Here is a 144179-nt window from a genome sequence, read left to right as displayed (position 1 = left end):
ATTATCTTTTGAATGCCTGATCCCTCAAGTGCACAGTGAGGTAAATCGTCCTTGCTCATGCAAATAGCTCTACAGATTTGAACAGAAATGTGTAAAGAGTAGCCTTTTTCCTTTAATATGTAGTATGTCAACAGCCTTTTCCAGAGCTCACTGGAAACATTAGGAGTCTTTGTGTTGACATAAGTCCTTCCTGTTTGAGATGTGAATAAACAAAACATAAAAGCATACAAAACTTACTTGGTAAGTGTTACTGATACCAATCTGATGGTTAGAACTGCCTGTCAGAACCTGAGGTGCAAACATGCCAACTGTATATGTATTTTTTTGGAATCAACCTTAAATATTCCACTTACTTGTAACCAGCATCCTTAGTTGTAGACCAGCACTCTGCTGGATTATATGTATTTCAGAAAAAAACTATTCCAAAGAGTTTAAGTTTACTGTCACTGCAAGCAATCTATGTGTTATCTGAAAACTAGTCTGTAAAGGTTTTGAAGTTCAAATGAGGAAGCACAGAAGTCTCATGATTCCGTGTGACTACCATATGCAGGCGGTCAGAGTTAGATCATTGCAGGGATCCTACTAGTCTCGTACTCTAAGAATCATTCTTTCTGCTGTATCACAAATGACACCTTTGTAAAAGAATTATAATTTTTCCCCTCATACAACTTGCATTCTGAAGAAAGCTTGTCAAAACATAATTGTAATCATGTAGCACAATATTTTGTAGATTTAAAGATGTTTTAAAACTTACTATATTTCTGAAGCTTCCAGAGATGAAACTAAAGGAATGTTGTGTAAGTACATTGCTTTTGTCTTTTCGTTTCCCAAGGTAATTGTTTAACCTGTTTAGTTTCACACCAACATTTCTCCTCTGATTCTCCTGGTAGTATTACTTCTCAATGAACTCTCACATTTTAGTAGTGTTGTGAGTATAGATATAACCTTCTGAACTCAACTAATAATGCATAGAATAAATCATCCCAGAGTTTAAGAATTAGTACAGTGACATATCTCACCTTTTCTGTATGTAAAACACTGAAAAACAAGTGACTAGATAATAGGAGGCAAAATAACTAAAAAGAGCAGAGACATATCTCTAGTCTAAACAAAACAGTGTATTTTTAATTGAAATAACATTCAGTAGAACTGAACATCAAAACATTTAACTTTTTCAAAGTTTTCAGCATTAAAGAATTAAGATGAAACACAATTAGGAAACAGAAAACTGCAACATTGTAGAGGATGGTCACTTTTTGTATGTCATGTGGCTTTAAAAACAAGTCAGATAAATGATGATGCCATTAAAACTGAACTAATTAAAGAAAGCTTCTTTTAAGAACTCATTAACTGCAACCTCATTTGCATAATGATGCATATTAATTAAGTTTTAATGAATCTGAATTTGCACCAAGCCTATTCATGTTGGCTTTGAAACAAATTGAACAAATTAGTTAAAAGCTTTTTGGAATCTACTTTTCACACCAAACAGGATATGAATGCAATCATCTCCACAAAAAAGAAATATTTTTCTTTTAATTTAATTCAAAGGTATGCAGACCCATCTATTAATTATTTTTAAATGCAATAATTTCCACCTTTTCTTTGCAAAATCAACAGTATTACTCATTCTTGAGCGGCATATATTATAAATGTATGTTGTGGGATAAAATCGTTACAGCCAATTTATTGAAAATAAGGTGGAAACATTTGACTTCAGGGTGCATTTAGTTTACTTAATACATGGATTTCAATTTTGTTGGTAACCTTTAGGCATTTTGACTGTCTGCAGAACAACCACTAAAACAGTATTTTTTTATGTTGTTATCAATTTTTCAAGATATATGTAAAATGCTAAATTGCTCTTATAATACCCATTTCCTAATGCAAGATTTCACAGCATCATAAGTCTTACAAGTATTTTAGGGTGAAAATAATTTCTAAGCTTTTAAAGGCTGTGTGTTCTTGCTTTGGTGTTGTTGGATTTTAATTTATTTTTTTTCATACATGCAGACACACACATACAAGAAGCAGAATCCAATTTTAACAAGTTTGCTTTCAGCTCATAATAAAAACAAGAATTACAGCAGAAACACTATTGATTTCCTTATACTCCATTGTGTCTTCATCAAGAATGAAGAGATTTATGTAATTACTGCTCCATCTTTTGTTGTTAGAAAGCACTTTTTTGTACGTCAGCAGATACAAAGGCTGGAACGCTTTTATTGTTGAGATTAAAAGATCATTTTTTTCCCCTTCCGTTAAACTGTTTTTCTGCTATAGGTTCTTGGAGGAGGTTGACAATTAGAAAGATACTATACATTGAAACCCCACAGTCTTTATCATTGTTTTCCCAACATTTTATCCTGCCATTTTTTTCTCTTATTAAAAAGCAACAAAAAACTGCCCAGCCGCCCAAAAACATCACCTCTCTCTCTAATTCTCCTTTGTTTCATTGTCCATGGTGGCATCCACTGACACTGAGCTGATGCCAATGCAGATTCCCTGCAGCAAAGTGCTATAAATGCTTTTATATTTAGTGGTATAAAATAGCAAGATGTTGTATTATTGCCTGCTAATGATTTCACCTTCTGATTTTCCTTCCCATGCCTTCAGCAATTTATCTTTCACATTTATTAATAAAGTTAAACTTGAACATATAATATCTGACAGATTTGAGGAATACGTTCTAGAATTGCGTTTTCAGTGGTGTAAATCTCTCTTGAATGTCCATTCCCTGAGTGGAAAGTAGCTGTGCTGTAAAAGGCAATGAACCTACTGACGGTATTTCTAGCAGTAGCATTTCTGGGTCATAGAGACAAACAAATGCCTTGGTATTCTGGTTGTTTGCCTCACAGTTAATGAAGTAGCTGCGTGGAAAACTTTGGAGTGGAAAAGCAAATACGGATTAGATTATTGTAGGGAAAAGGCTCAGCTTGAATTTCATCAGATTTATTATCAGAATTCCTACCATATGATTCCCCTTTTCCACCAATTTCAGTTTGAGGAACATGTTGTCTTAAGGTACACATCATTGTCCAGTGTGAGAAAGTCATCAAGGCTAAGGAAAACTTAGACTTTTCTGTGATTTTGGGGGCAATGGCAATATCCTACAGTCATTTTAAAAGAAGACATTTCCCCATTTTTAATCTTTTTTATTCTTGTACTTTTATAGTGTATTGTAACTTGAAAACAAAATGAAGCTATTAAATATTTTAAGTACCATCTGATTTCCAAATAGGAATAAATTTTTATGAGATCACAACCTGGAATAAAGAAAAAAAATTGCTGAAAGTTATAGAGTCATAATTCTTTTGAATTTTAGGATCCCGGATTAACCAGTGAACATTAACACCATTATAATAACCTATAATTAAAAAAATAATAAAGGCAGTTGGGACCTTCCATTATGGTCTCTATTTAAGTAGACAGATATCATTACAGAAAATAGTTCTATATTTGCTAGATATGCAGTCACTCTAACCTATAGGCTGTTACTGTAACCTATCATGTATCCCATTGCTTTATATGTTACACTTAATATTCAGGTTTCTGGGCTTTAAGGAATTTCTTAAGCTTTTTGGAGACATAAAACACAATTTGCAAGGGATGCTTCCTTCTGCTTTTGTTTAGAATTACTTTTAATCATATTTATCTGGTTGCAGGAGGCTTTTCCTTTGGGTAATGACTTTTTTTTAAAAAAAATACAAATTTAGTGTGTAGAGCTGGCTGCTTTTGGGGGGATTTTGACAGAAAGTGTCTTCCTTGGGGGAGGTCAAGGGTCATTGGTATTAAACTAGACAAGCTGGTAGTGCAGTGTTAATGGAAATGGAAAGCAGATGTTTGGTAATTAGGGGAGATGTGAATGACAAGGCTTGAGAGGTACAGTACATGCGCTAGCTGGCACAAAGCAGCTGTTGTTACCGATTTCACTGTCAGAAATGTACACAAGTCAGACCATCCCCTGCGAGTTTGCCGTAGCAGTGACAATTAGAAAAAATTGTATTTGATTAAAATAAGTAATATATCATACAAAGTAATTTTTGTAACATTTAGAAATGGCCTGGGTTAAATCCCACAAAAATAAACTAGAAACAAGCCAAGCTCGCTGAACTGACAGTCCTTAAAAGTAGTGAAAGTCAAGATGAGTATTGACAATTAATTCTAAGGCTTTCTATCCTGACAGAGAAAAAGGAAAATTATATAAGGTTTTCCAGGTTAGAAACTAACATATTTGATGTTGTAAAATTAAGAAATAAGTAAATACATTTTCTAACATTTCTATCTTTAGCAGAAAATATTTTTGTTATAATTTACTGATGCTTATATATTTATTTAACAATTTCATTCATCTTTTGTTCATCTTTATTTAACAAAACTTTCAGTCATCTTTTTAGTGATTTATTTACTGTAAATTGCGTGGACCAAATTTTTATTGCTTTACAGTTAGAAAGCAATTGACTTGAGATGGACTACCATAAAAGGTGATAATACTATATTTGTTATGGCTGATCCTGGGGGATTTTGGGTGTCTGTTCCCCATTAATTTAAATGAGAGTTGGACCTCCACATTGCATTAGATAGCTTTGGAAACGTCTGTGGTAGGTGCTGTGCAAACACAAAGTCATGGTCTCCCCCTGTTGTTATTCCTTTATACTGTTTGAGAGCATGAGAAATAAAACCGAAGAAAGCATATACTCTTTACTAATCTTTAGTAGTGTTGTTTCAGTAATGCCTGTACATGCATCAAAATAATTGAAAAAAAGCATCTCTGTAGTTCAGTTAGTATGGGGTACAGCCTGCTTATGCCAAGGTGGAGGGTTGTGATCTCAGTCATCAAGAAAGACTGGGCTCATCTGTGGTTTAATACACGTTTCATTCTTCTTCCATTTGAAGTCTGTAGGAAGGTTCCTGTCAATTTTAGTGTTGCAAGCTGTATTAAAGGAATATCTCTGAAAAAGGTTCCAGCCTTTAAGGCATTAAGTCATGCTCCATTCAGCCCAGCAGTGGGATCTGATCCATACCCTGTTGACATTGGTGGAGTTATTTCTGGTGTCTGCCTTAAAGAAAGAACGTTCCTTGCTGTTCATCAGAGTAGAGAGGGAAGGTCGAAACTCCTTTCCTCTTGTCGGCAGCTTCCCTTTGTAAGTGAAAGAAACTAGAATTTCCAGAGCTCTGTCTGTCTGTTCTGGGGATGTGCATCTCCGGTGTCCACCAGTGTGTGCCTCAGATGCTGGTTTCTAAAACACTTTGGGGACCATTGGATGTGACTCGTTTGCATAAAGTGAACATCTCTTTTCTTTATTCATAAATGCTGTCTCAAGATTTCATTTGATAACTCCCTTTGTGTTAAAGAAATATAATGGGCCAAAATCATTAGAGTTGATTTCTTGATGCATTGTTGTTAACTTGGTAGCTGTACTTTCATAAGGGATATCTGAATTAGATCTCTTTGTATACTTGCAATTATATTTAATTATGTCTGAGTATGTGTATTAATTCATGTATTCATTTGTGAATGAAAAATTCTACCCATCCATAGTAAAGGCTATTAAAAGTATTAGCTTTCATAAACATGATTTATAGATTTTAGGTCTTTAAAGGAGTACTTTTTTATTTGCTTGAGAAAACAGTTTCTCTCCCTGACACAAATACACATGTAGACATACTTTCCCTGTAGTAATTTTACCATTTTATTTCAGAAATCTCCTGGGAAACAACCACAACAACAAGAAGTTTGAATGTAAAGAAACCATCTCCTTTCTTTGAGCAAAAGCTCATTTTCTGAAGTTTGTTATACCATAAAAGTTTAAGTGACATTAAACTATGTTTCCCAAGTGCAAAATAATCTCTTTTCATTGGACATGTCAAAGAGCATAATACATTTGTAATGGTAGGCATTCAAATTCTGATAGAAATTGCAATCTCTAAATTACTTAATTCCTTATTTTAGTTTCTCACTTTCTTCAGGTGTATAATTTTGTATTATGTAGGGGCAAATTCTGCCTTTAGATGTGCCCTTGCAGCTTTCATTAACTTGAACAGTGTTCTGTATCCTGCATCAGAAGTAAATTGTGGCCAATATTATGTAACTTTTTTCCTCATGTATGTTCACTGAAATACAATGCTACTCAAATAAAAAAGGAGGAAAAAATAGCAATACAGTGGAGTGCAGAACATGCAGTTTTAATTTTATGGATCATAATTTAAAAATCAAGTCATTGGTGATTACTATATGACCATTCCTTGTTCAGATAATGGGAATTTTGCATGAGTAGCCCTGTACTTTTGGACTTTATGTGAGTGCCTTTAATATGATCGTGCTTTGTTAAGCCAATTGAACAATAGAATCATAGAGATTACATCTGGAAGAGATGTTAAATCATCTAATCTTCGGTGTGTCCTATAATCCCTTTTTAAATATATCTACAGATGATATTTTAACACCTTTTCTTAGTGGTGGTTTAGCTGTTGGATTGTTCTTACTGCTGACTGAGCTATTCTAAGCTTATTTCCCTTTAATTTTGAGCTGTTTACTTAAAGAATTATTGGTCAATTTGGAATTAATCTTAAAAAAGAATGAAATTAAAGTTAGAATATGGCAGATCGGAGCCAAATCCTTCCTTTCTAGTCCTGAGAGCGGAAAGCCTGGAGTCAGATCTTCATGTAGTTAAAATTGTAGTGGTTGCGGTGCATGTGATGAAGTTGTTAGGAATGCTCCAAGAGGAGAGAGTGGTCCCATTTATGCAGCACAATGGGGTTCATGAAGATGTGTCTTGGAGAGCCTGTATGTGTTACGTGTCTGCTGCAGGACAAGAAAAAGGGATTAGGTAAGAGAGAGACCAGAAGGTGGATCCATGTTGTTATGCTTGTCCTGCCTAGCGTGCCAGGTATGTTGCCTATGGCTGCTGCTTTAGCCATAGCTTTAGCCAGTATCATCTGGCCTTATAGGCTGTAGCTTGGGGTAGGAAGAAGGCAGTTCTGTTCTTTAATTCCCTAGAAAAATTCTCTATGATCAAGGCTAATTAAGTTTGCTATTGTGAAAATGCACAGGATATTTTCTTTTGGCCTCACTGAATAATGTAGTTTTAGGCTATTTAGAATATTTTGGTTATTGTGAAAATGGACTGTGTCACAAAAATTGCAGCTGTGGTATTTCATCATTGCCAATGGTAATTCTTAATCATCTTTCAAATTAAACAAGTGTTCAGACTAAGCATTTAGCTTCTGTATATGACATTATTTCATTACATCTGTTTAATACAATAATGATTGGGAACCACTCAAAAATGCAGTTGACATCATTTGTAGAAGAGGGACAAAACCAGGGGAAAGAATAACATATGTTTTTAGTTCAGTATTATTGTTATGTGACTGGATGTTTATCTGGTGTAAAATGGCAGTTGAAGTCATTGGCTGAAGATCTGTTCCTTTTCTTCTTACTCTAATTTTATAAAGGGCCAGCCTAGTCAAGGTTCACCTCTGAACGTTGGAGGCATATCGATTAGGATCTTAATGCTGTGGTTTGTAGAGAAGTGAGTGATGAAAAGGATTCATAGATTTGCAAAGCAGTGAGGCAGGTGCCAGGACTCCTTCCATCACATATTGAATAGGTAAAAGTAAAAACCCTGAAATGAATTATGGGGTGTTTTGATCGAAGGATTTTGATGGGAGGGGACGGGGAGTATATGGAGTGAGAGAAACCTTTCTTTGGAGAACTGGACTCTCTGACCCTGCTTGTATTCGGTTAGCTGGAAAGGGGCCAAAATGGGTATAATGAATTTTGCAAACAATCATTCTGGTCAACTATAATAAGTGAGAGATTACTTTCAATACACTATTTGCATAGCAATGTTGTTTTTAATTGTTGCTTTGAATTCATTCTAGCTACTTTTAATGGTACATTGTTTCAGCTTTTATTGGAACCAAACATATATACATTTCTTGCATTTTGTCTTAGTATCTTTCTACCCAGTGGGAACCAGAAATAAAAGCTAATGTATTTAAAATGTGAGATGTAGAAAGGAAAACATAAAGAAATGATTCTGAGTTGGCTCCTATTGCCATATAAATATAGTGTAGTTACTTGAATTCCATAAGAATTAAACTCAGATCTTTTAAAATGCATGCAAATTCTTGCAGAATATATATGAAAAAGTCACTATAACTGTAGAGGCACTTCTGCTCCCTTGATAAATGGGACTCCTAGACCACACTTTATTGAGTCTCTGATTTTTAATAATTTGAATCCTGCAAGATTTAATTCTGCATAATTCTGGCTGAAATCAGCTTTTGATTGAGTTGTAATGGCTGTGTTATTGTAAATATCTCTGCATGCTAATGTTGTGCTGGAATTCAATAATATTTAGATGAAATTTCTAGCCTCAAGCAGTGTGGAAGTTGGATTTAGAAAGCCTGAAAGTTTATGTCAAAAAGTCATTTATTTTTGGGAATCCATAACATGCAGTGTAATAAATGGTCATCTCAAGGTCCAATTTAAGTATATACAGTAGAAAGAAAACAGTCGATACAGTCTAATTTTTTACACCCTTGAACTGCTGGACTGAATAGTATTGATTTAGAAGGATTTTGTAGCCTTAAATGATTTTGTACTGTCATCATCCACGATGAGGATAGAGTCAGTGACACAAGATGAGCAGGAATAAATCATGCTATCAGAATATACAGCCCTTAGTGTAGTATGCTGTACTGTGATGCTATAACAAAAATATCCTGTCTCCAAAAAAACTTACTGCACATGCAGCTTTTGGATCACATTCCCTTGCTTCTCAGTCTGAAAAACACTGCATGCATGTAGGATCAAATCTTGCAGTCCTTATTTAGATTCACATCTCTCAGTATTAATATGGATTTTTGCTGTGTAATGATGGAAACCCTTAGCATTTGGTGGGGGGAAAAGAAAGGTAAATATTTGATTAAAAAACAAGACTAAAAAATCACAATTTTACAAAATTACAAAAAATTACAATCACAAGCAAATTACCAAACATTTTGTAAACATTCACAAAGGGAGCAAGAAAAAAGACTGGCAAATCTGTTGAAAAAAGAAAAAGAATTGAGATACAAAGTGAAATTCAAGCAAATCAGGACATTTCACTGTTACCTCTGTTTGTACACCCAGATTAATTAGCACAGATAGATACCTGCTTTCAAGGTTTGTGCCCCAGGATGAACAGTGGGGCTCCAGAGAGACCCGGTTCCATCACTGAAAGACGGTGGTCCCTCTCTCTGATGGTTTGATAATGGTGCTATATGGCGAGCATGAGGAACAGTGATTTTCTACCCTAAGTCCAGAGAGTTATAAATATGATACATCCATGTATATACAACATTGTGAAATATTGCTATTAGTATGAGTAGTAAGTCTACTTAACCATACCAGGAATAACAGCAACCAGACATACAGGAGCAAAGTAACTTCCCCAGGTGAAATTCTGGCCTGTTGTCATCGATGACAAAGCTTCCACTGATTTTCCTGGAGTCACTTTTTTGCCCCTCTGTGTTTCTTTTGTTGCTGTGGTTTGTACTGGAATAACTTATTTTATTTGTATTTTTTACAAGAAATTACACATGTCCTGAGACATTTTTGTTGAGTGCTACAGTTCATTGTTTCAATTAGGACCACATTTTTTTATGTCATCAATCCTCTCAGAATATATACTGCATATGTCCCAGTGCATTCTTGTCTGTGAAGAATTCAGCACTTCTAACACCTCTCAGCCACATTGGCTAGTTTGGATTTTAGGATCCTCAGTCAAATACAAATTCAAACATGGATGTTTATTTCGCTGCTTGTCTCATTACCCAGCAGAGTAGGTCTTGTCTATTATATAAAAAAGTAATTTTCTAGACATGTCTTTATGGTAGGATACACAACCTGATTCAGCAGCAATAGTCATGCTATTGACAGTGGGCAAGGCTTGGACATTTAAGGGCATGTCTACCCTGAAATCACTGCTCTGACATATCCACACATCTTCAAATTAGCTGCTTTGGCTACTGCTAGCTGTATAGCTGCAGCAGTATGCAACTTGGCATGGTCCCTTCAAATCTGCCAAGGAGTTAATCCTTGCAGACCTCCATGCTATTAGCAGTATCGAGGCTTGGCTAGGTAAAGTGTATCCATATGAATGACTGTCAAAATCAAGACTGCAGTCCAGATCTACCCCTTAAATAACAGAGCTAGCTTCAGTCCAGACTTCTTTGCTGGATGTAAGACATCTTACATATATAGCTAACTAAAAAGGCAAGTCCGTATATACTATTGAGGCAGTTGATACTGTTGCCCTAACATTTTGATTGATTTGGTTAAGACAAAGCATCAGAAGTGATGAAATGCTAATGTATCTTCCTTGTAATGGGTACAAATATCTCAGATTAAAACTACAACTAATATTGCAAGGCATGCCTCTCATAAAATGAAAAAAAAATGGAGGGATTTACCTCTGCATCTAAACGCAGGAACAGCAATCAGGAGATAGAGTCTGCTTCTGCACTGGATCTCAGTGGCAGAGAAGAAAAGCCCCTTTTATTTATGTAGTAGTCCTTGTATGAAAAAAAAAATGCTCAGAACTTCAGTAGACAATACTTATTTAGAAAGATTATCCTCCTTTCCCTGTTTCCCATACCCTCCCCTTCTCCCCATAAAACCTGGGGTAAAATGAAATTTAATTGTCAGCTTTGTTTGTTGTTTGGGGGGTTTCTGAGCCAGCCAGTATCTAATTTCCTTCTTTTTGTCTGAAAGCAAAAGGTGAGACTCTTTACAAGACTTATCCCATTTCTCTTATTCCCTGTATCTGTTAGTCAGCCCTTGCTGATTATTTTTGCTGTATCAAGCTACAGTATATTAAAAGTGCTCTCCTCTCAAATGAAATGTCTTACAATTTAAATCTCTCACTAGGAGTGTCAGCATTGCCATGGGACATCTCCATCCTCCCAAAGCAAACAAAATTGACACAGTTGATTTGGTGTATAAATGTCTGCAGCTTTATTAAATATGCATTAAAGTGCAACAGTCATAAATTACATGCACTCAGCCCACTCAGAACATAATGTGTACAGCTAAATAACTTTCTGACTGTACAACCTAAGCAATAAGGCCAACCTAAAGACTGGCTGGAAGCTGAAAGTCAGTTCCCTAAAGTGGCTGGTATTGGAGTATCATTTTATCATGCTGCTAAGCACCTCACCTCTCCTGTGTGGTGTATATATAGGAGTAGAGGAGGGAGAGGAGTGGGGACAGTGAGATTTCTCTATTACTTTTACTTTAAATTATCCATTTCATTTGCTTATATGTGCACTCCTTGACATGGAAGGATGGGTGGTTTGATTCTTGGATCTTTCTGTTTGCTATATGGAAAGAAAATCCTCTCAAATAAGGAAATACATGTTGCTGATTATAATGATGCTAGTTTATATCTTGGCTATATATACAGCAATTTCATCCCAGAAGATGCTAATATCTTTTGAAAGCTGGATATATATAGGGATCGCTCTTTTCCTTTAAAAATCTTCCTTTTTCCTGTGATAAAATACAACATGAATTGTATGTACTTTTGCATAACAGAGTAGATTCTATGAAAGAATTAATTCTCAAAATGAAATGAAACAGACACTTTTTTAGAAGGACAGAATATAGTTAGCTATATTCCCAAATGCATACTCATTACACAGAGTAGTGCCATGAGTTTTTGATGACTGCATGTACCCTAGTCCTTTTAAAATTTCATTTGAAAAATGGCTTTACTGGTCTTTGTGCCTCCTAATATCATGATTTTGCACAAAGGATGCAAGTTCTGCTGGTAACGTTAGCCATCACACTTTGTAGTATTTGGGCTTTTCCTGAAGTTCTTTCAGCAGAGCACTGACCAGTGTCAATATAATATAAGCATTAGTTAGCCATGGAGGGAATTGTACATTGTGGTCTTCTTCCCATTATCAGGTCACTTCAGTTGTTTTTTTTAAAAAAAACTGTATTGAGCATAAGGAAGATTTATTTGCCTCTCTTTGCTTATTCTGTCTAGAAAGTCCCTTCAACTGTCCATAGGGTCAATGCCAATTTTTGTAGAAATACCCTTCTCTGTAAAAACAGCTGGAATTATTAGGAGAAATTAGCTTGTATTATGAAAAGCAAGACATTTATATACTAACTTTCTGACAATATCTGTAATTTGTGTTTATTTTATTTCCTGTTGATTTATTGCCATAAGTCTCTTGGCTCTGTCCCAAACATCTCTTGGCAACAGAGTCAACCAAATTAATTTTGTACAAAAAAAGATCTTCTGTAGTAACTTAAGGTCTGTCTTCATCATCTTGCTAATGATCGCTTGTGTGTTGCTCTATGCTTAGTTTATTTTTCCTTGCTTGCTAAATTCTTGGGTACATGTTATAACTAGGACCTTGCCTCTCCCTTTAGAGAACACCTTTAATCCCCTATGATCTGTCATTCTTGGAAAGGGTCTTTCCTGAAGAATTGTTATTCTTTATCCTATAGAGACTAATTCCTCACTATTCTTTTTCTGTTTCACAGCTGGTCCTCATTTAACACTTACTATTTCATGACAACGTTGCAGAATATAGAGTAATTTGTTTCTTGTGACTATTACTAGTTGAATTTAGAAAACTACTGGGTTATGAAGTATGAGTTGATCCTCCAGCTTCACTATGTTTCCTCTGTAGTTTACTTTTGCAATATTTATCGACACTTACAGCTTTGCTTGCTTATTTATTTTTTTAAATCACAAATCAAAGGCACTGGTCCCCATTCAGACATTACGTCTGGTTCATCTGGCCATCTCTAGAATGAAGGAAACAGACACTGTATAGCAGAAGGTATTTCATATTGTCGTGCTGCAAATATAGAGAGGCCAGAGGTTATTTCAAGCTCAGGTTGGTTGCTGAATGCATAACCCTACTTCAGACCAAGTCCTTACCACCTGCTCAGGGAAAGTGGCAACTATGCTGTTGTGAAATCGCTTGACTGGCTTTGGCAATGAGACACCATTTTAGGCATCTGTCATTTATGCTTTACAGTGTACCAGGCTATCACCTAGGTATCTGTTTTTTCAGACTAGTGAAACACACCTTTATCTTCGTGACACATAATAACTAGTAATAATCATGATTCTTTTGCAGGAGATAATAAGAGTTTCCATTGTGAATGTGAGTATTTTGAAATTTCTGTTACTTAACTAACATAGATATTCCCTACATGGAGCTTGGCAAATTTACCAAAAAAAACCCAAAGACAAGAAAAATATTCTCTGTGGCTTATGAATATTTTCAAATCCTTTCATTACAAGCATTCAGCTTTTCAACTGTTCAGTTCACAAGAGTCTTTCAGAAACTAATTGAAGAAGGCACCCAAAAAGAGATGAGACATTCTCAGAAGAGATGACCCAAAAGAGTCTGTATCCATCATAATTAAAGCTAATCTGGAAATGTAGATCACTGAACTCTCTGTAAAAAATATGCTCTAGTAAGGGGATACTTGGACTTTTTCTGAAAAAGGGTGTCCTATGGGTGAATATAAAACTTTCACAGTTAAAACTGGTGCCTTTTGTCAGAAGACTTGCAGTGACGTGCTAAATACATTCAAACAGAATGAAAAGGATTTGTGGCAGACTCATTATTTTCGAACTCTGCATGCAGATGTTCGTGTGACAGCCACTATAGTCAGCAGTGACCTCACATCAGAAGGCCTGAGAAGACCTTGACATCCTTTGAGACCAGTAAGACTTTTTTTCAGTGTGTGGCTTTTGGTAGGAAGAGGATCATTATTTAACTAAAAGCTGCATCTCCTGTATGAGCCACAGACCTGACCTTTATCTTGTTGCTTACAAAGAAAAATTATTATTGGGTGACCTCTGCTGGGATCTGTAACCTTCTGACCAGTCAGCACCTGTAGTCCCAAAGCCATGAGAGAGAGGAGAAAGACTTTTCTTCGTATGCAAGAATCTATAACTTATGGTGTATTAAACACATGAAAATAAAGCACAGCTGCTACACTGATGTTGGGATTGTCTCCTGGAAATTTAAAACATTTTTTTTCTTTTTTCACTGTCTTAGCTATAACATTACAATCTACATAGTGTTTTTCAGATGATCTGTGTGCCCAAATACCACAGAGTTAATTGTCCTGCTCTCTAAAGAGCTAACAAACTAGTTTCACAGATGATGTAGTGAAAGGGATAAAGAATTCAGGAGGGAGAAATGCATACAGCTACATTCAGGCAGTTAAATAAATCTCAATTATGACTTTGTTCCCAGAAAGAAGTAAATTTGCTTACTCCTACATACCTTAACCTGTTAGCCAACTAGCTAGAATGAAGTTTAAAATTTTTATAATTAAGTGTTTCGGTTTTGTAAGGTGGGGTGTGCATGGAGGAGGCATGCATAGTTTAGCTGTGTACTTTGTGCCACTTTTAGCAGGTTTATTGATGACATGGAAATGAGAAAATCATTCAAACTGGTGAAATGTGCTGAGGAGAGAATGGCAGGTTACTGATGAAGCATGATTTAGATGGAAAAATAGACAGGGATATAGGTTAAGTACAGGTTATATTTGAATGACCAAAGGTAGTGTTGCGTATCTAGGAACAACAAAATATAGGACAAAATTGTTGCATAGGCACTGTAGTCTAAGAAACAACTCCAAAAAGGATTTAATGGTGAATATTGAGATGTGCACAAGTTCTTAATGTAGTGCTGTGGTCCAAAAGGTTAATGGAATCTGTACATGCCAAAATAGAAGAATATTTTAGGAATAAAGGAATGGATTGGTTGTGTATTTGATACAAAAATAATAGCTCCTGGAATAATGTGTCCATTCCTGATATCCATAATTCAAAAGGATATTGAAATATGGAGGGCTTGAGAAAAAAAATATAACAATGATTAACAGAAGGAAAGATGTATTCTTCAGTGAAAGATTGAAAGAACTGTTTGAGAAGGGCTAGGTGTAACTTGTTCACATTGTTTTAGATATCTGTATTGGGAACAGAAAAATTTAATGACAGGACTTTTTGATCTGCCAGGTACAACTAGAACAAAAACTGCAATGGTTGATAGCTGAAGTTGAAGCTGGACAGAAGATAAGAAATTAAATATTCAGTTTTAGCAGTGGGAGCATTTAATCATGTAGTAACTTTAACCACTGGAGGATACTAAATCAAGAGGGTATATTTTTGTCTAAAGTTAATCTGTGTATCTAGCTCAGCAGATACAAAGTTAAAATAAAATGGAATATGAAGAATGTGTTACTAGAAAAAACAATTTTTGTATATTGGAAATAATCTGAAGCAAAGGCAAGAATGAAAAACATACCACAGACTGGCCTTGGAAGCTGGTTGTCTAGTCTGGTCCCTCACATACATTCATGGACTGCTGTACTTTACTGCTTAACGGGGATTACTAGGAGTAGGTTTTCTTTTGATCAAAGGCAGGAGATGTATGTTTTTCTGTGCTATTTTGGGGGAGGCAAGACACTGTCCTTGTGCTTCCTCTCTACAAATAAGATTTGCCATGAATAAAAGTGCTGCCCATTATTCACTAAGGCTTCCATGTTTGTATTCTTTATAAACATAATTTAATGTTTGTGTGTTATGGTAAGAAATGTGTAATGTGTAGCATCTTGTTTCCACAAAACCCCTGTGGAGACAATAATAAGATATAAAGTTGCAATTGCATGTATTATATGGGATCGATTAGACTAGCTGGGAACACATATCTGCATTTAAAGCAGCTCAGCCTCATTTTCAGTGCCCTTGATAATAAAATTTCTATCTATCTTTAGCATTTTTCATCAATTGATTTCAGTCTACTCGATCACTTAGAGTATCATGTTCAAAGCCATACTAAGAAAATGAGTCTCAAAATAATAAAATCCACATGCTGAATACTTCTGAAGATCATATGAAGGGGATCCTCAGCTGATCCCACAAGTGCAGGCCTGTGAGCACACTGCCTCCAAGGCAGCTTCTCTGCTTGTGCTGGAAACAAGCTACTGTCTCATTCTGCCTTTGTAATGCTCTTGCTCCTTTGTTTGCGCCTTGTAATTCTCTTTCCGTCTGCTCAGATTTTTGTGGGTTGGTTTGTATTTCAATTATATGCTTGCTTAGAGAAACTAAAAGCAGTAGGGGTGCCCCTTGCAGTGTAACTGGTCAGAAAATTGAAATTCAGCTTTGGTCAGAAAAAAAAGAGCTCTCTTTTGGAAAATGTCAAGATGTGTACACTTGTTTTTGCTGCTGTGAATGATGACAGGAAGAAATTTTCCAAATCATTGTAATTAACAGTAACAAAAAACCAGCACRCTCGAGAATATTCTAAGTACTGATTTTGTGGCACACTCACTTGAGAAAAACAGATCCAAGGGCTGATGATCTGCATCGAAGACATGAACCTTTAGCTCCCAGGTCTGTTGGTTATGCCTTAAATGCAGCAGAAGTAAGCCTTTGGTATATAGAATATATATTATTGCCTGCGTATTCTTTAAAGGACTGAGATTATTCAGTTGATATGTTACCATATAAATTAGAGATGTTCATGGAATGAATGAATTCAAAATGTCCGTGGATCAGTTAAAAAAAAAAAAAAAAGTGGACACACAGCCCTCATAAATTGCACTTTTAATCTAGGCCTCCACAATTTTTATTTCTTAGGAGTTAAATGATGTTTTATGCTAAGGCATAGACAAAGTATCAAGTCAGTCTGCTAGCAGGTATTTTTTCTCTGCTCTTTGCTCTTTTGAACATGTGTAGTAAGTATACTTTCTTTGCGACAGAGGATGGGGGAGTTTCTGAGGGAAATTTCAGTCGTGCTTATGAAATCAGTGTAATGTGAGTCAGCTAAAAACATGCTGCAGACTGGTAAAAATTTCAGCCAGCACTGGCCCAGGTTTCAGATAAAGTACTAGACTAATCTTGTTTAATTATGGCTTTTAAAGGCTGAAAAGAGGTAATATGAGTTATTTGAGACACAATGACTGCAAACAGTGTGCCTGCTCTGCATTTCTATTTCGTATTGAGCCTGGAGTGACCACAGAACACTGAAACAAGCTGGGACTTCTGTGCATAACTGATTTTTGTTGTTTAACAAGCCGGCTGAGACATCCGGATTCTGATTAATATCTGGTTACGTGTATTGTGTTTTTTCTTCTAGACACTAGTTTCTTCTGGGCACTTTGGACATTCTGAGTACTTTGGCACTCAGTGTTGTGGTTTGATAAGGAATAACATGAATCTGCAAGTTGAAAGACTATACAGAGAATACATGAAGTGCTTAGTTTGACAGACTTCAACAAGAAAGGGCTATTCCATAACTTGTTTTTAGTTTCTTTTTTCCTTTTAATTGTTGACAATTTTGTTGTACTTCGCATTTGTTTTCTGTTTCAGTAAAATAAAAATCAGAGCCACAGTTAATTTGGGGAGCTCAGATATTTCATCAGTAAAATAGAATCAGGATATGTACATTTGATTTTATAAAGTACTTTGGGATCTTCTGCTGAAATGCTTTCTAGGTGGACTAGTTGTTATCACTCTAATGTGATGGTTAGCATTAGATCCATGTCAGCATATTCTTGAATCAAGTCTTAAGTTTGCTTCTGCCTTTCTCTCAGGTAGACGTTTTGCTTGCTTTTGATTTGCTAGGTACAAGGTGTTAGTATTTTAATATCTTTGAAAAATTGTAAAAATTGAAGAAATTGAAGGTTACTACATATTCCAAAACATGAAACTGAAACAATACTGTCGAAACAAAGAGAATCTAAACTGTGGAAATACTTTGGTAGCTACATGTACACAAGTTTGCAACACATGACATTTTTAATTTTTGGAACTCAGTAAGTGGTCAGATATTAGCAAACTAAACTTCTCATGAGCACTTCAATTTCTGGAAGAAAAAAGTGGAAAATACATTTATTTTATCTGAATGAAATCTTTCCTTAGCATTCACAATTGTAACAGAAATGATACCTCAGTTCCAGTTTCTGACAAATGGCTAAGTTAACCTGGCACAGTATTCAAAGGGCTTTAGAGAGCACACCCTAGAAAATAATAACAAAATTGTCTGAAGTATTACAATTGCAAGGGTAGGCTTCAGGTATTTTACAGAAAGACAGTCAGACATGCCATAAATATTACCTGATTGTTTTATAAGATAAAACAGATACATTTTCACTGAATAAGTGGTAAAATATTTAGTCTCCAGAGTAGCATGGAATACTATTTGAACAAGAAGTTTTACAGGCATTAGTAACTTACCTGCCACATAAAACTGACCAGATTAACTAGAGCTATTGGGTCCAACAGAGAATTACAACAATCTTGGTAGTGACCTAACCAACGGAGAGGTTTGAATGGCTTTTATAAGGGTGCCCTGGGCAAACAGAATCTTCATCATAACATGTACCCTGGAACTATACGATGGGAGATGAAAATATGATCTATCAGACAGTTGAAAATGCATTTCGGGAAGAATTAAAAAGTAGGAATCTAAAAGCCACATACCAGGGAAGTAGTGTCCCACTGTAACATTTTAGTTTACTCATTCCTATGGTCAGTTTTTACCTTCTCCTGTTTAAGGACTGAGATTAATTTATGGAGGAGTAGTTATTCCCAACCTACTTGTGTACTAAGTTGAGATCAAATTCTCTTGTTCATCCTGATCTCCTATAGCAAGAACCATGATAAAGGAAGCATATGTTTCTAATTAGAGTCAATAAAACAATACACTCACCTCATCCCTCCATATTAAGCAGGGTGTAATTGCTTTTAAAATACTGATCTGAATTCAGTATTTTAACATGATTTGGGGTTTATTCCAAATCATTTTTACAATATATTTTTGTGGTAAAACCTCATTTGCTCCACATTTCAAAAGACAGTAATATAGTATAGGAGTGAGAGTTACATGACCAGGGTCCTGCTTCCTTCTCTGCCACCAACTTTCTCTGTGCCTGGGGAAAGATGTACCCCTCTACACCTCATTTTACAGGTCTGTAAAGTATGGATAATTATACCCTTCTTTAACAGTTGCTTTGAGTTCTGCCAGTGTGCCACATATTACATTATCATCTGCTTCTTTTCCATGATGCTATTCATTATAACTTGGAATGATTAAAAACGCTATTAAGCTATAATTAAGCAAGCTGTGTCTGAATGTTCAGAGGTCCAGGGAAGGCTGGTGCAAATAGGTAAAGGTGCTGTTTTTTGCTAAAAATTTTTAAAGATCATGCTGAAACTCTGTCCTGAGGCTGAACAGACTCTGGGAGGATTCCTAGATGGCTGTACTTTGACAAGAGCAGATAGATAACTTCAAGAGTTAACAAAGGTAATAACTTGGCTGGCTACTGAAGTAACTTTTTCGTTGCCAGTAACATTGCCTCTCCTGCCCAAGTTGAATCTGAGCCTCCTGTTTCTCATTCATAAATATTTATGATGTAAGAGGCTGCAGACATGCAGGTAGGTACGTTTTATATGGAGGTATAGAGCAAGCTGTTGGCCACCATTCTGCCAGTGACAGTATGTTTTGGGGTTGTTTTTGCCATGTGTGTGCTGGGAGATGTCTGCACATTGTAGCTTATATGTTTCAAAAGCAGAGGGCAAAAGGACAGTTCATCTCTGAACTTCACAGCTGGCATCTTGTGAGCAGTCATCAAACCATCTTGGCTTTGTTCCTGAGGAGTGAATGAAGTCTTAACACTGTCGTCTGTTTGTGCTGTGGTACTATCCTGTGATCTGCTTGGTTTTAGAGACAACTGATAGTTCCCACAGTGTCAGTGCTGATGTGAGTCTCCTTCCCCTGGCCGTAAGGACACCATCCGTCAGTGCCGTCAAAGCTATCATCCTGCTTCATGTGTGTGAGGGAGCTGTGTGAAGTGTTCACACCTTGTAGTTTGCCAGAGCTGCTAGTAAATGACAATAGACATCAGTTTGTATCTCATGAGTTTGAAACTCTCATGAAGATGAATGGAGTGTGTCACATCAAATAAGCTCAGTGCCCTCCACTACTGCATTGGGATACCTTCAGAGCTCCCCCATCATGGAGTGCACTTCACCCATCTTGAACAGGCTGCATAGTTATTTCAGTAGAACCATTCACTGTTAACAGAACATTTTGGTACCATTTATTGCAGGCTGGTGTGCTTTTTATGGCTATTTATAGTATATAATCAAGCGGATTATTAATAGTTATGTATTCTTTTATATTCCTGTGTCTGCACAGCTCACATTAGTTACCTCTTTAAAAGAAAAAATGGGCTGTATTGAGTTTATTTTCTTTTGCATGTATGATTTCACACATTTTTCTGTTACTGTTGTATGAGCAGATTTTGGTCAATTTTGTGTTAATTCACTGTACTGGAGGTGAACAACACCAAAATGTTTAAACAGTGGGAACTAATGGGAACATATTGACATGCACTTGAAACCTTCATTGCTTTTTTTTTAAACCCTTGACGTCAGTGTGACTTCAGCTTGTCCCCGCTGTATCACAGAGGCACTGTCTTAGAATGAAGGAAGCAGTGTGTGAGCAGAAATAATGGTTATAGAATAAATGCTGCTATTGATCAACTTGACTTCTCCACATGTATGTGTACATATGAAGCCTAGGACTGTGTCATGTACATGATGTTTCTATCCCCATGCTCTATTAAGGCTTTCTGGGACTAATTTTCTACAAGTCCTTATTTTTAAATCAGTAACACTAACAAAGTCAGCAGTGAATCCTACTACACTGAAAACTGAAAACCATTTGGCAGCTAGTATAAACTGAACAAAAGTGTTTTCCGCGCATATTATGGAAAACTTGCTAACACTCATTGAGAGTCTATCACTCTGATTTGTAATGGATTCTGAGAATATTTTAAGCATAGATTATATCTGCACATTTTCTATTTCCTTCTGGGGTAGATCTTTTCCTCCTTAAAGTATAGCTAAAATCCTGCCCTTCCGTGTGGTCTTGCCAACCCTTGTTTTGTCTCACACTTGAAATTATACTCTAAATTCTATGTGGAAGGGACCATTCCTACTTATTTTAGTGTGAAGTGCCTAGTGTAATTTCATGTACTGTAAAGCTAACAGTTAACGATTAAAAAAAAATTTTCTGGTTATATGCAGTTCTGTAGATGGCTTTGATGCTGATTTTGCAAGGTTTAAATGAACAGGCTGTGTGACACACATTCTCATTTAAAATTGTCCTAAAAGTGAGCTTTTCAGGCCAGTAAGGCAAGCAGAAAGGAAGTAGAAATGTAATGGGGTATTTTTGATATAAATAATAGCAAGAAGAATTGTGATAGCATTACATCACCATGACCATAAGCGAGTCTGTGGCAAAGTGAAGAACAGAACTCAGCTTTCCTAGATTTTAAGCTAGTTGCATGAAAATCAAATTTATTTTAATGTCCTGTGCTTCATTCACTGTTTTATATTTTGCACAAGGAAGCAGAAAACAGTCTAAACAGTTTCACTTTTTGAATCCTGAGATCTTTCTTGTCTAATCAAGACATTTTTCCAAATTAGGTGTATTGCTGTTTTACTGAAAGACAGAATTCTGCATGAAATTTCTTATGCTTTTAAACAAGTGGAAATAAAGAAAGAAAACTGCTGTCACGCAAAATCATGCTAGTGTTCATCATGGGTTTATCATTTCTTGGTTCAGCTTCTGGCTTTGTGTGGAAATGTGGTTTGGTAACTGCGGATAGCACAGCCAAACACATAGATTTGAAATGCAGCTTGGCTAAGCGTCTGCAACTTGGGTCTGCTCTGTTAAAAACCTGGGATATGATTCCTACTGCACCACAAATGACAGCTCCTGAGTTAATCCATCTGCAAAATATGGCAAATGATACTTGTCTCTTTCTTAATGAGGCCTTACTGCATAATAAGGGTTATGTAGTGCACAGAATTATTAACGTCAGATGACGAGCTGAAACTAGAACTTGTGGCTCACTGCCCATCATATTTTTTGCTAGGCCAAAGGGTGCTTTACAGAAGTAATTTGCTTGTACACTCTGGAGCTGAATATGAGTTTTTGTGAGGCTTGGAGTATACTGGATGTGATTAGCATATCAGGAGTGCCATGGAGCTCTGGGCATGCCTAATGCAGTTTGGAGCTCAGCATGCCGGGAACAGTAACTCAGTGGCGTTGGCATGTCAGGAACTGTGCGGCTCAAGCACTCCTAGTGCAGATTTAGTTCATTCTTGGGAATGACTGAGTGGCTTCTGCTGAAAATGTAGGGAAGATAAAGAAGAGGTAACTGAGACAGAAAGCGAAAGTGTGGACGATTGTATCCCAAAGGATTAATGTTTGGCAAAATTAGAAGTAGAAGTCTATAATTAGAAGTTAAGGGCCACCTACTGAAATGTAATGGCTGGCTTATCCTGGGGCAAAAGTGGTCTATTGTAGACAAAATGTCCATGGATGTCAGTGAGAATTTTTCCTGCGTAAGGAACTCTGAAATGTATTGTAGATAGTAAGGCCTATTTTGCATCAAAGTTTGGTGAGGAGGTATTGAACTGGGCAAGTATAACTTTTAAGGACACTGTGGTGGTACATGTCCCAGTAAGCAGATTCTTAGTTGGTGTTAATTGTCAGAATATTGTTGAAGTTGATAGAAATATAATGTACATACCAGCTGAGGAACAGTCCCATCAGGGAGTTACAGGCTGAACTCTGATAACTGGGGTGGAAAGAAAGTGGGGGCATCTTCCTTCTGCTTGTGTCTCTTCTGCCTTACTTCCTCTTGGTTTCCTAGCGTTGTTGATGGTCTGAGGAAACCTGACTGAAGCTGGATCCCTTATCTGTGGAAAGGGTGGAGGAATACTCATTTATACACGATCCCATTTTTCTTCACCAATCAATAAATCACCATCTAACCCTTTCTGAAGTAGTACTGTTAAGGGGCATTTAGTAGTGAGCATTCAGTGTAATTAAATCTTTGCCAGTGTGTTGCACATACTTTGTTTTCACTGAAGTTATCAGTAAAGCCCCACATTCCATAAGGTATTAATACAATATGGCAGAAATAAGTATATCATTGAGAGGAGGAGAGCTAAAAGACTGTCATATGTAAGCTATTAGTGTAATTATATTTTTAAAGTGGTGCCTTAAATTAGTTACTTGAACCATCATTCCAATTTGTGCAGAAGAAATAGTATAAAATAATTTATATGAAGGCCTCAACCTTTTGTTTAAGTCAACAGCACATAAAATATTTTAAGTTTTTTTTTTTATTGTTGAAGCCCCATAATCTATGAGGCACACTTGGTCGTGAAGTAGCTTGTTATTAAAATATAATATCATGTTCATCTGTGATTATTATTTTAATTCAGTGCGTGGTTGACTTATACAAAGCTGCCTGAACTCTTTCAGTAACCACTCTCCATTCGCTTACATTACATTTAATTTATACCAAGATGATAAAAAATTTGATTTATTTTACAACAGATCAGTAATTGTGCTCTACAAATAAGTCCGTAATGATAATCAACAGCATTTTCAACATAATTTAATTTGTCTTCTCCCGAGAGGTAGTTAAATGCAGTAATAATAACACTACTGTTATGGACTCTGCTGCAGTTAATCATGGCCTGAATATGCAGACAGCCCCAATATTGTATTGACAGAAATTAAATTAACCATCAGCTTGGGCAATCAGTGGCTGTACAGCTATTAAAAGTAATAAAGGCAACAAACCCCAACCATAGCCAATTACATTTTGACATATAAATGAAAAAAGACAGATGCTTTTGATTTAAAATTTTTATTTCATTGAAAGTAAAGAAGACATATCTTTTCATATACATTATTTCCCATGCCTTAATTAACCAATAATACACACCACAGGCTAAGAGTCATACTGACATACTGTAATATCACAGGTATATTTTGAGTGCCTCCTAATCCAGGCATTTCCATATCTCCATACACAGTGGTCTAATATAGTATGTTGTTGCAAAAGGTATAGCTCAAAATGAAGACAAGACAAGGTGCAACCAACATTTAAAAACAATTTCAAGTGATTAGAAAAAAAGTATTCTCTCAGGTTTGAGTATGGCATGTTAAAATCATGTTGAGGTGGGAAGCAAAACCCTCAAATTTTCTGAAAAGAGTAATGACTTGAGTTATATTTTGCAGAGGAGGAAGGAAGAAGTGTTATTTTCAGCAGGTAAGTGGTTAGCACTTCAAAATTTTTTTGTCTTACCTAAAGTGAAGCATCCACAACTTGTTAATTTTATATTTTATACATTTTAGCATCGAGTTTGGCTAGAAAAAATGTCTAGTTATATGCATGTATTCAAAAGTGGCTATTTGTTTATATAAATATTAATGGTAAAAACAATATCTCTGAGTGTAAGTTAAGTACAACTTGTATATTATGTCATTATTCTTAAAACAATAAGAATCAAACACAGCAACTTAACAGAGGGTATTTTGGAGACTTACAGACTTATCTGCTACTTTAGACAATGTTTTACAATCTTAAAGTTCAGTTCCTGGTGTACCAATAACTTTTCTGAGAGTTGGCATTTATTTTAGTTATGTCATGACTTTACTCTTTCAGACTGGTGACCAAAGTTGTGAGAGGATGTGTGTTGTGAGAGGATGAAGCTTTGTAGGCCAGAACTGAATTTGGTTGCCTAATCCCATAGAAATCTGTAACAGGTTTAGTCCTGATCCAGTGAAAAATTTAAATGTCTGCTTAATTTGATACATACTATTACTGAGGTTAGTATGATTATTCAAGTTCCTGAGCACTGCACTAGATAGGGGCCTTAGCCAGGAGTTGAGAATCATCCTTCACCTATAAATCTTTCTACTGCTTAGACTTATTAAATTCAATATAGTTCACTTACATAGAAAAGGAGAAAAATCCTGCAGGAACTACTGTGGATGGGGTTATGCAGGTCAGACTAGGAGTTCATGTTTTTTAGAAATTTCCTTCTGGCCTTAAAAGCCATGAATTGAAGTTCTTAAAAAAGTTTGCCCAAGACAAAGGCAAATTGTAGAGCAGCCCTGACTGTACAGTTGGAAAGACACAGAAGATGTTTTCAGTCTTAAAAAATCAAGTTGTTCTGTGAGCAGTGGAAGCTACACGGCCTGGTTTCCTACAGATGCTTGTGCCAGACCTTCACTCAGCCCCAGGTTCCCCCTGCGCTAAGCCCTGAGGGCAAAGCTGAGCACAGGCTTTGGCTGAATTGCACAGCAAACTCAGTGTGCACATACTGACTGGCTGGCCAGCTGCTGCCAAAAAGGTGTACTAGCCAAGTTCTCCTGCTGTTGCTTGATGGAAAGTCATGGGGGACTTTCCTCTTCAGCCACTGATTTTCACAAAACTTATAGGAATTTAATGACCTTTAAAAGTTTTACTCTTCTTTCAAATGTAGTTGCAATTGGCCAGTAGTTTCAAAAGTTATGCAGAGAGACTGATCGGCGTATATGAAGTGTTTCTCTTGTTTCATAAGAAAACAGGCCAAAACTGAGTCCTCTCCAGCCATTTTGAAAATAGTCATTCTGTAGCACATGTGACAGATCACAATGTTATAAAGACTTTATTGGAGCTCACACAGAATCATCTCTCTAGACCTCATGTTCTTACTTGCCCATTAACAGTCTTGCTATTACAAATTTCTTCAAAGACATTTTGCTCTACCATTTTGGTGTATATTCTATATAGTGTATGTATTTACCTCTAAGTATGAATATAATAATATGCTGTCACACGTTAATGTTTAGAACGTAGAGATGGGTTTAGATATGTCACATAATAATATAACTCAGATTTCCTTAAGTTGTACAGGATTGAAAAATTCCTTTCCACCTATGTTTATGGGCTTTAATTTTCTTAGACTTTACAAATAACTTTCTTTTCTGAAGAACAATGGTTTTGTAAATAGGTAGTACATGAAGGCCAATATCTATTATGACACTTCTTATGAGGAAAGACAAATATATCACTTAGGGCTATTTCAGTGATGAGTTATCTCTCCCCTCGGTAGCCATGCAGATACATGTCATAACAGAGATCAGCTATCATTGTAATGTAATTCTTCTCCATACAGCATGTGTTTGTAAATGGTGTTGATTGCTGACAAAAACTCAGAGGGTGGGAGATGTGATTCCTGGTACTCACAGGGCAGGAAATACAACTTAAGCAGTGAATATTATATTTGATGCATATTTGCTTCCATCCCATAACTTTCTTCAAAGCTTTCTACAAGTTTCTGTGAAGCAATCCAAAGCAATTCTAGAAATTCTGTTCTCTCAAACGCTAGTGCATGTCCACTTACACTTGTCCAAGGCATGCAAGAAAAGCAACATACAGAATATGGAAGTAAGCAGCAGCTTGCAACTGTATTAATTGTAAACTGATTCAACAGTCCTATTTAAATTATGAGGGTCCATGGGAAAATAAAACCAAACTTAAACTGACATGCAGGATTAAAGGCTACCTTTTGCTATTTCAATATATAATTAAACATGTGTTTTACCCCTTACCATTCGTGAGGTTGTAGACAAGGAGTGACTTAACATGGACAAGACAAATCTAGAAAATCTGTGTTTGGTACCAGCCACATATCACAGCACATCAATTGTTCTTTTTTTTTTTCCAGCTCTTAAACCTTTACAGTCTAGGCTACTGGGGATATTTTGAGAAATGCAAACAGAAAACCAAACTAACCTAAACAACCAAAAAAACTTTCAACATATTTGTTCCAATTTTGCCTTCTATGAAAAATTCCTCTACAATTGCTCTTCAGCCCTCATTCAAAATGATCTGATCAGGGTGACAGAGAATCTAGCAAAATAGCTCTGCAAATTGCAAAGAACCTCCAGAAAGGTAGGCGAAAGCAGAATCTGAGACCAAATGGGGGATGCAACTAAGAAAACCTTGTATATCCTTTGGCTTCTCTGTGTCTTGTTCAGCTTCCTTGGCACTGGGCACAACATTTTGTCTTCTTCCTTTTGCCCTGCCACACATCAATATTTTTCCCTACCGACTTGATGAAGAGCATGTAATTTGTGTATCTTGTCTGCTGTGTCCCAGTCATGTTCCTTCACCAGCAGACTCCTGTTCACTGATTCACTGATTAACTTTACCATTTTTTCTGTTTAGGTGTTAACATGTAGAGAGTCCATCTCCAAGCAGTATTTGCCTAAATGCACAATTATTGGGTTGCGAGCTAACATTTTGCAGACCCTGAGAATTCACTAGTCCACTAGAGCCAGGAAATTAGGCTTCATGTTGCCTTTTTACTGTTAGTGGTCACAGGGGAGCTGATCCCTGAACACCTTGCCACCTTTTTTTGCCTATTTGGAAAGAGTTTTAAGGTTTTTATGCATGTGGAACTTCAGTCTACTGCCAGGCCCCATTTTCCACAACAGAATTTCACCTTGTCTTTAACTTTAATTGACGGAGACTCTTTTCTTGTAAATACTACTCTACAAATGCTATGAAATGAGCCATAGTTTCTATAGACCTTCAGTTAATGTTTTTCTGTGTTGCTGAAAAGTGTGTAAAGCTGAGCAGTATTGTCCTCACAGTCCACATATATATAATTAGTCTAATTAGATGGTTCATATCAAATGGTAGAATATTTCTGGAATAATACTGTACCAAAGCCTGTGTAAGTTTTACAGACATTTACAGACATACCACCCCAGAAATATTTCTGTGCCTTCAAGAAGGCACTCATTCCGTCTTTATTTCCCAATTTCATATATTTTAGGTAATAATTAGAAAATGAAAAAGACTATGTTGATGTTATGTTAAGCCTAAATAATTAAATTAAAATTAAGTTCAGGAAATGCAAACAATAGGGTTCTTAAAAACTGTCTCAGCTGTGGATGATAAGTATTTTTCATTCCAGCTTTTCTTATTGGATGTGTAGCTTACTATTATTACTATTTATGGATATCATAAAATGAGCAGATATTAACATTGAATAGCTGCTACTTTAAGCTGTTAACTTTTGCATTCCTTCACTTGGATATTGATGACCTTAATGTTGCATTGTCGTATATTTCTTTTATCAAAAATTGTCTTGGATGATAAGTGACTATTTTAGAAGCATTTATCAATAAGAAAAAATTAGAAGTTAGTGTTTATATATACAGTTTGTTATATATAACTGCATAATGTGTATATATATATGTAACATCGCTATGTTATTAAGCATGTTATAATTAAAAATATTTACATGAATTAATAGCAGTCAAGACTGTACATATATGAAGAATAGTGAGGTTGTTGTGATGTGTATCGCTAGGTAATTGTGAGTCAGTACAGAAAGCAGTTTAATTTACTAACTTACAAACTTTTACTAAAAAAGCAAAGCTATTTCTTGATGTTTCTTCTTTCCTTGTTCTGCTGTAATAACAAGGGAGTTGGAAATGATATTTGATTTTGTGAGAAAGTAATGAGACCAAATGAATGTAACTTCAATAGAAGAAAAATATTGGCTTTTTGTTAGAAGGTCCCTAAACATCCCCGTTCTGTGGGTTCTTACGATTTTTTGGGGGGTTTTGTGTTTTTTTCTGTAATAAGTCCTTTCTTTTATTCCTGCTGTTATTTCTGGACTTGAGCAGTGTTAACCACATATTGGATTGTCCGTGCTTTTGAACTTTGATATCTTATCACAGTTCAGTAACACCTCAGCAAAGTGGTTGTGAGCAGATGATCTTCCTGTATATCCTGTCAAGTTGTAGACTGGAAGAAACAATTGCTTTAGGCTGTATCATCTGTATGCATTATGTTGCTACTTCTGCCTAAGAATTAATTTTGATCTAACATTAATGAAAGCATGTCGAGACTCGTACATAAAGAAACTCTGTGTCCATGGACACAGACGCTTGTACTGGTATTTCACATTGTATCCTCTCAAAGAGATAGGACATAAAACCACATGAGTGGATCTGTGGTATTGGAGTTGATGAGTTGATAACTTGAGGATTAATTTACTGTCCACTTTGAGTAAATAAAGAATCTTATAGTACTTTCCTTGGGAGTGAATGTTAAGGCAGATGCCGTAACTGCAGTTTTTGTTATCTAGACTACACTTTTGAAATGGTCACTTATTTGAATTAATAGCATTTCCTACATGAACATGGCCTCTTGTTTGCAGTATGTAGCATGGGAGCTGCATTTGACTGGCTTTAGAGCCACAGGCCGATTGCCCAGATACAGACTAATGGGAAGAAGTAGTTTAGTTACAAGCAAAAGTTGAACATTGAGCAGCACCTTTGATAAGCTGCCATTGTCTAGAAGTCAGAGTGGCAACAGGTCAAAACAGAGAACCATAACTTGAAGAAACAACCTGGTATTTTAATAGAGCTAGTTTATACTTTAGAATACAAGCCCATATGAGCATACATAAGATTTTAAGTGCGTTGTTTTGTTAAAACTATAATAGCTGAATGAGCTGTTCTCTGGATCAACTTTTTGTATCAACCATCAATCCCTGGACTTCTGATCATTTCCAAAAGGTTATAAGGATATATTTCTGTAATATACTTTGCTAAATATTTGCTAAACTGAAATATCTGATACAGAAGTCTGATCCTTCTGTTTAAATTTTGCCTCAATTGCAAAATTTTGCAATTTAACTCAAATGGCACAAGCAACAGACTTGTAATACAAACTACGTGTTGTCCTCATAAAGAGAGATGAGGGATTGGAAATCAAAGATATTAAAGGAAACATATTTAGTATAAACTGTCACTAAGTGTTTCTGTGTATCAAACTTTGTTTTGAGGACAATAGCAATGCAGGAAATACCCTCTCAAACTTCTTAATCATCCGTCTTGAAACCTTTTAATTTTAAAACAATTAATGGACATATTATAAACGACCACTTCATCGTTTCCCCCTCTTACTCTGACTTTGCCTTCTATTGCATTGCAGTGTTTCCTTTCTGTCCATGACATCATCTTAACCCTCACTAGGAGAAGGGGGGAAAGAGACAGAGAGAGAAAGAAAGAAAGAAAAAAAACCCCTTCCTTGGCAACAGAAATACCTTTAAGTGTAACATAATTACCATCTCTCTGCCCTTTCTCCCCCCGCTGGGACTATTCAGCAAACCCTACAACATACACTTAAATCTTCAACTTCTCAGAGACACTACACGCAGATGGGAAAGATTTGATTAAAATTACAGTGCTTTAGGTTCAACTTCACCTATTAAGAAAAAAAAGGATCTGGTGCTGGACTTTTTTCCCTGAGAAATAACTAGGCCACAGTAATTACAGACAGGGCCCTGCTGTGCACCATGAATAGGATCCCTGGGGTGGTATTTTCCTGTTACCTGTCTTTGTAGGGCTGTTGACATCAACATGAATGATAACCATGCCAGGTTTCTTTTTTTTTGTTGTTTTACTTTTTTTATTCTTTTTATGCCTTAAAAAAAAAAGGGGAGGAGAAAGAAAAGAAAATACGTTCCGAGTGTTGTGATTTACATTTTTCTGTGTCAAGGATGCTTTTATGTATTTTTCTATACATCTGTGTGATTATTTTCTTAAATTATTTTTCTTGAAGATGAATTTTGGCCTTCCAGAAATGAAGAGACCAACACAAGGCAAGAGATAGGCGCAAAGCATTAGACATTGTGGAAGTTTAAATGCTAACACTCTTCTCAGTTGCCAGTCTAGGAGGAGCATTCACTGTGAGTGCTGACCCAGTTTAAGACAACTGACTCTTAAAATTAGATACTGCACACCAAATTAATTTCATGTGTGATTCAAGCTGAATTTGACATTAAAAGCTGTATTTTGTTATTGTTTCAACTGTAAAGCAGTTTCAAAGGTAAAGCAGTAGCCTTACTCTGGTTTACATTGCATTGGTGGAATGGAGACTAGGACTCTGTAGAATAGAGAATTGGCATATCTCAGGAACTGAACAGAATCAATGGAAACAGTACAGGAAGAGAATATCTAAATGAGAAAGGTAGAGAAGTGGCAATAAACAATTTGGGAGACGTGTTAGGATGGGGCGAAAGAAAAGTAATGAAAGGTTAGATTGAACTCTGACTGTATTTGGCATGTAGGAGAATCAGATGGAAGTTAGAAAGAGAGGTACTGTCTGGAAGTCTTCCAAAAATGTCAAAAGCTTAGGTATTAGAAGGGAGAATAACAGCAGAAGTTAGAACGGCCTATATGTAACGTCTGTTGGAAGAAACAGACAAAAGGCAGCAAGAGCAGATCCCTTCCCTTCTGTCTTGCTACACTGTGTTTGTGAAGGAAGCATAAAGCACCAAAATATGTCCAAACTGACCAGCAGAGAGTCTTGCCAGCACGAGGCATGGACTCAACTAATAACAAATAAGTGAAGGCGCCTCTTGCCTATGTTCAGTTCTACTTTTTTGAAGATGGCCTTCATGATTTGGAAATCTGAGGAGAAGGCAAGATAAGTAAGCCATTGTTCTGCCAACTCTTGGGTGATATTTGCCTTGAAAGTGGCCATTGCTAGCTGTCCTAAAGAAATGCAGTCCCTAAGGAGCCTGTCTAGCAATCAGTTGCTAGAATGAGTACAGGTAGCTCAGGATAATCTGGGAGGTGTAAACAGTTCCCTGACAAACAGTCCTCATCCTCATCCTGTCCCAAGAGGTCCTTGGAGCAGAAGAGACTCAGGGCTAGCACAGCAGTAGAGTAATCAGCTTTTGTAGATATCAAGCAAAGAAGAGGTTTAAGGAGGAATTTGTGCATTAAAAACTCTCTGAGAATATTAATAGGCAACTGGTTCATGGCAGGATATCTGATAATCTGGAGAAGGAAGCTCATCACATCATGAATTGGTCAGAGGTGGGAGTTACTATCTTACTATTGATTGAGAAGTGACACAGGCTGAGGATAGGGCCTCTGCTGGTCCAGGGGAAGCGGGACAAGGTGCTTATGTTTCATGTAATAACAGAACATGGGGCCACACATGGGGCTCCAGAAAGAGGAATGACATGGTCAAAGCCACACACAGCCTGAGAAAATGATCTTGGCAGCAGAATTCTGAATGGGTATGAGTGGAGCATGACTGCATTTGTCAAGAGCAGCGAAAAGGATGTTGCAGTGATCAAGATGAGAGATGGGAGTCTGGATATGTTGCTTGGATGAATGGGATGCGGAAGGAATCTCAGTTTGACTGTGCGGTCATAGACAGAGGGCTCTGAGCTCAAGAGGATTCTGACTTCACAGGCCTGAGTGACAGCCAAGCTGTGGAGCTGTCCACAGTGATTAGGAAGAAAGGGAGAAGAAGCTATGTCTTCACCATGTTAACCTTGAGCTGACAAATTGACATCTACAAAGAGATGTGAGAGAGAAAGGCTTAGATTTTACTTCGGACAGGGAGAGATAGGCTGGTGCTGAAGAGAAGGGTGCACAAGATGTCTGCATAAAGAAGCTAGTTCTTAGAGCTCAGCCAGGAAGAAATGCTGTTGGCTGCAATAATCCAATGCCATAAATGCAGAGACTCTATTATTTGCCGGAACCATGATATAAAAATGAGATTTGCTATATCAACAACAAGCTAAGATAAGGAACAGATGATGGGATTGCTATGGGAGTTTGAGTATCAGAAATTAGAGAATAAAACTTGATGGTGCTGTTTCAGATGTGATGTGTGAAACTCTAGGACTTTCAAGGAACACCACCTCAAGGGAGGATGGATGAGCCAGGTTGAGTGAGGCTTGGTTGCCCTGTGCACATTTCTGGGGAATGTGGGATGGAGATTAATGCTTATGATGACATTTCCTCTTTAGTTATTGAAAGGGAGAGGGCTGAGAGAGCCATCCTTGGAAACCCTGTTGGAGCTCCCCTTCTGGCATGTTGATAGATCCCAACTTTCTCACTGGGAGCACTCTTGAATCTAATCTCTGCAGTGCCGTGCTGTACTTATAAGTCACGTTATCTATTCTGTGCTTTTTCCATTCTCTTTGTGCTTTTATGGGCTCTTGTGTTACTGGTTTTATTTTCTATTTCCTGTCCTGACCCTCCATTCTTATAATGTCTTTGTGCCCTTTCCTGTCTCTTACCAGGTTGCTCAATATTCCCCCTCTTCAGTTACTCGTTTGCTACAATGGCTGTCGCTATTGCCATCTCTGAGCATCAAACATCGTATCAGTCTCTAAACTTCTGAGATGGACTTAAACGCCATAAAGGGAGGCAGAGCCCCTTTGCACTTCTTTGTTAGCTCAGAGACTGGTTCCTGCACTTTGAGCAGGCAGCTAACTGGCAGATGCAAGGCAGGGCTACTCTCCTCACTCACTCTTCTCAGCTCCCCCAGCCTTTGTCCATCCCTCTTTCCTCTTTTTCCTAGCAGCTTTTCCATGTGCATGGCAGGAGAAAGAACTGTTCTTGCAGCTTTTGGATATCCTTCTTAGTTATTTCTTTCTTTCTTGGGCAAATGTGAACTGTAGCCCTTCGTGTCATAGCTTGCTCTCCTGACCAGTGAAAACTATCTTGGCTCACAATACACCTCCTTTGATGGAATGACCTCAGCTCAGTTAAGAAACTTTTCATCTGCTCACCTTCTCTGGTAGTTTTTGCAAGGAATTTGCTTACCAAAGCTGGGTTTTCCCAAGCATACTCACAGTTCTGGTGATAATAGGTTTGTGTATACTGTAGAGTGATGCTGAGCTGATCCAGTCGTATTTAGTTCACATTAATCACATCCTTTTACTCAAAACAGTATAGCTCTGATCTAAACCAATTAAGCTAGTGATGTTTAGACAAAGAGATTAATATAGCTCAGAAAAGCATAACCTTTGTCCATAGAAATGTCTTAAGATAATGAGTTTTATTCAGTGGGCTGGATTTGTAGAAAGGTATGTTTTGGATGTAGACATCTAATTGTACGTACTAAATCAGGAGGAAAATAAGCTTGTGCAGGCAGACAAGTTTCAGCTGCATACATGGAGGTATAAAGAGGTGAAATGAGCTCAGTTTAGAGCTGATGCTTGAGAATGTACAGGAAATTCAGAATGGGATCACAAAAAAGGAAATAAAAAGACTAACAGATAAATCAGAAAAACATCTGTGCTTGGATTTAAAAATACATTTTCTCCTTCATGCCTACTGCCTCCTGAAAAATAGCAAAACTTGTTTTGATTTCTAAAGTTATACTGAAGACACGTATTCCCTTCTTTATTTGTAATTTTTTAGGTTGCATTACAGTCTCACCATGAACAAATCCCTGAACTGTCTGTATCTCTAGGATACCATTTTTAGATCAGGGAACAGATGAACCATTCTTATTTATTATTTTTATACCATAATGTACTTGTGGTGTCTGACAACAATTGATACTAGATCAGCTATCGGTTTTGAATTAACACTAGATATTAGACTGGTGTTAAAATTCGGCTCTTATTCTGAGCACTTTTGCTCAGAATTCTGAGCAAAAGTGCTCAGAATAAGACCTTGTTTGAATGGACTTCATTGAGTGTCAGGCCACTATTATTTGGATTGATCCTGAATATCCCAAATTTCACTCAGGAAGTTTTCTGTGTTCAAAGAACCCATGAATTACTGCAATCAGTATTTGTTCTGCTGGTCAGATCCCACTAGGGACTTTACTCCATCTGTTCCCTTGTGATGCCTAAAGAGGGTATTTCTTTATTAAGGTTACTGTGTCTCACAAGGAAGGCACTGAGACTCTTTTGGGCTTTCCCACATCAATAGTCTGTGACTGCACTGCGTGAGCTGTCCCCATGATCAAAGGCAGGGCGTAAGGCTGGTATTACAAGATTTGAAACTCAGTTTTATCCCCAAGTTGAATCCCACTTTATTTAGCTCCCTCAGTTGGTTTTAACTGCCAAACAGAAACTGGCAACCTGGAAGTCTAGGCACTCTTTATCCTGCCCTCTTGTATCACCATGTCCAGAAAAATTATCCCTATTTCCCTGCCTTCTCACTGTAAATAAGATGTTCTGTTCTACCTACCAGTGGACCCAGCAGCTGCTTACTTCCTTTCCAAACCTTTGGCATTCACCCACTGCTCACCCACTGACCTCTGAAAGAATTGCCGACTCAGGGGGGTTGAATGCTTATAACCTGCAATTTGTGGTTATGTATACAAAGGAAGGAGCAAATGTGCATTTTTTCATAGGCATCAAAAAATACTCTGTGTCGTGATGGATGTGTGCCTTGTAAATGCACCGCCTGTTTTGAACAGAGTTGTGCTCCAAGGGCTTTTCTTTCCCCACATCTGTATCACAAACACTATCTACCATGGACAGTCCAGCAGCCTGGGCTGGGCCAGCTGGAGCTGAAGGGGGCTGGTCTGACTGAGTGGCTGTCATCTGAATATTTGAACTGCTTAAAGAACAATTTAGTGAGGAGAGAAAAAAAATCTCAAACTTTTTTGGGGTTTGTCCAGTCCATACAGTGCGTTTTCTTCCTCTGCTGTAATTCTGCCAGTTAATGGGAACTGTCTCATTATCACTGTATCTTTTGGGTTCGCTGAGCGCTGTGTTTAATTCCTCACACTCAGTGCTGATCGGTTACTCTTAAAAGTAACTCTCACAGCTATATTAGAGCTGCTTGTGTGAGCTGCTGCTCACCAGCAGGACTAAATGATACACAATCTGGTCAATAACAATCCTGTGTGTTATGAAAGAAAATGTGTTTTTTTGCAGATCAGAAGTGTTTATTGCATCAGTACTGAGAGCCAAGAGTCCTGTGAATCTCCACATTTTTGCAGCTGAGGTATAAACTGGTGAATATGAATCTGATTTGTGCCTATATAATGAGGTTCACTCAAGGGAATACTAAGTTCATTTGAACCTAGAGCTTCATGACTTTCAGTACTAAGAACTCACGCAGCTGGATTCAGTATAAAAATAGTATGAATCCATTTTACATTAAACATAGAAGTTTTTGCTCAACTTTATGCAAAATGACTTTTTATTATACTACAGTTCTGTGCGGTTTACTGTGCAATAGTCCTTTCAGGTAAGAGCTTAAAATTGGAGGTCGTGTTTGCTCCTCATGAATATTAAATATCCCAAGATAATTTTCATAATCATATGGATTTGTAGTATGCCCTTGAGCAGAGCTACCTTCCCACCAGTGTTTGGTAGTTCTGCACCCCCATTCTGCAACCAAAGGAGTATCAGTAAACTGATCAAATGCTTTGAAAACAGTCAAATTAGAGTCATGATATAAATGGAGAAGAGTATGTTTGAATAGTGGAAAATCCACTGCAAAACACTTACAAAGCATAAATTTCTTGAATTCTGGGAGTCCTGTCCTCCCACTGTTTGTATATGGAGGGGTTCTTTATGCTTGGACACATCCTTACTCATGAAGGGGGTAAGGAGCCTATAGTACAGTTTCCATTTTCCCCTCTCCTGTTCTCCTGAAGGATTATCTATGGCCCCTGGGATTAGATGGTAATTCCAGGATTAAACACTGTGTATTCTCCCTCTCCTTGCTCTGCTGAGGGTTTGGATTTCATTCTTGGATTGCTTTTTATAGAACTGGGCTAACCTTGGAGCCCTATTCTTTCTGTCCGTATAATACAGAAGATTTTGCTGGGGTGGCTGAACTTCCCACTTTATCTGCAGGTATACGAAGAAGGCATCATGACTGGAAGGAAAATGGGTTCCCCTGATTTTGTCCTACAGGCATTTCCAAAACAGGGGAGTGTGACACCTGATACAGCTTTTGTTCTTTAAACAGTTATTTTCTGTAGTCATTCTTGCTTATATTCTTGTTCTTAGTGAACTCTTAAGAAGAGAGGCCTGATTTACAAGAATTGGGTCTGGACCAGAGTTGGCTGTTTGGCCTTGGGTTGAGGAATTCTGAGGCATATTGAGGATACTCCTAAATGTGAGTCAGATAATTCTGTTGGTTCAGAGTAAAGCTTTTTCTTTAGTGGACAATATAGTAAGGCAAAATGCAGAATAGTTTTCTGTGCAGAAGAAAGAAAATCCTTCTTGCAGCATGATTTCTCTGACTGTGTAGAGACCTGTACTTTTTGGCACTGGAATAGATAGGCTGCTGACAAAGTATTTGCTTCTAAACTGTAATCCTAGATGGCATTTTCTTCAGACATCTGCATCTCAGGAAATTTTGCAGAACTGACCTACAGACATCTTCTATGAGGTATTAATATACATGTTTGGAAGGTGGTCATGAGCATATATTTCTCCCCTTCTCTCTCTGCCAACTGAACTTAATAGTTGCTAACATATTAGCATATATTTTATTTGTATACAGTCGGAAACAAAGCCAGACACCTATGAACATATATATACACAGAAAGTATTTAGTGGCTTTGTGACCTTGAGATATAAACCATTCATCACTGACTAGCTTAAGCATACACATCCTGGTATATTTTATTCATAACCCTATATGTGTGTGTAAATATACACATATATGCATGTAAATATTCATTTTGTACATATTACACGTTATAATGAGTGCGACTTAGAATTTAAAAAATGAAAGCCAGTGGGAAAAATTCCTATGAGTGACTACTGTTTTCTCCTTTGATACTTTCCAAATTGATGTTTCCATCTCATTGTTTTTGTATTTGTTTTTAACTTTATCTAAAAGATTTTAAAATGGGGTATTATTTAACAAAGAAGAAAACTTTACCACTTTCTCATGTAAAGCTAATGTGACAATAAAACTGTCAACAAGGAGGCAAGATCAGTCTCACAAAAATCTTGAAACCTCTAAGTGGAATTTGCATAAAATAGTTCTGGTGTTATTATTCACTGTTCTTTCAGTGACAGATATGTCAAGGCCTTAAAACCTAAAAGAACAATTATGCTATTGTATCTCTCGGAGGATTCAAGGGGTGTGTCTTTGGTGAAAAAGTGCTATTAGAGCTTTGAAAAGCAGTAAAAAGACAGCCCAAGGGGCTCTTTAGCTAGTCATTTTAAAAAGAATGCCTGGGCTTTAAGTGTCTTAAAGTACATTTATTCAACTCTTACTCTGTGCTTTAAAAAAACTCCTAATAATTAATGGCTGTAACATTTTTTTTAACATTTGCATTAGCTATAAATAAAAACTCTTGATAAAGCCATTATTGATTAACTTAAACTGTGATTCTCTTGTGAATGCTTCTGTATTTCTGTCAAGCATATTGCAAAGAATTATTATATATAAGCTTTTTGGTTAAGCTAATATTGAGGAAATCATTGAACAATTATAGACCAAAACAGGAACTAATCAGTAAATCCATTACTTGAACAAGCTAGCTTAACATAACATTTTTGACATTAAAAATGAGGGATTGATAAATAATGTATCATTACAGCTGGATGTGCCATAAAGTTAGCAATCCAAATGTAAATTTATATTACACATGTTCTTGATTTTAGCTTTAGATTTGTTGGAGTTTTGGTTAAAATGCATATTTTGAATCTCTGACTGCAGAACAGATTGGAACAAGTTGGAAGGTACAAAATCACTAAGCAAAAAAGGAAGAAGTAAAGTAAGTATAAAAAATGAATTTGACTTGAGAATATGGAGCAAAGAGACACCAAAGAGAATTCAAACAGGGAAAATCAAGACCTGAATTAGCAAACGTCAATTGTTGCAAACACTAGCCAGCTAATAAATGTACTTTAGAATAAGATCAACAATGGCATGAAATTAATTTATTTCATACTCTTCACTGTAGAACAGTGTAATTATGAACTTGGCAGCCAGGTACTGGATTGGCCAGAGACCAGGTTAATATACAGTATTTGATTATAAAACAATTCATTATAAATATGGCAGGTCTATCTCTTTCTTATCAGGGTTGTCATATATCAATATAAAGTAAATGAGGAAAAAGTGCTGGCCTTAGCCAGCTGTTTTTGTTATAAAAGTGTGTATTGGTATTACATACAGTGTACGCAGAGGTGATACTCAGTTCCACAGTAATAGGTTCTTTACCGCTACTGGAGACGTGGAAAACCTAGTCGTTTTGAAAGGAGAAAAGAGGAGAAAATACTAATTTTACAATAGACAAAATACAGCAATTGCCATTAAAATTCTTATAAATAACATTGCAAGTGAGTAACTTTATCTTAATATCCCTTAGATATTCTATACACTAATCATAGAAAATACCATAAAAGCCAGAGTAATGTTAGCTATTTGGAAAAATTAAGCTGTAAAGTTTTTAATGGTGACCACTGTAGTAGAGTGGTTAGAAAGTCTGATGAGGTATATATGAGGTTATGTCCATATCATTTCAATTTTACCATGCCAATATTTAGGTAAAGCTGGCAGCAGTTGATATCTGCTTTTGGAAATTAATCTATGTTTTATGTGATATTCACTTAGTGGTTAAGTACCTATTCTAATTAAAGTCAATATGAATCTTGCAGGTTGTAGTATGCTGTTATGTGGGACTTGGGATTTGCACTATGCAGTTCATTTTAAATTTACATTGTTGGAAGTTTTGTCATCTTACAGGCATGTAAGATCATCAGGGCTTTCGTTATGTGATTTTGTCACATGTTTGCTGTATGTGTGCAAATGCATATTTGTGCATAGATAAATAAACAGAGGTATGCTTCTGTATCAGAAGTTAATTTATTGCAACATTCTGATGCTGGCACTTGGGCCAACGTGCATTTTATCACACTATTAGGTGATTTAGGTTTCTGCAAAAATATATTATGCAAGTGTGGATGGATAGCACTTTATAAACATAAGACTGAACCATACCTCTTATCTGTCCTTGAATTTCAGGATTGTCATTGACTTTGCATGAAAAATTCTCCCCAGCCTTCCTCAGTGTACAGTGGTGTTGTCTTTTAGAGATTAGGATTTATAAAGCAGAACATAATTGTCAGATTTTAAAATACAGTTAGGCTTTCTTTCCAGCTGCATTCTTTCTTAAAAGCTGCTTAAATTCCTATATATTTAATGATGTCTTTTTAATGACTTTGCCTGATTTAAACTCTTTCTCCATAATTTCATTTTTCCTTTTCTTTTCTTTTTGTCCCCAGTTAATGTAAGAACATTCTGACAGAACCATATTTAATTAAGGAAACAGGCCAAATTCTTCCCTCAGTTAAAACCCGCTCAGCTTCAAAGTTGACGAGCAATGTGACAATGGGACAAGGTGGCATTTGTCCCAGTTGATATATTTGGTAAAGCAGCAGGGAATGACCTCAGTCAGAGTGGGGTTCCCCGGTGTGAGGCAGTGCGCAGGCACAGACCTCGCTCGCTCTGCAAAGCCTGCGGTCTAGGTGGACTGGCAACTTCTAAGGGCAGGGAGGAGGGGAAGCCCTTGAAATTTTTGCTTTGAATGCTTTAGGCAAAAGTACTCTTGCCATCTGCATTCCTACCCCAGTATCCTAACCAGCCTTTGCTGTACTTTTTCATGTAGGCATTTCATCGGAAGAACGTGCTGACAAGAAATTTAAAAGAAAAGTAGGGCAGTGGCCTTGCTATGTTGCTTAAAGAAGGTAGCAAGSAAGAGACCATTATTAGTTTGACAGAGAAATAGGGTGTCAGACATCAAAGATGCAATTGCTGCCACAGTGATGGGGAAGGGACGCAGTAATGGCCAACTTGGATAAATAAGCAGAGAAAGGCTCTGAAATGGGGGAAAGAAGCTTAAATGTCGTAATCAAGGGACTGATGGATTCAAGGTGTGGGAAGAATACATCTGGTCAGACAGAAAGGCAAGGCAGATGTTCCTTAGTTGTAGGGGATTGTAYAGAGAGCAAGGTAATAAGAATATGTGGGAGGCTAGAAAGGAAGAGAAGGAGATAATTAGGGGAAAAGCAGAAGATAAAGGCCTGAACAAGTGTTTTAGAGAGATGGTCAGAAAGAAACTTCTTACTCTTGAAGATGCAATGCAAAGAGAAAAAGCAGAATTTGGATACAGCCTGCTTATAAGAAAAAAAAATGTAAAAGAAAGAAACCAAAGAACATATCAAAGCTGTGGGCCTGACCAAGAGAAGATTGTGGTTTTGTTATACACAGTGAACAATGTCAGTGTGAGAGACGCTCACAATAATTTTTCTGAARTTTGACAGTAGCTAATGGTTTTGCAGGCGTGTGACTCAGAGAAGTTGACCCATTTTTTCCAAAAGAGGATGGACTTATCTAGATGATGAAAATAGCTATTGTCCCGGTTGTGCTGTCCTTGCTCCCATAGAATTCTCTAGGAATGGCCCTTTTCAGGCATAGCAATTTTTTTCTCTAGAAAAAAAGTCATCTTTTCTCTTAAAAAAGTCTCTAGAAGTCAACATCTGTCTTTTGGATAAGCATATGTAAGTAAGGACAGAATTATACCCTGTGTGTGTCAGCAGGATTCTTCACTTTGCCATTAGTACCCTTCGGTTTGCCTTTTGGAACAACCTTTTGGGTGAGAAATAGAAGCAACTATGGTAGACTGTAGGCTTCTCTCAGCCCTTCAATGTCCAGCTCTTTTGAATGTGGGAGGAAAACACCAAAAAAACTTAATTAATGTGTCCTGATTTCTACACTACGAAACATTTATTTTTGTCTTGTAGAATCTGATGTGAGTGAGGTATTTAAGTTGGTGTGGTAAGTGTGTTCAGTATTTAAGGTTATATTTCAGCTTACTAGTTCCTGAGCTTTTGGGACAGGGGATATCATTTGCTATATATAATGTGCAATACCAAGTACAAGAGGGCCTTGACCTGCTAATCGTCCAGGAGCTGCCACAATACGTAATTATAGTTGGGGAACAGTCTGTCTTTCTAAAACATTGCTGTTGCTGTTGTAGTTTAAAGAGAAATGAAAGGATCATCTTGTCAGTGCTAACTGGTTCTGTTTTCTGGTGGTAAATACTGTCCTTGCTGCAGTAAATTCAGTGAAAAGTATTTATGTCAAGCCCTGACATTGGTAGTTGCTAGAAACTCCAGTTTCCTGAGGAATTTGGGGATGCTCCAGGAGGTCAGCATTTTTCATAATCAACCTCTATTCAAATACACATGTACACACAGTGTAGCTACTGTATAACAGCACAGCTTAATTACCTCTGGGAGACAATGGCCAGTACTTCAATTTGATGGTAATCCCATCATTCGAAAAAGAGGCAATGCTAAGCAATACCCAACTGAAGCTGATAACATCACAGCACCTTAATACTAGTGTTGTGCTTTAATATGCAGCTTCCTGTCTTTGTGGACCAGACTGGCCTCCTGCTGCATTTCTCAGACTTGTCATGCCTCTGTTCAGATACTTATTCCAGAAGTGGGCAGTGCTGTCTGTATGTTGGATAGGTATGGGAGCTGGAGCTGCTCTTCATTGTCCAGCTGAAGGTGTTTCTCTCCCACCCAGCAAAATGAAAGAACAGAAAAGTGCTTCTCTGCTTATGGAATCATTTGTGGACATAAGGGAAGGTTGTGGTTGGGTTATGTACAACTCAGGAGCATGCTGGAATTGGTCATGCCTCCCAGAAAGGTTAAAGGGAAGGTGGCCTTCCCTTTTAATGGATGGTTAACAAGGGGATGAAAACAGACCTCCAGTTTTACCTTCTTCAAATTCAACTCAGTTCTTGCCTAGGAGGTTTAGTAGCATATCTAAACTTGGTGGTATCCTAATACTTTCTGGATGTCAGTATTTTGAATAATTCAGATGGTGTCACCTATCATTAATCTATGCCTCCTCTGCCATTCAGGATTCTGACATTGTCTGTGGGTGGGTAATAAGAGATCCAGTACCTGAAAACTTTCATTGTACTCCCTGCAGTTTCAGATCTGAAGAAGGGTTTGCGTGCCTGAAAGCTCATCTGTTCTTTTCTAACTATGTCAATTGGTTTAATAAATTCTATTACCTTTCTCTGCTAACCCTGCCTCTAGTCTATTGCTCATTGCAGTGTGCTTTTTTTCTCAATTATCCTAAATACAACTCCTTCCTCAGTTTTCCACCTTTTTTCCTGTTCTCCTATTTCTCTATCATCCTTTTTCGCATATTTATTTCTCATATCTTCTGCCCTGTTTCGTTTTAAAAACTAGTACCATAAAACACAAGTGTAAAAAATACACCTTCAGACTATGCTGGTTATGCTGTCTTGGCCAGAGTCGCCTTTCACACCTATAAGGTTTTGTCTTTTTCATTCCATTAATCTTAGCTTTTGAAGGATTCCCCTAATAGCAGCCTTTTTCAATGGATAGCAGCAATGCAGGATGGACTCTGAAAAAAGCTAGTTAGAGTAAGATTTGTCTTGACAAAAGTGTCAGTCAGAAGTTTGATCTGACAGTATTTTCATCTCATGATTTGGAAGAAAAGATACTTTAAAATTTTTCAGAGAAGACCAGAAAATCATTCAGGAAGGTAAATATTGAGGTTTATTTGATTTTTTTTTTGGGGGGGGGGCAGTCTTTGAGAGAACATTCCATTACTGACAAAGGAATTCACAGAAATTATCCAGTCTGTAGTGACTTGTCTATTATAATGTTCCAATGCACTATGTAAATCTGTAACTAAAAACATTATGCAGCTGGAATAAAGATTAGGAGTATGTAACAGTTTTTATAGTTAGAGACCGTATAAGATTTTTGTAATTATCAAAAGATCCATTAAAAAACTAGAAAATTGGAAGTTAAGTTTACATTTTAAAATACTAGAAACTGCAGAAAAGCACATTCTAGGAATCTAAACACTTTTAATTCTTTCCTTTGCAAAATAATCTCACTTGTCTTGTCACTTTTATATTCCTTTCATTCCTACCTCGTAAGCTCTTATTTTTTGTGTTGAGGGCTTTTTCTGTCATACTGTATGATAGGATCATACGGCTAGGAAATATTGAATAGGGAGGTCCCACCATTCTGTGATCCTACTGCTGCTATAGTCCTTAAATTGGAATGGTTCCTGTAAAATAAATTAATTCTGTAATCCCATGACTTTTCTGGAACCCTGGTGATTTTCTCTTTTTTCTCCTGAGCTGCTGGGACCAGCAAAGTGGGAGAGAGGTTTTCCTGTTTCCTTTGAGGGTGGAAGTTCTATCTCTTTCTTGCTGATAGTATTTGTAAGTCTTTGACTTGCTACATAGGTTTGCAGAGGGTGTAAGTGGACTGCCATTGGACTATGATGGATTCATCGTAGCCATTCCATCACAGTTGAGTAATGATTCTGAGGAAGTTTCTTCCCCTTCTGCATGTGTTTTTACATCCTGCATGTCTCCTGGAGATGTAGTATTTTGAAGAACTTGTTGACAATGCATCAGCTTCTGTGGTCACTAAAACTCGTGGCTTTTCTACCTTCTGTGGCTGCAGTGAGGTCTCTTATTCAGGAACCAGGAATCAAGAGAATCAAGAGCATGAGCTTGCCAAGAGAGCCTTGAGAAGAACCTTTGCAGGTCCGCTTTCAGCCTATTATTTAGTCATATTTTCATTTCCCTGGGGAAAAAATGGTTGAAGAAGAGGAGGAGGAAATGACAAGTTGTTTTCGTAGCATTTTTGGTGCAGTCAGTGAAGACTGACACCTTTCTGAGAAGACTGTATGTAGAATGAACATTTATTATTCTCTGGTGAGGCATGGGAACAAGGAAAAGAAAAAGAACAAGTATTTGAGTTTAGATATAAAGACATAATAAATGGCACAAAGAGGGAGTTTTGGTTGGGATGTGTGTGTCATTTTTTCCTGTTTTTCCCCCAGAACCTTGTCTTGTGTTAACTTATGTTTTGATGAGCAAGTGAAGAGGACTTAGAGATGTACCTTTTACCCATCTCTTTAATCAAAGTTTACCCTTCTACTAGTAGTTCAGATGCAGTTTTACATACAAGTCAATTGCAAGTTAAGTATTCCAACATTTTGAATACATCCTTGGAAAACTTCCTGATTATTCTCTTCCCTGTCTCAAAATTGTACTTACCTCCCTGAGATATCACACAAAAGGTAATGTAGAAATGACCCGCTGGAAGATTTCTGAGCAGCTGTCAAATGAGACACATAATTGAAGGCAAATCTTAGCTATTACTGTAGCCTCTCACTTCTCCATCACACTGGAAATATCCATCAATGAGTGTGCTGAAAAGAGGTATTCAAACCAACTTGTTGCAGTAAACAATACTGCAGCAAAAACAGTATTATAAAATCTTTGAAATTTCATGTGACCTTTTGACAAAAGTGCTAATTTCATGGGGAGTTCTAGGAAAAAGTGCCAATTTCATGCGAATTCAGGGTGAAAAGATAGCTTGGAAGGTTTACTTGGGAAGTATAAAAGCTGTAATGACTGTAAAAGATATACAAGCCTAATAATCATGAAAGCAACACTCTTTTACTAGTGTATATTAATCGCCTCATATCATGCTGGTAAAATGGAGAAACGTGATGTTTTACTCCATGTATGATGAAATGCAGCTGTACGTTAATTTCCAAACAGATCTAAAAATGGACTCTTAAATCAGTTTCTTTTGGAGTTCTGTGCAGGCTCAAATAGTTCTGCCTCCTTGTTGTAGCCTGGAAGTATCAAGGTCATCCTGAGTTTAGATGTCTAGCCCATGTGAATAAACAAGTGTGGTTGATTATTTGAAGAGACTATACGAGACTGAGCCTTCTGTTATTGCTCCTTCTCTTTTTACTCTTTGAGGTTTATGGGGGCATGGGTAGAGCACACTGTATGAAAGCAGCACATTCAGCCAGTGGTGGGAGCAGTTTACTGTTGAATTTGAAATGAATGTAAAATAAAAGGCGAGAAAAATCAGAATGGGTTTTGTGATTATTTAGATTTTCAGTGATTTACTTGACTTCTCTGTTATAATGTAATCAGTGAGAGAGGTTAAAAATCTAACATCTGTCCTTCAAAAGGGCAGAAACTGTGGAATTTGGATGTGTCTGTTCCCAAAATTTCATTCAATCCCATGCTGGAACTCTTGTCTGCTTCCAGTGGAGAATGCTAATAGCCAGGCTCAAACTATCAAAAGAATATAGCTTAATATAATTTTCACAAGACAGGTAGTGATGGTTGCTCATAGGGAGTATGAACATTTTACCACCCTTAGCATTTTAACAATTGAGATTGATTCTGAAGGCAGCGGTCAGATTTCAGTTAGATTTAGGCCTTTTTTTAAGCCCCTTGGTCCAGGTTTGGAAGAGGTGCAAAGCTGGGCTGTGGTGTCAGCACCAAACTGTAGAAATCTTGAAAAATAAGTTACTGTCTTGTTCATGATGTTTGTCACCTTGAAATGAAATTGCATGAGAATGGATGATACTGCATGATCTTAGCTATGCTGAGCTAAAATCAGAAACACGGCTTTCATAGATGTGTGTAGTTGAAACAGTAGAATCACTGAAGGAAGGATGTTTACTATATCTGATGTGGTATCTCCCTTCTTTTGAAATTTGCTGTTAAAACTTCTCTCAGCTACATTTTATGATTATTAATCTCCCTAATTGTGCTTGAATGAAATTATAAGTTGCCTAAACTAGCCACAAACCAAGAGAAGCTCCACGGTACTCCAGCAGTTTCTCTGCAGAGTCACAGAAAAAGGAATAAATCTCAAAGTTGAACTGTGTGACCTCAACTGTCCCCAAAGCACTTCCAGAAGAAGAATGAGGAGATGGACTATAACCTGGATATAGTGTAGAAAGAAATTGTATAGTGTCCCTCATACAAAATGCTTAATAGAGAGAGGACTCTTTATGGAGTTGTAACTTTAAAAGGCAGTTTTATTGACTTACAGAATACCTGTAAGTCCAGCAAAAGATTAAACATTATCTCAGGGAAGTCCACTATAGTTTAGCAAGAGATCAAAGAGTTCCATTAATAGTGCAGTGGGAGGTAAAATATATATATAGCAAAGGTTTATGTAGCTTTGATGAGGCCCCCCTGGGGAACTGGAAGAGACTCTGTAGGTGAGAACTACGGAAGGAGATAAAGGAGGGGGGAGATGGGTGGGCAATTATTACTAGTCTAGAAGGAGGAGGCAGAACAAATTATCCTAATGGTAGTTTTTAGGAATACATCTTGAATGCACAAGCTGATAGCAATAATTGAATGTGATAAAAACCCTAGACAGTGAACTTTCTTTTAGCACAAACATGTCAAGACAAAAATATCAAGTCACGTAAAGACCCTCCACCCCCTTCCTGACATCATGGTTCAACGTTAGTCATGGTTGGCAAACTTACCCTGAACTTACTGAAATAATAATAAAAAAGCCACAGTGGGAAAATGGTGAAAACAGTCCCCTATTTTTCAACTAGTTTATCACAGTTCCAAAATGCTGTAAATGATGGACTGTTCAGATAAGAGTCTAGCTAAGAGCATAGATCTACACCAAGAATTATTATGCTAAAACTGTAGAAGTAATACAAAATGATACTTTGTTGGCTTTCAAGGTTTTTGCCAGTTAAATCTCAAAACACTTCAGAATAGAGCACAGAATGTGGTCATTCTTTTTGCCTGAAGATAGAAGAAAATTTGGAGGGCTGGGGAGCCAGAGACTCGCGCTGAGTCACATTGAACTGTTGACAATATTTGAAATAGCATTCCTGCCCACTTACCCAAGATGTGCCAACCCGATTGCGCTCTCTCCATCGAGCACACTGTGTATCTTCTGCCAGAATCCCAGCAGCAAAGGTTTTGGGGCCCAGGGTTGAATCTGTCTCTGGATTTGCACACAGAAGATGACGACTACAGAGCACAGTTCTGATCTGGACCCCCAGACATGGCAAAATTGTTAACAAAAGTGTAAAATAGAGTGAGGGGCAGGACAGTAAATATTTTAACACCAAAAGACTCCTTTAAAATCTGGAAATAATGAGTGGGGTCACCAGTCAGGGAGCAGGGACATCCAGGAATCAGTAAGTTTTTTTCAGTCATTTGGTTAATGACACATATACTCTGTTTTGGTACAGTGAAACCAATGGCTACTGGTTACTCCAGAGGTGGTGTACCAAACTGAAAGTACCATCACACCCACTCAGAAACAGATGCACATCATCAGTATAGGTCACAGCTGATGAGCTCTGGCTAAAAGCAGCGAAAAGGGTGACTACCACAAACTGCATTTAGCTTATAGTAGAAGGGAGCAAGGTACATCCACAACAGAAGATGAAAGTCATGTTTCCATTCAAATCTCCTATAGCTAAATTACTAATGCTAGCAATATTAAACTGCTTGATCTTAAATGGACCGCAACATACAGAATCTATACTTGCTCTCCCAGGCTTTAAAAGGTACTTTTCTGTGCAAAAATTCCACTTCTTCCTCCCCCTATGCCCTCCCCCCCAACCCCTCCAAAAAAATCCCAGTAGCTTATATGCTTATGCTTATATGAAGATCTAGAGGATATAACTTAATATACACTGAGTATCGTTTATTAGAAGGAATTAGATCCTTTGGCAAATGAATCATCTACCATGCAGCATCTTTTCTTCCTTAAGTGGGTAGAGCCTTAGGCCTTGCATCAAATTGTACAGTACACAATTTTTGAAGTTGAACCAATTTTATTTCTAGTTCACAAATTATTTGATTGAGTCAAGTGCAGTCATGAGGTGGAAAAGTGGTGATAGATGACTATGATAAATGCACTTTAAAGAAAAGTGCCCCAAGAAAGCTGTGCAGATGTATTCAGCTGCATAATATCATATTTCCATGAAAAGGGTAGCCATTGATATGCTAGAAGAACTCCCACTAATGGAATCATAATTAGTGCAAGCTACTTGCGTCCCATGCAAAGTCAACTTTCCCTCGTCACAGAGAAGAAACTAGTAGTATTTCAGTAAGGCTTGATGCTTTGCTACTTCTATTCCCAAATGGACTTTAAATTAAACCCTTTCTCAGACAATAACTGGAGATCAGAATTGCCTACTAGGGCTGTATCTACAACTCATGGGGAACTGTGATTGCTATATATGTAGCTTATGAAATGCTGAAATTAAGCTGTAATGTGCAGTGGTGTGGGCAGTTTGAGGACTGTGGGCTATTACTTGGGCAGCTAGTACCACCACATGCAGGTTCAGCCACTGTTCATGTCTGAATTAGCTACATCAGAGTAGCTTGGGTACTTTGCACTGCAGTCACTTTTTTCATTGCAATCTGGATGTACCCATTGGATACTGAAAGCACTGGGTGACAGTAAAGGAAAGGTGTGATGTTGATAATTTATCCTGGAAAACGAACACTTTGTTTGCTCATAGGATTTTGACATTAGATCTTGGCCCAAGAACTGGCCCTGAAATCTGAAGGCAGAATCTCCAAAAAACAGGGAGAAAACTGACTGGTTTAGAGTAAGGATATTTCCTCCTAAACAGGAGCTACACCTCCCTGAAATGAATGTGCAGACACCTGTGTTCCCAGTCAGGGGAAATACCTCTAAACTGCTTTAAGCGCTGTTACTTTGAGCATGCATTTCTAGAATGTCAAAGCAGACCTGACCATTCATATGCCCCAAAGCAGTAGATTTGTTATGGAGATACATTTATGTTTTAGCTGTGCTGCTGCCAGCTGTAGCTCACTGCAAACTGTACATGCTGCAGTACCAGGGCTGTGGGCCACGCTCTCAGCTAGGGCTGAATCAGAGTGGTTGCAGTGGATTCAGCAGAGGCCTTTGTAGAGTCACCAGCTGAGTCCTATTTGTCAATACAATATGAAGAATGCAAACGAAATCTAGAAAATCAGGTTGTGTAAGTTTGGTGTAATGCCACTGAAAGCAATGGAGCTTCTCTGATTTATAGAAGCTGAGCATCTCAACTGTAATATTTTATTATCACATTTTAGTGGATAATTGAATATGAGGAAACTGCACAATGTATAGATTTCTTTTGTAATAGAAGAACGGAATTTTGCTGAACTTTCAGTAAGAAGTCATTCTTAGTGTGTAAATTCCATTATTGTTAGTGGGTGAATGTGTAAAGGATGACTAAATCAATCCCACAATCTTTATTTTAAACTGTCTCAGTATTAGTAATCAGAGCATTTTCTTAGTTCACGATGCTGTTTAAATAACAGGATTTGCAGAGATAGTACTTGGTAAGAAAGGGTTAAGAAGTGAAAGATAAAGAGCTCAAAGTGTCATTGTTTTAGTACCAGCAGTGTTATGTCTCTGCTACAGTGCATAAAGAAAAGAGAAATGCTGACAAGAAAAAAAATCACACTTTAAAAAACTTTCCTGAGTCTAAGGAATGTACTTTTAAATTTGTGCCAGTTACAGTAATTAGTAAACTTGTTCTTAATAGTGTTGTTAAAATGTAATTTTTTCACACTTTCTCTGACTTTGACACTGCTGCTTTTTAAACTTCATTTTGCACTTTGTTCCATTGTTCTTTAATCTGCTGCACTTTGCATTTAGTATCACTGAAATTTCGCACTTACTATGTCAATAACATCTGGCAAAATTGCCACCTATTAAGAGTAAGTGTTCTTTTTTCTCCTGTGAGAAATGTGATGGTGTATTATATCGGTTTCCCTTGAGAGGCTAAGGAGACAATTTTAAAGCAGATAAATGCATTAAAGAAATAACCTGAACTACGAGAGAAGGTTAACGAAAGTCAGAAACTTTTTACTTTTTTTTTAACCCTTTTTTCCTTTGATAAAAGCATCCCATACATATGGGGAGTGAAAAAATATTCAGTTATGCAGTCTTCTTCGCATTTGGATGTATGTTACATTTCATCATACTGCTGCAGGATACGTTATGTTCTCATAGGCTTTCTCATAGGCTTTTAGGAGCATCAATATTTTTGTGCCCAAGTTGCATATGTGTCAGTTCAGTGGTGAGTTGCAGCAAGTGTGCTGGTAAGTTGGGCATTGTCTGATCATTGTGAAAAAACAGGAATATTTTTCCAGAGGTGCTGTAGACAAGAGCAGGCCTGGCCTTGTGCCCTCTGCCTGAGTGGTCAAGCCCCATTCCAGTTCACTTGAGAATAGAAGGAGCACTCGTTCTCACAGGAGAAACGCTCTACTTGAAGAAGGTGGGATGGGTTGGAGTGAAGTCATCAGCTTAATCTCCTCTGCACTGACCTGCTGAGCTACAAAAGCTTCGTGACCTTTTGCTGTCCCAGTACCTGGAAGATCAGCCCACTTTAGGAATAGTGCTTTCAAGGTAGTCTTCCTGAGTCCTAACACACACATGCATACCTTGAGGCTGTACCTTACGTTGACCTTTAATGTATGTAGCATTTTCTCTAACTGTATAAATATCTCAAATATGCCTACGATTCTTGTATCTGAGTTCCTACTAAATTAAACAGCATTTACAGCATGAAGTACAGCCTCAGTGACAAACTTTTCCTTTGCCCTGAATAAAACGTGGGTGAAATTGAGCTACCCATGCCATGCACATGCCGAAATGCTGCTGAGCTTCCAATAACTGTGCACAAAGCAAAGTGGGGAAAAGCTTATTTGAAAGAAATTCTGTAGCACTTTTTACACTATGGAGTTGATTTTCATAATGCTGTATTCCATGGAATATGAGCTGAAAAAGGCTGAGGGAAATAAAGACTGATCCAGAGACCATGAGAGCCATAATGGATCTTTCCATTGTGTTCCAGAGAGCTTTGGACTGAGCCCATATTATACATGCGAACTACATGGCCTGACTGAAAAACCAGGACGGATGGGAACATAATGAACTAAGACAGCATGATATGGGATTCTCGTACTTTGCCAGATGGTGGAAGAGCATGCCGTGTCTTCACATCCTCATGTCAGTGCTCTGTGCTGCAACACTGTGATATCTGACTTTGCACAACGGATGTTAGTTTCGTGTACAGCTACATGCACAGCTCCAGCTAGCATGATGAAAACTACACATATATTGAATCACAGAGAGAGTAGACTTGAGCAGAAAAAAATCTGCCCCCATGGAAAATCAGCTTATCAATTAGACTAAAGAAATGGATTGTTCTAAAATTGGTATATTTGATCTGTATTCAGCATATCATCAAAGAATAAATAGATACATTCTTCACCTCCTCTGTACAGATACATGTATGAGACTGAAAAACACAAGCAGCTTGATTCTGTATGTTTGAATTAAATTTCACTTGAGTAAAGGAACATAGGGAAGAGTTCAGTGCCTTATTTTGATATGTGAGAGTATTGTAGAGTATATCTCTTCTGAAATAATTTGAAGTAATACTACAGATTTGCTATCCAGCTATAGTACAATGGATGTACTATGGCTTTCACATAATATTTTTAATGGCATTTATTAACTTATTACTGTATAAATCTACCTAGGTGATGCATTACTGCTTAAACTTTGAATGTATGTCTTGGAGGACACAGGAATAGCAAATAAAGCATGTTTTACCATTGCCACTCTTTTCTTTCTTTCACATATACAATTAAGGCTCAGATATTTGCATCTGAATTGATCTTGTATTATAATATGGAGTTTACATACCACTGGTTACAAATAATGAGGTGGTGAAGAACAACAATTGTATTTCTCCTCCCAGATTTTCCCTTTTCTTAAATTTCTCTTCTTCATTCTTTACTGGCTGCAATTTAACATCTTTTCCCTGACATGAATGTATTTTCTTCTTGTCAAAGTGACTTCTCTGACAGTATTTATTTTAAAATAATTTTGAATCACAAAAGATTATTCTTAACAACACCCAAATAAGACTCTAATGAGCACAAACATGAATCAAATGCCTCATGTCTTGTCCAGTGTTATCCAGGGTGATTCTGCAGAGCTCATTGTTAGCCTTCCGTCTAGAATTGAGTCACTTCCAATTTCTTAATTTAGAAAAGATGACTTGTTTCTTTATACTGAAATCCACCAAGAATTTACAGTGGTGGTTCATTAATTACTTCCAGTTGGGGACAGAACTGGGGACGCTAGCAAGTTCTTAAGGTGACTGCATGACTAAACTGCCCCAAATCTTTTTTTTTTTTTTTCTATTTAAAGACATGTTGTGGTAAATTACATACAGCTAGCTCACGTAAGCCTTGTTCACACTTTGTAGTGCTGTTCTTGGTAGGTAGTTCCCATGATTTCCTAGGGAGGATTCAGCGAGTAAGTCAAGGTTTGGCAACTTTTCAAAGTTGAGGTGCCAGATGGTATTTTTCTTTCCCAAATTAGAAGTTAAGTGTGCTGTTAGAAACTCAGCAAGAGCTGGGAGATGCTGCCTTTCACAGAAGCAAGATGCTGCCAATCACCGTATTGGAGGTATCGTCTCTCTGCACAAAGCTGTAGTTTCTCTGCTGCCGTTGAGTGTGAAAGGTGGGGGGGGAGCCACTGCCTCTCATGGGTGCCCCTCTAAAGATGTGCATGTCTCCCAGCTCCTGGTCTGCATCAGCCCTGCTGTGTGCCCTTCAGAGACCGCCTGCGGACGATCCTTGTCATCTGTACTGTAAACTGATGTTCCCTGGAAAAAGAAGTTTATTAATAGAGAGGAGGTACCATAATCTAACCCAAGTTAGGGAAAACCAGTTCGGGTTGTCACAGAGGTCTCCCATCCGATCAGTTGTCTCTGTGTTTTCTGTTTTAGCTTTCCCCTTGTTTTCGCTGTTTTTGTGGCTGTTTGTTTTTTCCTCTAAACTGAGATTTAAATAAGTGACTAAAGAGTCGGGTCTTCAGCCTTTAGTGTATATCTTTAGGCAGTTACATTCACAGCAGGTGCTTCAGGGAAAACACATGTCTTGCAGGTAGTCAAGTGACTTAGCTGCCAGCACCCATTTTCTGGTGCATGAAAGTTGGGAAAGATGATAGTCTACTTCCCTGTTCAGATGCAACCTATCACATGAAACCTGCTACATTTTGCATTTCTGAGCCTCTTTCATTTCACAGGAGGTCATGATCCCTTGTCTGAGAATCACTGAACTTGTGAGGGCGGCCTTGCAAACAGGCAGGTACTGAATCTCCACAGAGACGACTCATGTTCTAAGGGCCTCTACGTCTTCTGCTTTGTGAGCTAACAGGAGTAAGAAATGTAAGAAAAATGGCACCTTTATAACCTGTGAAGGTAGAGATTGTCTTGCACTGCTAACCAGCACCTCCATTCAATGAAGGGGAAACACAGACATACAAGAAAGAGAGGTGAGCTTTCAGCATCAAGTAAACACAGATCCATAAAGGTCATCTTGCCTAAAACATAGACTCAGCACTCCTCAGCTGTTTCAATAGAGCAGGCGTAGCCAGGCTGTGGCTCCTGAGATGACTTGCAATAAGTGTTTATATGGCCCCGGTGACTGAGTCCTGTCATGTAACTAGTAGGAGGCCTTCTGGGTTAATTGAATTAATTGCAGCAGGAAAAGAGGAGGCAGCAAAGCTTTGGAGGAAAGCATCACTGGACTGGCTTGATACCTGGGTTCGCATCCTGTAGTGGAGTGACTCTGTTCCCTGGGGACCTGCTTGTCTCTCTCATCTGTGGGCCACTTCCTGAACCTTCCTACTTGAGGAAAACATGTGGCATGTAGATTGAAAGGAAAACTGTCAGATCATCTTCTGGAGTTACAGAAATTACAGAACAGTGAAGGAAGAGGAATGTTGTATCAAGTGGGGACAAGTGGGGAAAATGGCATTCCTTGCATGTGTGGGCTTCAGCAGATTCAGGTCTGATTGGAGGTTGGAGCATGTAGGAGAACTGTCATCAGAGGTCCAGAACCTCTTGACTATTCCCAACTGGCAGTTTGACCTCTTATTGTATTGGAAAAAAGAGTGCAGAAGCCTATTTTGGTGCTTTCTTCAGCAACTTACAAACTTAACACCAGGTTTAAACAAAAAGGGATGCAAACCAGCTTGACATTTAGCAAGACTGCTCTGATACAACAAATATGTTGCAAGCCTGAAGACAGGTGCATTACCACTAAGAAAGATTTTATGAATGTTCTTGTTACAGTGTGTCTTGGATAACTAACAGCATACAGTTTGTGCCTTGAGGTTCAGCTTTGCTGTTGTTACATTGTCCCATGTTTTTATGTTAATCTTTTAATTTAAATGGTAAATATAGAAGTCTTTATTCAGTTAACAAAGAAGTAGTCATTAAGAGATGGGGATTGAAACAAAATAGTGAGAAATGTAAGTTCTGTTTCCTCTTTATTACAAAAATACAGAATAAGACAAACACATACAGTACAGTAAGTGATGGATAAGTATGTATCTGTGTAAAAAGGTAGTAAAACCAGTAAAGAGCAAAAGCAATCCTAGCTCTCTGTTCGGCAGGTAAATGTTCAGAATTTACTTAAGCATTTTTACCCAGTCTGCAGGTAATGTATATCCTAAGTTCTGCATATAAGAACATAAATTCATGTGAGTACTCCCATCCATAATGTTAGGTATTTATTTAAGTGTGTTACAGAATCTGGACCACAGTGTTTTGTGATAGAGTACTTAGAATACTCTCACTGGTTTCAAAAGGGCACAGCCTAAAGTTTGCTACTGACTATAGATCTATCAGTGTAGTTTTTATCTGAAATAAAATAATGGACACTTCTCATGTGTTTATCTCCCTTCCAGTGAATGACCCAACTGAGGGACGGCTTTTGGCCCTGGTCTTTTCTTGTAACCTGTATTCTGATCAGATCTGACTGTAATAATTATCCTTATTATTATTATTTAAATGATTTCAATAGACTTCTAATAGGAACCTGAAATAATGTAGCATGTGCATGACAGTGCCAGCCAGCAAGGAAGAAGAGAACCTGCCTACGAAACCAAAAGAGCAAACTACAACCCACCAGTCTCCTTATTAGACGGCTAGGAAGCGTCTTCTCTGTCCTTATAGCAGGTAGGCAGATATGAAGTGTGGTAATTATCTGTCCCCTATCTTATCAATAATTAATACTTTCCACTTGTGTTCTGTTCTCTTCTTTCTAGTTACTACCCCTGTTCATCACCACACTCGCTACATGTCTTGTGCTATGCATTTGCACATCTGTCACGTGTTTGTTTGCTTGTACTCTTCTTGGGCAGAAAGGCACACACAGAAAAATTTGAATTCTTTGTTATCTATTGTAGATCTCTGCAAACATGCTTTTAAATGTCTTGGGAGAGGGCAAGATAATGGTCAGCAAACCATTATCATGAATTTGCGGGGGGAGGGTTGTTTTTTTTCTACCTTACTCTGCCAGTACTATGTCAGCTGCAAGTAAAACACAGTTTAGTACTCACGGTGTAAGTCTGTAATACTTTACAGATGTTTAGCTTATATTGGTATTTTTCTTCTAATGGCCCTCTGACATACTGATTCTCTTATCCATTGCAGCTTCTTTGCACTATGTTGGCATGTGCAGTCTAACTGTAAATGCCCAGCAGGGCATTTAACTTAGCATCTTATTTGCCTCGTCATGGAGCTACGTTTGCCTGTGGATTTTTAGCCTTGTCCTGACTGACAGCAGGACCAGAGCAGGGGGCTGGCAGAGCTCAGATTTGCTCTATCTTTCCAACACTAACAGAAGCCACTGAGGAACCTATATGACTGGTCTGACTTAGCAGAGCTTGGCAACAGCTTAGCGCTGCAGTTAGGCAGCCTGTTCTGGCTGCAGATGGTTCCCTGATTTCTCCCTGCCGAAGCATCCCCTCAGCTCACTCCCAGGCTCCTGCTGAAAGTTACTGCCTCCTTGAGTCTTCTGGCATGAGTCATATGATAGCTTTCTAGTCCAAATCAGTCAAACTGATCCACGCTAAGGAAACAGTTTGGATGAAACCAGATTAGGGGGCAACTAGGTGAGCAGGCAGGTCAGCAGCTGTAAGGGAGCAGCTGTGTGGTGAGCAGGAGAGGGAGGTTCACCTGCGGTGGGAAGAAGGTGTCTGAACACAACGTAAGTGGTGTCAGAAGCAGTGCAAGTCTTTTGAACTGGGAAAGGGGAGTGATCTTCTGTGATCTTCCTTCCCCTTGTCCTGAAATGGACCTAGCTCTAGTGCAGAAGTGGATCTAACTCAGTGATAAGACTTGTTTTTTAAGGGATGGAGTAGCTCTTACACCAGTCAGTGTATGGGTCTCTCTAACATGCTGGTCACAGACCAGTATGGAGAGTAGGGTAAACTAATTCCTCCCAGTAGCTGCCTTCCTTTGAGTTCTGGTTTTATATACTAGATCAATTGATTAGATCTTCTTTTTCATTTTCCTTTATCTGGTTAATAGCTAAGGCCTACACATGTTGTAGATACACTCACATACAGCAGTGAACAGCTCCAGTCTCACCTGCAAACTATAAGTAGTTTTGGTCAGAGCGTCAGTGGTAATGGCTTTAGGAAAACTAATTACTATAGGAAGTGATTGATGTAGTGACTAAATAGGTAGCAATCTTCCCCTGCAGTAGGTGGTGCTCACTGCTTAAATAAAATTGAGTAGTGACAGTCCTGGGCATACCAGTTTTCGGGTGAGTTCTAAAACCAAGGACTGACAACTTGCAATAAAAAAAAAATCATATGAGAGAGTATAGCCTTGTTTCAGCTTTGGTTAAGATTGCATTCTACCTACCTAATCTTTCTTTTTGCAGTTTCACTTAAAAATATTATTCTTTCTAAAACTCCTCTGCATACTCCCTTGTTGCAGGGACACCCAGTATATTTTGTTGCAGATGTAGCGACTTTCCAGCGGTTTGTGAATTTCTGCATGTATTTCAGTACACTTTAAGAAGCACTCAGAATGCTAGAGATGTTAATTTTTTATATAAGCAGGGCTATTTTAGGTGAGAAAATTGATTGGTAATTTATATAAATACTAACTTCACCTGTTTAGCTACTGCTTCTAGAGCCTCAGAGCAAAGTGAAATCAATGAGAATTATGCCCAAGTGCTTTTGAAAATTTGTCTGTCTGTATGCATTTTAGGCACCTAAATACCTTTAAAAATATGTTCTTCAGTGCTGTGTCACTTGTGTGGCTCCCCAGAGCTTTAATTTGTTAACAGATCCAACTACATGCGAGTACCTCTTCTCAGCCAAAATGCGTTGTCAGGTTGCCTGCTTGCAGTCGGACCTGGCACTGCTGCTGCTGCTGCAGCAGGTCACTGCAGATGCTGAATTCTGTAACTTGCCGATTTCAGCACCAACTCCCTGGTTTCCTGAACAAGCCGGGGGGGTCCCCAGCACAGCAAGAGCCTTGTAAATAAGGGCTGTGTGTAGGTTCAAGTCGGATGCTATGAGAAGTCTCTCCCAGTACCAGGCTGTCAGCAGAAGTGGTCATGTGAATGGAGCCACATATGTTCCTTTGTGCTAGAGTTTTGGAATTCAGACTGGATTGGATTCAGGCCATTCTTGAATTTTGAGGGAAGTTTGGATCAAAATCTTGATTTTGTGACATTTCTTTAATGGTCTTGAACTGAATGCCAGATTTGTGATGTCTGCCCTGTCTAAGTACTTGGATATTAACCAAATATTATTGCATTAAAAAWTAAAAATAATTTTCTCAATAGTAAAAAAAAAAACACTCTTGATGCTTTTTTTCAAAACAGCTGGTCTGGTTACCACAGCACAATAAAAATGCAAATTACATTAAACAAAGTGTTTCAGAAATATTGTAGTTTGATCTGCTATTTATAGATTTGCAGGTCATTATTGATGTTCAGTAATAATACTTCACCTGGTTGTAATACATACTCATTCTTTCATGTTTCTACACTAGGCACTTTCAGAACCTAATAAAGAGAACTTACAGAAGTACAAAGTGTTATTAAATGAGTCTAAAATTCCAGCTCTTTTCCCCTCAATAGATTTTGCCTAAAGTGAGAACGAATATTTTTAAAAAATTAGAACTTTTTCTGAAGTGGACCTTTGCTTACAATGTGATGATAGAACTGCATTTCTCTCCATGCTGTCTGTCTCTCTTTTTATTGGTGGTACTTAATTTTAATTTGGTTTAGTTATTACTTCGTTACATATTTTCTTTAATAATAAAAGTTCATAGAGGCTGAAACTTGTCTTATGAGGTAAATCTCCACTCCAGTAAGAACCAATTAAACCTCTACTTTCCAGTCAGAAGAGTAGTTTTCTGTAATATCTTTTTTTCCATAAACATTAGTATAGTGTTTAATAAAATCTTCTATGTAGAAATCATGCCTCTCTTGAATAGTATGTTGGGATAAGAGCCTCAGAGATATAAAAATATAATCCTTAGTTGATTACCTTAAATCTGACATTTTCTAAGTGCAGTGTTCTGCATGGCTTGGTGTTGTTTTGTTTGAAATCATAGTGTTTCTATTACTATAGAACCTGTTGAAACCCACGCTGTTAAAGTGCTAATGCAAATTGTAAAAAGCAAACTAATTTGTAGTGTTTGCTTAGAATGTAACCAAGATTTTTTTTAATTTGAAAAAAAAAAAAGAAGATAAAAATGCCCATGAGTTAAACTGCAACCTTTTGTGTAATGAGGATAGAAGAAGAAAGCCACCTCAAAATATGTGTAAAATGTGTTTGAGGATACAACAATGAACTCTTTCAAAACAATGCTGTCACTGTTTCAGTACTTTAAACTGACATTGTGATTTTCAAATATTAATAAATATCCAGGGGGAGCTAGGGAGTAGCAATTTTGCTTTTTCTAATGGTATATAAGAAAACATGAATACAGAGAAAAGTAGTATAAATGACTAATTCTTGGTTTGGGATTTTTTTTTTTTTTATAGGAACTTTTGATGAGAAACTGGTCAGACATTCCGAGAGTGGCTGAAAGCCTGTCAAGGTCACTGCCAAGGACAAGGGAGTCAATTAGTATGCAGATCAGAGCCAAGGAGTTCAAAGGTATTGTTCCAATTCAATCACATTAGCCAGGCCAGTAATGAACAAATGGCATGACCTTGATCAGGGAGCCTGAACCACTCATTGAAGGAAAGTATGTGTGTCTGTGTATGTATTTTGGGGGAACAGAAGGAGGGGTTATGGTGGCAAAAAAAACCCGATTTCTTTTGTTGTTGTGTTTTGGTTTAGATTTTTTTTTTTTTTTTTGGAAGGGACAGTAAGCACGGTTTGCTTAATTAGCCACCAGTAATGAAAACTTATCTCTGGGTCCCTGTGTTCTGAAGTACAAAATTGCTTTTATTTTGGGGCGATAACTGAAACAGGCTCAAATGGACAGGTGGTTAGAATATTTTGATAAAATGCATTCAGTGATATGCTAAAGGGTATGCAGGAGGAGGGAGATAACCTTATGTAAAACACTAAACTTAATTTTGCAATTATGGTCTCTCTCACACTGCTAATTTTCTTTAAGTCTACATGCAAAGAAAATTCTGGGTGATTTTTTCCCTTTGATATAACAGAAAGTAAACCACACACTAGTTAAAGGAAAGAATATTTATAACAAAAAGTATTTCTTTAATACTTTAAGTCTAAGAAACATGACACCATATAATTATATTTTAGGCATCCAGTTCACTAAGTTGTTTCGTAGGTTTCTCAGTACAACATACTGCACATTTGAGTGTACTCAAATTAAGTCAAAAAGCAGCATTCTGTGTTATAGTCACCTAAACAAATGCCAGCTCTATTACAAACTTAAAAAAACCTCTCTCCTTGCTGTTTTTCATTTGTACATATACACACTCAAGTACTTTTACAGAAATGTGTGTATATCAATGACAAAATAATAAAATGACAGGACGTACCTGTGCTCATTTATATGTCTAATGTTTGCATGTTGCTCTAAAGTGATTTTTGAATGCATAATTAGGACTCTGTTGAAATTTCCACGTAAATCAGGACTACATTCCCCATTTTCCAAAGTACTGATTGAATTTGGTAGCCAAATATGTTACAATAACTCTTCAAAAGGTAACATTTTTGTGTATTTGAATAATGGATATTAAAAATACATACCTTCTGCATGTGGAAATAAAAAAAAATCTGCAGAAAATTCAACATTAACCATTGAAAATGTGAGTGGTGCTTAAAATAAATTCACATGGTTTATCTACAAGTTATTGTTTTGTGTTAGTATATGCAATAACTTGCAAGTTTCCTGTATCTCTCTGGGTAACATTTGCTCAACAAATTACTTCAACTGGAGCAGATTATCAAAGAAAACTGCAGGCTTCATTGGGGAAACTGTTTGCAGAAATCACTTCGTTTCTCTATAAATGAATCATGATAGGCAACTAAGATTTTAGAAATCAAGAGGGGGGGTTACTCTGTCTCTTTACTGGGGAGGTAGTTCATCATATCTCACTAAAACGGAAGATGCATAACAGAAAAGAAACTATTCTAGGCTATGAAGCACCCTAGGGGTTCATGAATGTTGGGGGAGGAACACTGATTATACAATGCAATAACATATTGAGACACTATTTCAGTTTTACACTTGGTATCAAGTAAATACAGGATATCTCACCCATGAAGGGTGATTATCTTTCATGAAGGGAGGAAATGAGTTATTAAGGTCTTTCTCAGGAGCAAAACAAGGATAAGAATCTTTATTAATGTAAGAAACAATCTGGTTTTTTTTTTTCCCTACAGAAAAATACTTCCTTTTTAGCAAAGATCTGGGGTTTTTTTGTCTTTAAATTGTCTATATCGCAGAAAGGAACCCACATTGGTTTTAGCTGACACCACTGCACTGCTTGAGAATATTGTTATAAAACATGTGCTCATTGCCATTTGTATCTAGATCATAATTAATAACATTTTTAAGCATGAAATGTCTATCTGGTCCCATAAAAACACTTGTAAAGTATTTGATATTTTATTTGAGGATATTAAAAGATTGTTTAACAATAAACATATACCAGCAGAGCAGAATTTTCACATGATTATTCAGATAGTCAGTAGGTCTTCTTTGATCATATTATTATGATGCTTCTGCTGGATTTCAGTCTAAGACAGGCATATTTTTTTTTGTCTCTCTCTTTCTGTCTGTCTCTGTCTCTCTCTCTCTCTCTCTTTTTTTTCCCCTAAACAAGGTCATAGATTTTTTTAAATGAGGACTAGAAGTTCCATGTACAAGATTAAGTAAGTTCTAACAGTGTTATAAAAGTAAGTGCTTTTTTCTATAATAAAAGGTGTTTAAAAGGTTCGCTACAGCTTTAAACAGAATTACAATTTACTTCTTTCAAGTGTCCAGGCCATAAATTCTTCTCAATTCCCTCTCTCTCTCCTTGTCGGAATTAATGAGATCAGATTTGATCAGGGCAGTGATGTGTTCAGAGCCAAATCACACAACAGCGCGCGTGCGGTAATGGAATTTGCATCTAATGCATACATAAATCAAACATCTTTCTGGACATTTTCATATGCATAATGTCATTTCATCCAGTTCTCTCTGTGCAGAGGGGGAGATTTTTCTCTCTGAGAGAATGACTTTCTTTAATGCTTTCATTTTATTTTCGCTGACTACAATCCCCGAGAATGCGCTCGGTCGGAGAATCTTTCGGGGCGCGGTTGACAGTTCCTTTTCCAAGAGGGGTCCTTCACATTTATCATGCCTCTTCCTCGGGGGCTTTGTTATGCAAATGTGGCTGAAATTGATAATTCCAAAGTGCTTCATTTCGGTTCCTTGGCGGTTGGAGATGGTAGATAAAAAGGAACTGACAAGACACACTGATTGCCCTCAATGCTTGTAACTCTCTTGCTAACAAGGCTCGATATTGTTAAAAATTCCTATTGTTATCAGGGTGGCAGTTCCATTATGCAGGCCTTGCAAATTCCTCATTTGAATATTAACCCTTTAATCACCCCGCTCCCCTCCCCCCGGCCCCAAATCACTTGCCATCGGATGGCAGAGAGCACAAAACATTGAATTGTTTCCCTGTTCCAGGGGAGCGCGTGTGGCGGTGTTTTTCTTTTTTAAACTCTGTTAATCATTTTTCAAGATAAGCAGGGGAATTTTTTACTTTAAAAAATGTTTTAACAAAACAGGTATAGCAGAGACAGACAGAACTGGGTTGTTTCAAGTTAGGGTTGGTACAATATTTACGTGGAAATATCTGTTTGCAGAAGTCAAAATCAGTAACTCCTAGAGAGTGCAGAAGTTTCATTATTTTTAACTTGTGTGTGCTTGCATTTTATGTTCTAACTTAGGTAGGCCTCAGGGAGGGGATAGTGTGTCTTTATATACCATAGTTACAGTAGATTTTTAGCTGTCTGTCCTACTGGCTGCAATATTGCTGTCTCAAGCTAGCCAACAACAAACTTCCAGCCTATAGGCAAATGACCAAAATAAATAACTAGAAAGAAAGGAAACTTGTAAACTACAAGGATTTTTGGAGGTGTGATTTTTTTAACCTTGAAGGGCACGTGCCTGTAACTTTACTCCTACAGTTAGGCGCTTTTTATATTGACAGATTTCACTTACGTACTTACAAAATACTGGTAAAAAGTGGAAGGGGAAAGACTCTTTCAGGGACCTGATCCTGCGGCTGCTGTAGTCCATAGGAGCTTTGCCAGTATCTTTAGCGACCACTGAATCAAACCCTGGAAATGACACATAACCAGGCAATGGCAAGTTGAAGCTAAGGATTAGGTCACACACAAATTGTAGTCACACTGCAAAAGAGCATGACTGGTTGCTAACTGATTTACTCATTGATTAATGAAATTGCAATGTCTGGAATTTCAAATATCCCTGTAAGATCTGCTGATGTGTGTCCGTAGAAGGTGAATTTCTTCCCACCAAGCACATGCCTTCAGGCTTATATTACGATTACAGGTTAATTTTAGTTTGTCATTTTTCTGGGGACACCTGACATGGTTCCTGTTAAAGTAAATCTTGGTGTGACAAAGGTAAGTACTGCAAATGCTGGAGGGAAGTGGAGAAGGGAGGAATTGCCTCCGCAAAATGAAGCATAGTTCACTGCTAACATCAGGCAGCTGCAACAATATACTATTTCTCTACAATTACCAAGAAGATGCATCTCAACCAGCTCATGTCAAAGGAACATCAAAGTTTCCCACTTTCTTAGTTCTGAAGTCTTGCAGAGCTGTGTCTGCCAAATTACAGTAAATAAAAAAGACACTTGCACAACAGTAACCGCTTTTGTATTGGACTGAGGATCTCTCTTCCTCCCCCTATTAAAAAAAAAAAAAGAAAAAGAAAAAGAAAATCCTCTTATGTTTTTGTAGGAACTCTTGAGAAGCTCATACTTTTTTCTTTCATTTATAGGTGTGATGGCAGATTAAATCCATGGCAGGAAACAGTGATAATGCCCACTGTAGAGCCTTGTGAGCTATAACAGCTAAGTTTCCCATGTTGGTGCTTTTTCTTTCAATTATCGGAAAACACCCTGTTAATTTTTAATGTGTTTGTACCCTCATTCTGTTACCAAAATTGCTACCTTTCCCCCCTTCTTACTTCAGAAATAGATTTCACTAAACCTGGCTGCTGTAAATTCTTTATACGATTCTATCATTTATTCTGTCCATTAGAGTAACCAGTGTTAGTGCTTTTCCCCCCACTTGAGTCTGTCAAGTACTGTTATTTATGCTCAATGGTATTAATATCTCTGGTTGTATTATGGTTGTGCACTCAAAATTACTAATACAATCTAAACTTGGCAATAGTGACTGCATCAGCTATCAATAATCAAAAAGTATCATGCAACTTGTAAGTATTAGTAAGAGTCAATAATTGCATAAATATAATTAACCTCTTCTGCTTACTATAAGGAATCACCAGTAATGCTGAATGGCTTTAAAAAATCACATTTCTTAGAATCAGATAGCATGCCTGTATAATGAACAAGAGAATTAGAGATTTGACAGTATGTTTTGAATGTTTCTTATTTTCAGTTACCCTTAGCAATGACACTGCTGCAACCTGAGTATATAATGTTATCCATAATCTTTAGATAGAAAAGGGCTTAAAAGTTGATTTCTCTTTCATTGTTTGTTTCTGTGGGTTAATTTTGCCAACAAAAGGATATTCTATTTTTCTGTAACAAGAAAATTTGTTAGGTAATTTGTGACCACAGAATTAGAGCAATACAGCTAAACTAATATATATGCAATGGCTTTATTATGCATAAGAGCAGGCACTCTTTACTTTGCAGCCCAAAACCCACAAAGCACCCATTAGAATGAAGAGGCCTGTGATGTCTCTTCATGTGCAGAGTGTAAAGGTACATGAATGTCCTTGCTTGTTGGCATTTAATTTACCAGTTGCCTCTGTAGTGGAGCCTTGGCAGATTCAGCTTGAATCTGAAAGACAGGCTGTCATACTGAGAGTCTGCTGCCTACTGCTGAAATTGAGAGGCTTGGCAGATATGCAAACAGTAACTGGGTTTGAGTTGTTTTGATTACAAGTTAAACAGAAAGTCATTGGCAGGGCCAATATAAATCTGCTGAGGTTTTTTGGCAAAATCTGTGGAGGTATTTCTATAGGTTCTGCAGAATTCTGTAGCACCTTGATTTCACATCAGAGAGTGTCCACCTTTGAACCCATTCTGCAGATAAATGTGTCAGAAACGTGAGTGAACATGTTTAAGTCACTAAGAGCTTCCAGATTCAGAAATATAAAACACATTAACAACATCCCATACCACACCACTTTCGTACAGTTGTTAAATTCTGGAACCTAATGTTTCATTCAAGTTCAGGTGGATTTTCAGATGCAGTAAAGTAAGGTGAGTTAAAAGCAATTGAAATGGGAAGGCAACATGTATTTTAATGAAAGTTCCAGGAGAAAAAATAAAAAAAGACTGGACCAGGTCCTGGACTCAGTTATATTAGTAGAAATGCAGAGATATTTTATCAGTATGTTTTTTATTACATTAAGCAAGATTCTCCGAAGTTGCTCCCTTCCTCCATGCAGTGCTTTAGCAGTGATTAGGATCAGTACAATTTAGTCTGCCACTGGCTTTTTCCTCCCTTTCTTCAGTAACTTTACCTGAAACATCGTGTTTGTCCAAACATCCACTCCTGGCAAAATCCAAACGTTCATCCCAAATTCATTTCTTTACAGAGTTCATTTGTCTCCTTGCCTGATCTGTGATGCTGAGTTGATAAAAGTAACCCAAACTGACATTATCTGAGCAAAAAAGGAGTGTGTACACTTTAATTACATGTGCTTTTACAATGCAACCTCTGCTTCATTCCAAGTTAGTGTTTTGAACACTAACACATCCTTTACTAAAATTGCCTTGCAATTTTAAGGCAAAACCATGTTAATTTTGGAGGGAGGAAAGAGAATACATATAATTGTTGCTCCTATTGTTTCTGTCTGGCTAGCTGTAGACAGATTTCTGCAAGGCTGGCTAGCAACAATACATTGATTTACAGAGGCAAGAATATCTCCACAATTGGAAGGGCTAAGACACACCTTTCTTTGAAAACTGAGAATCTGCAAAATGTGGCAAAGTTCTTGGAAAGAACCCAAATGTATGGAATCCACAGATTTTTTTTCATCTTTTTTTTTTTCTTCACTTGTATTTGCTACTTTGCCTATTGCAGCTTTCTAGGCGGAAAAACCTAAATTTGCACATATTATTATATAGCTCAAGCTAAATTTTAAAAGAAACCAATTTGGACAAATTGATTAGAATATAAACATCGTTATCTAAATGCTCTTTATTTCCAGATCTGGCAAACTGAAAAAGCAGAGTATTTTTGTGAGAGAAGTAAAGGTTTGTTTTCTTTGGAAATTACTTCACTGATTTTCTCTCTCTCATATTGAACATCCCTTTCCCTTGAGCAAATGGAATAAACGAGTTTATATGAATGGGCCATATTGCACTCCTGGTAAAATGGATAGCAGCATTTTAAGAATTTCATTTTCAGATCCAGGTTGAAAAGATACACTGGCTTTTTGCCTCCTTCTCAGAGTTCTAAATATTTCTTCTCTTCAAAAAAGCGAATTTAGGAATCTTTAGCAGTATGTTCCCCCAATACTGCAACCCGATGCAGATTTTTAGAGAATGCTTGCAAATGTCAACTCTCTCTGAAAGTGATATACTTTTTTACTGTTCTTTCTTATAATACAAACATTTCAGTGCAGCTCGGATCTTATTTTTCAAAATACACAGGATTTTGATATATGGACAACAGGAGAATATGTATTTTAGATATAATGCCATAAGTGCTTAAAAGTTATTTCTGAGCTGATTTAACATGAAAAATCTCCAGGCAGATTAATTTTATAGGCTGCTTTTATGGGTGTAACATTTCAAGATGAGAAAGCCGTGCTTCTGAAATTTAGTTTCGGCAGATTTCATTGGCACCTACATCTCCATCTTTTATTACCTTAAAGTTGAAATTTAATCTCATTTTTTTTCCTGATTTTTACTTAATTTCCGACTGAAATGGCTGGAGCAGGGTTTTTCTTTTTTTCTTCCCCCCCCCCCCCTCAGGTTCTGTGGTTCCGTTGCTTCTATTGCTGTCTCATTATTTACATCCCAAGGAAAAAATCATTATAATAGAGGTACTTAGATAACTGCGCTTAGAAATTACAAGACCTCTAATGTTGAAGATTTTTACTGGGACAGACAGCTAGAACAAGGTTAAACATATATCCTCCAAAAGCCTCTTTCCAAATGGCTGACTTAATTCACAATGGTAAGAGCAGGCTGCCCTTACACCAGTCGTTCTATTGTGGTGAATACAGAGCTGGAAACTTCAGTCCTTGCATAGGCAAAACGTCCACTAGAAACACAACTTTGTACGGTAATATCTAACATTCCCGACAGTGGCTGTGATGTAGTAGAAAAGGAGAATGTGGAGTATATAAATGAACCATGTTTAACGATGTTTCTGTATCACGCTTAATATGGATTCAACACACACTTCATAGGAGGTATGTGTTGTGAATGTCTATGAACAAGAGTACAGATTTGCGAATTACGTACTTTTCTGAATCTCTGAAACATACTCCAGAATGCATAGCAACTCTTTATGAAAAGTGGCTTTTATGCATGTGTTAAGAATGCTTTATAAATCTCAATACCTCAGCCATTTGGGTGGTGGTGGTGGTGGTTGTCGTTATTTTTTCCTTTGACAGTACCAGTGAGCTAGTCTGTATTCTCGCCTGACAGCCTGCAAAATTACTGAAAGAAAGGAATATGTTTTTAAATTTCAGGAGTGCTGTTGAAGGGAAAGAGGGAAGCATTATAAATAAGAAAATGTGTGTATGGTGTGTGTGTGTGTGTGTGTGCGTGTGTGTGTGTGTGTGTGCGTGTGTGTGTGTGCATTTGAAAATTCACAAACCAACACTTTCAGGCTGTGTTTTGTTTTTTATGACTGAGTTATATACCTTAAAAATTAGTCTCACTAATATAAATGCTGAAAAACTCTCAACTATTGTGGTGCCTGTTGTAATAAAGAAATTCACTGGGAGAGAATGACAGAGATACAAAACACTAAAGAATGATGATTTCCTCACTACCAATGTGATTGCATAAATTAGGTGTACATAACTTCCCAATGTTTTATAGCGCTTGAAACTTACAAAAAATGATTATATTTGATGTTACCTTAGAAAATAAAAAAGCTGGTGGTTATTCACAGAGTGGATTAAAGAATGAGGAGCTAAATTCATATTATAGAAGCTGTCTCTTGTACAGATCTTTGTATACTTTTTATATAAATAATTTTTGTAAATTTTCTTTGAAGACATACTTAATTAGGCAAACTTGCATATACTATTTGTTAATTTGGAAAAAAAAAAATCCTTTTTATTTTTCTCCTCTTGCCCTCCTCACTGTTAGCCTGTTAATGGAAGTAGCATTTTATTGATTATACATTTAATAACAATATTCTTCTATATTTGCTCAAATATTTAACTGTTTGCATGGTAACTGGTGTAAAGGTGCCTAAGAATAGTATAACTAAAATGGGAGAATGAAGAAATGTATTGGCTATGACAACAAGAAGTAATTGCTTTTCCTCAAAGGATCAGATGTGGTATAGTTGTTTGAAAAACAATCTAAACAACATTTTGTTCACCATTGATTTTAAAAGCATTAAAATTAGTTTTTATGCAGCTATACTCATTAAGCTTTTATGTATACTGTGTAGGGTGAATAGTTAAGAAGCAATAAAGCATTCTGCAGTAAAATATACTTTGCCAGTTGTCAGAAGAAATAAAATACATAGATTCGGAATGTTTGTTTCCTGTAGAATATTGTGATATTTGCCATGTTAATTACAATCCAAATAAAGATATTTTATTTGTGTATCTTAAACAGCCTTATAACTGTAGATGACTAATACAATTGTTATTGGAAGTGTTGTGTTTGGAGGTTGTGTGTTCATACAGATGAGAAACAAGCACCAGCCACATACATCCCAACAATCCTTACATTTTAAAACTAAATCTCCTCTTAGAAATTAATGTTCCAAAAACTTATGGTAATTTTTAACCTCAACTAGCAGAATGAAAGTGCAATTTTCTTTTGTACTCCCTTTGGTTTCTCATGTCAATATCTGCATTCATACATAAACCATTTCATCTAATTTCACTGAAGTACTTAACAGTTTATTAAAAAAAATCTGGAATACAACACTAGGCTAGTGCCCAAGGAAAAGAAACTTATTTGGTTATTATACATAAGAGCATAACCTTTTATTTTGTATGTGAAAAATGAAGAGAGCATTATGTGTACAGTACAACATGCCATCAGAGAGAATAATGCATATAAAAATGAATTCCTGTTATTGTGTTCAGGTGTGTTTGTGAATAAAAAATGGAATTTTGAAAAGTCAATTAAAATGCATTTAAATTCTTTAACACCAGAATTCTTTAATGTGAAAAATTTTGCTAGACAGTTTGTCAGTATCGCTGTAAGCACTGTGCTGTGATCATAGCTAGTTTCCTCCACCTGTGATTGTTAGATGGCTCTGAAATACATTACTGCTTCCTTTTCCAAAAAAGGGGAATACTCTTGAAAACATAGAAGTACTTATAAAGTAAATAAGCTTTAATTAAATATCATTGTCTAGCATTAATCTTTATAGCTCTGTTCCCTATGGAAATAAAAGTGGATATTCAATTTGTTTTGATTATGCATGAATTTTAACAGAAGGTTTATTTATATATTGCTGTATTCTTCAAGATAGAGGCATATTTGTGTCGGCCATAAGCCATTAAGTAGAAGCTTCTTCATTAATGTGAAATAAGAGTGCCTCATTCTTGTTGTATATAAATAGATTGACATTTAGAAAAATTAAATATTATATTCAAGAATAAATAGCATTTCATATGTGGCTGGTGAAATTTTCCTCTTCAGTCTGAAATACCAGTTTTTGTCACAGTTAAGTATGAAGCGAACTACACTGTTTCTACTGTTGAATAGGCATCATTTTTGGTACCTGCTGGTTTCAAGGTTCTTTTGTTCCGCAAGTCAATATATGCTCTTATACTAAACCAGGGTCTGCATAGTGGGTCTGTCTGTGCTGATGAGAGGGCACTTAAATCTTGCTTTCATAATGTCTTGCAAACAAATACTGGTCAATACGGTATCTTTACCCTCAGGAAATTTCACACAGCTTTACCAGCTTTAAATAGTAGAAGTATATGATGATAAAGTCAGGAAAGTTCACCAAAGTCTAGCTAAATGTTAGAGCCCAGTGGCACAGTGCATCCCGCTTCACCAGACTCTTGCAGCTTTCATCAGCAGGTCCTCTGCTGTTAGCAAAGGGAAGTTAGTTCACTTTTGGTAGAAATACACCCTCTAGTGCAGAGCTAATGGTGTCCTCTATGCTAATTACTGCTGATGGGAAAAAAAAACAGGAGGAAAAGCATGGGCTTTCCAACTCCTGCATATTGAAGAACTGTTCTGAGTTGCTCTGGCCTCTAGTAGTATACTGAGGAAAGGCAGTTTTAATGATGAACCAGGAGGTAGGCCATAATGTCTCTAATAATGCAGTTTTGTGTGGCATGATTTGATGATGCTTGTTTCTCAGTGTGGTAAACTGTCATTTGTTGTGGTTGTGCTGCAAGACACACTGCACATCTACACTATGGCTGTGCGTTTGCAGGAGATGTCTGAGAGTCTTTAAATAATGTGTAATGGAGTGTTGCTCTTTCATCACCTTGGGAAGTGGCTCTCCCCTGTGACAGTCATTATATGCTCAGTGCTGATCCTCAGAAAACACTTTTAATCCTGTCTGTTGTGCCCACACAGCTAGGCCAGAGCATACATTCAGTGCAGAAGCATTACCCCAAAGTATCACACAGTATTTAGTGCTGAAGCCTCAATAAGCCACACCAGTGCAGACCCTGCGAAACATCCACAGTAGAGGCTGAGCCTTCAGCAGCTCCATCAGGGTACAGAAGAGCCCCTAGGAGTGGTGTTCTTTGCATCAGGGCAGAAAGCCCGACAATTCCTTGAAGCCTGTTTTTCTACTCCTCAAACAATGCATTGGGAGAGGAACAAATAAGAGAAATGAAACAGATCAGATAAGAGGAAAAACACAGTAGAATTGTTTTTTAGGTGAAGAGAAGCATCATTCCTCTCATTCTTTCGCATATAATTTCCATGCTGATTATAGGAAAAGAGTAGGGACTGCAAGACGGAATGCTTTCGGATGGCTGTTCGTACCATCAGACCATGTATGATCAGGATCCCAGACTTCCTGTATAGTCAATAGAAAGAGGCAGGTTCTTAATGCTGGTGTTTTGAATTATACTTCAGAAGGTCCACTGACTGTGTAGGAATCCTTGATAGCTACCTGATGGCTGAAGCTGGACAGCAGTGGAAGTAGCATCTTACTGAGCAGGCATTCAATGACAACATTAACTCTGATAGCTCATCCCATTCTTTTGCTTAGTGGAACGTGGAAAGCTTTTTGGAAGAACTTCAAGAATTATTTCAGAAACTGGGAAGAGCAAATCTAAAATTCTGCCTGCATATCATAAGCTATGGAGCTTCCCTGGGCTAATTCTTGCTTCAAGTTCAACATTTGTGGTTGAATAAGATTCATGTAGTCTTTTTCAACTTTCCAGTCACCATTTTACTATTTGCAGTGGGGGAGGATCCACCTTAAATCTCTCTGAGCTGTTTCAATGGTATTAAAATTGTGCATCTCATTTAAAGTTCTAGTCTTTAGCTATTGATTTTTGCAACATCTTTTTTCCGCTAGATGAAGATTCCCTTAGTATTAAGTTCCTATTCTCCCTAGAGGCATGTCTCAACTATAATCAAGTTATCCCTTGTATTTCTCTAAACTAAATAAATAGAGTTCTTTGTGTCTTTCACTCTAAGTCCTGTTCTCCAATCCCTTAGTTGCTCTGAAGCCTTTCCAAACCTTCAACCACAGCCAGAGGTATAAACTCTGATCATTATACTCTTCCAGGATTGGTCCCACCGCCATTAAAAACACATGTAACTTTTCTACTTCTACTCTATATTCCTTGTTTATCCATCTAAGGACCGAGTTAGTCCTTTTAGCTACAGTGTCGCACATTAAGCTCATGAGCAGCAGATGAAAGGGATTAATGGATCTAGGAGTCAATTTTTAAAAGTTTACACCAGAGTGAATGCTATTATAAGAGCCTTTAATGAGAATGAATCTGTGCAAATATTGCTGACAGCACTTCTTCAGCATTTGTTTTACAGTAGAGGTGGCTGCACATTAAATGTCTTTTGGCAAGGGACTTAAGGCTTCTACTGGGACCAATCTACCTTTTGGTACTCTATTCCTTGAGAGATCATATTGTTTCTTACTTGAGTAAGTATAGCAAAACCTGCTGTTTCTCTGAAAGTGCATTACTTTGTTAACATTCATTTTCAATCTTTCTAAACTTGCCAGTAAAATACATTTCAATGGTTTTGTTTAATGTGGTATGAACACAGAAAAGAGGATAGTTAGCAGCAGCTGGAGAAAAAAGGTGCTAATAGAAATTGAAAGTTGAATTGAAAATGTTGTGAGTTGAAATTGAAAATGTTGACTATTTCCTATAATTTCTCCTCTAAATTATAACCAACTGGTTCTATTACAGATGCTGTTTCCCAGTGTAAGTGAAACTCTCTGAGGAATAGTGATAATTCAGTGAAAGTGTATGGAGGGAGGGGGTGAAAGAAGCACAGTCAAGAGAATGTGGTGAGAGGAAATGATGAAAGGCCATAATAACATAGCAGGAAATAGAAGAAGAACATGTGGCAAACATACTGAGGACTGCATGCATTTTATGTGTCAAATTACCTCCAAAGAGGTTCTTAAGAATTTAAAGCATAGTAAGAAAGTATATAGCAAAGCTCACAGGACCTAATTATGTGGGACAAATTAGTCTGCAAGACCTCTAATCTATCTAAAGATGTGGGTGTAGTAGTAAGTTAACGAGCAGGTTATTATGAGTGACTGTCTGAAATTCCACTTGTGCCACATGATAAAGAGCTTATGTGCAATAAACAGAAAACTATTGGAGGCTTTAATGTATACCTGAAACAGTATAGTGACATAAGGGAGACAGGATCAAGAGAGAAGAGTTCCCAGTGGTTGATTTGAGCAAAATGGGCTCAGATGTCTTTGAAGACAGGGTAGCAAGCATTCTAGAGCTATAGTTTAGCAAAGAATAATCAGCAAATTCTAGATTGTGACAATCAGATTTGCCTAAGGCTGCTTATCTACTATCTCAAGGTATTTAAAAGATCATCATCAGAACTAAGGTCTGAAATGAACAGCTAAACAGTACCATGATGGTAGCCTTCCTTCAGTTGGGAATCAACTGGTGGCAAGAATAAATGATCAGCAAAAGTAATGGACTATCTCGTGTGAGAAATTTCAAATGGATAGGAATAAAGGTGCCAGTGAGATGCCACTAGATTTTAGCAGGGATCCTCACAACACTGTTTGTCTTCTTGCTGTCAAGAAATGCAGAGTAGTAGTAACTGTTATAGTATGGAGGTAGGGATTATATTTGTTTGCCCTTTTGATTAATTTCATTGAAAGGGCAGAAAAAGAGCTGTGGGATGATGGTTGCTTCGCAGAGCCAGAGTAAAGGGTATGCAGCCATTGCAGAACCTGGAATGGACACAGTGCTGCGTGAATCATGATACTGTACTTGCTGTCTTAGAAAATTGTTGTAAAACAATCTGGTGAAGTGGATTGTACCCTTTGCTGTTCTTTAGTGGCTGGTGGATAGTAGCAGATTAGCACCAATAATAATTTCTCAGCTGGTTCAAGTAGTAGGGCCCTGTGTAATGATCCCAACCATGCTGAGAAGGCATGATGGGGATCAGAGTTCTTGAGGTTTTTCAATGTTTAATTAGCCCAAGCTACCTTAAAGCAGATACTGCTCTAGTTTTGCCATTTAAACATGTCAGGGTATTGTATTGCCAGGGAATATCAAAAGTATATCTCATGGTGTTATATGTACATGGGTGGGGGGAGGGGAGAAATGATGGAGAATGGTTGTCAAAAAATTAAACTTTAGATATCTTACTTTACAATATTTCACTGAGGAGTTGGCAAACTAGGTTATATACTAGGCAATCTGATTGTTACCTCAAGCTGAAAAAGTGTTAATAGCAAACTTTGAATCATTAGACCTTAGACTAGTGATCAGTCCAATGTAAGCTTTTGCATGGAGTATTTAGTGTGCTTGATGTTGTTTTTATTTTTAAAGACAGTGAGAGAGAGTTGAAATTTTCCATTCTCATTGTGTCTGTCTTCTTCCTGTTTCCCACTACCAATTTTTACTATTTTTTTAGTTCCTACATCTGGCGAGGTGATTGAAATGTGGTCCTTCAGTAACTCCAAGAAATTTTTATCTGCTGGGTCAGGATGTTTACCCAGTTTGATCTAAGACATAAAATTTGCCGCTCAGTTGACACACTGTTACATCTCCAAAAAAGCCCACGTGGCATACTCTAAAGAAGAAGTTTCAAAAAATACAAGGACAAATCCCCAGAATTATAAAGTCTGGCTGGAAGAAAGGTAGTGAATACAGCCCTTTTTGTAATTAAAACAATTTCCTCTTGAACAGCAAATTACAGGTTTGTGTGAAGCAGTGTTGTCCAAAGGAGAGGATATATCTTGGGAGGTGGACTGTAGTCATTTTTTTTGCCTGTAATTTTTTCTTTGTTTTAAATATACAGTCAGTCATAATTGTCTGAGAAATGATTTGTACCGTGTCTAGCAATGTTGAACCAGTTCAGAAAAATGAGAATAAAATGTTATTTGTTCAAACAAAGTGTTAATCCTAGTTCTAGCTATGGATCCCTCATAGTGACTGTGCTTTAGTCCATTGCCACAGAACTGTCTGCTAGCTGGGGAGGCATCACTTCAGGCTTTCTTACCTCATTTAAAAATTAATGTGTATAGAGAAGGTACTTGCACTCAAAATGTAAGTAGGAGTTTTGCTGGAGCTGTTAAACCTCATGCAGTGTCAATGGGATGGTCAATTCGCTGTAGTAACAGGTGTCAGCCTTTCTTTTGGGAAGCCTTATATTGAAGGAAGATTTGGTTTCAGTCACACAAGAAGTATTTTTACATAGTCATATTACCACCGAAATTCTAAAATGTGCCTAAAACATTTGGTCATTTTTTGTCAGATGGGAACACAGAAGTGTATATATGTCAGTATCAGTTGCTTGTCTTGTTTTCATCTCCTAAAGTGGCTTTAGATTAGGTGATGATCTAGAAAGATAATTTGATTTTTATGTTAAAATCAAAAATACATTTTACATTATGAAAAGATGCATTTAATGAATTTGTGAAGCTCTACACAGTCAGATTGGCAATAAGTCTGAGAGCGATATGAATGTGTATCGACCAACATGTATTTTAGACAATTGCACAAGAAAGTAAATAAAAATGGAAGCTGGTTTTATGAGTGAATATTGTAAATGATGCTCTCTTGTGTAGGGAGCACTAGTGCATGTGAAACCCTATGTGCTTTTTACATAATATGCCTCTCTAGTTAACATATAACATAAAGTGTCACAGATCTTTTAGAGCTTGATTCACTATGAAAGAAACACAACCATCTGTAGTGTGAAAGTTTATGACTCAATTGTCCACACCTTACAAAGTGATTCAGCAAAGACATATCTGGGCCGTGGAAACTTTTACTTCCCTTATTCCATTAGTTCTTGCTTTGAAGGAATAAAAAGATTTTTGGGCTGCAATATGCATTTTAACTCTTGCATAGTAGGACAGTGTGCAAATTTAAGCACGTGCTTTTAATTATTATTTTTACTTCATAAGACCATTTCCTGCTTCTGAGCCATATTTTGAATTTTCAAAGGTGGATTAACAAAATGTGAAAAATGGCAACTCATTTTCAAAGTGATGGGCATGTGGATAGATTGGATTAGACAGAAATCTGGACAGACCATTGGAGAAATGTTGTTAGACAAAATGGGACTTCTGCAATTACTTCTAGTCCAGTTGTGACCCATTTTGTAAAGGTTACACAGTGCGATTTTTTCAGCTTTCTTTTACTAACAAATGAAAAAACACTATGTAGAGCCTCAGTTATTAGTCCATCATCACTTGAGCATACAAGCTGTAAGCTAGTGTTCAAAATCATTAATCTGTTGGAGTTTGGCATTATGGCTAACACTCTCTCTCTCTGTTCATATAAAATGCATAACCCGCCTGTCATTATAGGCCAAGCTAACTCAGTTTTACTTCATATGTATTGCAGGCGAACAGCATTCATATGGATAGGTCCCATAGACCAGCTGATATACAGTAATTGCAAGAACTTGTCCATTTGCCCTCTTACTTTAGTGTTCTCGCTTTGCCTGGCTGTGTCAAGAGTTTCCTTTTAGGACTTTCTGCACTTCCTCCTTCTTCCCACTTCTTTTTTGATTGGGGTGGATCCACACCTGACACTGGAAGCAGCTGAGCTTGAGTAACGTTAAGTCCCACTTTAAGTCTTAGTGAGTCCTAACACTTACTGATGGATTGGGGCAACCCTGTTACATACCCTCTGGAGAACCAGTAAATCTTTTTGCCCTTCGTGATAGCTGCCAAGTAGAAGGAGGTGAATGTACATCTAGCCTCACTTTGGAAATCACCTTGCTTCAGGAACATGCTATTTCTCTCATTTGCTATTAAATCTTTGCCAGAATCCAACAGTTTCAACTGAGCCAATTTTCTGAGATAGAAGAGCAAGAAAAAGTCAAAGGTATCCCTCTTTTTTTGTTGTTTTTAATCTTGGCATTCTGCTCATGGAGAGATCTTTGTTGCCAACATGTCTGCTGCTTCTCCATCTCTCACCCTTCAGGTTTCTTAAAATAGCTAAGAACACAGAGTTTCTAAGCCTGAAAAACACACTTACTGGGAAAAAAGGTCTGTATAAAGTTAAAAAATATATATTTATACTGTAAGCCCTGCAGCCTGGCTTCCTGCCCACGTTTGGGCATCTGTGCTGTCTCTGGATACCTCAACTGACACGCGCGTGCCAGATCCAAGGAGGAGGAAATAAAGGGCACTGCTGGTTCAATGCTGAGCCCTTGAACACAGTGCAGTATCTTTGAGAGGTGGATTTTGCCACCGCTGGAGTCTGTTCGTTATCACAGGCTTCTGGAGGCTAGGACTCAATCTTTAGTATTTGAAATTAAAACTTCTTTCATAATCTATGCTGTCACTTCAAGCAGAAATCACTCATTCCTTTCATTCTCTCTCACTGCTAATAGTACAGAATATGTTTTAAGGTGAACATGTTTCCAAGTTGTAATCCAAGAGCAGGCATGCAGGGCATGGCAGAAGCTGGAAGACTTGATGAGTTAAAATATCAGCCACAGTCTAGGACTAGTACTGAATTCATATGAATAGAAAGAAAAGTTTCAGAAGGCAGCATAGCAATTCCTCAGGTCCAGACACAGAAAGCAAATTCTCCTCTGAAAGAAAGAAGAAAGGGGATGGGATTTGAGATGTAAGTGAAAAAAAGGAAAAATCCAAATTGGAAGAAAGAATGCTGGCATATGAATGAAGAAGGAAGATAGGAGGAGAAATTCTTGCCACATGTGATAAGCTTCAGAAAAGCATATGGAGTTCAGAGGATTGAAGGAAGACTAACTGAATTCAGGATCCAAGGTACATACTATTTCATTTCTCTGAACTACTTCTCTCTTCTCCCTTTGAAATTATCATAGATTTCACAACGGAGTTTATTTACGGTCAACAGAGCTGAACATTCAGCAACAAGCAAAGAGAAGTTGTTACCAGATGGAGAAGTATGACTAACCCTCTTGATTGGCCTAACAGACAGTTCTGAAGTCCCGATAGCAAATGACACTGTGCCAAAAAGACATCTAATAGTACTGCTTGCACTTGGCCCATCCCTCACTACCTGGAAACACTTGGTGACCAACACTTTGGGACTTCACAGCATTTATGCAACACAGAGCTGCAAAACATAAAGATCATCAGCTCCAGAAATATTTTTGTCCTCTCTGCCATATTCAAGGGTAGGCAAAGAGAAGTTAGCAGATTTATGGTATTGAGCTACGAACCAGTTGTGCCCCGGCTGAAGAGATTGTTGAACTTGTACAATGCAGAGGGTACAGGCTAGGTGGGTTGTGCCATCTGCTTAGAAAGAAAAGGCAAGGGAGAATTTTAACAGCTGTTTGTTGAGTCAGATACTCATCCCTGATTGTTTGTGCCACAGTGGCAGATAACTGCCAAAGAAATGCATCCCCTGTTGCTTAATAGACCTGACCTGTATGTTATAAAGTTGCACCTGCTGGAAACAAGCCTTATGATGTAGTGCTCATAAAATGCCAGTGATCCTACTAGAGAAATGTTGGATTTATCCTTGTTTCTCTCTGGAGCTAATAGTGCTATAGTAGGAGACAGCAGGATATATCCCTGCAAATTCTACAAGGTGATTTTATGAGCCTGAGCACTCTGTTCCATGTTATATTCACGTTTTCTCTGAGTATGCTCAGTTTGTTGGGTATGACACTGCATGTGAGTCGCTTCTAGTCTGTATGAGTCATATGTTGAAGCGTGAAAGCAAGGCTGCATCTCTGTCGTTGTTACTCATTGCTCAGTTGCTGCCATATCACATAGCTCAAGCCAGTTGAGCTCACCTTGTTTATAAGGTTTCAGTTCTCAGCTGCTACCTGACCCCCGTAAATGTGATCCAGAGTGTAGCCCAACATTTGAGAATGTGACTGCCTTATGTGTTTGGGTTTGGGCTTTGAGTTAAGAGACTGTGGATTAGAACCTCCAGCTGTTCTTCTGAAGGGATCATAAAGTGTCCATAAAACCTATAGACACCTTTAAAATGTATTTTAAAAATAAAAAGAATTTAAGGAGTCTCATACAGTAAAGTGTGTTCTTTGTCTTCCTCATATACCTGACACTGCAAGATTACACACCATTGTGTGTAAGCCTTTGGTGGGTTGCTTAGACAGATGAACCAAGAGTGGTTCACACTTTCAAAGTTTGAGAAACACTGGTGCGCTCATGGGGGGTGCATATCATGGAGGTCATTACTCAGACGTGAAACATCCACTGTAGACTGGCTGAGGCGTTTTTCTTTCATTGCTGAGAGGATAGATCTGCAGTCTATAGGCTTGTTGAGTGGCAACAAGTTGCAGGATTGATTGTGGCTGCAGCCATTAAGCTGCTATCTTTTGCGGCTGTGGTCATTGGACAGAGCCCTTAGTTATTTGTGACACAGAAAATGTGTTCCAGTCAGATGATAATTAGTGCTTTGGATTAAATCTGTTTAACAAAGAATATAAAGCAGAGTAGATTTGTATTATACCTGTCATTTGTAAGTGTCCAGTGATCTTCCAACATTGTGTGATTCATAGAGCTGAAAGCAATGATTTGCCTAAAAAATTATTAATGCTATTTCTGCCTGCAGAACCCCTTAATTCCCGTTACACATGTCAGCATATTATGACTGGGAGCTGTCAAATTCTAATGACTAAAATTTCATTTTTCTGTCTTTTCATGCTGTGTTTGAGAACTATAGGTTGGAAATAATTCCCTAGCTAAATTTCTTCTTCGAATGGTAAACTCAACCATTTGCGCTCTCTCTCTCTCTCTCTGTTTCTTTCTAAATTTGTGTTTACATTAATGCCTTTCTCTTTCCTTATGTTTCTCTCACTAAGAGAAAAAAAAGATTTTCTTCCCAGAACCACTGTCCATTTTAAAGAACATAATTTGAGTTGACAGCAGACAGATTTGATGCAAAAATATTTTTAACCTACTGATTTGATCAAAATATGGATTATTTAAAAGAAGAAGGAGGAGGCAAGGCTGGTAAGAAACAAGATGCACAAAAAAATTCTTGCCATTTTAGGTGGTTAAATAACCTTGACATTGGAAAATACTTTTGCTGTTCTCCTTGAAACAGGAATTTGTTGACACAATGTTTGATAATAGAGATACAGGACTAATGTTAACATTCTGCAAATACTGCACCAAATAGTATCTATTGATCCACCTGTTATTATGCTTGTTACTGAAATGCTGTATGTAAAGCAAAGGAAACCAGTTTCCAATTTAAGTCATTAATAGATTGGTTTTGAAATTTATGTTACACATGTCCAACAAATCAAGAATAAAAGCATGTGAAAGGCTATGTAGTCCATATTGAATTACTCATTCTTTCCACAGTAAAAGCCTTTAGCTAGAGATTGACCAAAGAATTTTAAATATCTCATTATATATATGTCATTGTTCTAAGTGTCCCTAAATGAGATTAAACAATAGTCACTCAAGAGTTTCCTGCAATGTCTGTACCCCCCCACCTTTCCCTCCTCACCTTGACTTAAATTAAGGCTAATGATATGTTTTCAGTGTAAGGTAAAAGAAGGATTTTCCTTGAATGACTTTCCAACATTTTCAAATCTAATTCATTGTAAGTACTTCTGTCAAATGATTACTTATTTCATCTCATTGTCTTAGAGGATTTAACTCTAAAACACACGTTTGATATGGACTTAATGACCATTTTATAAACTGAAACCAACTGAGGCAGCATTTGCCTACGAATGTCTGTTTGTACTCAGAACTAAAAATAATACTAGGACTATTTTTCAAAGAATAATAGATTATTTTAACTACTGTTTTCCCCCTTGCATGCATTCATTTGTCCTGGCTGCTGATTCTTCAGTAAAAGATACTAGGTAGTCTGATGGGTGCAGGGGGGAGGGAAGAAAGGAAATAGCAGTAATAAGAGTGGAGCGGGAGGCTATTTTTGGATAATTTGATATTTTTTGAGAATCAATTATAACAACACTATACATTTTTTAAACAACAGCCCTATTTCACAAAACTTTCCCCTTTCCTAACCCCATGTAAAAAATATTTCTACAACCATAGGCATAGTAATACTAAATATCTTTCTTTATAAGGAGGGAAGAAGCAAATAGTTTCGGTTTCTCACCAAAAAAAAAAAAAAAAAAGTCAGGATATTTAAGGTAGCAAACATATTGCACTGCTATATTGGTTCAGTCACCTGATCTGTCTCTCTGATCACTATTTGCACGATATACATGGTTTTGACGGGCTTGTGATAGACTGCTGTCTGAATTTCTTTAATCTGGGTCTCCTGTTTGGCAGTGCAGCAGACTTTGCTATTTTGGGTTTTTGAAACAGAGCCATACTCTGGGAGGATAAGAGATAGCTGTGACTCTGTACTGACTCATCAGTATGAAAGCAAGCCAGGTAAACTTAGAACATACAATGGTCCTGTTTGTGCTGTCACTTGTGCAGATGTGAAACAGAAGTAATTCCACTGAAAATAATGCTGTTACACCTGCGTGTAAGCCTGAACGAGTCTGAGGATCAGGCCCAAATAGTTCCTTTTTAAGGAGACCTTAAAAATAAAAGTGTCATTTGAACCTGCAAGATGTATTTGGTGAAATATGACCTATCAGAGGCTTTGCTGCAGGAAGGGCAACTGCTGCATTCCCACTCTAAGAACAGACAGCCTGTGTTGTTACAGCAGGGAATGGCTGAACTGCAGGAAGATAGATGCTACTGCTGAGTCTGTCTTTGGCCTGTGTAAACGGAGAGGAGTTCATTAGCCACTTCCTCCCAACACAAGTCTTCTATGCTAAGAGGAAAAACTCCTTTGCCTTCTGCTTCCAGATGAGAAAAGATAGCTAGGAAGGTTGAATTATGTTAAAAAAAAAGTTCTGATTTTGTTGGAGGAATAAGGATTTGAAGAACAATTGAAATATAAAATACAACCATTTAATTATATTAACCAATCTTTTACTATAGTTATTTGCATTCTGACTTGGAGACAAGGTTGAATGTGGATTTCTTCTTACTTACCCTGGCTATACACATTGTGCATGACTTTCCAGAGTTATGCTAATGTAAATGAGAGAAGACCTTGGCCCAGGGTTTTTGAGGATTCAATTCAGCATTGATGAATGTTCAGAGCAGGGAGCCTTTGCAGCAGCTGCAGATGTAACTGTGTGGCCTGCAACAGGACTGTAGGCTAGTCAGAGCAGGAGTAGAAGGACAAAATGGGAGCAGGACCAGGGCCAAATGGGAGTGAGTCCTTGGCCATGTCTAGACCAGTTGGATGGGTCTGTAGACATTTCCTCAAAACATTTTTCCCTATGTGACTTGAGAATGAAAACTGACTAGCTGTTTTTCTATGCATGGGTTTGAAGAGGTGTATTCCTGAAGGTAGGTAGGTAGCATTTTGGATGTAGAAGTGGCCAGTTCCCCAATGCTTTCATGTGTGGTGACTCATCAGGGCTTTCCTCTGTACCAAGCATGTTTTGTTCATTCACAGTATTGCAAGAGTGTTTAAAAATTTTAGCTTAGCTAGGATTTCTTTTTAGGAGGTAAAGGATGAGTCTACAACTGAAAAGGCATTGACTGAAATGGAGTCTGCAAAGTTTATATGAACATGCTATGAACAAGAAAGATCTCTAAATCAGTCTGGACATAAAAAATTAACTAAAGCCTGTTTTCGTATTTTGCTTTGAGTCTGTTAGTTGTGGTTATCTCCTGCTTGTGTGCACAAGGTGTATGAAGAACCTCACTTATGTCAAGGAGCAGGATGCAACAGAAATCCCTGGCGCAGAGCCTTTTCTTCAGCACTTACACTGGCAGAGGGTCTGCCTCCAACATTCAGCTGAGGGTGCAGTTACTTGAATGTTGTTTTGATGGCAAAATCAATTTAAGAAGTTCCCATTCCTGCACTGTAGTTTGCTGCATTGTAGGTTGAACAAGACCAGCTGTTTGTGGAGCTGCCCTGTGAACTGACTCTTTGGCATAGCCTGTCTTAAATCCACATTTGCCTCCAAAGAAAAGAGCATATCATCAAGGACTGCTTCTTGCTCACATCAAAGAAGCCTGTAAGCAATCGAAGTAAGCTTTTCTTTTTCTTTTTTCTCTTTTAAATAGACAAACAGAAAATTTATTGCAGGTTTTGTCTGGCTGTTGTTATCGAATAAGAATGAAAGTCGTTCAAAGGCTGTTCCTATAAGGCTGGATTGTGTCTTACTCTTTCAGTACTCCTTTATTCCTATAGACTCCATGGGACTTCCCATACAATTATGAAGAAAGGTATTAGATCCCAAACAAGCTTAGGAGATTGTCATCAAAGTAAAAACAGTGTGTGTGGGGGGGAAGATTTTGTAGTGCATATCCCCCAAATCAATTGTGAATAAAATTGCTGAGTTTGTTTTGTAGGAGACACAATTTGCTAGTTTTGAATTTATAGGGCAACTGTCTTGTGTTTTTGGAAGTGCCTACAAAAATGGAAAGATTCACAGAGTTTGCAATGAATGTTTCCTCAAAATTTGCATAAGAGTGTGTAATTTGCCTCTTGTTAATCATTATTTTCCTTCTTAAAATATTTCAGTCAAGTAACAGAAATGATGGTGTGACGTGGATTAGCTTTACATATTTGTTTACATTTAGTATTTATACTGCAGTCAAGCCTGGCATCTCTCCTCAGGGACTGATGTCTATTCACTGCCTCCAGTGCAAAGAGATGAGTGCTTTTGTCATGATCATTCTTGTAGCAGAGCTACTCTCACACTTCAAGTTCTCTGCGGTTTGGGAGCAAAGATGATCAGCATCTTGCAAACTCAAGTCTGGGACTCCCTACCTCAAAGACTTTCGTGAGCTGATAGTGGGAGGCCCCGATCCAGCAAAGATTTACGTGTCTGCTTCACTGTGTGTGTTCTGAGCTGCCTATGTGAGTTCAAGTTAATCTTTGTGGGAGTAAGATCCTGAAGTTTAAGTGACTAACCCATGCAGCGTGAATGGCAAATAATCTATACAACTGGTCTGTGAACAACCCAAAGGCTGAACGCTGTCACTCCTAGCCTGTGAATGAGGTAACAAACACAGAAGAAGATTGGCTTCAGTTCACAAGATTCACTAACCATAAACAAAATGTGGGGGAAAAAAGGATGGGATGGTGATAAGGGTGCAAAGAGAGAATTTTTTAGTAGATAGTTTCATTCATTCAAATATTTCTTTTTTTGACAGGGAGTAATTTAACTGCAGGGCATTCAAAGTTATAGAGAGACTGTGCTATAGAAGAAAGTGTGCACATGAGCTCTAAGGGCAGCAAGTGAATTTGTGAAGAAATCATAGCCCTAATGCAACATTTATAGGAGCTTATTTCCAAGTAGATAATAGTGTACAAATTCCTCAGGACCAAAGATGAGTTAAAGGAAGATGTCATGCAGGAGGACACTGTAGAAAACAACCCATCAGCTGTTTCCCCACGTGACAGACCCAGAGGCAGCTCCAGAGCCATTAACACAACTGCCTGGGGAGTTTGACAAGGAAAGAGATTCTGACACTGGAATAATATCTGCCAGCATTTGGCATCTGTGTCCCGTGATGGCCAACCATCCTCCATGGGTTCCGACTCCACTGCTGGAAAAAAAGAGAAAAAGAGCAGTAGGAGAGTATTCTCTTTTCTCATATGGAACTGGTTATTTTCATTTTGATCTGGAATCAGGACCTGGAAACAAAGTATTTTGGCAATGCATATTTGCAACTTGTATTAAAAAAAGTATCAAAAATGTGTATTCGAAAAATATTCTGGGAGCATTTGATTTTATAGGTATAGCACAGCGAGTGATAAAAATCATTTAAATGTTATTTTTGCAGGTCCCAAGCTTCACCTAGCATATGCAGCCTGACCCATGCAGCTCTAGTTGGAGACAAAAATGAACCATATATAGCAGTTTGTAATTTCTGGAGTGAAAATTATTCTTATTTGAGCAAAGTGTTTGCTTTTCATATACATTTTTTCCTGTTTGTAATCAGATTGGTAATTTGAAAATCAGACAAAATGAAGTAATAATTAACCAAATTTGGCAGTCCCTACACAATCCTTGACTACACTGGTATTTGGGAAACAGGCAGGACTAGAAGTAATTTCCATTTCCAAAAGTGGCCTTTCAGTCTGAATGTTTTAAATTGCTGAAGTTTGGACACTGTCCAGTATTCTACATTATGTAGAACACCCCCAAACCCTTGGAAATCTGATATCCTAACACTTTGAAAATTGTGGACTTCTGTTTTTAAATATGTTGGCTATTTAAAAGTTGTTGGTCAAACACTTTATTCCAATGCTGGATTAAAGTATAGCTAAGTAATTTTTCTGTTACTACTGAATGATACCCTGTGAACTCCCCATGGGATATGACTGGGTGCTTAAGTCTCATTGTTTCTGATGCCTGAGTGAAAGACTGGTCTGGTGGGTCCAGCCCCTACAGAATTTTGCTCAAGTATGTACTTTCTTAAGCACTTTGTGTTAATATTATTTAGGAAAAATAGCAAAATGCCTGTTAATATCCTTTGAGCCAAATTGCAATTTTTATCAGAACTAACATATGAATGCCTCTTTGCAGCAACAGCAGCATTTGTCTGACTCCTGTCATCTCAGCAGGATGCGGTCTTGAGAAAAGGAATGTGCAGTGTTTGTCGTTCCTTGAGCCAGTGTCCTCTTTGCATCTTACATTTTGAAAATGAACCCCCCTCTACTCCCAAACCATTTGTCTTATTTGTTGCTGTTGTGACACTGAAAGAGCTCCCTGTTTATCGTGGCTGCAATTATCATTATGGCTGAACCACCAGTACTGGAAGTAAGACTCTGGCCCTTGAGAATAGAAGGCTATAGCCTCTAGCATGTTGTTCCAGTCCACTGGCATCCTAACTAGACAGCTTTAGTTTTAGCATAAAATCCATATTCCTAACCTTATGGAGGAGTGAGGCAAATTCTGTTTTCTTTTTTCTCTTTTTTCAAAAACATCAAGCAGCCCTACACAGGGTTTACAAGATTAAAGAATGTTTTTCTGTCGACTTCTTGCCTACACATCTGTGTAGTTTACCAGCACCTTGTGAAGAGTGGAGTACATTCTATAGGAGCAATATATAGTGAAAGAATAACCCCCTCCTGAAACTCAGCTGAATAATTTATTATTTAAATGAGATTTTGTGAGGTAAAATGATGAATCCAATACAGCCCCCTTCTGAGTTTTAAACATTGTTTCTTCGAAGGCATAAATTTGCTTTGCAAAGGTTTCTTGATCTACTGTAGATGGTGTTCCTACTTATGCTACATGGTGACAAAACCTAAAGAGGGAGTCAGATGTGTGCTCTACAGTACTTGAGAATTTAAGTTAAATCTGTAATTTTTCCCCCTGCATTTCCTCAGAGAAATTAGCTATTCTATTCACTGCATAAATTTTCAGGTTTTGCTAGCACGACACTCAGGGTGTTGAATTTTTTATGACAAAAATGCTGTAATAATTGTTGAACAGATGTAAGTGTTGGAGAGTGGGCTCTGGCAGACCTCATGAAACCTCTATTAGCAATTTAACCCTGTCGTTACTTGAATGAAATGGAAAGGGAAAAGGACAGAGTTTTGAGTTTTTTCATTTAGATGTGTGCAAGGGCAGAGCAAGGGTTTCCCAGGTGGGTGTAAATGACCCTTAATTAGACATATTCTTAATAAAAACAGATGAAAAAAAAATCTTAATGAGCATTCACCACAAATTACTGCACTATTAAGACTTTTGACTGTGATGTGTGGAGTTGAGAAACTGATTGAAGTCTAAGGGCTAAGAATAGTTCTGGCTGGAAATACCCCAGTCCAGCAATCCATGATATTTGACACATTCAGAAGATCTAATCCTCTGCTTTTAGGTCTGTCTCTGTAATACGCATCCCTTTCACTGAAGCTGAATTAGCAAGTGATGCCAAAACAAAAGTTTATATCCAAGAAACCAGAACATCTTTAGATTTTCCACACTTGCCATATTAAATAAATGGCTTTTGAAGCCTGCAAGACAGCAGTTATCAGTTACACCTCAAAAAGAAAAAAAAAAGAACATTTATGAAAACATCCTTGATTTGCTGTCTAAAAAGAGAGATGTCATCAGGTGTTGCCCAGGAATTTCATTCTTGCGGTGACTAAAGCATTGCAGATTCTTCAGAACTGAGAAGGGAATTGAAAGAAAATAGCCCATCAGCAGTGTAGTCACCGAGTAGGGCTTGTGGCTCCCCCACAGAATTGCCTGGCCTATGTGCCCTACAGAGAAATGATATCAAAAGAAGATACTTTTCTCTAGCTTTGTATGGTGAAACAGAGATTTTGTGTATTTGTATATAAAAATGCATATATACACGTGCATACAGACAACCACATAAACACACCCATTCTTAAAATATGCATGTATTTAAAACTAGTTTTGATAATGAAGTTTTATCTTGAAATATTACCATATGTTTGATAGAAGACAGTAACTAGTGAAGTATTACTTATGGAGTCCTAAGACCAAATTGTCTGTGTGCTGGGAGTAGGGGGAGAGTGAGCCAGATCTACATACAACTGCACCATGCTTAAGCAACAGAAGAATATAGGGTTGTTGTTTCAAAATATTTTGTTGTATGCATATGTTCAGAATTTTTTAAGTTCAGTGGATGGCTTTGGTATGGGGAATCCCATTTTTATATTGCTACCCCAATTAGGAAAAGAGTTAAAAAAAGAAGAAAGAATATGTTAGGATCTATGACAGAGGTAAAGATGCAAAAATACTACTTTACATCCTGTGGGACGTTATCGATCTCAGGAATTTAGTTATTCTTCTCATTTTGACTGGAGTAAAATGTGTGCAAAAGGCTACAACTTGCTTGTGTGTGTGTGTGTGTGTGTGTGTGTGTGTTAATATATATAAAGTGTATATGTGTAAAAGCAGCTCCATCTGCTTTTGTTTTACGTGCCCCTGTGGTGCTTAGTGAGGCACGGGGAACCTTAGTGCAGTGGCTCAGAAGTTTTGTGGATAAAAACAGGCAAATTGTATTCTGGCCCTAATTTATGGCACAGATGATAGCATGCATCTATAGAGCAAGATGCTAAAAAAATTGCAAATGAGCAAGTTTGTCCAAGGCTGCATATGTATTAGATGTACTAACTGTACCTCTATGGAGAAACGGAAATGTTTTCAAAGGCTGAAATGATGTTTGAAGACTTGGGTATTTCTTTATATATGTTTACCCAACCAGTTATGTTAGTAAGCATAAATGGAGGTATATCCTGTGCAGCTAAATTTTCAGGAACGTATTCAAAGATTTGTAGGTGGACTGCTTCAAAGACATACTTTCACAGCCCTTCACTGTGTGCGGCATATTTGCAATGTAGCATTTTTTTAAACTTCTTTTTATTGTGCTTTTCTATGCTGTATTCTCAGAGCTTTACAGGTAAAACAATCTTAAATATGAAGCAATGTCCAGCAGAAGTGAGGGGGAAAGCAAGATAATAATCTAAAGGAAATGTCACTAGTGGATTAGAACATGTTTTCAACTTAGCTGATGTCTATTATCTATATCGATATAGCAACTCAAAGATTTTATTTTGAATGATTTATTAGAGAGATACTGTTCTCATCCCCCGAATACAGCATTTCTAGTTGCACTTTCATTTCAGATTTAACAAAAGAATTGCTGTACTTACTTTCACAGGGTGCTCAGGGGCAAAATGGGGAATATCTATAGGGCTTCACTCTGTAAAGCTGATGTGATGATGTCATAGTTTATGAAGGAAAATGTGCAAAACTTACTCTGCTGCTGCATACCAAAGAAAAAGCAAATAGAGATGCTAACTTTCCTTAGATTATGGTAAAATGTGCTTAATGAGCCTGTTACTTTGCTTAGAAACCATGATGTCTACTGGCTTGGCCAACACTGGGGACTGAACAGGTAATCTTCATGACAGAGTATGTGCAGCCTGGTGGACAGGCACAGCTTCTGCAGTTACAGCACCATACACAGGAGATGCCACACACAGACCAAGGATTACATAAAAAATAAAGTGGTTCCTGACATTGAAAGATATCTCACGACTCTTGCAAATTTGGATGGTCAGATCTTAGAAGGGGCTTATTTGGTTTGCTATCAGTTTGTTAATCAGTATTGAAATCTGATCTTGCTTCCTGAGCTTTGAACAAGCGCTTTATCTCACCCAGACTCCTAGAGCGACCCTTAGCACATATTACAGCTAATTACATTATTTGTTTAAGCAGAAAGAATATTTAAAAAAGCATGAGCTGTCTGAAGCTGTCTGATCTAGCAGATGTTGGATACCTGAAGAATGGATTTGCAAGTTTGAATTCATTGCTTCTAAATGTGCATTTCCCTTCCTCTGATTCCCTGCCCTAGACATAGTTTAGTAACCTGGTGGAAGTGCATTGGGCATTGAGCTAAAATACACAATGTCACTTACATGTACATTCCAGCCATGCAAAAAAGGCAAGATGTCTTCAGTAACTGTCCTATTAGATTGGCAGCAGACAGTATTGCCCTTTAGAAGCCTTGGTATGAATGTTTACATTGCTTAATGCTACACTGGAAGAGTTAGCAGGAGTTTATGAGAAGTTTACAGATAAATTTTTATTACTCTTTTTCAGTAATCAAATATATAAAGAATGCATATTGATAGGAAAAAGCTAAAAAAAATCATCTGATATTTATTATTTTTATTCAGATTGTCCTAAGATCCCAGTTGGACACTGAAAAACTAGAAAGAAGCTGGTGGGCAATTGTACCTATCCACTGTGGCAGGGGCTGTGTAAAGACACTGTAGAAGACAGATGCTGTCTTATGAGCTTATGATGTGAGCAGACACAGGAGGACTTGGTTTTGCCCAAAACTGCAGTGCCATGTATGTGCAGAGCCAAAACTCTACCCCATGCTTCCTAGAGGATGATAGATGGTGGAAGAAGGCTTCCAGGTCATTCTTGTGTCCTCACGTGCAGTATGGCACTTGGAAACCTGGGTGCTGAAGCCAAGTTGGTACTCTGGAAATGAACCTTTAGTAATGATAGTAAGAAGTGAGGGGCAACATACTCTCTCTGAGGAAGGTTAAAGGAATGTGCTGCAAGAATAGGGAATAATTAATGAGCTGGAGGCCTTTCACCAGTGACATTGAAATCTGAATAGTAGCTACGCAGGTGAGAGGACGAGAGCTATGGGTTGACCGTCAAGCACTCCCAATAGTGGAATCCGGTATTTTACACGCACACAAGCTAGAAGCCAAGGGGAAGTAGCCCTTTACCCTTTCTGAAAAGCCAGTATGGCCCTTGCTTGAGAACTGAAGGAAGAGAAATATAGCATAATACGTTCCTGAGGCCAGGTCATTAGAAAGCTGTAGATTAGAAACTGCAAAAATAAGAATCCTAGGGAAATGGCACTTAAGTTAATGAAAACTAGAAGACCCTTGTCATAAGTCAGAGAATTAATCTACAGAAAAAGTTCAAACTTCATTTTAATCACGTCATCTGCTTATAAGGGTTGACTGAGTGGTTAATGCAGAAAAAGAATATATTCCCAGAATTTCAGCTGCAATTCAGTCCAAACATAACTGGGATGTGATCTAAGCTTTGGAAAAGTTTGGCTACCAGTTTTCAGTGTTTATCTTTGCCCTATGGCAATCAAATCAAAACAAGATTCTAACATGTAAAAAACAAGGAAAAAAAATATGAAAAACAAAGTCCAAACCTTAAAGAACATCGCTTGTGAAGTTATTCTGAGAGACGTGCACATGATTAAAGTATGACATGGGGAATCAGCCCTGTAGTCAAACACAAAATTTGCATTGTTGTTGGCACTGTTATGGGCAAAAAAAAGGGCATGTAAGTAGAACTCATGTATTTTTAGTGTTAGAGTCCAGGGTTTGCCTATTTCTTATTATCACATTTGGTTAGTTTATCATCTCTTTCATTTGCCATATTATGGCTTGGTCAGTTATGAACCTGACCTTTGGCTGTTCTTCCATCACTCTTGCTTTTGAGCAATAACAACATATTGACTTTTTCTTTGGACAAAATGCCACAGTTGATATGTCCTCAGGGGCAAAAAATGGGCTAATTTTTCTTTAGCGTATGTGAATCCTGCCTGGCTTAAGCTCAGTATAAATCTGGGGTCAGTTGTACCGTGTGTAAAGCTCTCTTTATACCATTGGAGCGTGTCTGCATTAGAAGTTTATATTGCTGTAGTTACAACAGCGTAACTTCACCAGTGCAGGAGTCAGTGTAATTAACGCTGGGGGCACAACAACCCTATTGGTTTTACTCATAATGAAGACTAAAGATGGAGCTTTCAAAAGTGCTGAAGTGACTTACAAGTGCAACTCTCATTGTATTTCAGGTCACAGATTCATTAATCACTCTTAAACCATATCTACACACAGAGATTTTATCCCCACCAGAGAGGGTACTGTACTCATACAGCTATATTTGTAGCGTGGAAGTAGATGCATGAATTCTTATAAGAAGCTCTATCACAGGTTATTTTTTAGAGGACTATCTACAATAACCTATGCATCTGTGCTGTGGCAGTTGCACCTCTTGACCTAAAACAGTACGACCTTCTGTGTGAACAAGGTCTAGGAGATTTTGGTAATGCCACACCTAAACATCACTGTTCCTTTTGCTAACTAGCCGAGGGTTAGATTTGATTATGTTTTGTTGGTATTTTTTAGAGGGCTGAGGGAAGAATCTATAAACTGCTGGTGTCTGAAAGAGAAAACTATCGCCTGAAATCACACAGCTTGCTGGTTTCTTCTACAGACTAACATGCAGTTGGCCAGCTCTGTCCTCATCAGCAAATATCACTTGAGTTACAGGGAATCCACATCAGGTTTCAAGGAAAGGGAGACTTTCTGCAAGGAGACCATTTTATGTCTACAGGTTACTGTGTTTCTGCCAGCAATGCTAGAAAAGCAAGATTATAGTGTGTGTGTGTTTAATACAAAAAGTAGATTTGCTGATATAACTGTTATTTGCACTGTTTATATTCAAATGTCCTTTAAAAAAAAAGCATCATCAAAATTTACAGATAGCAAGAGTCTGCAAATCAGAACACTTATCTTCTTTTTATAGACTAAAATCAAATTATTCCTTACATTTTTCTCAGTTACAGAATATTAGATTGCAGTGTCTGTAAGTTACTTGCTGTTTTGAGAAAGGTGTATGCTAAGAACAAAATTGAATACCACATCAAGACTTTTTAATATTTTTTAAAATTCTCAGCAATCATTAGTTGTCCTACTGCATCAAGCTAGTATCATTTCTAATCCTACCCATGGCAGTGGAGAGTAGCTCACATCACAATCAGATTCTTAATTAATTACCTTGTAGCCTGCTATCTCAAAAATACAGGTTGAAAAAATGGTATGTTAACCTCTTAATTTTTTTTAACCTAATAAAATAATCAACTTGTTTTCTGACCTGTAATTCTGGATCTGATTGAGTTTTCAATATACTGTAATTCACAGATTTTCTCCCCTCTAGCACTAGGTTTGTATCTGTCACATGGTTTTCAGTGTTCCTAATGAGCTGTTAACAAGCTGTCAATTACCTATGCAAATGAGGGAAGCAGAAATGGAGGGGTTGCTGTACGTAGAGTTAAAGCCTGCTACCTCGGAATGTTACAAAATAAATCATTTCAGTTTTAATAGCTGTCTGTACCCATGTGTCTTGTGTCATGTAGGCACTTTTTCATTATATTATTTACCCTGTAATAAAATGCTGCAGGGGATTTGGGGGGTGATTAAAAAGTTTGGCGGGGGAGGGGAACTTGCAGGAGCAACTTCATTCTTTTATGGTTTGCACCTTCTGCTCTTCTTGTGTTGGCGCTCTGAGCCTACAAGCTGTCAGGTGTCTTTAGCCCCGTTTAAATCAGTGCAGTTCCAGAGCTTAGGCCTGATCCTGCCCTAAGATTTAACAAATACCCTTGTCCTGGCATGCGATGGAGCTGCATGAACATATAAGCAGAGGAGCTGGGAGCTGGAATCTTGAATTTTGGGGAGGGAGGGGATAGACGCATATATTCTCAGCCCCTTGCAACAGCTTTCTAAAGAGAGGTCTGTTGGGAGACAACTTGCGCTTTTATCTGTGCTGTCCTGTAAGGAATTCTCTCCTTCTTGCTAAAGTCAATGAAATGTCGCCTTTAAATTCTCTTTCCCTTTGCTTTAGCTTGCAATTGACACTTCCTGTAAAACATTTTGTGATACTTTGTATGAAGAATGTTATATAAAATGAAATTGCATTGTATTTATGACCAGCACTATAATAACGGTCTATCAGTGTTTCCATTATAAGCCTCTATTGTCGAGGGTTTTAAAACTCACCCATAAAAATTCACTCTGGACTGCAGTATGGCGTACAAAGCATAAACAAATCCTCTTGGCCATTTTTGAATTACTATAAGGGAAATCAAGAATGGAAATTAGATTTTTTAGAAGTTTCATCTCATTTTTAGTGTGTGTATACGTATATTTACATTTTAAAAGATGGGTCAGAAACACTGTTTTCATTGCTTAAGAATATGTTTTCAAACAGCACCCCGAAAAATTAACAGACTGCACTATTTTACTCCATCACATACCTAGGCAAGGGCGTTCATTAAATCTTTGAGCAGGATCAGGCCTAAACTCTGGAATTGTCATTGATTTAAACAGGGCTAAAGACACCTGACAGCTTGTAGGCTTGGAGCGCCAACGCAAGAAGAGCAGAAGGTGCAAAACATAAAAGAGTGAATTTGCTTGTGCAAGTTCCTTTCCCCCTCGTCAACTTTTTAATCACCCCCCAAATCCCCTGCAGCATTTTATTACAGAGTAAATTTGCACACTCAGCTAACTGAGCTGAAAGGTTGTTGGCATATGTACTTTTCTTCTGTCCTTGTGTCCGTTATGTTTAAGGTTCAGGGACCTGAAATTGTGCCCACTGAAGCTGGGGTGAAGCAGAGAGAAGTGTTCTGGTGGGAAGCTGGGAGGAAAGGAATTTGAGAGATATGATGATGTGAAAACCAGTAAATCGAAGCGAATTAAATAAAAATCAAGAATGCCTCTGCAGATGGGAGAAACTCCAAAGAAACAGTCTGCAGGGGAAATAGTAGGCTAACTCTTTCACTGATCAATCCTGATGGAAGCTTTCTGGTCAAAATGTCAGTGGTAACTTTATTTTCTGCTGGTATGTACAATAATCCTTTTGTTCCATCTGCAAACACTAGGGGGTAAATTTTTAGCGTGATGCTCAGGGATTTAGCTGTAGGACTCCCATTAACGATAATGGGAATCATGTAGCTTGAGCACTCTGCATCGTGCTGAATATTTACCCCTTAGTTCAGAGCACTCTCTCGTTGAATTTTTAATTATATTTACAGATAAATTCCATAACCAAATATCATCAGCTCTCAAGCAGATTGTTTTATTAAAAGGTGCAGATTTCCAACTTCATTTTGAGCTGCAACCTACAGTGATTGGTTTAGTAGCTGAGTAATTTTTTTTAAGTGTCTATTTAATAATGCTTGATTTGTCAGCTTCAGAGCATTTGCAAGACAATAAATGTTAGAAAGCGTCCCATCCTGCATGCATGCATGTGCCAGGGAAATACAGAGAGTGAATATTCTACCATGTACCGAGCTTTCAAAAGGTGTGTCTTGATACAGCTTCTCTACAAGCTGCCTCTGGAAAATCACACCTTTGCACGAATCTGTGGTTAAAATCGGTAGTAGTATACAGCCATTCGGCACTGGTATGACGTAGCTAGTGTATTTTTATTTGCATCTGTGAAGATGGATAAAAGGACTTAAGCAAGTTAGGAGATTTGCCCAAGGACAAAGGAGTTAATGTAAGAGAGGACACTAGAATTCAAGAGTCCCTAGCTCCYGTGCTCTGTAGTCTACACTCACACAAAAATCTAGCACTAGTATAAGCAGATACAGAAGAGATGATAGACATGTAGATCTACTTAGGTCCTCCCTGAGGCATACTTCCAGTTGCTTTTGCAACTCTTAATACTTGTAGCAGCTAGAACCAGCTCTGCTGTGACCTTACTGAAATGACCTGTGAAGTAAGAATGATTCTGCTGGCTTAGTTCATGTTTGTCTATCTGGGACAGTAGAGATGTTCTTTATTTTAAAATATGGGCCAGGTTAATCTCTCTTTCCACATGCTTTGCAAAGGCGTCTTAATGGCTGTTCAACTAGTCATGGATGGTCATAGCGTAGGTATTTTCCTGTGTGCAGCTATTCTAGGGACCCCCATGCCAATGCTCACCCGCTGTCAGCAAAGGTGTTATGAATAGGAGCTACATATTTTAAGAGCTTCTTAGGGCCACTCATGACTGATACATTTCACATTTCACTTTGGCTTGTGCCAAAGGACTGGACTGGCAGAGTGCAATCCCCAAATCAGAAAAGCACAAAGGTGTCTTGACTGAGCCTTGTTGCCCCCTCCAATTTCTCAAACTGCGATGAATTCTGCTTAGTTTCTAACAGCAGTTTGCAAAGTGTGTGCTCATAAAAGCTTGCTTGCATGGGAGGTTGCCTTTTAAGTTTTTTTGGTGCATTGTAAATGGACCCAAGAAGTCTATAGACATTAAATTTGTGTATCAGTCGATGCACAATAACTGCCTTCATGTGAATGTGCATGCTTTGGCTATTTTAGGAAATGTGATGTTTTCCATGAAGGGGATAACTGCATTTGAACAGCTGTCTTGAGAGTCTAGACCGTCCCAGAATATGTTATTTAATCCATCCAGTTTATACTACAACCACCAAAGTTCAGATAAAACACCTACTGCTTTCCAGACCCTTTCCTCACTTTGGTCATTTTGGGCAAAGAAAATAGGCCATCCATAAACAATGAACTATCACCTGAGTGAAGTATGCAGATGCAGTGCATCTGTGTGTCCTGGGTTAGGTTTTGCAGTCTGAGAGGCAGGGAATTCCCTCCCCCGAGGGTGTGACTGGTGGAGCATCCGTTTGACTTTGGTAGAACATGATTGAAATCCCATCTCCATTTGTGACAGTAGTCTTTAGCCAGGATTGATTTCCTTTCAAAGTCAGTGGAAATCCCCATTATGGTCAATAGCAGGAGATCAAACCAGCATATCCTTTGAAAAAAATGAGTAGTGATCAGTCTCTCTTCCTGATTCTGGTGATTGGAAGTACAAGACAATGGGATAATCTTGCTAATACTTCTCCCAAGAAAACTTATTTTTTGTATATTAATCATATATCTGAATATATACCCTAATCCTAGTATTCATATCTCTGCCCTCAGTAATCATCAGACCATCTCTAATGGTTATTTTGTTCAGAAAAGGTAAACTCTTCTTACTTTTCAGTAGCAGATTACACAAAGGAAACTTTATGGTATATATTACACTCACAAAGCAGTTTTCTCCATCTTGCAATCACTTAAAAAAAAAAAAAAAAAACTTTCTTCTTATCTCATCTTCCTTCCTGCATGAATGTCTGAGATAATCAATGAAGTTCCTGTGTAGAGAATAAATTGAGCTCGAATGGCTCCTCTTAAACTGTACAATCAAAGAAAGAGGAGGTTTTCTTGCTGATGATTTTGATATTCGGTTTAACTTTCTTCACCAGGCTGTCAGCTCAGTGAAAGTGAGGTCAGTCTGACCACACTCTTCCTAAAGGATCCTCTTCTGAACCATCTACTTGAGTATACATCTCCTGACAAATCAATGGCAGAATTGAGAGGTATGTACTTTGCCCAGAAGCCTGAGGGCTGATTGTCCTTTGCTTTGCATCTTATGTGGCCTTTTACGTGAGTGCAGAGTGGGTGTAAGATAGTACCTGATACCAATAGTAATGTTTAGTGTCTGCTTCCCAGTGGTCTAAATGACTGCCTGAAGATGCAGGACAACAGAGGTGCTGGCCTCTGTTCTCCAATGCGAGTGGGTTCATACTGTGGAAAGTGCGTGGGGATAGGGCTGTCTCATACACACATGCACACACACACACACACACACAGAAGGAAATTGTTTCTGTGCAAGAGTGATAAATGGGTGGAGTGGCAATTTTAAACTAGGAGTCTGGCATCACTGATACAGAAATCTGAATCATTTGGAGAACAGACGTGAGGGTGCAAAGCAGTAGGCAAAATATAGGAGCTTACAGAGACCAAGAAACTTGCCATCAGTACGTTCCTGTCTTCCTTTTTTCACTGTAATTTTGCATATCTTGGCCAAGACCACATGCCCGGCTCCTAGCTGCAAGCTCTGGGGTAGAGGCTGTCTTACTCCTGCAAAGTTACGGTATGGTGAGGCTGAGGCACTGGAGCAGTACAAGTATAATGAATGTGACTGAAAAAAAAGCACACGTCCTTTTGCTAAATTATCCAGATCGAGCCAAATTTCTCAGGAGTGAACAACAGTTGTTTCAGCCAATTCACATTTGTCTCTAGGGTTACAGCCCTCAGACATTTGTCAGTATGGGACTTGCTGCTCAAGATGAGAAGGGAGCTATAGAGGAGGAACAAAACTCAAGGGCAGATCTGTAATGCCAGAAACTTGGTTAGCTTGAAAGGAATTCCTTAAAATTCGCACCCAGTAGCACTGGATCTGTGCCTTTTGCTTGGGCCTGAGAGGTTTGGCTGGTGAATCAGATTCAGCTGTTCACGGGCAAATCCTAGGCCCTCATCCTCCCCCTCTCCTCCCACATGTTCTTTTCTGAGCTTGTCTGCATCCTGATGTGAAATGAAGTGGTATATGAGAATAAGGGTATTACATCCTGGGTAATATCCATTATGTTGTTCTCTATTAGCTCTCAATTCTTGGGAGTGCATTACTGCATTATTTCTTCTGTGCCAATGCTGTTCCATCAAGGCCAGTGCTGGCTTAATCAGTTGTATCAATAATTTCTTCTAGGAAGCCTAGACAATATGTTGTAATATATATTATACTATGTGATTTTTAAATCAGCCTTGCAAATGCATTCTAAAAATTTTCCAGCTCTTCAGACAAATCCTATTGTCCGTCATTTATAACAATGATTGTTGATTAGCAGAAAACATAAAAAAGGTTTTTATACACATAAAAAAATCACTTGACTGAACACAATTCTTTAGAAAGCTTAGGAATGAGAATTTTTGTTATGACCCATATTGTAGAAAGCTTTTTCATTGTATTGTGAAAGAAGAAACAAAATATATTAAATAATTTTAGAATTGTATATGTTATAATATAAAAATGTCAAAAAGTAAAATGTGAATTGAAACATATTTTCACTTACTCTGAATTACAATTGTATTCAGATAATTTTTCAGCTGAAAAAATGAATTAAAGTTTATTGCTTCAATTTTAAGAGCATTAAAATAATACTGCTTTTCTGTTTTGAGAATACATTTTTAGCCTGCTAAGATCACATTTATATTCTACAAACGTTGCAACATTTAAAAATAATATTTAGGAACATTCTAAAGCTTTTTAAAAAAACAGTTTCTTACCATGCTTATGCTCTTTCCAGGAAAACTTGCGGCAGCTACATTGTTTTTAAAATTCCTTTTGTGCACCGTATTAGCAGTGAATGATGTTAATTTGCGGTTGTTTTTCCTAGCAATATATTATACAGTCAAACTTTTTAGGAATGGTTAGTGAAACTCATTAGCCTAAAAATTCTTAAGCCAAATTAGGGGTTTGGCACGATCCAGATTGTGGGCGTAGCCGAGCTGTCTTTTCACAAGCAGAGGGGGCAAGGTGGTTGCGTTACACACCAGACCTCAGAGGGAGCTGCACCCCGGAGCTCCGGGTACCCCGATGGGCGAGCGCTAGCTGGGCGAGGCCGTAGCGCCCGACGCATTTCCACGGGGGAAGGTGGCCCCGGCGGCACGTGGGGCAGGAGCGCTGCCGGCAGCCGAGAGCCTCCCGGCTTGCTCCGTGCCTGCTCGGCAGCCCCGGCGGGGCACGGGGGCAGGCGCGGGAGAGGCGGCCCCTTCCGCGAAGGCCAGGGCGTGAGAAGGCAAGGTGAACAACAGCATTGCGGATGGGCTGCGATGAAGGATTGGGAGCAGAGAGGGCAATGTAGAAACAGGTTTTGCTAATTGCATCAGAAATAAATTTTTCTTAGTCACTCCTGGTGTTTTGGTAAATAGGATCTCTTAGCAGAGGGGTTTTTTAAGTGGCCACATTCAACAAGGCTGAACTGAGAGGGTGCAGGGCTCAGGTAAGGGCCAAGCTGCAGGCTCCACTCCTTGAGTCTCAGCTGGTGAAGTTTGGAAGCTTCCTGCAGTCAGGGCGTCCTGACCCCTTGTTTTCAACCCCTTAGCCAGCTTGCTCAGTATTCGCTTGTAGGGGGGACAAGTTCTACTCAAAGACAGAGCTCACTTGCCTTTTTGTACTAAATTTTCACAATGTTTTATTGTGTGCTGGCCAAAGTGATACTCAATTTTTATTTGAGAGATGAAGCTTAAGAACAGAAGTGCTTGCAAGACAAGAGAGAAAAGAGGGATAGAAAGAGAGGAATGATGCTGGTAGGGATAGGTGAAGAAGAGGAAGGATACAGGGCATTTATCAGAACGATGAAGTTGAAAGACATGTAAATCCAGTTAGCAGCTTGAGAACAGGTAGCCACATTAAAGGAAGTGGGAATAAAGTCAATTAGTGGCAGGAGGCATTAGTTGGGGGTGTCAGCTGGTGAATGGTGGCTAATTTGATATAGGCTAATCGCATAGTTTGGCTATTTGATTGCCAAATTGAGGTCCAAACACTGCTCATTCCAGGACAATCACTTCAGATAAGAGTGAAGCTGAATTGCAGTGAGATCTTATCCATTCCTTAATTGAATTTTTTTAAAACAGCTGTAATGTATGTGATGTAAAATGTAAAAGGCAAATTGTTGCTGAGATACAGTGTAAAACAGTGGTAGTGCTGGAAAGCTGAGGATGTGGAAATAAGAGGGACTGGAGATTGTGCTAACCTATGAATGTGCATATGAAGGTTCACATGAACTAGGAGTGAGCCTGTAAAGAGACTTCGCTGTCTGCTGGGCTCTTAGTCAGAGGATAAACTCTAACCCATTCTCTGTTGACCGTTGCTACTGTTTGTGTGAATTGGGTCAGGAATGCCAGGAATCAGCTCACCTTTGAGCTGGCCAGTGGAGATGAGCTGAAGTGCATTTGAAGGTTATATGCACCTTATGCCACTTCATAAGAACCTGGGCAGCCTCTCTAGCATTGTCTGCTGGCTGACATTAACAGGAATGGATGGTTAGGGGAAAAGCAGAGGAAACAGGACGCATGTAAAGTGATTTTTTTTTTTTCCCCCTGACAATCAATGGCTTAGCAATTTCCTGAATCAGAGGTTATATCCAGACCTAAGGAGCCCTCCTCCATGACTTTATCTAATCTTTTTTTTCAAATCTATTAGTATTTTTGGTCTCTTATAATCATCTTGCAGCAAAAGGTTGTGCAATTATGTGCTCTGCGGAAAAATGGCTTCCTCTGTTTTAAACGTGGTGCTTGTTCCATTCCTCAGGTGCCCCTTCCTCCTGCTACTGTAGGAAAGGGAGTAATCAATGCCTATGTGCTTCCTCTGGGCCATTTGTGATCTTACATGCCTCTGTCGAGTCTTCCTCAATCATCTATCTTGCTCACTGAAAAATACTATTTTCTCACGTGTCCTTCTTCCTTAGTCATGCTGCCTTTCATTATACCTTTTCTAGCTCTTCTTGAGACTTGATGACTAGGTCTGGGCAGAGTATTCAAAGTATTGCTCCCTCTATTTTGTTTGCTGGTCCAGTTGCTGTTGGTGTGTAGGCTGAAGGAGGAGGAAGGGCTCTTTTGCCATTGCCTTCCTGAAAGTATTTTGCCCATTCTGGGCCTTACCTCAAGGCTGGACACAGCAATATTCTCTCCAGATTGAAGGTGATACTTTTACTGTTTGTGATCTATTGAGTGGAACAAGAGAGATTATCTCCTTTAAATGCCAATTTGCGGTTGCTCTGTGTACTGTAATAACACAGGCCATGATTCAGCAAGAAGTTACCTGTCTTTGTGCAAAGACATAGCCTCAGTGAGATGCTTAGAGTTAGGCATGTGCCTAACTATTCTGCTAAATTATTTTAAACCACTGATGTGAGAGCTGGGCAAGAGAGCAGAGAGGTGGGAGAGTTTTCATTCCTACTTGCTAGCATGTATAATACATGTTGAATCCTGAACTGCTGCTTTAGAGAAAAAGAAAATCACACCCCAAACATCTACTTTTTTAAGGGAGCTGCTCCAGCTTACACCAGAGCTGAAATATAAACTAAATTCTTTCTCTTTTTCAGGGAGGGATGAATATCATCCAGGAACAAAAGAACAAGTGAAAAAAAGTATTCTAAGCAATTTTAACAAAGATTTTTCTGGTTTTAGTTTGGTCTGGGAATCATCAGGATTGGACCTTAGCACTAGCAACCTCCAGCAGACTGCAATGTCTCTGCCTTTAATACACTTCCACCCCTGTGTGTTRTACAGCCATAATACTGAACACACGAGGCAGACAGGTGCCCTGAGGCATTCTCCGTAAAAACTTTCATATCACAACGGAACTGAACGTACCGTTATAACACCACGTCTCCTCTTCTTCACGGTAAGAATTGTTCTGAAAACCAGGCAATGTCATGGAAATGTTATAATAGACACATCCAGCATATATGGGTGAGTTGGTAGTCCCCAGTGATATATTTAAGCTGTTCCTTCTGCTATCCATAGAACAGGTTAAATATAACTAACATTGGTCAAAGAGTCCTCTTACTTTACATACTTTATGAATGTATTACCTTAATTATCAGGAAGGGAAAAGAGAAAGTGTATTTCTTAATATCTGCTTGTATAAGCTCCTCTAAGTCATTTCCATTGTAACGTGCATTTTTTACTCTCCAAGAAGCATGAATATTTTCTCTCTCCCTAAATCCCATAATTGTTTTATTGCTACATTAAAAAATGTAAATAGTCATTCCCCTCCCCGTAATAAATTAGACACAACCTGTCTAGCTCTGAAAATGAACATTTCAATATCTTCAGACACACAATGACATCATATCAATATTTAAAATCATTTTATGCATGTATTCCAGGTTGTCCAACTTCATTAAGGGCATTCATCAGCCCTCCAGCTACAGTGTATTCCCATCGGAGTTGTAGGCCTCAGGCCCTACCAAACAGAAATTTAAACTAACTTGCCTTTTTAATTCACATTATTCTCAAATATTCTCTTTTTTAACCCCCTGCCATGACTAAGGCATTTAGACCTGGCTATGATTCTGTGCACATCAACATTTAACAGACAAAATCCCCAATTTTATGTCAGAACTTGAGTACATGAAAATAATACTTTCCCCTTTAATTTTCCTCCTTCTCTTTTCCTGTCCATCCCTATTTCTTGGGTGCAATAATAATTATGCTTCTTTTCATGATGTATGCTAAGTTAATAATTTGAGCTACAGGTTGATAGGGATGTCAGGTTGCTGTGTCTTTATGTTTAAAAATTTACAAACATCTCAAAAATATTAAATTTCATTCTTTTCTATCTCTTTCTCTTTCTGAAATAAAAAAGAAACACTCTTGATCTATTTTTTATATAGCTGAGGATGCACAGCATGAATACATATCCTTGCTAGTGGCATCAAATACTGATATATTAGTATAAAATTTCTCTTTTCCTCTCAAACAAAATAAACAACCTTTCTATTGTTCTGTTCCTTGGGATGATTGCAGATCTGCTCTCCAGGATGTTTCATGACCTTCTGAATTCCAGGGTACGACTCTGGTGCATTACACGGCATCGGAACAAGAAAATCATGGCATCAAAAAACTTTCTTTGCTACTGGCCAGAAAGTATAGATTTGGCTGAAGCCTATGAGTTATCCTCACAGATTTGCACGGAAAGGATTTAAATATCCATTGTTTGTTACAAAAAAGGATGGAAGCATGTGGAAGTAGCCAAGTTAATGATGGAAAAGGCCTGGAAGAGATATTGGGGACTAGAAATGTGAAAACTGGTGTAATATGTGTCAGTGTAATTAGCTCTTCTGTCTAAAATGTTCTGACCACGTCATGGCCAGAGAACCTGACAGGCATACACTGGTTGGTTATGACCCGTTTACCTCCAAAAAGGAAAGGTGAAAGAAAGAGGGATTAAAAGAAGAGAAAAAAGCAGTAACCGCTGGGCCAGCTTTTGGATCCGTTTTCTCTGTGTAGCATTTTTTTAAACAACTGTACTCCTCTCAATTTCCTTATGCTCTCTGCATCTTTCTTCCCTCTCCCACTCTGCCTTGTTTCAATGTTCCTGCAGCCACTTTTTTCCTTGTGCCACTCCAGCCCTCTCCCTTTTTTCATTTTCTTCCTTGAGCTGTCTCAGCCCTCTGGATTTGATACTCCTCTTAGTTACAACACATGATGCAGCCTGTCAAAGTATGGGAGGTTTAACCTGCCCTACTTACCTGAGGTTCCTTTGGCAGTGGTGCAGCTAATCATCATCTGTGTTTTATCCTTCAAGAAAAAAGCAGGTGCTCTCTCCTCTTTTGAGGTCTTGGATACCATTCCCATCCAGCAAAGCTCTGAGGCTGAGTTTCTCAAAGACATATAAATCCACAAAAAGATTCAGCCTCCTAAGGCCAGAGTTTGCAGTTTGAAAACACTATTCAGCTCAAGGGAAGTGAAAATGAGTCAAGGGCTGCCATAAAATCATACCTTACCACAACTAAGGAGCTGCTTGAAATATTCCCAGTACAGCCCAGAAAGCTCCAAAGCAGATATTTAAACTAATTGTCCTACCACATCATCATCAGACTTACTCCTTTAAGAGCATCCAGGAAAATGCTTACTTTTTAGCCTGTCTAAATGGGCATTATCCTCATTGTAGCGGAGTCTGCTGTACCAGACACACAGAGATGTCTTGACTTACAGTCTTTGCCTTGAAGGTGATCTTGGAGAAGAGTACTTCCCTTGGTGACAGCCATCCAGGCAGCGAGGGTAGTCTGGAGTCTGCTTGTTTCCCCTCTGCAGTCAGCAGCCAACTTGATTTTGGAAGAGTTAGAGCTGTTGGAGGAGTTTGTGTCCTTTGAGACTACTGGCAGGTACTCCACAGTAGATGAGCTGGCATCCTTCCTGGAGATCACGTTGTGATGTGGCCCCTGCTCTGCAGACTGCAAAGCAGGCTGGCCGTGGAGCCGCAACCTATTCTCCTAACATATTGCAAGGATGCACTAATACCTTACGTTTCCATTGCCAGCCAGGCCCAATCTGCAGGTGGAGAAAAAGGAGTTGGAAAAGAGACTATGTTAAGGTCTTTGGGACAGGGAGTGCTCCTAACCACGTACATAGAGCACTGAGAGTGGCGGGGGGTGCACGGAGAGGCTGGTCAAGATTAGCACTTTGGTCACTATTGCAGTAAGTTATATAAACAAGAATAATAACAAAGGGAGAAAAGAAGGTGAATGGGGCATGTGAAATGATCCCAGAAAGGAACAGAATGTGAGAAAAGAACTTTGAAAACAGAGCTGGGAAGGAGAGAATCACCATCAGAGAGAATGAAGAGAGAAACCAAAGGATAAAGAGGAAGAGAGGTAGGAAAAGGGCAAACAAACATCAAAGAATAGAGAGGAGGAGACAGAAATACAACGTAATGAAAAGAAGTAGAATAATAGAAAAAGTGGAGAAATACTTGAACTACAAAAAGTCCGAAACTGAAGCTAAATGAGAATAAAGGGGATGGAAAAGGAAAGAAAGTGTCAAAAACAACAACAACAAAACCCTGATAAAAGTAATAAACGTAGAAAATATATTTTAAAATGAAAAAAAGAGAAAAGATCATATGGAGGTAAAGAGACAATAAGAGTGGGAAACTAAGGGAAATTTCCTACTTCATAAAGTGCTGAAAACCTACCGATAAAAGAGCTATATAAAAACTTGTCATTACTGGTTATTATTTATTACCCCTTTCTCATTTCTACACTGATGCAGCTGTGTCCAGGCCGTAGAAGAGGATGGTGCCACTTATGATACTGGTTCAGATAAAGAGAGATATTTTTATGTTTGCAGACAGGCTGCAGCATCCTTGTAATTGAGGTGTGTGTGGCGCAAATCAAAGGAGTTTGCTGGACTAGTGAAGTAACCTTTGCATCTGGTCTTGGGGTCCACATCCACTCCCTGCTGGGACAAGTATGTCCCACATGTATAATACTCCTACGCACTGATGACAAATCTCTCCCTAAGGAAGGTTGCAGGCAGCATGGGGAGTAGCATTTCGGGTCAGGCTTGAGGTGCACTGGCAGAGGAACGTGCATGGGGGAGGTTGCAGAGTGCCAGACTGCACTGTGTCTGGCTAAGGCCAATGCTTTTTACTCTCTTATTTTCATGAACACATAATTCATTCATAAATTTTTAAAAGGGAAAGAATCATTGTTTAATGAACTTTTGTGAAGAAAACAGTGGGGCAGAAAAGAAAAGAAAAGAAAAGAGAAAAGAAAAGAAAAGAAAAGAGAAAAGAAACACAGCGAGCTTTTACTTCCTAGACTTATGACCTGCATAACTCCAATCACTGCGTTATTTAGACAGCCTTCCTATTTAGCTGGCATTAAATTTGTATGCTCCCACATGGTTGAGTTGCTACTTTTTTTATCCATATAGCTGGGATTCTCTAAGGGAACCTGATGGGAGGAGCGGGGGCGAGGACAGCCTTCTCCAAAATGAGGTGGATGTGCCTTTCCGGCTCTGTGCTGGTTGCACTCAGGCAGGTACAAGCTGACTGGAATCAGCAGTGGCATCCATGCAAACGAGGTCAGAGTGGTTCCTCCGTGGCTTTTTTATTTTTCTGAGCTCTCTGAAAATGTGGGTGTGCATGTTAAAACTGCCCTATGAGGCGGCTCTGACATGTGGGGCTGCCTGGCACAAACACAGCACATAATAACACAAAGTGTTTGGCAGCGTTACAGGGCTAATCTTTACGTAACTGTTCCCGAACAACTTCTCTAGTGCACTGAGCAGAAACAAGCTTTCCATCAGCCTTCGGCTGCATGCAGATTGCCTTGTGTCACCTGTTTCTCCACTGAGCAAATAGTGGCTGTGGTCACGGCAAGGAAAACCTTGTTTTTCATTCTTAACTGACTCTCCCCAAATGACCTCCTTGTTTTCCAAGGGTATGCATGAACCATAGGCATGTTTGACAAGAGCATCCCCTTTTATAGAATTTTTCCTCTTAAGCATGGTCATAGTCTAGGAAATTATATTGTGGATTGTTTTCAGGAGAGCTGTGGGAAAGCAGGATCTGATTTTTCAACAGTTTCTCCCCTGTTGACTAAAGTCTTAGGAGGAGGGATGGCTTTTATGGTTAAGACGCTGATGTGGGACTTTGGGGAGCTGAAATTGGAATAATAATGTTTCATTCCTTCTACCCTTTGCTCCTCTTGTCAGATTTCATTGTAAGCTCTTTATGATTATCTCCTACTGTTTTGTTGCTCAGTTCAATGGGACCTGGTCTCCATTAAGGCTTTTGTGCTGTAGATAGCACTACAAGAGCACATACAAATAATAAAAAAATCCGGGTAAGAAGATAAAGATGAGAGCTTCCCAAGCACCTTTGATCAGTGTGGGTAATGGGTCTCCTACTTTTCCACAGAGGCATTCAGGTGCAAACATTTTCTTTGGCAGCCCGAAGATGAGTATTTCCAGAAGACCCACCCGACCCCAGGTACCACAGTCCACCCGATGCCACCTCTCCACCGGCACCACATTCCTTGAGTCGGGTGCTCTTTTTACTCGGCGCTGCGCAGCCAAAACACATGTGCTGCTGCACAGAAAAGCCATGTGGCAAATATATAAAAGTATGTACGCTTCTGAATGCTGGAAGGGAGCCCTCGTTTTGTTGGCAACGGAGCTGAATCGCCTTCCTTCCTTTGAGCAGGGTCTGCAGCATTCCTCGGTCCCGCAGACATAAAAGCCTCCATGGAATTCTCCCGGCACGGCAGCCGGCTGCCAGCCTGCGCGTTCGCCCTTGGCAGCGGCTCCAGGAGGGGCAACGCCTCTTCCTCCGCGCTCGGGGAAACCGAGCTCCTTGCTGGCTCCTCGCACTGCCACAGATCCCACAGCGCTTCTCTGCCTCAGAAACGGGGTAGGTCACATCAGCGAGCGTCTATGAGTTCTCTGTTTAAACGTGGTTCGCTAGGAAATGTTACATACAGGGAGGGAGGCAATGAAAAACAGCATTGCCAGACCTCAATGTTTCAAAGTTTGTGAAATGGGTTTCTAAATCCTGAGCTTTAAAAATAATTTGGTGTGTGGGGAGGGGTGATGGGAAGGGGGAGTTCTTTCTATTTGCCTGCTGGGATTCTGAGGCTATAGTTTCCCGGGGACGCATTTCCAAGTTTTTCTCATCAGTTATAGGGGCTTGAAAATACACTTTCATGTTAAATGAAAGCTGAAATTCCCCCTAGTCATAAACACTGAAGATCTGGAGCTTTAACCCTGACTAAATCACAACAAAATCTTTAGAATTGGCCTGTACAAGATGTCTTTCACCAGGAAAGAAAAATCCATACAAAAAAGTCGTTAAGCGGTCCTGGACAAGTGCAACTGTCAAAGGATCAGGCACTCAGATATAGCCAGGAAGGAAAAGAGGCGCTTTCAGTGATGTGAAGGAAGTTCACATCGTCAAAGGTGAGATGATAGGGTCTCCATGGTCTGCTCCCAAGACCGTCCTATCACTCCACCAGTGCACTGATTCATGGGTCTTTGCAAAGCATAGAACAGACCAGTTCAGCGATGCCCCTACAATTCTTTTTAATCCCTTGAAGCTATGAATTTTTTCTTCTTTTTCTCACTTCTTTTCTCCATCTCCCTTTCACTTTCAAGGGTTTCTGGGCAGGAGGGGGTTAATATTATTATTTTAATTATCCTCCCTCTTTTGTTTTACATAGGGTTCAATTTTTAAATCATTCATGAGTTTGCCTACAATGATAGAATGCTTTTTGATCCACTTCCAAAAAGAAGTGCATGTTAAAAAAAAAGAAACTGAAGTGCCCCAGTAATTTTAAATTGTTCTGCACAGTGCATGCCCAGAACTCCGATCCTTTCCAAATGCATTGCTTCACTTTTTTTTTTTCTTTTTTTTTAAGAGCACTTCATTTTGGAAGTGAATAGGGTGCTCTGGGCACGGGCACTGTAGACCAATTTAGATTTCCTAGATTGCCTCAATAATCTGAAGAGTACTTCAGTCATTTTTAACTATTCTCCACCACACATGCCCGCAAACCCATTCATTTTTGAACTGAAGTGACTATACTTAGGACAAACTCCACTGTTCATTTGAAATTGTTCCATTCTGCATATCCATAGACCTCAAATTCCAGTAGAGAAACTTAATACAATATTTTGCTATAAGAATGTAGTACACTTTGTGCCACTATCGGTCAACCTTTTTTATGCAGTGCTCATTGTTGTCTGAAGCAGGGCCATGTCACCACTGCCAGTTTGCTGGCAGAGATCACCCCATAATTAGGCAAGCCAATTTTTACAGTTTTTTTCAGTGTTTCACTTTTGTTCAGATCCGAGATTCAGGTTTTTCATGACTTTTTAACCTACAGATCTAAAAGGTATTCCAGATAGTTAAGGGTTAAAATATCCAGTACCTTTATGGCACACACATTTTATTTCCAGTTTTTGTAGGGAGTGAAGTGACTCGCCAGAGATCATACACAGCATCTGTGGCAGAGCCAGGAAATAATAAAACACAAGCAATGTTAATCCTTCTTCTCCTTCCTGTTACACTCACTGCATTCATGTTATATAGGGTATGCCACTTCCTGCTATCTATTATATTCCTTATTGCTATTCTTGAGGGAGTACTGGTGTTTCAAACACTACCCAGAAGAGAAAGCTCATGAGTTCTGCTGTGAGGTTTCCATGCCCTAATTCCCTCTCCTGCTTTTACCTTGCATATAAAAAAAAGTTACTCTTAATTCATATTTCTATAAAAGAGAGTCTACATTTCTAAGAAATATGACCATCTTGTTCCAGGGAGGCTCTTTGCTGCCTTAACTAATTAAAGCTTAACAGCAGGGCAGTGTCATGCTATACTTTGCAGTCCACCTAATGTCTTATTCAATCATGATCCAACATTAAAATTATTGGAAGGCGGCACAGTTTGCATTGATCTACTGTTGGCATAACTTTTTGCTAAATGAGTGTCCATCTCTCACAAAAAGCATTAAGAGGGCATGGAGAACATGTGAACATGCTCTGGACTGCAACCTTTTTGGCAGTCCTGTGCTGCTCCTGGGGAAGCAGCTGCCCTAAGGCTGGTTTTGCAGTCTGTACCCTGCAGGGAGAGGATTTGGTAATGCTTTAGCAACTCTGCTGTTGAAACACAATAGCTAAAACAACAGCTTTTTTCACCCTATCATTTTTTCGTTGGAGGTGCAGGCTACTACTTATTTGTAGCCTTAAAGGCCAAATACATGTGGCACAAATTAAAGAGATTTTGGGATTGCTCTATCATGCCTCCAAGAACAAAACTAGAACTGAAACTCAGAATGTCCAAAGTCAGTTCTAGCCCCTTTTCCTATTTGCTTCAACTGAATTTCGCAGTTCTCAACTGCTATTGAGATTTTTAATGAGAAAAATAGCATATTAAAAAATGAGTAATTGCAGCCTGCATAGAAAAGTCATGCTGTTTTCAGGAAATTTGCAGGTATTTCATTAGTTCTTCTGTACCAAATACTCCCTTCTTTTGCCTTACAGGATTTATTTCTAAATTTAGTCTTTGAAAGAAAGAAGGAGCTCTAGGGGCAAGACACAGAAGAATCCTGAGCTTGCGAGTGTGGCATTAAAATTTCAGCTGACAAGGCGATACCTCTGTGTCGGTGTCCCTGTCTTGTTGGGAAGACTGTACTGTTTGCAGGTTGCCACCTTTTGAATGAAATGTTAACTTGGTCCTAGCCACTTACAAAAACTAAAGATCTCACAGCTGAAGGGGTGGAATCTTAGCAGCTTCAGACTGGGTGATTACATTCCCCCTACTTATATTCCTTGAAATTTTGATTGAATACAATCTTTTTCTTCACTTACCTTCATCCTTTTTTTTTCGCTTGTTCCATTTCACCTCTGATGGAGCTGATTTTCAGAAGTAGATAAAGAACTTTCATATATACATTGTCTACACAGAACTTTGTGCTCTTTCTTCTGGGAAGAAACTCACTAATGTATATATATTAAAAATATGTTGTTGCTGTGTTGTTACAATATTGTGGCATGCATAGGAGAAAGAGAGGCAGAATTACTCAACATAGTTCTATTAAGTTCAAAGAAGAAACCAAGAAAAATTTTCTTCCTTTCTCAAACAATGCTTCTAAAGTTAAATGCTGGGTAATAGTTTCTTAGTGGATTCTTCATATAAATATTAAGATAATGTTATTGTTAAGTTCTGTTTACTGCCCATCTACCTCTTAAGATCGGACCTACAGTTTCAGAAAACAAAAGGCAATATTATTCCCCTATGCTTAAATTTGCAGAAATTAATCCTCCCTTAATTTGCATTTGTTTTAAACTAACGTAACTCCATGGACATCAGTAGAGTTACTGTGTTTTACTCCAGGGTAAATGAAGCATCATCACAGGCCAGTTTCTTTCAGAAAGTTATATGCGAAGGCAGCATTTGCTAATATAGTGATGTATTATCATTCATCCTTGCACCTGTCCAGTTAGCCATAGATCCATCCAAGCATAAGATATAGTGTAGGAGGATTCCATTCTGCAAGATTAAATCTTCAGTTAAATGAACCTGAGGAGGCTTAGGGTGGGTCTGGCAAGCTATCCCATTGAGAGTAAGCTAAAGAAAAAAGGAGGGAGGAGCGGTAAACATTTTCATAAGGCTATACTGACAATCTAGAGAGAACTCTGGGTGTTTCATACTGATTTGCTTATACTTCTAAGCAATTGGTATATTTTTGATTCTAATTTGGTAGGATTTAAAAATTTGGGAATCCCTAGAAGTGAAGGAGACTCAGCATGGAGCCCAGACAGATGAGCTCAACCAGATCCAGAAGTGCTGGGAGATGGCGAGGAGAGCACGTCTGAATGACTTTAGACAGAAATGGCACCATCAAGAGTAGGAGACTCAGAAGACAGGAGGGAGACTGGGGAGCCATAGGACGAGTGCCAAGGAGGTAGGAAGCAATAAGATGGAGATAAAGTGGAAATAAAAGCCCAATTTTGGGGAAGGGAGCTGGATGCAGGCAGGTGTTACACATTGCCAATTTTCTCAAGTGAGGCTTGACTACAGAAAAGTTGGGAATCATTGATCCATGATACATGGACTTTGTTGGCTGAGCTGTACCAGGGAAAAAGCATATATTGGCAAAAGGAGTCTTTTTTCTTCAACTACCTTTTTGAGTGACATACGCCATGCCAGCAAAGGGATTCTTGCATCTATACAGAGGGTGTTGCTGGCGTATATATATCAATTAAGGGTGTGATTTTTTTCACGCTTCTGACTGAAACAGCTTTGTCAACAACACTTTATAATTTAGACCTGGCTTGAGAGCTGTCCTGGCTCTCAAGCAATTGCAGAGTGTTGGGGATTTTAGAGTGAACTCCTTTATTGCTGGCAAAGAAATAAAAGGACACAAATGCAGCATACTCATTTTGAATAGATTTTTTTATTGTTATTCACAGCACACACAGAATTCTTTTTTTTTGTTTGGAAAGGTGGTGACTGAAGTAGCAAAAATAGCACCCTCATAGCAGCTGTGCAGCTTCATGGCAGGGCATCCACTGAAGTATAGGCTTTCTTCGTAATAGAAGGCGCAAAGGTTCCTGTTATGACCATATCCCAGCTGTAAAGGGCTTCTGATAGAGCTAGACTGTCAGACACTTCCACTGGAGGCTAAGTTTACACTGGCACAAAAAGCTGATAAACTGATACAACTTCCTGAACAAGATAAGTATAGGGCAAAAGTACTCTTTTGTAGATAAAATGGCATCTACGTCAGGGGAGTTGCTGCCATAGCAGTGCTGGTTAAGAAAATGTGGTTTGTTTGTTCTTTGTTGGTTTTTTTTCGCTATCTTAACCAACACAGCAATGCCAGCAAAACTCAACTGCCAGGCTCATGTGTTTCTCTGTGTAATTTATTCCCACCATGAAAAAAAAACCACTTGTTTTTGTGTAAGTCTTGTCTTTTATTTTTACCAGGTGTCCCTGTGTTTGGTCAGAACAACAGCTCAGACATGGCTGAAGAGGTAACTCCAGCTACAGTGACACAGCCTTGCTATGGGCGTTGTCTGGGGGCGGGGGGGGGGGGCTGTCTCCCGAGAGGACTGAGCCATCCTGAAAACTAAGGAGCCATCCTGAAAAACTGAGAGGAACAATCCCGCCTTCCTCTCCTCCTTTTATGCCAGCTCTGGTACTTGTTTGATGCCCCAGTAAGCTACTTTAGCTCACTATACAGGTGGAAAACTAACCCAGCAAATAACAGTTCATCATTTTCTGCCAGTTTAGTGAATTAAATCAGCTTTTACAGAGACCAGATAGGTGTCAGAGCATGTGCAAAGCAAGAAGTAGCAGTGTACAGCTGGGAGAAAGGGGTGGGAATGGAAACACTTTTTGTAAACATTACATGGATTTAACTGTCTTGCAAAAACTCCTAACACTGGCCTAAACCTGGGTCACAAAGTGATAAACCAATGCAAGAATGTCCATCCACACTGAAACTTGCATTTGTTTAGCTGATTCTGAATATCACAAGTCTTTGGCTTGTCTGCACTTGAAAGTATTTCTCAGTATGGCTTGACTGGCACTCTCCCTCGGAAGAAATGCAGCTTTTAACAAGAGTCACTTGCTGGGGCAGCTCAAACCCAATTCCAGGAGAAGGACTTCCTTTTGATATCAGCATTATCAAGTCTGCCTTAGGCTCCTTGTTGCCACAACCATTCTGATCAGAAATGGGATTTTTTTTCACACTTGTAATCAACAGAAATGATTATCCTACTGGTAAAACATCAAAATGGAGACCAAGTTAAAAGCAGTGTACTTAGAAGTCTTCTGCTGGATAAGAAAATAACCATTTCCTTGATCACAAAGAAAAAGGACTGGTCTTTAAGATGGTGTGCTTAGCATTTAGCAGTAGACCATTCAGCAGTTTCTGTTACAGAAGCAATTGCAGAAAGTGACCCTTCTTTTCCATGCAAGGCATTTTCTTTCTGTAAAGCTATTAGCTTCATTTTTTCTATAAACTGATAGTCTGTCAACCTTCAGATCAGTGAATACTTAGGGACTTTTTTAATTGCATGCATTACTTCATTACTACTTTGTGTGTTATGTATGCAAAATCAACCCTCCTTAAATTTTAATTGGAGAAAGAAATATGTTTGGATAGAAGACCAAACTGGGGGGGGGGGCGCCTGGAAAACTGAACAAAACCCAGTTTGGAGAATGAATGCTGGAAGTTTGGTTTTCTGTGAGTCATGGAAAATGCTCTTTAGTTGGAAATATTCAGACAGCTGCCCCATGGCAGGGTAATATTTGTGAATGCTGTAAGTTGCACAGATATTAATACGAATCACTGCACATCTGCAAATTTCTCCCTAAAAATACACAGTCCATTGCTTATTATTAGTTGCTATGTAATATTCATATGTCTAAAATCATCCAGCACAGGAGGAAAAATAACTCTCTAGTTTTGATCATTTCTCTGGAACAGCAGTGACTAAATTTAGTGGCTACTGAGCCTGTCATGGAGCAGAGGTTGGAGTATTTCTTACCTTTACCTGAGGGGCTCTTTTAACAGTACTTTGTGTGTCATAAATACTGTGTGCTTAGCATCAGAATAGGAGTGACTAGTGAAAAGCTGAAGCAAACAACTCACAAGCTGAAATGGTTGGGTGAACAATTCAACAAATACCTATGACAAATAAAAGCAAAATCCATTTGCAAATGATTTGCTAATCAAAACGAGCTGAATCCTTAACTGGTATTATTTGTAGCTAACAGTTTGTGAAGCTCTAACAGGCAAGCAAACACTTGAAAGAAATGAAATACCATGGCTGATTTTAATTAGATTTTTTTACTCTTAATGCACCCAGAGATATTAATTTGCTTCTCATTATGAGTGAATTAACTGAAAAAATATCAGGCCATGAAATAATATATATATATATTTCGAATTACAGAAACAGCAACAGCCACAGTGAACAGGGACTTCTATTTGTAGTCTAGATACTTCAAAATCTAACAGGCGCATTAGCTATTACAGCAGAGATGCATGCTTCCTGGGTACTAACGGCACCTTCCAAAGTCTCTGAGAGGTATTCCTGACTGCACTGCCAAAGCCCCCTTTCCCTGTCAGGGCTGGCAGATTGTCCCCGAGACAGACACCAGGGCAAAACTACCTACCACCCGTCCCTTCACCTGTGTGCAGCCCGAATCAGCAGTTCCCAGGCTATAGGCATTGCCCTGTGGTTATGCACAAGGCTACAGCGAGATGCCGGCAGAGGCTTGCTGAAGATTATCAGCTCACTGCATTTGTGTGGTTACTCTGGTGGCTACTAAATTTGGTTCTCAAGTTTGGGAACCACTAGATAGAGACTTACTTCTCAACCTTCCTGAAATTTGAAGAGTGCTATCACAACTCGCTGGTATGTGTATGCATTTAAATGCTTGTATTGGGATACCTGAGGTATGCTAAAAAAGACAAGAATGCTCTTAATAATACAGACTGTAGGTGCCATCTAAGCAAGTATTTACATGGTTGTCTGCAGCTGGGCTCTTTAGAAGTATAATTACCTCTTGGCTGTAAAAGCAGAACTTTCGTTCAGTTTGGGATATTTGGATCAAAACATGCTATTTCAAGTTTTATTGAGTGGTATGGGAATTGCTGTATTTCAGTCTTTAAGGGTTGCCCTGAATCACTGTTGAAGTGGAAACCAAAATGGAGTAAGGCTTATTGTAACTTATAATCATTTTATTTTTCATAGTCTCTTCAGTTTCATTTAATCTGTGTTTGCCTGCTTGGTGCATGCCTCCACTGTCTTTCTCAGATGTGGATGCAAACTGCAGATAAGAGTATGCACACTTTTTTTTTTTTTCTTATAGCTGCTGTGAAGTTACAGTCGCAATATTAAGATGACAAGAAGTTCAAGACAAGATAAAGGACCTTGGTGTGATTGGACACTGAGAGGTACACCAGACTTCCTCCTTTTGCTTGGCACTTCTCTTTTTATTCTTTGATTAAAGTCTTTTCCTTTACTTACATCCTCCATTAAGATGTCTCAGTGTCATTTAGGGTGTTAATTGAGAGGAGGTTTAAGCTCATCAAGGCGATTATAAGTGATAGTTAAAAATTTCTATATATGGCCTATGCTGGAATCAGCACAGTAGGATGCCATTTTTCTTTTATCTAACTGACATTGGTAATAATAGATGAAATTATTACTAAATCGCAGCTGCAGAGATGATATCATGATTTTTTTGTGTAATCTTTGATGAAAAATTAATTTTTGAGAGGGATAATTTAAAATGATTTAAATAGTATTATACTGAAGTCCTTACTGGTAATTAACACCAATCTTGTCAGAAGTGAATCCATTTTTGCAGCTGTTTCTAAAGATACCTACAGTATTTGTAACTTTTCTGGGAGTGAAATTACAGTGTTTGGACTTTATTTTTACTGCATAAGGACCATTAAAAGAAAAGGATGCTAATAGAGAAGGCTTTGTTCTCCAGTGGGGCCAAATTCTGTTTTATATTTGCAGTGTTTCTCTATGTATGCATTTAATTAGCTATACTCAGCATGTAAGCAGAGTTTAGTATATGCATAGTAGACTTTACATGGTATTTTTATGTATGTGTTTGCATGCCAGTATACGCATAGATATGTATATCTTTATGGGTTAGCTATACATGTATACACAACTTTATTTGCGAGGGGTTTAATTGGTTGAACAGATGGCTGATCAGAAATGCTTCTTCATCTTCATCAGTGACTCGTCTTTCTTTCTTTGCATCGACTTTCATCACAGTGGCAAAAAAGTGCTCTAACGAGAAACAGCTGAAAATAGATTTTTCTTTGGTACTTTCATCATGCTTTAAATGACAGAAGTGGTTTTTTTTGTCCTATATATAAAGACCTGCAGGAGAAGGTTAAAAAAGGAAATATAGTGAAATCTAAATAGAAAAATTTGAATGAGAATATGGGAGAGCCTCAGATTATTCCTCTTATCTTCATATTTTACTTTCTTCTTTTTTAAAGTACATGCTGATTTTTGACAAGATATATAGTCGTGGTTATTCACGCCAGCTACAGTACCTGCCAATCAGTTTTTCTTTTCCTCGAGTTTGGTGCAGAAAGGGGGAGGGAGGGACAGGAGTTGAAAGATGACACAATGGCTTAGAGGACTGTTACTTTAGGTATTCGTTAAAATAGGAGTTACATGGCCAGCTTCTGCTGTTTCTGCAATTTTATTATATTCAAATCAAAGTGTGGGTTCTGTAGGCTTTTTAAAGGAAACAATGTGCCTTATAAACAGAGTGCAGGGTTCATGTAGGAGTGGTTCACTTACAAGCAGATTCCTGGGTAGAGCTTATGTGAATACTCTATCATATTTTTAATTTGTAAAAATAAGTTATCAAATACTTCTCTTATGACAGCACTGAAGTCTTTTGCAAACAGTTGCTTCTCCTCTCAATTTTCCCATAGATATGTTTCTCTTATTGTACCAGCTTTGCAATTTGGTAAACTGAGGAACACTTTGAGAAAATCATACAGCTGGTTGAGAATCAGAACCAGAAGAAGAACGTGTGAATTCCTCTCTCTTTTTTACCCACAGCAGATCAAAACTGCTGGAAAAGTATGATTTACAAAGGAAAAATTATTCTTTGCATTTTTAGATGTTTGAACTGAAAATGAAAGAAAGACCTCATGGTCTCATGACAGCGTAACAACTTGACATTTTTTTCCATATAAAGCCCAGATTTGATAGGCTTTCTCCTCAAAAGCTAAGTCAAGAATCTGCCCATGTGCTCAGTGCAACCATGGAAGGTCTGTGATCCTTGAAGATTGCACCAAGGACTCAGAGGAATGTTTCTACTGCAACATGGGGTGAAAAACAGCAGCTGCAAGCAGAGGTTTTTCTTGTCAAAGAGGGAGTAGCAGTAAAAGCAATGGCATACCTTACAGGTTCAAGGAAAATTAAAGTTCTTCAGGGCTGCTGGGACTGGTCAATCCAATGGAGATACTTTAGAGACAAAAGGGAGAAATATATAGTCAAGAGATTCCTGGAGGTAAGGATGTGTGGGTGTAAGGGTAAGGGAGTGGTCAGTATCTCACCAGCGTGAGATACAACAGTTGACAATGCGATCAATCAAAGAAAATAATCTCTTGAGTTCTAGTACTAAAAGTCTTTCCTAGAGAGAGACTGGGTTTAGGCTTATAAATATACAGATCCTCCATCTGGCTCTTTTAGTTACAGTTCTTTGGACTGGGACAGGCTGGAGGTAGAGAAAGAGAAGATATAATCAGGCCTGTCTCCTTACAGCATTGCTGTGACTGGTAATGTGCTTAAAGCAGCAGCCAAAAGTTGTAATGGATTTTTTTCCCCCCCAGAACAACTACTGCAGGATGAGCATCCTGCTGTTTGTGTGCTGGAAGGAGAAAGGAAAGATGCTCAGAATAAGAACAGCAGCTTCAGATTTTTTTGAGCCTTTCATTTCAGATTGTGACCCCTTGTTTGCAGGCTTTGAAACCCTGATAAAAAGGGTGTGGGCTTAGGAGGAGGTAATCTTGGCTCAGGAGGTCCAGCAGATGGTGTTGGCAAATGGAATTGTAGGCTCCTGCAGTGTGGTGCAACACTCTGGAGGTGGTTAGGGGAGCAACAAGGTCATGGGAAGCAGCTGGTGGCAAATACACTCAAGATGGCTCCAGTGAGTAACCACAAACAGCTTGGTAGTGAGGAGAAGGAGCAGAGTATAGCTCAGAGTAAGCGAGCCTGCCTTGCATCTCTGTCTCACATCAGGAGGACATGTGAGAAATGAAGGTCTGTAGCAGACAGAACAGAGAGAAATCCATTGCTGACTATTGCCCTCTGCAAGGTGAATTTTTCTTAGTGCAAGCCTAACATCTTAGATCACAGGCAGGCTGCCATTAAAAACTTGTATCTTCCTGACTGGAGGCACTTGGTTCCCTTTTATAATGGAGTAAATCCATAGGACTTCCATGGAAGTCTGTGGCATGTCCTGCTGAACCAAGCAAAAATAAGAGATGGTTAGGGGACTGAGCTGCCTTTCTCTTCCTTTTAATGTTAATGAGGATAGTCCAGGAAACTCACATTCAACCACTTCTTTCTGAGAAGAAGTTTGTAGCTTGGAAAAGGTAGCAGGTACTTCTTTCTAATCTGTATTACTGATATGGCTGCTGCTAGAGAAGTTTGTAGGTGGTTGGGTACTTTGGGATAAAGCAGTAGAATTAAATCAAAACAGGCAAGAAGCATAGACTTTTGTTCTGATTTGTTCAAAGTACTAGGACAAGTGAGGAGAAGGGATCTGTTAGCATTCACAGATCAGGTAACACTGACTAGGAGCTAGACTTTTATGGGCACGAATTTATGCAAAACAGCTTCGCATAGCTTTGCCAATGCATCTCCATCCAGAACTATGGCTTTATTCACAGCTGTGGACATTCATTTGTAGAGACTTAGAAAACTTAACAGTTTTACATATTGCAACAAGTATTTTCTACTACAGTGAAAGCAAGCAACAGCAATGTCAGGAGTCCTTCCTCCGGGGTGAGCTGTATCCTACATTTCTCAAAGGCTCGGGATCCCTCTGGATGTTATTTCCCTTATCTCACTGCTAAAAGACCCTTCTCATCATGGCTATCTTTTTGCTTGCTAGGAGCATCCCCTTAATTAGTGCCTATGAAGTAACTGGCTATTAGGTATTCAGACCAAAAGGCCTCAGGCTCCCGGCTACAAAGATGGGAAAGGTAGGCAAAAAGCACTCTTGGTTGGCTGAATAGGAGATCTTTATTACAATCCTTGAACTAGGGTCCATGCCAAACATGCTATGCTGTTGTTTCCAAGATGGACAGATGGAGACCTTATAAAGTAAGACAGGATGCTCCTTCCTTGCCAATGTCTAAGCGTGCTGCCTCCATACCTGTTCCAGGTGTTGATGTAAAGGAGCAAGGTGACTCTCTTCTACATCATGCATAACACATTCGATTAGAATTGGATGTGAATTGTCACATCTTTTGCTATTGCAAATCAGTGCCCTAGTTCTTAAGCCCATCCCTAATTAGAGAGAAGGGCTATTGGTTAAAATAATACTGAAAATTGAACTTCTTGGTATTCCTATCTTTATATGTCAGGCAGTAGGTTTTTGTTTTTTTTTTAATGTAAGACTGAGCTCAAAATAAGGAAAAGTGAATGTGAGCTTGGGATAGTTTTGTGGTACTTTATAAAATGTAGAAAAGCATTACATTTTTTCCCCCCCTCTGTCACTTTTTGCTGTTATATATCCAAGTCCATTTAATATGACCTATGCCTGAAGAGCTGGTGAAATCATGACATCATAAGAGTCAAAAAGTTAAAGGGAGGAATGAATCAAGGAAAAAAGGAGTTTTTGTGATATTCCCTGATACTTACTTTTTTGTGTGTGTGTGTGTGTTAACACCACTGTAGCTGTACTACAGTACAACCTTTTGAAAGAGAGTAGGTTTTAAAAATAATTCCTTCTTTCCCCCATCCTCTTCAGCCATGCTGATAATTGATCTATTAAATCACTAACCAGTTCAGTGATTAAAATGCAGGAAAACCAAAACTGACATTTAAAAATATCTTAAGGAAAAAAAACCCTCACCCAAATAAAAAGAATAAAACAAAACTTATGGCATTTTTCATTCATTCATTGTAAAGTATAAACTATATAAAACTAACTCCTGAGAAATTATTTGTAGGTCACCTTTCAACAAGCTCCTGAGATAGTAATATGTCTCCTGAAATAAAAAGGCAAATAGCTTTTCTATTTTTTGTGTGAGGTATGCTTATACTTTAAAAACATTTTACATTGGGTTTGAAAAATGGGGAAGATATTTCAGTGTTACATGATGTTTAGAGTTACTCACTGCATTTTTCTAGTGATCTTAAATACACACACACAAGTGCAAAAACAACCTTGAAAATGCTTTGGCAGACTTCACATGTTAATCACTGCAGAATGGTTTCAAATTAATGAACAGAGTGCAATTGTTTCTATATAAGTGCCACACTCTGGGTTGTAAGTGAAATAGAAATTTATTGTAGTCATTTAAAAGACAATGATTAATTTTTATATTTGTCATCTGAAAAGCCCCCAAAATGTTACAAAAAAGGTAACTTTACAAAGTAGAACACTTGTTTCCCCACTAATAAGCAGCCTTTAGCCATCTAAAGTCAGTCTCTCTCTTTTTCTCCTCTTCCTCTCCTACCAGAATAATTGTGGTGCTGACTGTAATGCCAAATTCGCGTATGTTTTTCTTCGTGTTATGCCATTAAGATGACTCATTTGCAGTTAGACTATATCATTTCCTCCTTTTTAAATATATTTTGTTATTTCACAGTTGTGCTTTACTTTTTAACATACTTTTACTTGATTTGTGTTTTTTTTTTTTTTTTAACTCCAGACATAGTGTTAAAAACCTTATTTATTCTAAGCTGTTCATGGAGAGAATATAAATGGATAGGTAGATGTACCCGAACGCTCATAGTCAAATACACTCCAAAATTTTGTTGTTTCTACATTTGATTGTTCCCTTTTACATATTCAAGAGATATTTGATCCAAATGTATAACAAATATGAAAACACATAAGAGCTTTGAATTTTCTGTGATGAAAAGAAAGAATGGAAGAAATAGTATGATATTGTTCTGTACTTAGGGGCACTGGTTAGGGTGTTTATGCTGAAGAAAACAGTGAAATGCACAGACTGACTAGTTTCTCAGAATCTTATATTTAATACTTCTTCAGTATGGAAATCATGCAAAATTACTTGAAAATGGCTGTCAAGTGTTTGATCATAGCAATATAGAATCCCCCAGAAGAAAGAAGAAAAAAAGTCCAGTAAAGTTTTGAGAATGGTTGAATATCAAGTAACAGACTGGGCTGCTGTCTTCATACTTCTGGTGCGTTTTTAACTAGGCTACCTTGTGTTCTTTTCTTTCCTTTCCAAACCCAGTATTTAAAAGTCCCATATGGCAATAGATATTGCTGGAATAGAATGCATACTCTTCTGGAATCAATTTGATCTGAGTTAACTTTATATATTTTAAAAGGCAGCTGAAATATTTTGCTTTCTTTACATTTGCTTTTGACCTCATCTTTATCCCTTCTGCATCCTTCTCTCATCTGCAGCCCTGCATATGGGTGTTTCTGTAGGATATAGAACTTTCTTTATTCAATCCTGTAGAGATCTAGATGGGGGAGAGGGGAGGAATAAGAGTATAAGAGTTCTGCCCAATGGCATATACGCTTAGGTAACAAGTAGAGGGAGACTGAAAGTGATATTCTATGTGTTATAATACCAGATCAGGCACAAATAGGTATGTGTTCTTCATTAATGGCATAGAGATGGGAAAGAATGTGGATAGAAAAAAAAGAAGAAACAAAAAAAGAATTTTACTTGGAACTTGTCGATGCTAGAAGCATTATTCAACTTTTGAAGAATGAACTAAACTTAATTTTCCCCTGTGATCTGGACTGATGACTCTGCCTTTTACTGGCAGACCTTTATCATAGGAGTTAAGTCATGCTTAAGGTCAATAAAAAATCTGAATTGGGATACTGTTAGGGAATAATCCAAGAATGTGGTTGTTCTACTTCATATACTGCTTAGCAGAAACTTCAGTACTAGTGACTGACAGCTCTTTTCAACCATTAGAGATTTTGTGTCAATAGGTCAATAGATTTAATATCCTGGGGATATCCCCTTCAGATTGCGTATCAGCACCTTACAACAGCCAAAGACCTGACCTCAGACCATTTGCAGATTTAAACTGAACCAACTGCGTGTCAGACTAGGACTTTGGGAGTCTAATCAGTACAAGGTGCATAGTCTAGTAGTACAGGCACAATCTGAGTTGGGCAGATGCTGAGTTCACCAGGACCTTTTCCTTGTGTAATAACTCTACAGGGGAAAGAAATCACATATTCTTGAGCTATTCGTTGCTGGGGAAAGCTATTAGAGGATCTGGTCTAATAGCCTGAGCTGTGCAAAAATTACATAAAACTGGAAAACTGATTGTTTAGTGGAAAACTACTTGTTTGTTTCTTAGTGTATTTTTGACTAATGTTTTCTATTGCTATCACACATATGCCAAGGGTACACTTTCTTCTTGTACCTGGTATCATACAGAAAGTGAACATGACATTAGTAGTGACTAATGAATCACAGAAAATTTAGACATCTAAAATTTCAGATCCTATCCATAGTTAATTCAAAATATTTAAAAGCATAATTAAAACTTCCAGCTTTCTTGAGAAATTTCTTAGTGTAGCCAGATTTCTGTTGGAATGGAAGCACAAGAACAGACCTCTTTATGAGATGTACTTTGGTTTTAGTTTTTTTTCCCCAGGGACACTTTTGTCTGTCTGCCTAATAACTTCTTACTGTAAACCAGCTGATGGTGATTTTAAGGTAGGAACACAATGTGTCTGGCAGAAGTTTTATGGAAATAGGTGAAAGAGCAGAGAAGAGATGCCCAAATCAGGTCCCTACTGAGAAAGATGCATCTTTGTAAGCTTTAACTGTATTACTAGTCACCAGAGAATACACATGGGATAGAGACATTACCAAGGCCTCAGTTACAGGCAAAGCTTCAGGCTCAGCTTGAACCCTATTAGATGCAGATAATGCAATCATGAGACAGGAAGCCACAAGCTTCATGAGCTGCATATCTCATTGTTTCCTTCCCTGAGTCCAAAGAAAGGTCTTGTGCAGGGTCACCAGAAGCTCAAGGATGTGCCGCTGACAGCTTGAGGGGAATCAGAGTTGTTAGCATGAATAACACTGTCACAGGAGAATGTTTTTTCTGTGTTCCCAGTGGATCTCCAGAGCTTCCATACACTAATTAATGATGGAGGCTGCTGTTGTGGGAAAATAATATAAAGGCCCAGATTTTCTGCTGCAGGCAAGGAGCAAGGAGTGCTAATTGGGAGGGAGGTGTGAGCAAAGATGCCACCTTGCACTGACTGATCATTAGCCAGCTTTTGTCCCTTGCCATGAGTTAGAGCAATCTGAGGGTGACTGTAAATTATGTGGACTGCTAGTGGCACCAAAGAACCATTATGTTAGCTAGGCCTTACTGGCGACTGAGATATACTTGCTACAAACTATATATTATCTGTGTAGAAGCAGAACCAGAGAACGTCATACTCTGATTTTGAGACAGGGCTAAGCTCTTTTCAGGACTAGTTTGGACAAGTGGGAGGAACATTAGGTCAGAACCTAAGCCCTTTATTGAGATTTCTGCATTAATGTAGGTCTTCATATCATTCAAATGCTTAGAAAAGGTACCCTTCACAGAAGATATTGATGAACAGAAAAGATTCTCTGGGCGAATATGTCTAGCTTCTGCTACTGCATGCACACAGTGAATTATGCCTCTGCTGAACATCCCACACAGTGCATTAGCCTATGACTTCAGTGCAGAATCAAACTTCTCAGGTGCTCTTCTGTAGAAAATCTGAGAAAATCTTCTTCTGAGTAGTTGGCACAGTGTCCCTTTGACAAACTCTTCTTTGCCTTGGTCTTCTTTCCCTGCAGGTGACTCTCAAAGGTGGCGGTAGCAGAATTTGACCAATATGTGTGATCAATATGCATAGGACAAGGATGACATGAAGAGGGAAAAGGCAAAAAAGGAACTAATTACATGCCCTATATCTATAAAAACAGAGCATAGCCAGAGATAAGGAAGTCTCACTCTGAGTAGGGTTTATGAGTTCCAGCAGAAATGTGAGCTGTCCTGTCAGCTTTGCATTTGATTTTTTTTCTATCATATTCTATCAAAGAGAGTCAGTACAGAGACAGTCATTACTGTTCCTGCACGTTATGGTACTTTGGCACTAGGCCATTCTCTGCACACATGCCAAGATGCTTTTATAAAACCATTAAAAAAGCGGTACTAATTAGATATTTAGAGGAATAGAAATCCTGAAGGTTAAAATATGAGGGAAGCAGTTATGACCACAAGTGGGTGTTACATAAGTAAGCCCATAAAGGGCATTCTTTACTGGTGAAAGCAAACACAATAATCCCTACATTTCTTTTATAGTAGAATAGCTTAGACTGCTAAATGTTTTTATATTTGCGCTGCTATTCCATACCTTTGTTATCATTATTTATTTATTGCAGTCATATTTAAAGGCCCCATCATTATACCTGTTACTGCACACAGGAAAATGCAGTCTCTACCTTGAATTGCTTGTAATCTCTTAACCTTCCAATTTATACATGTGTTCCAAGGCTTGTTTTAAGATGTCAGATAAAATACTACAGAGAACGCAGCAGAGAATGAATGCAGGCATGATGTGAAAAGTTTTTTATTTAATATTGTCTGTTTTTTCATGTAACAGATTCCTTATTCTGCAGACCTCTAAGTACACTAAGGTACTTCAATTGGGCAAAAAAAGATAACCAAGGAGGGAAAGTCTACTATGTCATGAATGGCTTGAAGAAGGTGGAAAGATGGAAGAATCATTCAAAGAACAAGAACTAGGGGGCAAACAGTGAAAGGACCAGGCAACAATTTAAAAACAAGAAGAGGACTGCTTCTTGTACTTTCTCATAGAATTGTAGCTTGCTGCCAGAGGATATTGTGGGGACCAAAAGGATAAATTGTTTTAAAAAAAGTTTAGACAAAGTCATGGAGGTCAAATATAACGTCACTGTGTCATTCTTTTGGCATTATTACACACAATGATCTGATATAACTACCTGCTAAAGAAATATTTAAGTTGCCAAATGCTGGAAGCAGGGAGGGTATATTTGGGGAATGATAGTTGATTGTATTTCTTCCCTAAGTGGCTGATACCATGCATTTTCAGAGATAGGATACATGCACCTTTAGTCTGATCCAGTTTAGCAGTTCTTATGTATGTGACACTGATCCATGTGTAGTTAGGGCTGACAGCCCATATGAATGGAGATAGTGAGATTTAGTCCTGATTTCAGTCTGGATACATTTTAGAAACCGTGGTTCAAAGCTGAAGAGTGGGCTGAGAGAGGAATGCAGACCCTTGGTTATAATTACTGGGAGCAAAAAACACTCCTGCAGCATCTCATGATGTTGCAGTCATGGGATTTTGTCTCATTCTCTTTGTCCCAAATTGTGCCTGTATCCATCCCTACCTATGTTTGTTCACAGTAAGTAGGACTTCCTTCCAAAATGTGAAAATCCAGAAAATCTGAATCCAGAAAACTAGACAAAGCCTGCAGTAGCTTCTGGCCACCCTCTGGATTGGCCCAGCCATACACCCTTAAGTAGAATTAACAGGTTCAACAGGTCCAAGGTGGGTAGAAGCTCAGCTCTCATCTTGCTTAGACCATAATTCTCGCACCTTACTAACTAGCCTGTGCTTTGGTTTCAGGTGACAGCAAGAGAGCCTGTTTTTCCAGCATGAGTACAACTGAGAAATAAAGGTGAGTGTATTTCTATTGCATGTCATGATTTACCTCTATCTCAGTATGTTGTTTGATATTCTGACCCCGTTGTTCTGTTTCCCAAATAATTTTGTTTCCAGAAATATGCCTGAGAGGCTCCTCAAAACAGCCGCAGAAGGTGTCACAAGCACAGAAAAAAGTATGATATAAATCTAAATGTCAGAAGTACAGGGCAAAATTATTGTCTGGGCTGTGGTGATACAGCCTCATTGTATTCACACTTACGCACTAGCAAATCCACAACACACAAACACAGAAATGGTGGAGGGAGAGGAGAGGAAATCATATAATTACGAGACTAACAGAAAACAAGACACCAGGTTGTGATATTGTACATACAATGGTGTTCAGTTCAGAGATTCCTTGCCTTAAATGACATATATTGTCAAAGTTATCCTGTGTGGATATCTCTCAATTTTTGGTCCCTGTTTTTTGTAATCCTCTTTCAGCTCGATACCTTGTGTTCCTTAGCTGCAGGGTATAATATAATAAAACTGGTATGTATCTATCTATAAGCTGCACTTAAGTTGATATGTGCACTGTGTATAGATATATATATATAATATATTTAGATACTATATAAACTTGGTACATACATAGGCATGCACATATACATATATATATATGCACACACAAATTAATACTTTGATGTATTTAGCGTTTTCAGCTAATTATACCTTGCAGTCTCATGTTAATTCCCATTTGAAAAATTTGGCAGTATTCCTCCTAATTCATTTATATTAATGAGGGGAGGATCCTCTGAGCAATAATCAGTTAAAAATCATGACTAGCTTTGTTAATAAATACCAGATTGGTACATGATACTGTATTGGCTTGTCCTTAATTAGGAAGCACTGGAAGGAGTACCAAGAGGGAAATACTCATAAATTTTTCTTTTAAAGTCTAACTGCTCTCTTTCTTGTATTTGCATCTTTGAAACGGAGAGAAAAATGGTAACTTTGAAATTTTTTAATTTTCCTGCAGTTAAAACAGCTTATCTTTAATTAAGATATAGATCTGATACAGAAGTTTTTCCAACCAAATCCATGTAGGAAAAGAAAAATCAAGAGAAACATAAGCAACATTGCTAAGTAGTAGGTAATTGAAATGCTTAATTTAAATATTAGAAAACTAGAAGTTTTATGAAGCATTTGGGGAGACTTGATGGCTCCGGGAACTAGTAATGAACTAGTGAAGCCTTCATTTCTAGGTTATTGATTGCAATTACATCTAGGAAAGGCTAGGAAGACATTCCTGTAAGTCTGTGTACAGTGGCAGGCTCGGCCTTGCTCTCATGGGCTGGGTGGCTACCTTACTCTAAGCAGGGAGTCCAAAGAGGGAATGGGCATGGAAACTGAGTTACAGATGTTAATGAGAATAGGGATGTACTGTCTTTGCAGCCTGAATGGTCTGGAATGGTAATGGGGAAGATGCCCTTGTAGTCACTGAATCTTTTGTGGTTTTTTCAATCTCAGAATCCTTTAAAGTGGCAACTTTTTCTGGCATCGCTTACAGTGATTTTTTTTTCCTCATGTCTTCTAAATACTTGACATCATTGTAAGTTTGCCAATGTGCAATCCACTGGTGCTTGTTTATGCCAATACCTCCAGCATGTGTATACTTATTTTATCAGTAATCAGTAATACGACTAACTAATACAGGAAAAAGCCAGTTATTTACGACCACTTATTTTTTGAGATCTACTTAACAACAGAACGACAGCCACTGATGGCCTTGGCTTATGCCATGATGGAAACTGATGTCAACACCTTTTCTGACAAGGGCTTTTAGAATAGATTAGTGTTTTGAAGCCTGAATCATGGATGTGCTAATCTGGAGTGCAGCAGCAGTGACTCTGCTCCTGACAGGACAGTGCCACTAGAGAGGATATGCCAATATAAGTCTAGTTTGTGTTGGTCAGATGAGCTTGAAGGTGACCTACCAGGGAACCATATAAGTATAGCTGATACGCTCAATTTCTCTGAAGCTCTTTTTCGATCCATCCATGCCATGTGCTTTCAGCCCCTCTTTCTTTCACTCATTCATGTCCTTACTTTCAGCAGACAAGCCTTTGCACTGTGACCTGGATGTGAATGGGGAAGATGAGAGGGTTGGCAGAGTGCTTAGTCTTGTGTCCAGCTCTGATCTGGAAGGAAGGAGACCAGGCTGAGGTGGTGTTCAACTTGTGAAGTTGTGCCTCTATTTCTTCCCCTCCTAGCTTTGTCCATCTAATTTGTTCACACTGGAAGCAGCTTGGGGCAGAGACTGTTTCTTTTAGCATACAGCTCCGGGCATGGTGAGCTTGACCTTGTTTGGAGCCTCAGGGAACTGCTGTAGAACAAAAAACCGTATGAGGGCTGCAGGTTGGAATGAAAGAGGCACAAAGGAGAAAAAATCTGAGGGGCAGTGCACGGAGAAGGACACCACGGGAAGGATGGGACTGTGGGATATCAAAGTGTCTGTTTGTGAGGGCCAGAAACAACCTTCCAGGGCAAACCAGGGGCACATCCCATGAAAGGAGCGGGGAGGTGACGATGGTCTCTGAGGTAGGGGTGCTGGCTGGGGAGGGACCGAGCCCCTGTCTCGTGAGCTGGGGGCAGGTCCCGGGAGCACTGTCATGCGCCAGCAGGGTAGAGATGGAGGGAGAACGGGATCCACTTTGAGAAACTGTTGTTTTCAGACTCTTCTCCATATCAAAAGTTCGCTGTATATCTCTTAGCCCCCATTGCACCTTCCCTTTTCGTGTCTTTTCAACCCTTCCCCYCCTTCCCCCCCCCCCCTTTCTTTTCTCTTTCAGGACTTCATCTGTCCTGAATCAATAGTTTAGAAAAGTCTCTGTATTTGGGATCAGAGAGTCCCGAGGCCTTATTGCCAAAAGCAGAAGAACCTCTTATGGGACTGGGTTTTGCTTCTTAACCTGACTGAGTCTGACCTCCTGCAGGTCTCCCTTTTCACTGGTGATCAGAGATAACAGCAGTTTTCCCTTGGGCAGGGAGGGAAGTGCCAAGGGATGAGGAAGAAAAGGAATTCTGGGGGCTGGGAAGTGTGGAGTAAGCATCTGGTCCCCTAATCATAGTCAGTGTTTATGACTAAAGAAATAACCATCAGTACAGTACTAATTTCTAACTCTGTTTAGAAATCCTGAGGAGAAAGTATCAATATTTGTCGAATAAGAGTGGGGAAAAAATAATGATTGGGATTCTATTTAATTTTGACTTTTTCTAATTGCTTTTACCAAATGATAAAAGATTTCAAAAATAATAATCTGAAAATTGTTTTTAAAAAAATCACTTGACAGGATCCTTTTAAACTTACCAGTGACAGAATGATTGCAAATGTATATCAAACAGCAGCTTTCAGATGCAGGTAAACTGCTATTGAAAAGAGATTTAATCCTAACTGTTTATGCCTGCTTTTGATGATAGTGCAGTTGAGTATTGTGTTATTTAATAATGCATTCAAGCACCTGTTTAGAGAAGGTATATTCCACTACGGTCCAAAATGAAAACAACCCCATTACTTGTCGGGGTTTCATTCATAATTCTTGTATCACGCTCTGATTAGAGTATACATTGAACCTCAGATGAGCGTTACCTAAGGCACATTGAGTTAAATGCACTGTATAAACCAGGCACAAACCACAAAGCTACCTTTAACTTGCGCAAAACAGCAAGTAGAAATTGATTAAAATATGCATTCTACTAATATAACGGCTGGTCTCAGTATAGAAATTAATTAATGCTAATAGTACACAATCAAAACTGCTTTTAGAAATCTTCTTAGAACATTAACTAAAATGTTCATCTTTTTAATGCATTTGACTGAACCTCTGAGACTAAAAGCTTTGCTTCCTCCATGCAAATGTGAAGAAAAATCACAGCCTGAATTTTCAAGTGGTTATTTTATAGCAACCTCCCCCAGCCATTTGCTTTTGGATTTCTTGTTAACCTGAGCCTGGTCCCAGGCCATGTGTGAGGTTGTACTATTAGCTACTACAGATTAAGGTGGCAGCCCTGGGAATCGAGGCCAATAACATATGCAGATTGAGCCAAGGAGCAGAGAAGGAGATAACTAAATGAAAAAAGGGGAAAGGGTGTTGCGTTAAAAGAGGCAGCTCAGCTATATCTAGGCTTACGGCTCTCAGTTATTCAGAACACAAGGTACAAATGTTTGCCAAAAAAACTCCAGTGCTCTCTCTCCCTCACACCCCTAGCTTTTCCTTTGCTTTTTCTTTTTTAATGTTTGGGCAAGACATTTTTTCTTTATTGGGATGAATTTTCCTTAGCCATTTTCATTTCCAAAATGTAAAACTTCTTTAAAGAGCCACTGCTGTAGGCACAGCAAGGGTCTAATCCTGTGGCTCCCTTGGGATCTTGTGGGAAGTACCTTGGACTTTGAGGGTCCAGCACAAGAATTCCCTTTGGACAATGTAGATTCTGGCAGTGTCATCGGTGCATATCTCTGGGAATCTCAGGATGGAAAAATGCTTTCGATCTGGGGGACAGGTTATTTAATAATATAAGAATTTTATATGTATTATATATATATACACACATACACACACACATATGTATGTATATAGACTTATTATTCACAAGTATTGAGTTACTCCCTTCCTTCTTCTCACTATTTGTCCCCTCTCCTTCCTATTCCATCTGTCTTTTCCTCTCCATTTTTCTTCTGTTTCTCAGAACCCACCTCCTACCTCAACCCTTTCTGAATTTCAGGTCCTTGTTTCTCCTTATTTTCCCAGATACCTCTGCCTCTTTCTAAGAATCTAGATAGGCTTAAAAGCCAAAATGGCTGGCCTCAGAGATGTACTACCAAAACCCATAGAGAGATCACCAGTTTAAACTGCAAAATGATTTTGTCTGGTTCTTAACTGCCAAGAGCTCCAACAGCTGTGCAGAGAAACATGGTACTTGATGTACTTGGTTTTTCACAGTTCCAACACTCCATCAGATTTTTTTCTGTGTATTTTTCTAGCAGTTTGTAGTGATGTAATTTGATGACATCATTTTAAAATCTGCTCCACAGAATGATATAAACATAAGCGAACTCCTCACTTGTTGATGTACTCAACAGTCCTGGAAAGCAGGAAAACTGGATTCAGTTTTCAGCTCTTATGTAAGTTGGAGATAGTTGCCTGCACTCCTCCTTTATCAGCTTCCCCTCTTCAGAGAACAGGAACACTACTGGTTTCTACTTTGCTCCATCCCAGTTTCACAGAACCACTTTTAGTTAAGTTTCTCTTTCCTCTGAGGAAACTCATCTCCCTCCCCTCCAAACCTCCTCTCCTTTTTCTACACAAGATTAGTTAAAACCCACCCAGGGAAGAATTCATCCAGATCAAACCACATCCTGCCTTCAACCGCTATCACCTATTGCTTGTGCACTAGTATTGTCAGGATCACAGTGGCTAATTGGCTATCTTCTCAACTTTGCTTTGGAAACATATTTTGCTGCTTTATACTTTTTTTACAGTTACAGTGAGTTGTCTTTGTTCCCTTATAGCCTTACAGTGACCTGGGCCATGTGAACCATGAATATCTGTCACTGCTGTCAGATCCAAAGTGATGTTCCTCCATGGAGAACTACTCTCAAGGCAATCCCTGATGCTGTTCACTCCTAGCTCTTTTCCTGTCTTCATACATTTTAATAACTAAAACACTGATATATATAAACATTTAATCATAAGCCAGGTGAGAGTTAACTAGGCCTTTTTTTATTTGCATTTGTTCTAAGTTTCAAAGACAACTTAACGTTGCAGAATCTGAACAGATGACCTAAAGAGACATTATTAATGGGAATATTAGACAATTAAAATCAAACCTTTAATGTAATTGAACAAAATGTTCACCTACCCTGCCAAACCCAGTGAGTAGTTACAGGTTTTGAGAGCACAGATGGATATGTGGTAAGCCACATAACTTCTTGGATAGCTAGAGATATCAACAAACTACCTAGAAAGACAGATAACTGGACCAATGGGATACTCAGGGCTAAATGATCCTAAAAGGAAGACAGCTTTCTTTCAAATATATTTACTGTCACTCATTAGAGAGATTGCTAATCATTACAGAATTATTTATAAGAAGAAAATACAATCCATGATTACGTACTTAGAGTTTCTACCTAGAGATGATGAATTACTGGTAGTCCTGAGAAAGGCTACATCCTTTTCACTATTTCTAAGTAGAGAAGAGATGAGGTTATAGTTGGTGAAGAACTTGGCTAAAAGTTTAGTGGAAGTAAACTATGAAGGGGATGAGCAACAAGTCTTCGGGCTCTGGCCTGAATCCTCCTGAGAACTGATAGGACCCTCATTGGATATTCCAACTGCATTAAGCAAGATTTCTAATAAATACTTCAGTTCAAAGAAAAACTCACTGCTTCAAAAGGATTACTTAAAAACAACGCTCATCCACTGGAGCTAACTTTTGCTAAAGTGAATCCATGTACGATTTGGATTTCATCTGAAACTTTTCCTTGGTCGTATCATATCAAGTTACATAAAATCTAACATAAGGATGAACATACTGGGAAAAATCTAAGATCCACCAAATCTAGTCTTGTGTCTTTGACAATAGCCAGTAATGGGTGTTTAAAGAAAGGGTATCAGAAGAGAGCAAGTGCAGATATTCCTCCAACATACTCTCCCAGCTTCTGTTATTATGATGTACAAGGAGATTCTGAACTGAATGTGACATCTGATATTCTTTGAGAGACTTTTCTTTCATGATTTTTCCCAATTGTTCTTTGAAACTATTTATATTTTTAGCATCCAAAACATACCGTGACAATGAATGCCACAGTTTCATTATGTGTTGTATCAAAAAGTATTTCCTTTCGTTTGTTTTAAACCTGACACTTGATTTCATTTCAGACTGACAATCCAAATTACTTTGTCATCTTTTTTCTTAATTGTAATAGTTAATATAGGACCCATCATTAGGTATCTAGACTTAAGATTGTTTTCCTTTGTATGGATTTTCGTTTGAATTTTATCTGCCACCCAGATACTCAGCAGTGTATTCTTCTCCTCTAACTTAACTCTCTGAATGCCAGATATCTATTTTAAGCTAGATCCACCCTATGCAGGCATCTAGGAGAAGCAGAATGAATCACTATCTGAAAGTACCTTGCTTTGTTCATTGCTTATAGCATCTCCATTGATTTATTTCTCCGTAAGTCCACTAATTCTGTTTTTTTGCAATATTTCCAACCAATTTGCCCAGCAGAGAAATCAGACTTACTGCTCTGCAGCTTGCTGGATTTCCCTCCCCACTCCCAAATGCTTTTAAAAATTGGTATCATATTTCCCACCTCCATTCCTTTGGTACTGAGGCCAATTTAAGCGCTAGGTTACACACCACAGTGAGTAGTTTGGCAATTTCATATTTGAGTTCCTTTAGAGCTCTTGCGTGAATACCATCTGGTCCTGATGATTTGTCACTATTCATTTTATCGATTTGTTCTTAAACCTCTTCTACTAACACTTCAATTTAAGACAGTTCCTGAGATTTGTCCCCCAATAAAGAATGGTTCCAGTGTGGAAAACTCCCTAAGCTCCTCTGTAGTGAACACCGATGCAAAGAATTCTTTTAGCTTTTCTGACACGGCCTTATCTTCCTTGAGTGCTCCTTTTACACCTGTAGGCCTGATTGGCTCCCTGGCAGGTTTCCTGCTCCTGATGTATTTGAAAAAAGTTTTGATTATTATTTTTATGCCTTTAGCAAGTTATTCTTCAAAATTTTGTATTACCTGCCTTCTTGTGGTTCTGTGTTTAGATTGCTATAGTTTATATTCTTTTCCATTTTCCTTAGCCAGAAAACATAGCATGAGACACAAGAAGTAGAGGAAGCAAACAAGTAGGTTATTGGGGACAAGGTAAGAAAGACACAGTTACAAAAATACAAGTGTGTGCACTATTCTTAAACAATCAGGAACACCATCAGATGTCATTGTTTGCCTGGTCTCCTCTAGATGTGAAAGACATGAATTTTACTAAAGAGTTAGAACCATTACTAACAATTATTTGGCAGATTCCTTAAGGATATCAGAAATATTTATGTTCATTTCTAGTTTAAGTACTTTGATCAGGTTTGAGAAAAGTCCCACAGCATTAGCGATATCCACCACTTGGTGGAAAAGCCATGACATAGGGCAGGAATACTTTTCATGTGTGTTTTAACAGAAAAGAAAGTGACTTAAAAATACACAGTTATTACAATGAGCCTCATAACTTTACTGGTTGCAAACTTTTATTGGCTGGCTTCTAATGTTCTTATCTGGCTTTTAGCTCAAACTGACAACTTCATTTGTGCGTTGTCCCTTCCAGTTCATTGTCACCCTAGTTTTTCAATAATATCAGCATCTTTTTCTCCTCTCTTTTCCTTTTATTTGGAGAAATAGAAAATGGCTAGGTATACCTGAAACTTTCTCTAAATCTGAGTTTAGTCAACTGGACAATAACACATATAAGGGGAAGGGCTACTGCACATAATGCTGTTGTCTGTTTGTTAATGCAGTGGCATAAACGTTGCAAAAAAAGTACAAACAGGAAGTATAAAAGGAAGAAGGAAGGCTGAGGCAAAGGTAAACAGGTTCCCCATGGACAGAACTTGTTTACAGTAAATATTTAGGAGCTGTCTAGGAGTTTAGAGGAAGAGGAGAAAAAACAGGAGAAGAGGAAGGTGAAAATTGATGTTTCCCAGTGATACTGCCCATACTGCTCACAGAGCTCATTATGAGCCTAGGCCAAAGCCAAGGGCCCAGGACAAAACAGAAAACAGTTGATCACAAAGATAAAGTAATGTGGCTCTCTTTCTCCCTCCTTTTCTTTTCCTTTACTCAGTTTAGAAAAGAAGTATCAAATAGTCTGCACTACAAGCCTGTGGCCCACCTCTTTAACACTGAATCTGGAACAACACCAGAAAGAAACTATTGCAGAAGTTTGTAAGGGGAAGCTCTCTTTCCCCAGTGTGGCTTCTCTCTGAAGCCCCTTCCTGCAATGTCCCCTGGCCAGAGTTGTTTTTGACTAGGAGGCCTTTCTGTGAGGCATCAATGGCCTACAGCTTCCGTATTTTCCTTAGCTATTCCATAGCCATTTCTCCAGCAGAGCTTGTAATGGACAGAATTTGTTGTTTGCAGCCATCTGCCATATTTAAAACTTGAATGAAAAAGAAAATGATCTGTTTTTTCTTTTTCTGTTACCAGTCCAGCAGTAAATAACAGCCACGTAAGTCATATTCTTGTAATATCTTTGCTCATGCAAATTGCTTGACTTTTGTGCTTAGTGTAATTGATTTTAATAGGGCTAATTATGTCAAGGAGGAGTTCTCACTTATGGAATGTTTGCAGAATTAGATTTTTGAATAGCATTAGGTAGCAATACCCCATTTTGGACACTTACCTGAGGCAGGACTGAGGATCATAATTAACAGTGTAACTCCTGTTAAAAGGCTAATGCAGAAAAGTTTTATTTCTTGCTTAGGTGTGCGACAAAGTTTTACTGTGTGTAAGTACTGAAACTAGATTAACATATATTTGCTGTCTAGATTATGTCTTTTTGAACTCAGAGGAAGTGGTGGTAGGTTCTATTTAAGGAACCTGTCATTTAGTCTTTCAGAGATTTCTAAGTATTTCTATCTCTCTAGTCATCACAGGAACAAAAAAAAAGACATTTTCACTGTAGACTGACTATACTAGGAGGACACCATTTGGTGAAAATATTGGGCCTTTCCTAACAAAGTAATCAGAATATAAAATAGAACTGAAGGCTCTTTCTATTTGTGATTTTTCTGTGAGCTAAACTGTGTTTTTCCAGTTTTTCTTTGAAAAACATACAACTTTCTTGCATAGAAAGGAAGAATCTTTACACTATTCTGCAGAAAGAGGCGCAGATGGTGGGGAGAGGTGCCAGCTAAGGCGACACTCCAGCTCACACGACCTGGTCACGGCCACACAGCTGTGTAGAACTCTCCATCCAGAAGGCATCAGGATCTGGGCCTGAGAAAGGCTAAGCAGGATATCAGTATTTTTTTCATGCTAAGAAGGAAAAAGAGGGAGAATCAGTCACAAGCATCTTTTTACCCTGCTTTTAAAATATAAAATTACAAATTCACAGTTAGCGCTCAGATGTTCAAAGTGCCTGTAGATGCTTCTGTCTTCATCTGGAGTTGTGGGTGCTCTCCACTGTAGCAGATCAGACCTTTTGGACCTTAGTGTTTGTGGTACATTCAAATAATTAAGCACTAGAATTCATATGTGATCAGCAAACTCTTTTTATTTTATTTATTTATTTTGCTTGAGAAACTAATTAACCTGTTGGAAGATTAGAGAAAAAATTATATGTAGGTATATCATTGTTGGCCCTGTACTGGCTGAAGTTTCCAGAATATTTTATTTTTAATTTTGCTGCAGATGTTTCCATATAATGTAGAGTGTTATTAGTGCTGCAATGTACGGTATGTATCAGTTGAGGATTAGTGTGTTTGTAGGTCTTGCAGTCAAGGGAGTCAAGGCTTACGTATTTTGCACAATAATATATCCTGCTTTGATTCTTCATCTCAGATACAATGCAGTGTCTGGGAATACCATGGTGTAGCATGTAGAAGGTTCAGTGAGTTAGACATCTTAACTTAGGATGTTACTGTTACCTGTTCCTCTTGTTTACACACAAGTTACACTAATTTTAGTGATTCTGCAGCTGGATAAAGAAAGTGTCAGACCACTTGAAAATCCCCTAACATGCTCATTCATATTAGTGTGACATTCTCAGTAACAGTGATGTCTGTCTGATGACTCTCTTTACTGCAACATTTAATCTGGATTTCCTGCTTATCTGCACTGTGTCAGTGTTCTACACCGAATATAAATACATGCCTCTGAAATCAGTTTTCAGAAATCCAAAAATAGTGTTAATCGGACTACTGAATAGGGTCATTTTTATTTACTGAAGTTTGTTATTTGGTTATTGAAAACTAGCATCTGTGAAGTTGTAGCAAAATCCCTGCAGAAATAATGAACCATATATACGCAACTGGACTTACACATCAGAAACCTATCTTATATAGCTTTTGTCTAATCCATAAAGTTCCTGTGTAATTTTAGATAAATCAGTTTAATGAGCCCCTCTTCTACCTGGGGGATGCCTATTATGGCTCTTGAAGCCTAGCTTGGCCAGCTTGTGTTGGGATGCCTGCAGAGATGAAGGCTCCTAGCTGCTCACCCCGCCACCAGAGGGAGGAGGTCACACTCCAGCACGTGGCATGGCAGAAGGGCACACCTTCACTGCTGTCTGCTCAGGGTGATGCAGCATGCGAGCTCTGCGCAAGGCTCTCAGAAAATGCAGTGGCATTTGCAGTAGCAAACGTGCTTGGGGTGGGGTGGGGAGTGTAACCTTCAGGTAAGGAGAGATCAGGGTTAGACAGATGGGAGAGGAGCACCTCTAATGGCTCCACCACAGTTTGGGAGAACTTGTCCATGGGAGCCATTACAGTTGGATGATACGATACCCAGCGCAACAGAGCCCTGATACTAGCTGGGACATCTGAGTACCACTGCAAAACGAACAAGGGTGGTTGTCATAATAGTGCATATATATTATATATAAGCACTCTGAATTTTACAGTAGTCCTAGCAACATCTGGTTGACTTTCTCTGGAGAGTTCAGTAAATTTCTCTGAGTCAGTAGGTAGCAGTGGACAGAGACATTAGTAACCCATCTCAGGCCTGGACAGTGATCAGCTTATTCCAGAACGGTAAATGCAAGCACTTTCTAACAGAAGAAAGTAGCAGCTGCACTGCATTTACGGAAAGTTATCTTAGCTGATTTATAGACTTGTACTCAGGACAAGCTTTCATCTGCCCTCATCAGTGAAGCCAAGTTATCATAATGGAGGCCACCAGCAGGCTAAGAAGGGAAAGAATTTAAGAGTATGGAAGAAATGCACGTCAAAATCTGTTTAAGACAATATGAAAAACTGCTCACGTACATACAAATAGGTGAAAATTCTTTTTCAGCTTTATTTACCTGAGAATGAATTTCAGTTTGAAGAGGCCTTTATGTCGTTTCAGGCAAAGCACCTAAGATATGAGCAATTTTCAACAAGAGTACTACACATTTGTCTTTATAACAATTTGTATGTAACAGCTTTTATGCAAATGACACTAAAGTGGCACCTTTTTTCTAAATTGGACATTTTTATGGTTATAATTTTCTTCTGTAATAACAGCAAAAAAATGGCTGTCCCAGTGGAGTTGAGCGTTTCATCTCTAGCACTGTTTTGTGAAGTTGGAATGACAAGTTTCTTTCATTTGCTCAAAGAATGACAAAAAAAGTATTTTTTGTCATTCTTGTCTGACTTGGTTGAGGCAGTTACACTTGGAAGCAGCACAGTCCCCTGACACCAACCTCTTCTCTGCCTGTAAGAATGGTCTCATAAAATCATAATAAAACTTAAAGGAACTAAAAAATATTGCATTCTCTCTGTTTCTGCTCTTTGAAGGCCATAAAATACTTTGTTAGTTTAGACAGTTGTTGCTTTGCTTTGGTCTTTGGCATTCATGCCCACTCGTTCTCCAGATGTCAAACAGGTGACTTTTACAGGCTGTGGTCATGGATGTAATTAACTATAATACAAAAGAATTTATGTATTTCATGCAAATATCCCAAGGCATTAACAGAATAAAACAAGTAAAATAGACAAGTTATTGTTGCTTAATTGACTAAGAAGTTCTGCAACAGCAATGTAAGAAAGTGTGAGTCTTTAACAATGATTAAAATCTATCCCAGTTACCAATTAATTAGTGAGCTGTAGTGAAGAAACTTTGTGAGAGATGATTTTACCCCACAAAGTGATAGGTTAGAAGACCTTAACTGAAGCATACAGTTAGGTTAACAAATGAAAGTCAAAGCTGAAGTCAGACACTTCATCTCATACAATAGAATCTCATAAATTGTAAATAATTGTACTATTTAATAAAAATGCTACAAATATTTGTTTTAATGTGAGCATCCAGTAAATGCTAAAAAGCCTTATTTCTTTCCAGCTTAATTCAAATCTATTTTTAACCTCTTTTTCTCTAGTGCTGATTTTTATTCCTACTACTCCAGTATTACCAGGGTGAACCTTAAGCCCATTGGCTTAGGTAGCTAATGCTAGCTTAGAAAGCACATATATGTGTGAATGCAGCACCTCCTCCAGCGAAGCTATCTATTTGGCACAACCTGGACCCACAAACCATATGCTTCTCCATACATAAGCCTAGGGCCACCGTGAAAACATGTTCAAGTGTCGTCCACACACTGAATCCTCCAGTTACAGTTATGCTGTCCCTGGGAAATAACCCCCTGCCAACTCCAGCGAAGACTATGTAGGCTCCTAGAATTGTCACATAGCATTCTATAGTGTATAGAAACATGTTTATGTCTCTTTCCTTAAACGGGAACAAAACAAAATACTTAAGATAGTAAGTCTCAGCCATTACACATCAACTCAACATTTTGAGGAATAGAGTTGTCTGCTGCATAGCCCATCCTCCTATGTGAATGGGAGAACCCACCAATGTGTTGCAGGAGAAGAGAGACCTAGAAGAGCCCTGTATTTCTTCTCAGCTTGGACTAAAGATGGGAGGCATCCTCACAGCCAAAGAGTGGATGCTTTAGGGGTAATACAGCATCAGCTACCTTGTTCTAAAACAAAATCTGGCCATAACTTTTAGTCTTCCCATATTCACAACCAACCAAACTGGATCAAGCAGGGATGTGATTGAGCAAACAACTCACTGAGTTTCTAGAAAGTAAATGGAAATAGCTCATTTGGTGGCTTCATGTTCCAAACAGCAGAATCCACTGCAGACTTCTTCGTTCTGTGCTTCTGAAAATTGGGGCGAATTTATCGGAGCCTAGCTTTATTAACCATTTTTCTCCAAATTAATTTTGAATCAAGTTAAGTAAACCACAAAACACTCAAATAGTCTTTCCCTTAAAGATAGCCCTCATTTTCATATGCATTACTCCTTTGTTAGAATTTATTTGGACAGTTGTCTCTCGCATCTCTTGCTGGTTGCTACAGCTAATTGAATGGGATGCTCTCCCACCCACATTCTGTTCTTCTCCTTGCTGAGAATCTTTCATCCTCATTTATGTGAAGAGCATTGTGTCTATCTTGTCCCGTTTAAACAGTAAGAACGTTAGGAAGGTACCTCATCAATGGGAGAAATCCCTTCTATTTTACTCACCTTGGTAACATCGCTATTGCTGATCTACATTAAACAACAGAATTTTTGTTGGTCTTTCATGGGCATCTCTGAGTTTGAATTTTATTTTTATGGAGGGTTTAGCTTTGTTTTTAGAGGCTATGTAGGCTAAATTTAGAGGCTAAATGTATCCTTTATTTGGCTCAAGATAAAAAGCAGTCAAAGATTTATTTTCCAACTAAGAAATTATTTCTTCATCCTTTTTCATCAGCACTCCCCAAGCTCTTCACATAAGACAGGATGAAGCAGTTGTATGTTGAGCTTACTGGGATACAAAGTAAGACTTCTGACTCTGAGCTTATTACCTACAGCTTCCTACTTCCTTCATCCTGACAAGTCAATGCAGTGCAGTTTGGCAGCTGGCTGACAAACAGAACTCAAAATAGGACCACAGATAGAATAAAATTCTTAAATGAGACAGTGTTTTGGAGAAAGGACATCAGAGTTCAGTCTTCCTGTAGCCTAACCGAAGCAACACACTGCTTGCAGCTTGCTGTATTTGGCACCTGTCTGACATCTTGATTTTAAATCTTCTGTGGTTGCCAGTCTAATCGTCCTACAAAGGCAAGACACAGATGCTGATCTTTTCTTCTAAAGGACAATTACACAGTCAGTGACATCATTTTGCTTTTTTTGAGCTTAGGAAAATAGCATGGATAACTTGTTACACTTTCATTGCAAGAGGCAGAGTTATCTTTGAAACAAACATTATGTAGCTTGTGACCCATAAGTCACTCGGTATTTGTGGCACTTCATAGAGCTAATCCTAATTATTGCATTGATGAGATGAAAGGTCAAGTTCAGCACATGTTTTTTTAGAATGCCTATAGCCCCAAATGGTTTACATTAGCAATACAAAGTGTTCTCTGTCCACTCAACAACAGCTGCCTTTGAAGTTCCTATACTTTGCACCATACTTTTCCATTTCAGATATACATATAACTGCTAAACTGAGAGTCAAGTGACTTGAGACATGTTATAATTCCGGTAGGGAAGAGCTTCAGAGCAATTAAAGCAGTAGCTGTGTATGCAAAAAGAATTTCCTGAGAATAATGACTTGGGGGGAGGAGTTGATGACATTAATATTAGAATGTTAACCCTGAAATTATGTTTATAAACCCCAGAAAAAGCCCTATCCGGAAGCATTTAACACTCCTATAAAAGGATCCTGGGAACCTCCTGTCTTCTGTCCCAAGAAAAGAAAATACATCATTGTGGATACAGCTGAGTAGGTGAAGTGGTTTGTACGTTTGGGGCACTTCCACAGAATTCATGTCTTTGCTTTAATCATTTGGATTACTTAAATCATTTCTCAGTCCACTATCTAATTTATAAATATCTGCTTATGAAAAAGCACTTCTAGTATTATTGAGGGTTTTTAATGCATTATTTACATTTTAGAAGCATGAATGTCTTTTTCTCAGCATAATATTAATTAATAAATACGTTGTGCATTTAATAGCCCCTTTCATCTGAAGACCTCAAAGTATCTCTAGGTTTTTTACAAGTGGGCAAACTGAGGCAGATTACTAGGCTGCATTTTCAAGGTCATTCTGTATGTTCCTGGCTGAGCGAGTAATGGATACCCTTGTGCCTTGACTATGAATCCCTAAACCAAACTCCCTGGTCCATTACACTGCATGAGGAACTCTGTGTATACTAATTGATTATTAATGTTCTGACAATCTAATGGTTTACTTAGTCTGACATACCTTTAGGGCTTTATAATTAAGGAAATATGTGTTAATGTCAGTATTGAAAAATACTTTTTATTATCAAATATACAGTGGAATCAGGTTAACAAATGCCTACCTTTCTGTCTCTGAAACCTTGTGATGAAAACAGTTGATATAAGGGTATTGAACCAAAAGGTTGATTTCACAAAAAAGATTTTTTCTACCTCTTCTAAATAAAATGTCAGAAAGACTTTGAAGCTCTGCAGCCTCACTAAATCAGCAAGGCTAGAAAAGAACCCAAGTTTTAAAAAAGATTTTTTTTTTTAAATTTTGAAAGGCCTAATCATCTCAGACCTAATTCGCCTTTGAAATAAGGCCTGTTTATGCTTTTCTGACATCATAAAGGGACCTGTTCCCCAACGGTATAAATAAATTTAAAGAGTTTAGGAGAAATGTATTGCTTCAATGTTACCACTTGCTATATTGCTCGTTACTTTAATTCAGTAGGAAAGCAAAAGAAATGTGGGCTCTTCTGATAATGTTTTTAGCTTCACGTGCCATATTTGCCTGTGTCTAAAGGGCTTTTTTGGTTCAACCTCAGCTATCTGAAGTGATCATTGCATCATGAATAACCAAATGAGATTACCCAACTGTATCCAGGTCCAATTGTCCTATTATTGTCTATAGTAAAAAGCATCCTTTGGTTTTAGACCACTTTTATCGTCTGCTACCATAATCACTGCAAGCCTATCACCAGAAAACCACTTGGAATCCCTCTTTTTGCTTAAAAAAAAGGGGTGTTCTGTATCCATTTTTGTTTATCTGTTGTCTGTCTGTAGCATGCATGACACCTCACTGTCCCTGTCATCCTGGTGTGTTTTGTGCTTCGTTAATTATGAAAATCACATGGTGATTACAGAGCCTTCATGTGCAAATCAGAAAACATGATGCACACGGTTACACACAGACATTTACTGTGCTCATCAGTCACTACAGGATCCCAGAAAGAAGGTTCACAGTTCCCCTAACAAAGTTATTTCTTGGAAGTGTTCGTTTCCTATAGCAAGGAAATGGAGTGAGGCAGGGGACAGATCCTGATCTCTCTTACCTGGGTGTAAATTAGGAACAACTCGTCTGAGATCAGCACAGTTACTCTGAATAAGCAGCTGAGATCGGAATCTGGCTCGGGAACTTTGCATAGTCACTATTAAATTTGGAAAAGGGAACCCCTGTCTGTCTCAATTTCTCAAGTGCTATCTGTCTGTTACCAGGCACATGCACATTAATTGTGTGTTTTAAAACTTTGTTTGGTTGAACCTGTCATCCTAGGCTAAAATTGTGTGACCTAACTTGTAGTAGCTTTTGCAGTGAAGGTATCATTTACTGTTGAGTATATTTTACTGTGCTGTTATAGATCTTTTCACTCAACCAGCTGTCTAACATGTTGAATAGTCTTTCATCTTGTCAAACACTTCCATTCCCCTTTCTACAGCTTTCTCAGCCAACATGTACACACCTAATCAATCTAATGCCACTGTCTCCAGACTTTAAAACCAAAAAGCACTGCCCAAACTACTTTTTTAAAGAGACAGTCATCCTTTTCCAGTAAATTCATCATCAGGAGGACTGATAAATTGTTAAATGAGAAGAAACACTTCTCTGAAACTGTTACTCCAGGTCCAGCCTTAGAGCTCCGGTTCACTCACTGAATCTGTCATTCAGTAAAGGCTGTTGGGGGCTTCCCTTCACACTGATCATGTATATGTTAATGTAATTTAATTTAATAAACATCTTACCCATGGAACTAAGCTTGAATCCTCTTGTCTTTGCTTACATATACTTTTATTTTTTTTTTCCTTTTTTAGGCAAACAAGATTAGTCTGCCTCAATCTGTTCAGTGCTGTTTTTCCTTTTTTTTTTTCCTTAGCCTTCATCAATGGCAACTCCATTAGTAGACTGATATTTATATCATTTAAGAGGCAGGTGAAAAAACCCACTGTCATTGCTTTCAGGTGGCTCCTACTATGTGATATAGTGTATACCTTACAAGGTAAGGAGTATTCATTAGGGCTGCTTTTATTTTTATTACTTTTATTTTTATTAGATATATTACCTCCTGAGACTGTTTGAAGTGAACCATGTCACTGGGTGAGATTACTGCTCAGTTAGTAGCAGTTCTGAAATCAGTCAATTGGGAATGGGCTATGTTGCAAAAACAACTAAAATAAATGTGTATATGTGAAGTGGGGGACAGGGTAGCTCTCTGAAGGGAAAGGTTTTCTGCTGTTGCTGAATTCTCTGGCAGAGCATTTTTCAATTGCACACTCATTTCTATATGTGCTTTTAGTTAAAACAGATAACAACACCTGAAACAAACACTTTTATAGCCAGCAGGTGCACATGAAATAGAGAGGTCTGAACAAACAGGTGGAGGTAGGTGCTTTGTATTTTCAGTCTGGTTTCGAATTACTAAGGATGGATGGAGGTATAGACACTTCAACCTTTAAGCCCCTTTGACATTCACAAAGTGCTAAAAGTCAGCTGGGGTCTCAGCTCTGACAAATTTGCATCTCTTTGAATATGACGCTTGAAAAGCCAAGCCGCTAGATTA

The sequence above is a fragment of the Apteryx rowi genome, unplaced genomic scaffold (genome assembly GCF_003343035.1).
Source record: "Apteryx rowi isolate R43461 unplaced genomic scaffold, aptRow1 scaffold_5, whole genome shotgun sequence".
NCBI classification, from domain to species: Eukaryota; Metazoa; Chordata; class Aves; order Apterygiformes; family Apterygidae; genus Apteryx; species Apteryx rowi.
Note: the sequence above shows the minus strand (reverse complement) of the source record.